Source organism: Musca vetustissima, unplaced genomic scaffold (genome assembly GCF_032173495.1).
Source record: "Musca vetustissima isolate MV318-11 ecotype Yass unplaced genomic scaffold, APGP_CSIRO_Mvet_v1 utg71526, whole genome shotgun sequence".
Lineage (NCBI taxonomy): Eukaryota > Metazoa > Arthropoda > Insecta > Diptera > Muscidae > Musca > Musca vetustissima.
Window position 1 is genome coordinate 34402 of NW_026875661.1, and position 143845 is coordinate 178246.

General features: G+C 33.5%; 4 protein-coding genes across 4 annotated transcripts; 2 read left to right on the forward strand and 2 right to left on the reverse strand.

Annotated features, from left to right (window-relative positions):
• Positions 1-4426: 4426 nt before the first annotated feature.
• LOC133338183 (sphingosine kinase 2) lies at positions 4427-6572 on the forward strand. The gene is made up of 3 exons (XM_061546365.1): positions 4427-5316; positions 5371-5470; positions 5667-6572. Exons 1-3 carry the CDS (start codon positions 4427-4429, stop codon positions 6570-6572), a joined length of 1896 nt encoding a protein of 631 aa, XP_061402349.1.
• A 20136-nt stretch (positions 6573-26708) lies between these two features.
• Positions 26709-27497, forward strand: LOC133338184 (uncharacterized). The gene has a single exon (XM_061546366.1). It carries the CDS (start codon positions 26709-26711, stop codon positions 27495-27497), a length of 789 nt encoding a protein of 262 aa, XP_061402350.1.
• Positions 27498-30324: 2827 nt separating this feature from the next.
• Positions 30325-105473, reverse strand: LOC133338185 (probable G-protein coupled receptor Mth-like 14). Its single transcript, XM_061546367.1, has 6 exons — positions 105297-105473; positions 83625-83917; positions 34789-35250; positions 30878-31041; positions 30629-30818; positions 30325-30568 (listed from the first exon to the last, which is right to left on the reverse strand). The coding sequence occupies exons 1-6, from the start codon at positions 105471-105473 to the stop codon at positions 30325-30327; spliced, it is 1530 nt and encodes a 509-aa protein (XP_061402351.1).
• A 10781-nt stretch (positions 105474-116254) lies between these two features.
• Positions 116255-131055, reverse strand: LOC133338187 (nucleosome-remodeling factor subunit NURF301). Its single transcript, XM_061546368.1, has 16 exons — positions 130789-131055; positions 126746-130684; positions 126309-126686; positions 126117-126244; positions 125849-126053; positions 125645-125778; positions 124598-125587; positions 124289-124532; positions 123673-123798; positions 121685-121879; positions 121364-121620; positions 118949-119121; positions 118025-118159; positions 117603-117966; positions 116542-116626; positions 116255-116482 (listed from the first exon to the last, which is right to left on the reverse strand). The coding sequence occupies exons 1-16, from the start codon at positions 131048-131050 to the stop codon at positions 116277-116279; spliced, it is 7821 nt and encodes a 2606-aa protein (XP_061402352.1). The 5' UTR covers positions 131051-131055; the 3' UTR covers positions 116255-116276.
• Between the last annotated feature and the right edge of the window lie 12790 nt (positions 131056-143845).

The window sequence follows — 143845 nt, forward strand, 5'->3', positions numbered from 1 at the left end:
GTTTTACGCGTTTTCTCTTATCGCGATAACGAGCACAAAAAGTTACAATATATTTTATTCCAATGTACAACGTACATCAACTTCAAGCGTTGATGTTATCTTCCCCTTAAAGGGCTAAGCAGAATGGTCGCGTTGAGCCATCCGTCGCGTTATATGTTATCGAAAATAAAAACAACCACAAGGAAACGATAATACAAACGTTCGATGTTGATTTGCGTTGCGCTTCGAAGTAAAATATATTTTAACTTTTTGCGTGCGTTAACGCGATAACAACGAACGCTCAACGCAAACAAGCTCACGTTGAGCTATCCGTCGCGTTATATGTTATCGAAAATACAACAACCACAAGGAAACGATATGCGTTTGTGTTATCGTTTCCTTGTGGTTGTTGTATTTTCGATAACATATAACCATTGGTCTGTTCCCGTACTGCAAGAATCTACTCGATTTTACTATTTTCTTTGATATCATAAAGAAAAATTCGTTATCGTAGTAAAAAGTAGTAGATTCTTGCAGTGCGGGAACATACCACATAACAACTTATAAATTACAATTTTTTCATACTGTGGCTTGTTATGCCAAAGTCATGTACAAAATGTGTGACTGTGTGTGTAATGTTTTGAAAATTGTTTGTAAATGCCTTGTTAACCTCGAAGTGAGGCTCCAGCGAAATTCTCATGCAGTTTATGTCGTTGTCAGCTAAGTACTTCGCTTTGTTACAAGAGACATTTGGGTATGAAAGGTTTTTTGTATAGAAGCAATAGCTTCTGGGGAGAGTATCCCAACAAAAAACTAAGGGAACTGATGAGGATCAGTGGCGTGATCCATACATTCCCCACTAATAAATAGTTGTTTTTTATAAAAACAACAAACTGGGATTGAGCCTGACTATTTTGCAAAAACAAAATACAAATGGTATCCCAAATAAACCGCCAAACCTACTGTTCTGAAAAAATATATTCGAAAATCGAAATATATGATTTGTGAGTGATTCAATATATAAATCATATCCCCAACTCGATTTTGAAAAGAAAAACTGACATTCCATTCATTTTTCGCGTTTTTGGTTGCTTTTGGTTTCATCTATTCTGACATTATTCCCTATAAGATAGAGGTGTATTTCTTTCCTTTCTGACTAAATTTCTACCTTGTATAATTGTACCATGAGTTAAATATATTTTTGCGTGCATTAAAGCGATAACAAAAAAGCTCAACGAGGCCATTCTGCATTTCATATAAACATTATAGCATATAAGCATTTTTGGGTTTCTGTAACATGTCCAATTGTCATTTTTTTAAAATGTCTATTGGCCTAAGTCTTGATTTAGATTAGACGAGTTTACTTGCGGCAATTCTTGTCGTTCTCTTTTGAACTTGCTTCATGCGTTTATACAAGGCAATTCGGTTTCCAAAATATTTTTCTATTTGTTGTTTTTTTACATTTAAATCTATATAAAATGTCAACAAATACGAAATACACAAAACGAATTGCCAGAAAATTGTCGGTACGAGCAATTTTTTTTTCATTTCTATTCCCCTTGCCCCTCTCTCCTACAAACAAAGACTTGCCGCAAGTAAACTCGCCTAATCTAAATCAAGACTAAGAAGAAATTTTGGTCTCTATAGCTCTTTTGTCTTCTGAAAATCTTCAATAAATTTTTTAGGCTTATGTAAGAATATGTTATAAATGAATATGAAGCCTATTCCCAAAGGTAAATAATTGTTCAATACAATGTTTTGGTACAAAATTCTACATTCTAATCATTAAAGTTCCGTTCCAGAACCTAAAAGATTCTACTCATTTTACATGTTTTGCAACTTTTTACTCGAAAACCGTTCCTCAACCCACAAAACTGGTAAAACATTGACTCAAATTGGCGTTCTCTTTGTTAAATTTTTACTCGAGAAATTTGGTCGAGTAAAAATGATAAACAGGAATGCCTACTTCTGATTGGCTGTTATGTTGATTTTTTTTTTTGGCGTATTTACTAGATTTGCGTTCCCGAACTTTTCAAATTATTTTGTACTCTGAGAGCGATTTTGGAATGTTTCCCTTTTACTAGAATTACTATTAAAAAAGTACTGGAACAGACCAGGTATAATTATTACAAGGTAGGGCACAGCTACCAACTGATAACAATTTTTTCTCAAGGTGGCTTGTTCCATCAAATCAAAATACATATTTTGTGTATGTGTGTGTATTGTTTTGAATACTATGTCAAATAAATTGAAATATATTGAAATATAATTTAACATGTTCGTCTGGAAGTAATTACTTTGTTATGGATGAAACAAACATTTGATGGTATTCCCTTCTGGATTTCCTCTCATTCATTTTTTTGCGTTTTTAGTTTTGTGTTGAAAAAATGTCAAATAAACACAAACACTTGTTGCGTATATTTTTTTATTTTTGGCAGAAGAAGCCACACGTGCATAGTTGCTTTTTTGTTATGCACCTCAAGCTGCCCTACTTTGTATTATTGTACCATGATTCTAATGACCAAAAAGTAAACAAATATTTTTAATACTTCAAAATGCTGAATTCTGATTGGTTGAATGAAATACGCTTCAAATTCGATATGTTACGGCATGGCCTTGTTACGTCGAATCAATTATTATTCGCCTTGTTAACTATTTTGAAATAGTTTTAATTTATAAAATTTAACAGAACATTGAGTACATAAAATATCCCGAAATTTGTTCGACTTTTTTTTTTATTGAAAAGTCTAAAAATCGAAGTCGACTTTTTAAATTCGACTTCCGATGTTTATTCATAAATACTTGGTTTATTATCACAATCCCCATATTGCCAAAAATACACATTTCAGAACTTATTTTATCGAGTGATAACAATGCGGTTCTCATGCAGTCTCCATCCCATCTCATTCGTAAATATTTCGTTAACCTATATTGGGTTCTTCTTTATCGGCAATTTTGTCTTCTTCCACATTCGTTAGCAACTGGAACGTGTTTCTATTTTTCTTGCAAATAATAAATCGACTAACATTGTTCGACCCTTAATTATGAAGTAATTACTTAGTTCCCCATACAAAATGTTCTGAGCGAACACGGAAAAAATAAAAATCCCAAAAAGACTTTTATTTTTGACGGAAAAAATAAAAGTCCCAAAAAAACGATTTTTGTACGTAGTTCAATTCGAATCACTCTCTGAATAACCAAGAAATCTGTCCCATCCCTAACAATTGAGAGCATTTATCGAAAATAAATTAATATTGACAGCTTGAAAATATTTATAAAATTTTCAAACTTTTTTAGTAAAATTGAAAATGATGAATGAAAAGTAAAAAATTGTCTAGTTTTTATATATGCAGCAGGATGTACATTTTGTTATCTACATAATGCAATATGAATTTCTTTCCTTTTGGTTCTAATTAGCGTACAAAACAAGAAACCAATTTGGGGAAACTCAAACAAAAAATTCTCCAAATTTTTATCTGTGACATTTGAATTTAGAAAATATAAAAATGGATGAAAACAACAATATTTTCAGAAAAAATGGAAATGATGAATTAAAAGTATATAGATATGGGTCCATACTATAGTCAGGAGAAAGAGAATTAATTTTTCTATTTAGATCCATATGTGATTCATGCAAATATGTTAGAATTTTGGTGTAAAACAAGAAACAAAAAGTTTGAAATAAAAAACTCTGATGACATGAATTAAGAATAGTGTTGTATGAACGGGTTAATTCATGTACGTAATTCTGAGAGCGAACTACGTTGTTCGAATGCCCGTCAGAACATGGCATAATAAAACAAGTTTATGAAGAAAATCGAAAGTCGATTAGTCGAATGTCGACCACCAAGTAATCGAAGGGGCATAAACTGTAGTTCCTTTGAACTATGTAATTACTTCATAATTAAGAGTCGAACCACGAATGAGAGAGGGAACAACGCTCGTCTGTACATGGCATTAGACTTTTCAATACAAAAAGTCGATTAATCGAAAGTCGATTTACTTATCCCTAATCATAATTTGCCTAAACCTCATTCGTAAACAACACGGTTTCCATTTAGTCTCTATCCCACCTCATTCGTAAACTTTCGGTTATACCATTTTGAGTTCATCTTTATCGGCCATTTTGTCTTCTCCTCCCATTCGTTAGCAGGTGGAACGTTTTTAAATTTTTTCAGTCGTCGTTTTTATTTTAGCTCCGTTCCCAAAACCTAAAAGAATCTACTAATTTTACAAGTTTTGCAACATTTTCACTCGAAAACCGTTCCTGAACCCATAAAACTGGTAAAGCATTGAATCAAATTTAAGAGAGCACAAAACAAACAAGTCAAACTAAACAAGTCAACAATTTACTTTATAGTTTTCTGAAGAATAAACGGAGATTAGCAATCGTTTTGTATGAGCATTCAATGCATGCCATTGAAATGTTTATTATATGGATTCCAATATGCAAATAAATTCGACTAAAAATGATGAGCCTGAGAAGATTTTACATTCATCCCTCGCAGGTCATGAGCTTCGCGATACCTTTTACTCCAACAGCAAGAAAAAGAAAGGCTGCGTTTTCCATGTTGTTCTCAACTCCCTTGGCCTTTTATTGCAAAGAAACAGCATGTCGATTTCCGGTAGCACTGTTGCTACCAAGGACCACGTCGTGCCAATTTCCGACATAATAGGAGGAAGATGTGTGCGGTTACAGAGAACACAAAGATTTAAATCACCTGGTGGATGTGGCGTTTGTACCCCAACTATTTCCGATAAAGATAGAAAAGAGAATGAAGATGAAGATGCATACTTGTATGTTTTTGCATATATTTTAAAGAGGAACATGAGAAACAATGTAAGAAGAGAACGGACTGTTATCACTTTGAGATTTCGATCATTTGATAGCCACGAGGATAATATGCGGGAAGCGGAGAAATGGTACAAAACATTGAAGATTCACAGAGAAAATTATCTATTGGAGGGAGCAGCAAGAGATTGCAGATTCAATATACCACCGAAACGTCTTCTAATCTTACTGAATCCCAAATCCGGTTCAGGTAAGGCGAAGGAGTTATTTCATCGACAAGTTGTTCCAGTACTAAATGAGGCCGAAATTCCATATGACCTATATGTAACTAAACATTCTAATTTTGCGCATGAATTCGTTAAAAAGAGAGACTTGTCTATGTGGACGGAAATCGCTGCAGTAGGCGGAGATGGTCTTTTCCACGAAGTTGTGAATGGCTTGTTTAAGCGTGTCGATTGGGAAAACGTAATCGAAAACATATCATTAGGAATTATTCCATGTGGGTCAGGTAATGGACTTGCCCGTTCTATAGCTCACTGTAATGAGTAAGTATATCGTAAAAATCTTTTTTTATTATTCATAATATCATTTGTTATTAGAGAACCATATGATCCAAAACCGATACTGGGAGCAGCTTTAACGCTTGTTGGCGGACATTCCACACCTATGGATATAGTTGAAATTGAGCTTCAAAATAAGGTAAGGAACAAATCAAGATTAGAGGCGCTACCTGTGCCCTTATTACAAAGATATTATTATTTTTTATGATCGGTAGCTCTGATGTTACATGTATTATAAATTTCAAAATAATACACTATCGAACTTTGAATTATTATAATTAGTGTAGAAAACATTACCAATAACATAATTTATTTTTGTTATTGCACGTACATAGGTCATATATTCATTTTTATCTGTTGGATGGGGCCTAATTTCGGATATCGACATTGAAAGTGAACGTCTGAGGCCTTTAGGATATCAGAGGTTTACAATTTGGACATTACATCGTCTTATAAATTTACGAACATACCGTGGCCGAATCTCGTATATACCTAAAAAGGAAGATGATACAGATCCCGTTTTACCACATCAGGAAGTCTCGAGAAGCAGAATAAGTTTGCAATATAGTATTAATTTCCAGGAATCTTTAAACAAAAAATACAAGTCCAACGACCACATAAACACAACTGACTTTGAGGATGTAATATCGCTGGAAACGCTAGCCAACCAATCGTTTCGGTCGCGATGTGATAGCTGGCTATCATCGGGTTCCCGGAAGAGTACATACTACTCTATTGCCGAAAGTTTGTATCATAGCATTTCCGATACCAGCGAATGTAGCGATAGTGATTGCGCAGAAGACATTGAAGATACAAATAATTTGCAACATGTACGTTTAAGCGAAAGGAAGGCAAGTCCTCTCCCACCCCCAGATAAATGGGTTGTTGAGGAGGGCGAATTTGTAATGGTTCATGCTGCGTATCAAACTCATCTTGGTAGCGATTGTTTTTTTGCGCCCCAGTCGCAGCTCAATGATGGCACAATACACTTGGTTATAATTTATGGTGGAATTAGCAGATCGCAGCTCTTAAACTTTCTAATCAATATGAGTTCAGGAACACATCTTCCCTCTCCGAACACTGAGTTTATAAAAGTAGTACGCGTAGAAGCTTTTCAATTGAACCCTCATAATAACAACGGTATACTGACAGTAGACGGCGAACGAATGAAATGTGGTCCAATTGAAGCTAGAATTATTCCAGGCGCAGTTAAAGTTATGATTCCAAAAAAGGGGCATTGAGTAATCGAATAATATTTGTCAAGTGTAGAATTATGTATTTCCAAAACAATCCAATAATAATAATCTCATAGCTTTTAATATTTTTGTTGATATGTGATAATTCCAATATGTAATCAGTTTATACAATTTTATTGAATATAAAGTGCGCCAACATATATTATTAAAAATGAGTTTAATTATAATCCATCCAAAGATAAATTCTTTTTCCCACAGAAAAAAAGCATAAATAAAATAATAAATAAATAAAAAATGAAAAAATACGTTTGCTGACGCAAAAAAGTGGGGAGCTGCTAGCCCTATAGGATGTGTCAGTAAATATTTTTGCTCCCGGGAAATTGTAAAATTAAATAAATAATTTTTGCACAGCAATGCAAATTAAGTTGTTTTTTGTGTAAATAAATTGATTTTATTGCGGCCATCAATTGTGTGTTGGAGGAGTAATTGTAAATGAAATAAAACAAATAGCTGATTGAAGAAGAATACAACATCAAATTGCCGCGCAGTGTTTCTGGAACAAATGATGTTTTTATTCTGATTGATATTGAATAAATAGAGCTGTTTGGTGTAGCTGATCCCGCTTGTTGTGTTGCTGTACCTGATGTCGTTGCGGTTGTCATCTGTGTTCGATAATATATCTGGAACGTTATCTGAATCCAATATTGAAACCATGCCAACTACAACAAACATATACTTGTCCAACTTGTAGTAGTGTTGTCAAGAACAAACAAAATAGTGTTGGATGTTGTATTTGTGGAATGTTCTTTCATATTACATGCGTTAATGTGACTAAAGAGCAACACAGTTTCTTATACAGGAACAGAAAAACAATGATGTTTTTATTTAAATGCCCAACGTGTATCAAGAAGAAGCCTGATAATAGCACTGATGCTACTGCTTCTCGTCATGGAGGTACTAATACAAGGCAAGAATTTGAATTATATAATCTATGTTTGGGGAAGCAATTTGAAAGCTTTGTACTGAAAATTAAGGATGTTGTCAAGACGTTATGTTCAGAGGTTGACAGAAGGTTTCACCTAATGGAGGAATCAGTAAGGAGTTGCTAGGCTGCAATTAAGATTTTCGAGCAGGCAAAGCAAGGGTCTGTAGCTGAAGCCGATATACTAACTAGGCGTCTCAATAGGTCAAACATAATTATCAGTGGTTTGCCTGATGGAATCAAGAGATTGAGAGACCCAATAATCAAAATCGCAGCTATATACGGCATTGATTTGCACCCTGGCGACATAAACCATTGTTGCTACATCTCAAAGGGTAAAGTGGTTAAGTTTAACTCCATTCTTGTTAGAGACAGTTTAATGGCTAGTTAAAAGCGCCGTAGTACTCCAATGCTTGTGGCTGTAAGAAGTAGAGTATACCTGAATGACCCTCATAATCGTACAGCTTCAAAATTAATGTATCTCTGTCGCAAGTTGTAGAGAAATAATAAAATCAAAAAGTCTAAGCTGAAGAGTGAGGATAACCCTAAAGCGTTGGTTGTCTTCCGTGATGAAAGATTGGGTGAGCTTGATATAAATCAGTGCACTAGTATGTTGAATGATAATGGTGATGAAGCTTCTGCTGGTGTAGCTGATGTTGCTAGTGCTGCCTCATGCGGTTTGGATTCATCAGCTGTTTCACGGTCATGTGCAGATAGTACTGGTGGTAGTTCATAAGTGAAGGTTGTGTGAGTAGTTTAATTATTTATTTAATAATTTTATTCTTTTTCCTGGATTTAATTTTGTTTATTACTGTAATTTAAATAAATAAAATATAAAATTTATTTTTCTCGATTTGTGTTTCTAGAGTAGCAAACGGTTTTCGATGTTCTTGTACTGATCTGGTTATATAAGAAATGTACTTTATACAATAATAAAAGTAGTTTGATTATTTAATATCTGAGTTTTTGATTATTATTATAGGTTATGATTAAAAATTTGATTAACTGTATTATGACTACTCCAGTAGGAATGGTATGGTTGTTAATCCACACCAAAAAAAAATTATTATATATAAAATGAGTTCTATTTTAATCTAAATAAATTGTATCACAAATATAAAAAAATTAAACATACATACGTATATTAAAAATTGAATTGAATTTGAACTACTACAATTTATAAATATATACAACATAATGATTCTTCGAATTTATAAATTCTTCATTGATTAAAAAATAAAATAAGTGAGCAATATTGGGCAATAATAATTTATAAAATTTGATTAACTCGATATAATCATGAGTAATTGGAAATAAGATATATATGTATAGCACATGTGAATACGGGGAATGAAAGAGGGGGAGAAGCAGCTACTATGATTAATAAACGTAGTTCTATGTGGTACAAAAAGTCACTAAATTTTAATAAGCTGTGTCATAACATACATAATTGTTTTTGTATTTGAAATTGAAGAACGGTCAAAATGACCGTCTTCGGCAATCTAGTGTTAAAAACAATCTTAATGTAGGTCGTGCAAATCTCATAAGTTATAATTTGAGTAAGAATACTTTTAAAATTCACGACTTGAGAAATATTTTAGGGGAACTTGGTTAAAGCCGATTGTTTCCACAGAAGCTATACAAATATAGTATTTTTCGGTTAATTGACCCTACGGTTAATTGGTTTCCACGCTTAATTGAACCACATGATGGGACAAAAAATATTTCATAGGAAAATACATGTGAATTTTCTCAGATAATTAAACCCTGTTAATTGATTTGGTTCAAAATTCATGTCATCAAAAATAAATTTCCTTTTACTTTTCCCCGGTTAATTGCTTAATAATAATTGAAAAATAATCTGCCATTTTTTTGCATACATATTTGACATAATTTGTGAAAAAGACTAGGTGAGACCTCTATTAATTCAAAACATATGTTTATTGCTAAGGAAAAACTGCGAGAAAGCGTAATTTGTATTTGACATTGAAGTTCAAATTATACGTGATTACTGTAATTGAACAAACTATTCAATTAAGCAGGTTCGGATAATTGGTTCCTCGGTTAATTGAACTAAAATTTGTGCAAATTTTTATGTGCAATTAACCGAAAAATACTGTACCAAGTTATTTTCAATTCAATTTATTTCATAAACAAGAACCTAGCCCAAAGGGCCATGAGCGATTCCAAAAACTTATTTACATGGACTACTCCAAAAGCTTAAAATTAACACGATATCACTTAATTATATCATAAACAACAATGCATGAAGGAGTGATCGTCCTTTTAATAGAGGAGGTGGTGTTGTAATGTATGTTTCTCGGAATATTAAACATACATTTGTCTGTAGAGGAAGTTCTTATGGAGTTGTTGAATATGTTTTTTGCGAGGTAATTGTAAGCAATTGTGTTTCTTGTTGGTGTGGTTTATTTGCCACATGGCGATATTGAGGCTTTTGGAGATGAAATTTCTGATCTTGTTGTTATTTATTTTGGGAGATTTCAAGGAGATTTGATCTGCCGCGAAGTTTAGTTGTAAGGTTGTTGTCCACAACGCCCACACACGTCGATATTGCGCATTCCTCTACTTCTTTGTCGGATTTTTTTGTGTCGTGTCTGAATTTGGTAGCATGTTCAAATCAGTTTTTGGGTCCTGGTATTTCTGATCACTCTTTCATCTTTCTTTCAATTAATGTTCCCAGATTTCAGTTCTGTTGATTCTGTGTCGATTTCCAGCGCCTTTGATACATACAACTTTGGTGAGCTTTATTCTGTGGCAGATGTTGATGCCCAGCTTGATATATTGAACTGTGGTCTTCGGCACTTGTATAGCATAGTTCCTGTTAAAAGGTGGTTTTGTAATGATGACTGGTTTAAGTCTGCTGAAATTCGGTATCATTTGTCTCTTCGTGACATTTCTTATAGGTCCTATCTTCGGGATAAAATTGTTGAAAATTGGAAATTGTTTTGTCGCTGTCGTAACCGAGCCAAAAAATTATAAGCAAACTAAAATTTATTGCTCATAAGGATATGTTTGCTAATATATCCACAAAGTAAGTGTGGTCAATTTTAAATAAAAACGGTTTGTGTACTGATGACAGAGAAGTCGGGAATTCAGCTTTTGTTTCGAATCAATCCTTAGATGTTTTTGATGTTTCTTGTTTTCCTGTTGATGTTTTTGATGGTTTTTCTTTCCGTGCAATTGATTATGCTGAGGTTGTTGATGCCTTTAATAAAATCAAATCCACGGCAGTTGGATATGATGGATTTCAGCTAAAGTTTCTAAAGCTTGTGTTTCCCCTTTTTGGTCAATTTTTGTTGCACGTTGGCAATTCTGTGTTAACAATGTCTGTGTTTCCAGAGATGTGGAAAAGTGCAAAAAGAAAAGTGCAAAAAAAAAAATACCCACTTCCGAGGATTAAAAAATATATAAATTTTTTAGAAGAATACGTCGCGATCTTGCAATGTTACCCGAATAAAAAAAGCATTCCGATAATGAAAATTGCCGATGAACTTCACTGCAGATTTGATAACTTGGAGACGCACTTCGTTACAAAACGAAAGATGAAAATTATTTGTAGCGACCGCGACACAATCAACAAAATAGCTGCAGACGAAGAACTTCGCATGAAATATAGGGTGTTCATACCAGCTGAGCTATGTGAAATTAAAGCTGTGGTGCAGATCCCCTCCGAATCAGAATTCTCTGAAAAATACCTATTTGAAAACTTGTTAATTAAACATAAAGCTGAATACGGACAAATTCATGACAATATCATCATAACCGAAATTAAACGCTTCACAAGGCCTGATCCCGTTAATGAAAACAATAGGATTGACTCTGAAGCTATCTTAATATCCTTCAGCGGTGACAAACTACCATCCCATGTAAGTATACACAATGTATACTTCCCTGTGAAACCGTTCATTGAACATTCTACCAAAGTCTGCACCCGCTCCCGTCAGGTTTGCCCCCTATGTGGGTCCTCCCATGATGGCGTTTGCACAATGATACCGAAGTGTATTAATTGCAAGGGCCCCCATGATGCTCGATCCAATCAGTGCGAACTATGAATGGAGCTCATAAATAAAGCCAAAAGAGATGCGGAAGAAAAAACCCCAAAACTCATAGTAGATAACACTATGATCAACAAAATGACAGCAACAAACACATTTAATCTAACTTCAGATGACTTCCCTGAGATCAACGTGAAAAGACCAAAGTTAAAACTGAAAGTCAAAGGAGGGATAAAAAGGAAATGAACTAATAATGCATATGTGATAACGGAAAACAATAAAGACGATGATAGTCTTGTAATCGAAACAGAATATACAATTCCCTTCACCGAGGACCCACATGCAGATAAGCATGTATCCTCTAATCATACAAATATTGACAGTCAGCCTATTGACGAAAATACAACATCACAAATCGAGCCTATTGATGAGAACCCAATATTACAAACCGAATTTGACACAAACTAATTGTGCAGTTCAACACGTTTAGAAATCACCTCAAACGAAAATACCAACATAAACAAAAAAATTACAAACAACAAAACCAAGTCTAATACAATAATTCAAAATTTAAATCAATCATTCACATCCTCCGATAGCAGTATCAACGCCCCGCTACATATTTTTGAGGCGTTTCAAAAAGAAAAAATGAAGTGCCTTGATGATGAAAATTCTACAAATTAATTTAAGGAGTATCCGAAATAAAAAACCCCAATTGTCTCAATTTCTAAAAGAGGAAGGGGTTGATATATCTTGCATATCGGAGACCTATTTAGACAACATGGATGATTGTAATATACCCGGCTATGACGTTTTAAGAAAGGACAGATCAACCTATGGCGGAGGTGTAGCCATATTAATAAAAAAAAATCAATTAAATACACTAACTTTGACATTAATATCATAAACCAAAATATCGAAATTGTCGCCTGCTGCATTAACAGTGAAATTGGACCGGTAATAATAATTTCAGCATACATTCCACCTAATTCGACCTTCAATGCTACCGACCTTATGAGCTGTATATCATCTGTACCACCAAATGCAAATATTATTTTATGCGGTGACTTTAATTGCCACCATATTATATGGGGATGCAACAATACGGACGCTCGCGGTGAAAACATGCTCAAATTCATAGAAGACAAAGAACTTGTTCTTCTAAACGACAAGTCTCAAACATACTTTGGTAGTAGCATCCCGTCAGCATTAGACCTATCAATATGTAATCCTGCAATCGCATTGATTTCGACATGGCGCACCCTTAATGAATGCTTTGGGTCTGACCACTGTATATACTCTATATTAATTGATATTGAACTTCACGTAAGATGTCACAAAACCACATATGGCGTACCAAGATACATAGAACAAGACCGGTTGAATCCTACAATGAATGAAATACTAAGCAGTGAACAATTTTTAGAATGCCCGGATAATATGAAGTTCAATTATCTATCCCAGACGTTTCACAATAAGTTAAAAGTCGCCAGTGGTAAAAAATCATATCCCGATAATAGTTGGTGGAACGTAAGATGTAAAAAAGTGAAGGCAACCTTAATTAGAGCTTTGGCACGTTTTAAAAAAATTCCCAACAGGGTTAATAATGACAAATTAAAGGCATGTCAAAAGGAATATTTTTATACCATTAGGGAGGAAAAAAGAAAGGGTTGGCAAAATATGTGTGAAGAAATAAGCGCCGACATTACTCCAACTGAACTATGGAACACCGTAAAAAAGTTCAGAGGCAGACATACAAATAAGCTAAAAAATTTACCAGAAACGTGCATAGATAAATTCTATGACATATTATCTGGACCAATTGGACCTATCAACTTGGCTCCTCCCAAAGAAAACATCTCAAGTGACTACGACTTCACAATGGACGAACTGAATGCGGCTATACATGATTCTAAGGACACAACAGCTGGTATCGACGGTGTACGCCATGGTCACATGAAATTATTTAGCCATGAGGTAAGGACAAAACTTTTACAATTATATAACCACATTTGGAAATCAGGGAACATTCCACGCACTTGGATGATATATAAGGTGTGTCCCATTCACAAAAAAGGCAAACCACCCAACGATCCACATTCTTATAGATCAATCGCCATAATATCTTGCTGGCGAAAATTATTTGAACGAATGATCTTCCGTAGAATTGATCACCAACTAGAATCGACTGACAAATTACACAATTCACAGTCAGGATTTCGCAAGAAACGCTCCACGAGAGATAACGTCACATGTTTATGGTCAGCAGCACTACTTGCTAAACGGGAAGGCAAATACTTAATAGCCACGTTTCTTGACATCAAAAACGCATTCGAAAATGTCAATATAGACATTCTAATTGAAAAATATAAAAACCTTGGCATAAGTGATCATTCATGTTTAATTTTGCATCGCCTCTTCCAACACAAAGAGCTTATAATCGAAGCAACAAATTGCACTACGAGAAGATCTTTTACCGGAACCCCACAAGGCTCCGTATTGAGCCCACTTAGCTTCAACGTATATGTCAATCATATTTTTAAAGACCTAGATGTTGAAATTTTGGGCTATGCGGATGACATAGTCATGTTTTGTGCAGACTCTAATATAACAATTGCAAAAGATAAAATCCAGACGGCTCTAAACCAAGTAATCAACAGACTGGAAAAAGTACAGCTTTCTCTTTCACCGATAAAATGAAAATGCATGCTTTTTAGTCCTTCCACTCGCCGCTGTCATCACATATACCCTGATCTGTACATTAACAACGAACGCATTGATTTCGTAAACAATTTTAATTTCCTAGGCTTCATTTTGAACAACAAACTAGATTTGACACCACACATTGAACATATATATAATACATCTTTTGGATTCATGAACATTATTCGGGCGTTGTGCGGGGTATCCTGGGGAGAAAACCCACAACAACTTATTCGCCTGTACATTGGCGCCATCAGACCAAAAATCGAATATATGTCACACCTGTTGCTTGATTGCCCACTCAACAAATTACTCAAACTGCAACGTTTTCAATTTCGAGCACTGAGGACTGCACTGGGAGCCATGATATCTACTCACACTCAGGCACTTGAAGTGGAAGCTAACGTAATGCCGCTACCGGAAAGATTTAAACTTCTTGCCAACAACTACATGAGCAATGTGATTACGGATTGCAGAAACCCAGTAAATGCATTTATTGCAAGATATAATGAAAAATTTCAAACTAGACCTACTCTTTTCCAACTTTATCATGGAAAACAAACAGGATATAATTTGATAAAACTTCAGCGACCCATTCAATATGAATATCCACTTCAATCCAACATATCAATTCCTAAAATTACATACCTTGACGTCCGTAAAAATCGATCACCTTCAACTGATATTATTAACTTATACAATGACACAATAAAAACAAAACTCAAGGACTACACAAGAATATTTACGGATGGATCAAAAACTCAAGATAAAACCAGCTACGCCTTATGGGTTCCTTCGCTAAACATCGAAGCGTCCTTTTCGCTAAATAAAACATGTTCCATATATTCTGCGGAAGCTTGTGCTATTCATGAATCATTGATGTTAATAAGAACGTGCAATCCTGAAAAATATGTTATCGTGTCTGACAGCAAGTCCGTCCTACAAGCCATCAGTTCCCAAAGCAACAAAAATACCCATCCCTCTATTTATAAAATAAAGAATGAGGTGTATCAAATGTGTAGGGAGGGCTACTCTGTACGCTTTTTGTGGGTGCCAAGCCATTGCGGCATCGACGGAAATGAGTACGTGGACTCTATTGCTAATAATCACATTCCAACCGATACATATCCCGATATGTTTGCATCAGATCTAAAACAACTAGATAGATCCTCAGCTGTTAAATCCTGGCAGGATAAATGGAATGCCAGTATATTTGGCAGACGTTTCTTCGCTTTCTCACCGAGAGTCAACTGTAACCCTTGGTTTCAAAATATAAAAATACACCGAGGAGTAGTGACAACCATTTCAAGATTAAGATTTGGCCATAATCAAATGCGACATCATCTTCACAAGATCAACATTACCAGCTCAGACAGATGTGATTGTGGAGCCATACAAACTATGGACCACATCACTTTTAATTGCCCGGATATCGACTCAAACACCAGACTTTCATTGCTTCAAAAATTACGTACTCTAGACATACCACATCCAACAATTGATATTATACTTGAGAAAAGCAACATAAAAGCCTACAACTATTTATGGAAATTCTACAAAGAAGTAGGCATTAAAATCTAAAAAACAAACGAAACAACCTCAAAATACTTACCCGTGAAAAATCTAATCTACAAAAATACCCCAGAAATAAAATTATACCCGTGAAAGTGGCAACATAGACTTCGTGTCTCATGTCACTTTAAATTCCACCCCATTATGGTGGAATTGACATATGGTAACATATGTTGGAAGAAGAAGAAGAAAAGTGCAAAAATAGTGCCTAGTGAATATACCCCTATATCTATAATGCGAATTCTTTCTAAAATGGTCGAATATGTCATGAAAGATCAAATGTTAGTTTATATTGGCGAAAATTCTCTATTACATGAGAGCCAGTATGGATTTATGAGTAATCGCGGCACTGCATCTCTTCTTGTTGGATTGACTGACAATATAAGGAAGATTGTTGGTGCGGGAGGTTGTTGTGTGTTGTTGTCAGTAGACTTAGAGAAAGCCTTTGACAAAATTAATCATGCTAATTTAATCAGAAAATTTCATCGTTTGTTCAATTTTTCGTCCTCAGCTTGTAAACTTATCTCGTCGTATTTCTTCGGAAGGAAGCAGTATGTTTGTTGTGTTGAATTCAATTTTCCCATGCGTTGATTATGCCAAATTTTTTGTATTGTATTGAGATTTTTGGGGGTTGTTGTGGATATGTTTTACGTAAAATTAATTAATCGTGATCACATTTCTCCTTACGTTAAAGAGTTCCTTGGTTGTACCTTTGAAAGTTTTGTGAGTTTGAGGTCGATGTTGCTGATTTGTTTGTTTTCTAGATCTGTTAGAAACATACAAATACTTGTTCCGCGTTTATGTCCTTTATTAGAAAAAGTTTTTTGTACGAATTTCTAGAATTTTTAACAATAAAACAAATTAAATTGTTGTAAAATAAACAATAAGTAAAGTTGTTAAACAACTTCAGAATGACGGGAGTGCTATAGCATACATAGCCTACGTTAGAAGAAGAGCCGAGTAATAAAATTTTTCTTCAACAGTATATTCTTCTTTGTATAAAAATGAATGAAATCCATAAAACTCCTTGTACATTAGAACTTTTTACCGGGTTAACCTACTTTATGAGGATTTATTTGACGTATATGCAAAGGAATTGACAATTGAAACCCACTGGGTTAACGAAATCCGGTTAAATGTAAACGTACTATAAATTCCTATTTTGTATGTATATATGAAAACTAACCAAAATATTTCTGCCCATTATGTTTTTGTCGAATTTATAATATAAATGCCTACTAATACTTTTAGTATCAAATTACTCTTAATGTTTCCTGTATATAGCATTTCCAGAATAAATTAAACATTTTACAAATTAAATGAAACTTTTTCTCAATTAAACGAAACCTTTTCCCAATTAAATGAAACCTTTTGCAAATTAAACGAAACCTTTTCCAATTGAAATGAAACATTTTCCAAATTAAATAAAACCTTTATTCTTGCCAAGGAAATATAATATTTCCAGTTATTTTAAATCAATATTTGAAAATTAAATCAAAGAATATTAACTAATATAGTTGTATGGCTTTGTAATTGTGCATGGCATAATGAGAGAAGGTAGTCTCATTTGAGCAATTAATAATGGCAACTTTTTCAATTTGGAATTCATCTATCAAATTAAAGGGTCCCATACACTATGCTGATGAACCGATTTGTGTATGTGTGAGATTGACTAGTGTATGGCAAACTCTTCAATGACTATTCCAAAAAATCGATTTTTGTCCCAAAAATTGCATTTCGAGTCGTAAATTCAGTTGTTTTTTATTACGTCACAATTCTATTATTTTTGTACATAAAATTATTTACTGAAAACTTTAAAAATGAATACTATTCTCCAGATGATAGGGTTTCATTTTCAAAATCAAAACTATTTTGATTCAACTTTCCCACTATGTCGAAATGTTTTGTACGACCGTATTACCCAAATTCTTCGAGTCCACATCTCTTAGCGAGCTAAACGAAATCGAGAAATAAACTTGAAAAATTATAAAATGTGTACAATTATGTCATATTCTTATTGAAAAATGCATATTTCCTTTATGTTCATGTTTCTTATTTTCAACAAATGAAAAAACATTTTAGGTAGGGCTGTCAAAAAATAACACATACTATGATAAATGCTATACGGCATGATGTATAGTGTATGGATATGATATTGATAACCTAGCCTTCTTCTCTAAAATAGATCCAAACCAGATCCCTGGCTTTTAACATAGCTTAAATAATCTTTTCTTATATATTCCGAACTGTTTATGTCTTCTGCTAATCAGCGATGGACATTTACAGGGTATATGTTCAACTGTTTTTAGTTCTTCTACGTAATCACATAGACGACAGTAATCCTTTCCACTGGAGTCCCACTTCGAAGTGAGAGATCTAATCTTGCAGTGACCTGCTATGATCCACACAACGATTTTGATCACTCTCTTATTGTGTGTCAGCAGCGAAGACGTTTTTTTTTGCGAGAGAATTCAGGTCAGATAGATTTTGAGATTCTGCAAGCAGGTTCTCTCAACCAACCATCTGTTGCCGACTACCCCGCAGAGGTTTCACAGATCTCTCAATCGGAAGGTTGGACGACTGTGTGCCCCCTCGAGCAAGCTCGTCGGCAATCTCATTCCCTTCAATGTCACTATGTCCTGGAACCCAATATGAACTAACTATCTGTCGTATATCATTCAGAGCGGACTTGCAATCATGAACTGCTTTTGAGTTTATAGTACGGGACTTCACCGCTTTAAGGGCCGTTTGACTATCGACATATATAGCACTCGGCCGCTTTCGTGATTACAAGGATTTCTGCTTGAAAAACGCTACAAAGAATGTTAAGTTTATGAGTTATATGTTTCTAATTCCCTACAGTAAACGCCTGCACCAGTGCCAAGATCTTTTAATAAGGTCACCAAGATAGACCCAAACCAGATCCCTGGCTTTTGACATAGCTTAAATAATATTTTCTTATATATTCCAAACTGTGTATGTCTTCTGCTAATCAGCGATGGACATTTACAGGGGATATGTTCAACTGTTTTTAGTTCTTCTACGTAATCACATAGACGACAGTATTCATTTCCACTGGAGTCCCACTTCGAAGTGAGAGATCTAATCTTGCAGTGACCTGCTATGATCCACACAACGATTTTGATCTCCCTCTTATTGTGTGTCAGCAGCGAAGACGTTTTTTTGCGAGAGAATTCAGGCCAGATAGATTTTGAAATTCTGCAAGCAGGTTCTCTCAGCCATCTGTTGCCGACTACACCGCAGAGGTTTCACAGATCTCTCAATCGGACGGTTGGACGACTGTGAGCCTCGAGCAAACTCGTCGGCAATCTCATTCACTTCAATGTCACTTTGTCCAGGAAGGAAGGACTGCTGGCACTCAGCAGTCCTTTCTTAGAGCGTTCCTCAACATTCCTATTCCACATTAGTTTGCGGTCAAGGATGGTGCCAAGGTACTTTGCTTCTTCAGAAAGGGTTAGAGTCACTCCTCCCAGTGATGGCAGGCATAGAAAACGAATATTAGTTCAGAGGTATGGCAACTGTTGATGCTATCGACATCCCGGATATTTGGAAGTTTATCTTGCATATCTTACTTCAATGCGATGCCATGACTGACTGCGAAATTTTCTGTGCAGTCTATTTAGCGATTTTGTTGTCTATTTCATATGTATAGATAGATGTAATGCAATGGGGAGTACATTACCGCCATTATACCACGCTAATTTTTATAGGGATGATGCGTATTTGTAAGGAAGATAGTTGGAGAAATTTTGAAGTGGAAATCTGATGCCCAGCTTGATATATTGAACTGTGGTCTTCGGCACTTGTATAGCATAGTTCCTGTTAAAAGGTGGTTTTGTAATGATGACTGGTTTAAGTCTGCTGAAATTCGGTATCATTTGTCTCTTCGTGACATTTCTTATAGGTCCTATCTTCGGGATAAAATTGTTGAAAATTGGAAATTGTTTTGTCGCTGTCGTAACCGAGCCAAAAAAATTATAAGCAAACTAAAATTTATTGCTCATAAGGATATGTTTGCTAATATATCCACAAAGTAAGTGTGGTCAATTTTAAATAAAAACGGTTTGTGTACTGATGACAGAGAAGTCGGGAATTCAGCTTTTGTTTCGAATCAATCCTTAGATGTTTTTGATGTTTCTTGTTTTCCTGTTGATGTTTTTGATGGTTTTTCCTTCCGTGCAATTGATTATGCTGAGGTTGTTGTTTAAGATTCAGTGACATACCGTTAATACTGCACCAGTATTCAAGAGAGTGCAAATCATTTTGTAGATAAAGGGCTTGATTTAGTGAGTCTAAATTTCTGAAAAGTTTTACATCATCAGCAAACATCAACACTTTAGAAGATTGAATAACTGATGGAAGATCATTAAGGTATAACACAAATAATAGTGGACCTAAATGGCTACCTTGAGGAACTCCAGAATGAACATCAATATTTCTAGAGAAAATATTATTATAAGATACGCTTTGAGTGCGGTTTTGCAAGTAGGATGAAATCCAAGTCAAAATTTTGAATGGAAAACCCATGGCGTCCAATTTAAATTATAAAAGTTTGTGTAACACCGTATCAAATGCTTTACTAAAATCAGTGTAAATTACATCTGTTTGTTGCTTTGTAGAAAATCCATGGTGTGCATGGCATGTTAATTCCATCAGATTAGTTAAAGTCGATCTCCCTTTTATGAAACCATGTTGACAAGGTGAAATTATTGGCGAAACGAAATGAATTATTCTACGTGATACTAGAAGTTCGAAAAGTTTTGGAATGGCGCTTAATTTTGCAATACCCCTATAATTTTCAATAATATTTCTGCTACCAGATTTATGTAAGGGGATAATGAAGCTAGATCTCCAGGACAGAGGAAAGTACCCTGTAGACAGCGAAAGATTAAAAATAGCAGTCAGGGGCTTATACAGTTCATAAGCACAAGTTTTCAATATATTCGCAGGCATCTGCAAACATGTTTGCTATTTCAACCGTATCAGCGGAATCTTTACTACCATACTTCATACTACTAGGAAATTCTCTAACTTTTCTTTTAGAATTAACAAATGCATAAAAGCTTTTGGGATTTAACAGAAGGTTTTGTCTCATTTTGGTCAGATGATTTGAATAGCATTTTGAATTCTCTGTATTGTATTTATGTCTAGCTTTAGAATAATTAGTATAATTTAACAATGTGTTGTGTTTTTTAAACTTTTTAAATAATCTACTCTTAATGTTACGTAAACGTCTAAGATATGGAGTAAACCATGCTGGCCCTCGGTCCAAACTAACTTTCAGAACGGGGACTGACATTGATAGGGCATTATTTAACACATTATAAAAATATTAAACACACGAATCTATGTTATTTTCAAATTTCCAATCAGTATAAGATAATGTGTATCGCAATTTATTGAAGTTAGTCTTCGCAAAGTTTAATTTTTGAACAGGTTTCATCCGCATAGTATTTTTTAAAGAGTTATCTGGCAGTTCTAAATTTACACATAATGTGGCATGATGTTTATCTTCAGGTTCTACAAAGGGTGAACATCTACATAATGATATGTTTGGGAAGGAAGAAAAAACAAGATCGAGAATTCTGTTTGTGGTGTTTCTTACATTATTTATTTGAAGCAAACATCGATCATATAAGGTGTCCCAAAAGTTATCCATACCAGGTGCCGAGGTTGTTGACAAAACTGGCAAATAGTCAATGTTATACTCACCTGGAATCCATTTTATATGAGGCAAATTGAAGTCACCAAGACAAATCAAATCAAATTTAGAGGTTTGTAAGTCTGAAACTTGTTTTATTAATTGAGAATGCATTAGGTAAATGTCTACTTCAGAATTTGGAGCAATATATGAACATGTTAGAACTATTATATTATTTAAATAATTTATTTTGACACAAACAAATTTAACAATGGAATTATCCGTAGGAATACGCTCTGAGGCTATGGAGTTGTGCACAGCAATAAGAACTCCCCCACCAGATTTATTTACTCTGTCAGTTCTATAGGTTTGATATTGATCAGACAAAACTTCTGCGTCACCAATATTTGGTTTTAACCAAGTTTCAGTGAAAACAAGAATTTTGTAATCACAGCCAAAAGACTTTAAATAAACATTTTTAAGCTTAGTGTTAAGACCTCTTACATTTTGGTAAAGTATAGCTAAAGGTTTTATTAGTTTTTTGAGGCAGGCGACACAGGGGGAATAGCCTCTAGATTTACTGGGTTATTTCGTTCCCTATATACAAATTCTTTTACTAAAACACCATCAGGCCAAAAGGATCTATTTTTTAAGTCTTTAAATAAATTTGACGGCACAACAATTTTAAAAGAAGATATTTCCCGTTGAGCTGAAGATTTAAATTTAAAAATTTTGTAATCGGTATTACTTAAATTTAGTTTTTTAGATTGTATGTAGTTTATAATATTCTCCACTGTAGTATTACAGTGAAGTCTTGAAATAAATATACTTCTTCTAGGAGCAACTACTATTAGTTCATTGCTGGTAGAAGGAGGAGAAGTTTCAGTTACTATTATAGATGGAGGAACTGTAGCTGATCCAACGACTATTGGCTGAACGGTAGAAGACCTTTTTGTACTTAATGGAACATGAGTCTCTGAAGACTGAATTTCGATCGAAGTACTATCAGTATTAACTTTATGTATATTTATAGGTTCTGATGAATACAGCGCGGGGACCGCTAATTGGTTTTCCGAGGAATCATTCTCAGCAATCTTGCGTGGCGGAACCACCATCGGTGAATTTAATGTAATTAAATTTTCACCGTTAGCAATAGCTGATGATTTCTTCCTCTTTGGTGAACCATCAACGTATTCAAACTTTGCAAACATTTTTTCAAAATTAACAAATTTTGATTGTACTGCTTCGAAATCCTTCTTCACTGCTGCTATTTCGATTATAGCTGCCCTAAATAGACGATAAAAATCGACTTCTAGGGACCTAGAATCGATGCAAGCCCAGCGAAGACCTTTGTCCCGATTTGTTATTAGTTCAAACTGTTTGCCATTGAAACCAGCACATTTAAAATGTGCATGTTTCTCGCATAGCCAACAAGTTATTAGACGTTCAGTCAGGCTAGTAATGTTACAATCCTTATACAGACAATCCATTATTAAATAATGACTAAAAATATGCTCAAGATTATTTAAAAAATTATTTGATGAAAAAAGAAAAAAATGGTATTGCCAATTTAATTATATACGCCTAAAAGTATGTTACAAAATGTTAAATTACAACGTCAAACTACGAAATAAGCAGAAAAATAATTTACAACAACTACAATAACGAACGTCAGTGTAAGAAAACAAAAATGTAAACACTGAAAACAGATCGATTATATGCAGACAAAAGGGAATTCACTTCTCTTTTTAATAAACACAAATTGAATTAGTATTCCACTTTTCACAAATACACTGTACCACTGTTGTTTACTTATTACACAAATATGATAAAAATCACTACGAATTTTAACAAAATTAAGCAAAATTATTTATCACTGTTTGACACAAAACATACAAATACTTGTTCCGCGTTTATGTCCTTTATTAGAAAAAGTTTTTTGTACGAATTTCTAGAATTTTTAACAATAAAACAAATTAAATTGTTGTAAAATAAACAATAAGTAAAGTTGTTAAACAACTTCAGAATGACGGGAGTGCTATAGCATACATAGCCTACGTTAGAAGAAGAGCCGAGTAATAAAATTTTTCTTCAACAGTATATTCTTCTTTGTATAAAAATGAATGAAATCCATAAAACTCCTTGTACATTAGAACTTTTTACCGGGTTAACCTACTTTATGAGGATTTATTTGACGTATATGCAAAGGAATTGACAATTGAAACCCACTGGGTTAACGAAATCCGGTTAAATGTAAACGTACTATAAATTCCTATTTTGTATGTATATATGAAAACTAACCAAAATATTTCTGCCCATTATGTTTTTGTCGAATTTATAATATAAATGCCGACTAATACTTTTAGTATCAAATTACTCTTAATGTTTCCTGTATATAGCATTTCCAGAATAAATTAAACATTTTACAAATTAAATTAAACTTTTTCTCAATTAAACGAAACCTTTTCCCAATTAAATGAAACCTTTTGCAAATTAAACGAAACCTTTTCCAATTGGAATGAAACCTTTCTTCTTGTCCAAGGAAATATAATATTTCCAGTTATTTTAAATCAATATTTGAAAATTAAATCAAAGAATATTAACTAATATAGTTGTATGGCTTTGTAATTGTGCATGGCATAATGAGAGAAGGTAGTCTCATTTGAGCAATTAATAATGGCAACTTTTTCAATTTGGAATTCATCTATCAAATTAAAGGGTCCCATACACTATGCTGATGAACCGATTTGTGTATGTGTGAGATTGACTAGTGTATGGCAAACTCTTCAATGACTATTCCAAAAAATCGATTTTTGTCCCAAAAATTGCATTTCGAGTCGTAAATTCAGTTGTTTTTTTATTACGTCACAATTCTATTATTTTTGTACATAAAATTATTTACTGAAAACTTTAAAAATGAATACTATTCTCCAGATGATAGGGTTTCATTTTCAAAATCAAAACTATTTTGATTCAACTTTCCCACTATGTCGAAATGTTTTGTACGACCGTATTACCCAAATTCTTCGAGTCCACATCTCTTAGCGAGCTAAACGAAATCGAGAAATAAACTTGAAAAATTATAAAATGTGTACAATTATGTCATATTCTTATTGAAAAATGCATATTTCCTTTATGTTCATGTTTCTTATTTTCAACAAATGAAAAAACAAAAATACGTTCTATCATAGTTGAATAACATTAATATAAATACATGTGTTCTTCTTTTGTGGTGAAAAATGTCGAACGAGATAGTTGAATTTTAGGTAGGGCTGTCAAAAAATAACACATACTATGATAAATGCTATACGGCATGATGTATAGTGTATGGATATGATATTGACAACCTAGCCTTCTTCTCTAAAATAGACCCAAACCAGATCCCTTGCTTTTGACATAGCTTAAATAATATTTTCTTATATATTCCGAACTTGCAATCATGAACTGCTTTTGAGTTTATAGTACGGGACTTCACCGCTTTAAGGGCCGTTTGACTATCGACATATATAGCACTCGGCCGCTTTCGTGATTACAAGGATTTCTGCTTGAAAAACGCTACAAAGAATGTTAAGTTTATGAGTTATATGTTTCTAATTCCCTACAGTAAACGCCTGCACCAGTGCCAAGATCTTTTAATAAGGTCACCAAGATAGACCCAAACCAGATCCCTGGCTTTTGACATAGCTTAAATAATATTTTCTTATATATTCCAAACTGTGTATGTCTTCTGCTAATCAGCGATGGACATTTACAGGGGATATGTTCAACTGTTTTTAGTTCTTCTACGTAATCACATAGACGACAGTAATCATTTCCACTGGAGTCCCACTTCGAAGTGAGAGATCTAATCTTGCAGTGACCTGCTATGATCCACACAACGATTTTGATCTCCCTCTTATTGTGTGTCAGCAGCGAAGACGTTTTTTTGCGAGAGAATTCAGGCCAGATAGATTTTGAAATTCTGCAAGCAGGTTCTCTCAACCATCTGTTGCCGACTACACCGCAGAGGTTTCACAGATCTCTCAATCGGACGGTTGGACGACTGTGAGCCTCGAGCAAACTCGTCGGCAATCTCATTCACTTCAATGTCACTTTGTCCAGGAAGGAAGGACTGCTGGCACTCAGCAGTCCTTTCTTAGAGCGTTCCTCAACATTCCTATTCCACATTAGTTTGCGGTCAAGGATGGTGCCAAGGTACTTTGCTTCTTCAGAAAGGGTTAGAGTCACTCCTCCCAGTGATGGCAGGCATAGAAAACGAATATTAGTTCAGAGGTATGGCAACTGTTGATGCTATCGACATCCCGGATATTTGGAAGTTTATCTTGCATATCTTACTTCAATGCGATGCCATGACTGACTGCGAAATTTTCTGTGCAGTCTATTTAGCGATTTTGTTGTCTATTTCATATGTATAGATAGATGTAATGCAATGGGAAGTACATTACCGCCATTATACCACGCTAATTTTTATAGGGATGATGCGTATTTGTAAGGAAGATAGTTGGAGAAATTTTGAAGTGGAAATCTGTAACCCTTCTTAAGATATAAGATTAGGTACATTATTTAATATGTGTGATTGCTTTTGGAGCTATAAGTTCACACCCAAGCTGAATTTTAGAATTTTATCTAGCATATGTTACTTCTATCGGATAGCATGAGGTACTGTAAAAATCTCAGTAAAATCTCTTTAGCGGGTTTTGACTCTTCAAACAAAATTTTTTATTCTATATATGTAGATTATTTAAGTACAACGGGAGTGCATTTATTTCCAATCGTACCGCGCTCATTTTTGAATGGATGATGTGTATATACGCCTACGTTATTCAGACAGATTTTGAAGACGGTATCTGTAACCGTTCTTAAAGGTAAGATCACACTAGGCAAATATTTGACGAAAAGTGTCAAATATTTCTTTGCCATAATCTGACCACAAAATATTTTCAATGGCAAACATAAAAACAGCTGATTTTAGGCAAACAAAATTATTTGACAGCAAATAAAATTTTGAGTGACTTGCCCACAATGTGAACGCCGACTAGCAAACATTTGTCTTATTTTTGGGCAAACATTTATTTGCCCTTACACTATTTGTGTAAGAGCAAACAAAGGAAAATAACAGCTGATGCATACCTCGTTGTCAGCGTGTATTTATTATTATTACCTCACAACCTCAATCTTAAAACTCAATTTTCCGTTATATTCAAACACAAAAAACTCCTGTTCCATAGAAATAGAAACCATTCAAGATGGATATGAGCCTAGATTATATAATAAAGAACAAGAAAGTTGCTGTGGCCCCATCCAAACGATTGGCTGTGAAGAAACCACCATTGAGGGAAACATTAAATAGGCCGGCATTTAAAGAGGCTGCTCGCATTACAGATGCTCGTATGAAAATCATACAGAAAAATCGTGCCAAAATTCGTGATGCCAGAGAGAAATTGATCGAAATAACCCGTAACAATGGTGATGTACGCAAGAAGTTGTCACAGAAACAGGATTTGATCGTGTGGAAGGCACCATATAAGGCTAGCAGTTTTAAATACAGTCGATTGGGTGGCGGTGATGTTGGTGGTAAACTTGCAGCCGATGCTGGTGGTTTGAATCACCTGACACCACCATCACCACCAAATGGTTCATCGTCATCATATGGTGGTCTGTCCAAATCATTGTCATCATCATCGTCGTCGTCATCAGGGTATCGTATATTTGTTAGTCATTTACATCCCAGTGTAACACAATCGGATATTAAGGAACTATTCGAAGATATTGGTGAATTGTATGATTCGCGAATTGTTCGGCCTGGTGTAGCTGAAATTATTTATAAGTCATTGGCTCATGCCGAGAAGGCTGTAGATACTTATCACAATCGTCAATTAGATGGCCAACCAATGAAGTGTATTTTGGTTAATCCCAGAGCCTTAAATAAACCAACAGCACCTGCAGTAAGAACTTCAAGTTCGCACTCATCAAATAAGACACCCCTAGAGATTGATATATATGCTTTACATAAAGTGATTTTCGGCGTCAAATAAATAATAAATAATTTTTATTTTGCTTATATTTTTTATAAAATTCATCTCCATTTCTATTTATATTGTATTCTCATGAAAAAATCCTCATTAACATATTGGAAAATATAGCTTGTTGGCAATTTTTATTAAGTCTTGCTCTTGGCTGTTGATTTTGTTGCTGCTGTTGCTCCACCACCACGACGACCTTGATTGTAATGTTGATTTCCACTACCATTACCGCCACCACTGCAGCTTCGTCCACGTCCACGTGGATCTCACCGACTTTAACGAAATTAATCAATATCACTACTATAACCACTTTCCGAGCGACGAGTTGAAGGGAAATTTTGAACAGAATCCACAGAATATTCTTGTATGGCCTTACAACATACACAATCACGCACTCATTCACGAACCCACGGTATTTTCTTATTTTTTTAACTTTATTTTCGTCCAATACAATAATTAACGCTTCTCCTTCCATAATTACTTGGAAAATATCGAGCAAATATTTTTTTGTTTTTTGACAGTTTGATCAAACTGTTTTATTGTGTAAATATTTGCCCAAATGTGACCACACGTCAAACATGTTTTCCCATTTCATTATTTGACACTATTTGCCTGCTGTTTGAGCAAACAAATTGTGTCAAATATTTGAGTGCAATGTGAACACAAAATCAGGAGTGCACAAATTTGACGTTTTTTTGGGCAAACAAAATATGAGACATTTGAGTCCAATATTTGCCTAGTGTGACCTTACCTTAAGATATACCCATATTACACGTTAAGAAATTTTGAGGTATGTTCACTATTGATATACATAAAACTAAATAAATTGTAATACAAACTGGGATGCCCTCTATTGAAATAGAAGGAATGAGTCCGTAACATTAGACTTGAGACAAAAATATGCTCAAGACTTTACAAAATTAATATTCATTGACGAATGTTTATTTAATCTTCACCTACGAAAAACCCCGTAAGCCCGTTAAAGACAAGTCGCAAGAGCACACATTGTTTTGCCTACGGTCAGAGGTCGTAATGCCGCTCTAATTGCAGCAGTAAAAAACCGTATAAATGCAGACATATTTAAATTATTTACAAAAAGTTTTTCGAAGGAAATCAGTCCAGAGTTGGAGAATTCGTTCTGGATAATGGATAAAACTCATTTGCTTAAAAAATTAGTGGTGAGCCAAAAGACATAATTTCAAAGTTGCCTTTGACACACAAAAGTTTTACATTAGCGTTGGCAGGCTTTAAAGGAGACCTATGACAATGTCCAAATTGTGGTTAATAACCAACTTAACTTGTTTGATCTTCCTGTCCTCGATAATAAGTCTTGTGTTGGTTTCGAAGACGATTCATCGAACATTAAATCGTTGTATTTCGCCAATGCCGATCTATGACGTTCATACGAACGACTGGGAAGAAAGGATATTTCTCCGAGATATCCGTGGTTTCCTCGAAAAAGATTGAAAAGAAAGATGCGTTCATTCCAATCTTGTGTACTATATCCTAAATTGGTACATCCTTTTGCGTTTTTGCCCGGCATTCAAAAAGTTATCTACTGATGGTCGTTTTCAGTTTTAAAACACTTCGATTATTGTATTAATCGTTGTTCGTTGAAATGTGTAAGAAAACATAATTGTGCAAAATGAAACTAACGACATCACACACTTTTACATCGTGACGACATCGACGCAAACGGCTTATAATCCACCTTCTGCTCAATCGCACTATGTGAATGCAGATATACCCTCGAAGTATATCTCACTTTGGTAATATACAAGTGTATCATGTTTCGCAAAACAAAAATTTTATTTTGGGTACAGCGATTGTGCATCTCATTCGTCAAGGCATCTCGTGACCTAATTTACATAGCTCCTAAAGCGTCATTCATAACTGAATCCTTACAACGAATTCTTGGAATTTACACCACTCCAAAACATGGTCATTTCTGTATTAGTTTTTCTCGCTATTTCTGGTCTGCCCGTTTGTCAAATATTCGTCTGGCTGATAAAGCTTCTTTGAATCACACCAAAAGCGCCAAGTAAAAAGTCTACACTTGCCGCTGTATATATTCAGTGTGTATACTAGAATTTTCAAAACAATTTGGTCATTCAAAAAGTCTGGCGTATAGAGGCATTTTTCCTGCGGAAACGTCGCTCCTCATCGGGATAATAGCCTGACTAGTCAACTCCAGCTAAATTCATTAAACCTTGATCAGGATTTATTCTGCGAATTGACTCAACAGTAATGTCATGATCCGACGCAAGTTCTTCGTTTTTCCGCACGGAGTATGTCCTTAGAGCGGGTGGTCGCCTTTTGGTAATCGCCTTCAGACTTTATTTCGTAAGTTCGCTTGCATAGGCCTAATTTTTGGCCCTGACGTGTACCCAAGGGGCTCGACTTACATTATTTGGTTCGGTGGTATCGGGTCCTTGACCAGTGTGAGGTTGTCCGAGATAATCGACCTAAGTCGAGACCCCAGGTCTGAAGGTTTTGAAGTCAATATTTTATTGCCTTGATGGTTCATCAACCACCATTTGTTTTTCGTATCATATATTTGTTCTTCGATGAATATTAAAACAATAAAACCTTCAGTTTTTTTTGAAAAAAATCTAACTATTGTGTTTTATTTATTTACGTTGCTCCGCAACGTGTATTTTTTTAATATGAAAAAAAAAATAAATAAATGTTGATAGCCTTAAAACTTACCTAGAAAATCACAAATTCAAAGTATTTTTTTTTGAGTTCACGCAGTTTTACAGTGCAGTTATTTATATATTTTACATAAAAATTGAACCATATCCTATTGTCATATATTTTGTTTGGAATTGTGTATATGCTAATTAAGGGTATCCAACTCAACCTTTTCAACAACATATGACCCTCTGTCATTCCACCATCGGAAAATTACAGTTCTTCTTCTGCGAATAACTAGAAATATAAGTAGAACAAATACACCTTGCAGACCATTTATCATGTCCATCAATATTAAATATATCTGTGGACCAGGAGAGTAAAATGTAACAATCTCCAACAACCAAGTCGATATAAGTATTAATCCGAGTAAACTGATACATTTGGCACTATAAAAAAATATGTTATTAAAAATTCCGACAACAGTTTCACAGATTAAAAAATCATACTCCTTTTTAACTTCTTCGTAAATTTTTATACCACTAGGTGGGTCAATATCAGAATTCTGCTTGGTTGCCACACATACGCCACGTTTTTTATATTTCTGAAATCCGAAGAATGTCGCTGTCATAACAAAAAAGCTAAGAAGTAATAAGGTAGACACTGGTGGAATGAAGTATCGCTGCGACTCCCTTATGGCTGAACATTTAAAAAGATATTAGTATATAGTAAAAATGTAATAATAGGATTATACTTACATTCTGTGTAGCCTTGTATGAAGTATGACGGCATTCCAGGAAGTCCCTTTTGGTTTGTGAGTGTAACCAATATTAAAGATCCAGTAAAGGATGTAACACAATATACTCCCATATACAATAACCTTACATTTTGTGTTTTCCTTTTGTTTGTTGAAATGTGGATCCTGTAAAAACGATAGTGTAGAAACAATTTGGATACTAAATTTTTTGATCAATATTAAATATTCCTATGGAGACAATTAGTTTAAAAGATTTTTAGGGGAAACAATAGAAAAACGTAATTTTTTATATTTCATGGAAAACTTTTATTTTGTTAACAAATTTAATAAACAAAATTTAATTTAACCAATTTATAGAAAATCTTATCGTTCATTCTCTTTTGAAAAATTGTTGTTTGCATAAAATTATCGATATAAATTTGGTATTTTTGGCAAAAATTTAATATGTAAATTAAAAATTTAAATGTTCTCCAATTGGGCCATTTGACAAAACCTTTAAAATACACAAAATCATTTATGTAGTCTATGTGAAGCAAATCTTTCTTGAAGGAATTACTCTCTATTCCCAGCATTTTCATATGTGTTACACATATATATGGCAATGGCTCAATTAAAGGAACAATGTGGAAGCGATAGAAATATAAATTTGATAGATTTTTATTCATGTTTTTCAATTTTTATTTTAAGTATTCGAAAATATTTAATTTTCAAAATAAAAATAATTTGATGATAATTTGTTTGTTTGTTTACATTTTTCTGTCAAATGAGTTGACACTAGTAGAACTTACAACAACAAATTTCCATGTGGTTGTTGTATCGTTTTTTGTACAACAACACTTGCTGTTAACTTTTATTATTATACCATGACATATCATCATAAATGCAAGGTTTGGTAAAAATTAAGGATAAGGATATTTGAGAAACTATTTACCATTAATTTTTCGCAATAATATTAATATATTTTCCACGTTATTGTGAACCTACATAGAGCAAGATTCCACATTTAATGCAGACTCACTATAATTTTTAAATTTTAATTATTTTAATTATAAATTTTAATTTTTAATATTAAGATACATTAGTATGTGTTGTATTTCAACATATCAATTATTCCACCAAACATTTTTCAAGTTTTGATATTGCATTTTGTTCATCGTTTTGGTTTTTATATTGAAATCCAAGGCCTATATAAGGTCGGACAGTAAGCACAAGTGAGTATAAAGTTTGCTGTCAATTCGTATTTTGAAATCTATACATACATACAAAATTATGTTAGACGTCAAAACGAAAATATTAATATTTTGTCAACATTCAATTAAATTTTAATTTATATCGCCTTTGTGAAGCACATTTGGACTATTTCAAGAGTTTAAAGAAGATTTTCAAGTAAATTATCGTACCAAGGTAGATATATAAGGTAGCCGCATCGGCGAATTTCTACAACAAACATCGGTTGTTGTAATTTGATATGTCAAACATATTTTGCCAAAACAAACAAAATCATAAGATTTTTTTACACATATTATTGTAGAAAACGTTAATAAAAATATTGTCAAATAAGCTTTTCAAAAATTCATTTATAATTTTGTTTTTTTAATTTTTTGGTTCTACATCACAACAACATTTTTGACATTTATTTGCACCAACAGCTGGGCCGATGCGGCTACCTTATTAAATATACCTTGTATCGTGTTGTGCAAGGTAGATATACAAGGTAGCCGCATCGGCGAATTTCTACAACAAACATCGGTTGTTGTATTTTGATATGTCAAAAATATTTTGCCAAAACAAACAGATTGGCAAGATTTTTTTACACAAATTCTTGTAGAAACTGTTAATAAAAGTATTGCCAAAAAAGCTATTAGAAATTCGGAGATTTTCATTTATAATTTTGTTTTTTAATTTTTTGGTTCAACATTACAACAACATTTTTGACATTTATTTGTCCAACAGCTGGCCCGATGCGGCTACCTTATTAAATATACCTTGGTGTTGTGTTTTTTATTTAAAGGCGAAACAATTAGTTTTCGCCTCGCAAAAAAATTTACGTTAAACTTTAGTTTTCTCTATGAATTCGCTTACTGGCTTAGGCCTTGTTGAAATCCGTACATAACTCGCAATATTTTATGTTGCAATTAAAATATTGAATATTTGGTACTGAAAACAGTTGTATCATTTAGTGGAAAACAATTTCCTCCATACATCTCCCCGATTATGGATTCCACTGAGTTAAAGGTAGATTGTATTTTAAAACGATTTGTTAATTATTCGGAGTGTTTAGATTTCTAATGATAAGATGACAATTAAGTTGACAATTTTTGACAGTTAAGGGTAAAAAAAGTTGGACTAAAGTTCGATTCGGATTTGGGATATTCTCACTTTTTCGAGCAGTTTGATTTGCAATTAGTAGGAAACATTTCAATAAATTGTAGTTGAAGGTTACATAAGTCCACATTTTTGTGTAGCCTCAAGCTGTCGTCGAAAATACTATATGAAGCAATATTGCACTTTGTTGACAAATATGAATATGAGATTTAATATCCAACAGCATGGGTTCTTTAGAGGATAAGACATAACGTCGAATACCTGACGCGAATACTTAAAATGCGACCAATAAAATTATTTTCAGCGATTGTAATGAAATTTTTTTACAAAATTAGAAGTTTTGGTCTAATAAAATAATTTAGTATTCGTCAAAAAGACCACTAACATTTGTTGCATTTGTTTTCATGGATTTTGAAGTATTGCCATCTAATTTTGGCATATTTACTAGTTCCCGAACTTTCCAAATTATTTTGTACCCTGAGAGCAATTTTGAAATGTTTCCCTTTTACTAGATTTACTATTAAAAAAGTACTGCAACAGACCATTTATGTATGTCGATTGGCAATAAATGAAAAAATACATATATTTTCTAATGCTGTACGTTGTCCTCAAGATTTAACTATGGGTGACAACTTATATTTATAGGTTTGAGAGGCCGGGAACTACAAAATATTAATACATATACAGTCGAATTCGGTTAAGCGAAAACGCGTTACTTCAGTAAATTGTTTTCTTTTATGCAGGATTTACAATTAAAAGAACTTCGGATAATTGAAACTCGTTGCGCTTAAACGAAGTTTTCAATCAATATCTGAAAAATCATGAAATTAATAAATCATAAAATGAATTGAGTAAGAACCCTGGTATAATTATTATAAGGTAGGGCACATCTACCAACTGATTACAATTTTTTCTCAAGGTAGCTTGTTCCATCAAATCAAAATACATATTTTGTGTATGTGTGTGTATTGTTTTGAATACTATGTCAAATAAATTGATATCTATTCATATTTAATAGAAATGAAAATTATTTTTTTAACACGTTCGTCTGGAATTAATTACTTTGTTATAGATGATGGTATTCCCTACTGGATTTTTGGAAGAAATCATAACCTTTCATTCATTTTTCGCGTTTTTAGTTTTGTGTTGAAAAAATGACAAATAACACAAACACTTGTTGCGTATATTTATTTTATTTATGGCAGTAGAAGCCACACGTGAAAACTCATCCGAAATATTAGTTTATAATTTTTAGTTTCAATTAACCAATTTTTTCTATAAACAGGTGTTCGCTTATCCGAATTCGACTGTAAATGATTTAGCAATTTTTACCACTGAACCCATGATGTGCGTACATTTCGTGGGAATGTATTCTCATTTAAACTTTGAAATCTGAATGTTGTCAAAAACAAATTTATGAAAAAATTGGAAACATATCACTGCATGAGACTACCTTGTATAAATATGCCACAGGTCTACCTTTACGTGTTCTTTGATTAAACTTTCGTTCGAATACATATTTGTGTAGAAACGGTTGATTTTTGTTGATAATAAGGAGTTGACATTTCCTCTGCGATTTATACTTACCAGATATTACAGCATACATTGCAGCAAAGACAGAAAAACCAAAAATAATATGACAGTACGAAAAATTGAACAGCATATCCAATATTGCGGTCATCCAATTTAAAAAGATGTACTAAGGAATAAAGAAAATAACCAGTGGCTAAGCAAAACGACATAATGCTTAACGTCATTCCATGTAATGTCCTCAATTCTTTTATCCGAAAATGAACATAGGATACCAATAAAAGACACGGTATAGAAATAAGCATTAGAATGCCGACAATTAGTATTTGACTGCGATTGATATGGTCTTGGACCGCAGTAATGCACACGATGGCATATGTAGTCCCCGATGAATTCTCTATATCAAGACAATACTTGTTTTCCATGGAGTACGTTTCATTTGCATGTGAGTCCATCACAAGTAGTGAACCGTCTTGCACAACAAAAAACAAGTCATCTTCGTTGTTATATAAAAAGGATCTGTAAGAAAATAGTTGGAGATTAAACTAATTATTAAAGCTCAATGAATATTTTTACGTAGTATTCGAATAGAAACGGTTGGAGAAGCGGAATATCTGACCTCCTCTTAAATACCAATAATTAGTATGCAATAGGGAATACTTGGTGTATAGAAGGAACTGTTTAAACCCTCTATGTTATGATATATTGGAGATAAAAAATAGTCGTTACATTGTGCCTAACCTGTAGGAAAATGATCCAGTTTTAAGCTAACTTTAAACTAATTTTAAAATAGTCATTACTAGTACATTTTCGAATATTTTCCTTTGGACCACCAGACTATTTTTACAAGGCGATGAGCGGGGCAATAGTCTGTTACTTTTCAAATGGTTAAAAACTAGTTATTTTTGACCAATTTTTCTTTTGTATTTTTTGTATGCAATTCTTACGACCGTTAGAAACCGGATTCTTGTTTTGGGTGTGTTATGTTTTTGATGATACGAACATATTTTTCGTTTCAATGTCGTTGAGTGTTAGATGACTTTCTACCTAATTTTTAATCAGTTTTTTCTTTATAACTAAAAATTTTGTAAAGTAGTTGATGAAAGTCCTACAGGGTAATGCGGCGTTTTGGTGGGGTTCCACAAAACCATCAACTTTGGGGACACCGACAAAAAAAAAAAACGAAACATATAATTATGACACAATGAGAATTCGATGGTTGTGTTAGGCTTTTGACATGGGAGGGTAATATTTTGAACATACTTTTGTACATGGGGCATATTTTAAGCGTTTATAATTCTGAAATATTTTTTTATAAAATTCCATTTTTCGACATATACAGATAGTGCAATATTATTTTCTTAAAATGTTTTTGAGTTTTCTTAACAATTTTCTTTTAATATTGTTCGAAATTACATATATAAGACCAATCGTGCTTGTATTGACAAAAATGTGATAGAAAAAAACCTATTTCTGATGGTGAGTGTGACCTTGAGATGTCAACGTCCCCCGCTAGAAAATGTGGCCTTAAAAGTAAAACTTTGAGTCGCACATTAAAACAAAATAGAACATTTATAAGATCTGAATTTCAACCAGAGTGATAGCAGTGATAATTACCAAGCTATGACTATGGTGCGAATTTGACTTTTTTACAAAACTGTAAAAATGTTTAACTAATACTAATTTATGACATCTTTTTGGTACTATTTTTTATAATTAAGTATCTGACGACAATAATCAGTCATTAAGTTTTTATATATGTTGAATAATTACTGAGATATAGAGCTCTAAATGGTCTCCACTACTAATTAAAATACGATGTTTTACCCTGAAGTTGTTGTTGTAACAGGTTGGCTGTTGACGAAAGTTCTTTCCTGAAAAATGTTGATAGAAGAAAACGGAAGAAGGAAAAGAAAATATATTATTTAATTAATTAGGAATTCGGATTTGAAGAGGGTAGCCGGAGAAATTGTGCCACCTCTATTGGCTTTAGCATAAGTCTATGGGCAATAGACTCGTAGGCTCGGACGGACAATTGAATAAATGGTGTGTGTCGTGAGGTCTTTGCTGGCAGGAAGGACACCTGTTTAGGGTTCGGGGACAATGCGCTCTCGATACGAATTGAGTACATTGCTATATCCGTACCTTAGTTGTGACAGAATTGAACGGGTTTGCCTAGGAAGAAGCCTCTCACTCTCCGAAATTGCAGGAGGATGTTGTTGTAGGACTTTATTGCATCTGTTGCCATTTATGGCATAGGAGACCGCCAGTTGATGCACGGATTTCATCGCGTTCGCTATCGACAATCTGTTGACATCCGATAGAATGACGTCTTGGATGCCATCACGATAGCGCCTGAAGTCCTGGCAGATGTGTCGCGGAGGTGGATCTGCCATCACAGTGTGATGGTTAGGATGACACGGCAGATAGTATGCCAGCAGGAACTGTCTAGTCAACAACACTTTATGTTGCTTGACTGACAGCATCCTGGTCTCCTCATGGAGGTGATCGACGCTCGTCATCTGGACACACCCGGTTGCAATTCGGAGTGCATTATTTTGGGATGTTTGCAGTGATCTCCATTGTGTGTCGCTAAGGAAAGAAGTCCAGACTGGGTCAGCATAATTCAGGACGGAACGACCTATAGCCTTATAAGTCGTTACCAATGTTTCTTTATCCTTGCCCCAGGAGGTGCCAGCCAAAGCTTTCAGAACTTTGTTCCTAGCTTTCACCTTCTGGTTGATGTAATTGGAATGCGAGGAGAAATGAAGGAGGCTATCGAAGACCACCCCAAGGATTTTCGGATTATGGACGGTGGGGATGCGCCTACCTTCAACGGAAATGTCAAGTTCTAGATTGAACTCAAAGAAGGCCTGCCGCCCATTAAAATAGTTGGCAAGCCAACGTTTGATATCACACGGAAGGGTGGAATTTGCGATATCGGAAATCAGCTCGGAATGATCGACCGTATCAAACGCCTTGGACAGATCTAGAGCTACCACAATGGTCCGTTCAGGTGGTCGTCGCTGATTGAGGCCATTCGCAATCTTGGAAGTAATTTCTTGCAAAGCCGTAGTTGTGCTATATGATTCCCTGAAACCGTGTTGGTGGGGAGCAAGAACGAAATGCTGTTTCAGGGACGAAAGCAATAGAGACTCTAAAACCTTGGCTACTGGTGACAGAAGAGAAATTGGGCGGTAGGATTCCCCATTAGTAGCGGATTTATCAGGTTTTAGGATTGGAATAATCCGGGCAACTTTCCAAATGTCAGGAATTACCAACTGTGACATCGATAACTCGAGGACTTTGGTCAGATAGCCCAGCCCTATTGCTCCAAGCTTCTTTAACATGAGCATGGATATGCCGTCTGGACCAAGGGCTTTGGATGGTTTGGATTTGGAGATAATTGCCTCTACCTCGCTGGATGTAATTGATAGTGGCTGCAAGTCTCTTTTAAGATTCTTGGATCTCCGGATAATTGCTCGCTTGGTCCTGTTCTGCGAAGATGGATGCTCAATGAATTGGCGGCAGAACTGCATTGCACATTTTTTTGGCATCGGAATGTTGAATGTTATCGAAGGAAATAGCTGGGAGATTTTTATTTCTTTTGGAACCAGATAGACTCTTAATTGTGGACCATATCTGCTTGGAATTTATGTTGCAGTAGTTAAAGTGTTCTAACCATTTAGAGCGCCTGTGCTCAAGGACTAGAGCATCTATTTCAGCGCTAAGATGCGGAATTCTGTCGTCAGCGGGGCTTTCGGCACGGAGTTGGTCGCGTTGCTGTGCCAATCTGGATGCCCTGTATGGATAATTTGGTCTCATTAGAGGAATTCTGCCCGCAGGAATAAAGCGTTTTGCCGCTTTTTGAATAATTTCTCGGAAAATCTTCTCACCCTTTCTGGCACATATGGGTGGCGGCATAGGACTTAAGGAGTAATCAATGAATTTTGTGAAGCCGTGCCATTTGGCTTTATTATAATTTATGAAATTACGCTGATCGGGCTCCACGAAATCGCTGGGATTCTCTACCGTGACCAGGAATATGGTGTGAATTTAAAGCGACCTTGGTTTGCCAGGAAGTATATGGAAGGAGCGATGGACTGACGATGGAAATGTCCGGAGAGCTCGAACACCTGGCAGTGGCTCTGGTAGAGGATTCCTCATTGATGGAAGCGAAATCGGACTCGTCTATCTGGTTTGCAATAAGAACACCGCGAGGATCATTTGGAAGTTGAGAATACCATATCTCATGATGAGCGTTGAAATCGCCAAGAACAAGTTTATTATCTCCCTGCAGCAGATGGATGATGCTTGGATGAATATATACATTGACAATTTCAATTTCAGCATCGTCGGAATGAACTGAAATGCTCAAAACCTCCAGGAAAGGATCAGATTGGGAAGGAGACGGAGGGGTAGTCAGAGTATATCTGACATCCCGCTGGATGATGAATGCGAGTCCCCGCCATGGTCTCTATCTCTGCCTCGCCGAATGATATTGTAATTCCCGGAGGAGGATAAGGAACAACTACTGGTCAGCTTCGTTTCTTGCAAGGCAGCAATGAGGATGTTGTTTTCATGCATAAAGTTTGTGATCTCAATTACCTTATTCCTAAGACCATTACAATTAAATTGCATGATTAGGAATGAGGTATTTGGATCACTCCCCTGCATGGACTGCTGCTGTGGAGGCAGGCGGGTGGAGTTATTCGGCGAACGGAAAACCTGCAACGCTGTTGTCTGGATGGGAAGTTTTGAGCATTCGTTGTTGGAATAGGATGACTAGAAGGAGTGCTAGTCGGAACACTAGAATGAATTCTACTTGATGAATCGCTAGACGAAGTGCTAGCCGTAGAATAAGAAGAGAAGCTAGTAGAAGAACTAACTTCACTACCAGTATGAGCACTAGTGGTCGTACTACTGGATGGAGAACTAGACGGAGTGCTAGCCGTAGTACTGGAAGGACTCCACTGGATTCTAGCGGATATTGCTGGATTGTTTGTGCAGCAATCGGCTACAAACCCTGGATTCCAATTCCTGTGTGAACGCAGGGTGGTACATCTTCTCATATGGCACCAGTTTCTGCAATCATTGCACCTTACAGATGCCATATTTCTCCGTATGATTTCCCCGCAAACCGAACAGTTCCACTTGGAGTTCTGGGCAGGTTGCTTAGAAGGGATGGAATTTCTCGGGGCTGTTGGAGTTAAGGTGCTAGATGTCGAAGGCTGCAGGCAACAGCTGGCAATGAAGATGTGTGACCAGTCGCGGTGAGACCTGAGCACCTCCTCAGGTGACACCATTTGTTGCAAACATTGCATCGCACAGAGGTGGAATTTGCCGCGATGCGTTGATGACACACTGAACAAAACCAGACAACAGGGCCTGGGTTTTGTTCAACGCCGGCACGGATTAAAAGAATGGCGAGCAAAGCTGCCGACATGAATTGCTGAATTGGTCGTTCCGGAGCGTAGATCAGATTGTCGTGGGAACGCCCTGAAGTTGCATAATTAACTAATTAACGTCATCTGCTATATCAATCAAAAAGTCTTAGTTCTACAAAAACAAGGCGACCTTTTTACATATTAGCTTGAAGGTATATTTTAAAAAAATTAAGGCAACATCCTCCTTTATCCATCTGACCTCTGTATATATTTTTAATATTAGAACTAATAATCGATATTCCTTAAAAATTCCTTAAATTTGCGACGACATAAGGCCATGTACCTGTTACTTTCATTATACGAAACATGTTTATATTTTTATAGTATAAAGCTTTTTGGGGAATAATGAAGTGTAAACTCATAAATATTTGTCTTCGAAAATGTCCAACGAACCATCTTTTTCTTGTCAGTACGTGCGCCCCATCTGTACAAAAGGAAACAAACTTAATTTTGTCAGAAAATTCAAAGATCTCCCCATGGCACAATGAATACGTAGTCCATTTAGGGCAGCTGATGTCTTCATTAACTGTCAAAGTGCGCAATTTCTACTTGAATTCGATGTGCAATATTGCCAACAATGTGAAATATTATAAGAACATTTTTGACAGATCGTCGAAACAAAAACAAAGGTTTTTGTTTTGATACATCACCTTATTATTGCATCATGATTTTTTACAGCCCTACCTAAAATTCAACTAGCTCGTTAAACGTTTTTCACCACAAAAGTAGAACACATGTATTTATATGGATGTTACCGAACTACGTCGACGTACAAATTTTCCAAGTTGAAAAAATTCAACTATGACAGAACGTAGTTTTGTTTTTATCTTTTGTTGAAAAAAGAAACAAAACATAAAGAAATATAATTTTTTCAATAAAAATATGAAATATTTGAACACATTTTATAATTTCTTAATGGATTCGACGTATTTGGGTAATACGGCCGTACAAAACATTTTGCCTTAGTGGGGAAGTTGAATATCTTTGTACGCTTCGTTGAATTTCAGGTAAAGTTTGTTAGGGATTTGCATTTGTTTTCTCCAATTATTAAATTTTTTAAGGGACATTCTAATCCAGCAGAAAAGTAATTGCAACTATTCTGAATGATAATACGATTACCCAGATAAATGATCAATTTTTGTAAACGCTCTTCTTCTCTCCTTTTTACTTGTCTTTATAAAGAATTTAAAAGGGTACCGTTACTCAATAGACACTTTAAAATCAGCAGTTTTAATGAGACAAATGTCAAAGGAGAAACGTAAAATTAGATAACTGACAAGGATAGCAAGTATATGCACAATTCTAGCGTGAATAGATCAAGCATAAGTCAGTTATAGTTTATTGAAGAATTCAGTAGCAGTCGTTCATATGCTTAGCAAGTAAACCGTTCGTACACATGTGAAAACTTTAAGCTCAGGAGTACAGCCAGACAATTATTGCAACCTTTGCTAAATAAAAAGTTTAAAATATTAACAAAATGTGCTTGTGATTATATGAAAAGAAGAGCAGAACGAAATGATAAAAAAATAATCTCTAAAATCGTAAAAGAAAATGTGTTTCAAACGATCATGCTTAGCTAATGACAAAATGCGTATATTGCAAATCCCGAGACTTTGGAAAAATTCCACTCGAAAAATGAAGTTTAAGTAATTAACATTAATATTCTTCTGAGCGCATCATTAAAACAAAATCTATGAAACAATGATTAAATACATCAACGGAAAATAAATAAATGTTTAAAGACGTCTACAGTATTTGTTCTCTATTCATTCATTTTTGGTGATCTAACTAATCATCATTGTTGTTGCTATCTTTAATTCATCATTGTTGCTGCTGTAATCATTCATTCATCATTTTCGCTGCGGTAATTCTTCATTCACCAATGTTGTTGCTGCAACTATTCTTCGTTGCTGTATTCCATCCCATAATCAAAATTGCTGTTTCTGTTTCATCTATTCCCATTTTATGTACCTATATTAGTTGTAAGTAGAAGTAAGATCCCAGAGCAGGTTGCCATTTAAGAGTGCATACCTTATGAATTAAACAGCTGAAGCATTGCATTCTCTTAAAATGACCCTTAGGTGTGCATCCTCTCATACACCTATTTTATTGCCAATATCACATACTAACCTAATATAGTTTTGAAAATATAAATATTATTTTGATATTACAATATGTATTTTAATAAATGCGCCTAGAAATGAATATAATATTCTAATTATTTCTACAGCAAATGAAGGTAACGTTAGAACTTATATGTAAGTGAGCAGTGTCTCTCTCTTTTGTGGTAACTAAGAAAATCCGAATGTACAGAATACCAAAGGCGTTAAAAAGAGCGGGAGAAATGCACTCCAGTGACACTTTTATCGGTCACTTGTAGCTTGTTGACATTTTTCTTTCTCTAGGTGTTTTTATTGAATACTGGCATGAGAAACTCTAATGTTGCGAGTCGATAACCCGGGTCAAGTAACCTCTCCACGGCAGAGCTAGCCGACAAAAATTGAATCATGCCCTTGACTGGTATTTATCGATAAACTTTTAAACATGTATATTCCCCAGTAGTGGCACGCTCGTAACACGTTGTGAATGTTACCGAAATACGTCGACGTACGAATTTTCAATGTTGAAAAAGTTCAACTATGACAAAACGTAGTTTTTTTCTTCTGTTGAAAATAGAAGCAAAAAAAAGGAATAATATTTTTTTTCAATGAGGATATGAAATATTTGAACACATTTTATAATTTCTTAATTTTGTTTCGCGATTTTGTTTAGTTCCCTTTGGAGATCAAGTGAAATAAATTAAAGACGTACTGCTAATAATATATTTATATTTTATAGTTCCCACGCCTCTCTTTTCAGCCGACCGAGAGGGGTAAGGAGCACGTACACTCCATAGTGTGAACTATGGAGGGTTGTAAGTATAGGGAACTACCGACTACAATAAATTCAACCGATAACACTAGTAAACAGTGTAATCAATCATATGATTATACAGTTTATTATAGACATCACATATCGAGTGAAGCGGATTGCTTAATTCATAATGAATTAATCAATGGCCGCTACAAACAACACAACAAAACTGTAACAACCGATAAGTTATCGAAACTGTCACTCAAAAATGATAGTGTGTACACCACTTTTGTCGTTCTAAATTATAGTAATATATATATATATTTATTTTTTTTTTTTTTGGACAAAAGCAGGGTTGTATTTGAAATTATCTCGATTTAGCATAGGATTCAGAGCGAATCGAGGTAAATTCATCTCGATTTACAAATTAAATCAATATAATGCACTTTATCACGATAAAAGCTATAGTCTAAACGCGCCTTAATTTGCTAAATCGATGATGGCAACCGCAGCAACATGATTTTGTCATTTACAAAAAAAAAAAAAAAAAATTGTATTTGAAACCGTAACCATTTATGGCACAATTGAAAATATTGAAATAATTATAATAGTATATAATAATATATTTCAATATTTATATTATATTCATTAATGTAGAGTCAATTAGTCCATATTTTACAGGAGAGACAATATATTAGAACAAAATATAACCTTTAGAAAATCTGAATTGTAACCAGACTGATGGCAATGATAATTACGAGGCAAATGTGCCCCATCAAATGCCGAAGCTACACCGGATAGGGGGATCTTCGACGAATTTGACTTTTTTGACTAAACTGTAAAAATATTTAACTAATACGAATTTATCATATGATTTTGATACGAATTTTTGTAATTAAGTATCAGAGGGCAATAACCAGAAAGCTTGATTTTATTGAATACAGGAGAACATTAAATAACAAATTTTTCTCGTAGTATTACGTGGGAATCAAATCAGCTGGTGTTTGCAGTTACCTTGTATAATTGTTTAAAGCAATATTCATTACAATGCTGTTAAGAGGTCAAATATGTTCAAGTTATTTGGTTGGAGAAATACAAATAAATAATCCTTCACGTAATACACGGAACTATATTCCACGTAAACTTTCTTTACGATATATAATTATGAATTAAGCAATCCTCTCGGCCTCACATTTTTTTGAGATTGTTGTTGAATATTATGTGGATTTTATGGGCGATTTTTTTTTTGATAAATCATTCGGATCATAAATGTGACCCGTACCTCGTTTACAATTTTACATCAACAGACGACGGACATGCATAAATCTACTCAGAAAGTGATTCTGTGCAAGTTTTCAAAAAGAAACATGTATCTACCTCCTTTTTTCATTTTGTATTTGTATAAATTACCCTAACGGTCATTGTTGTTATTATTATTATAATTTGTTCGTAATAAACAGAAAAACAAATTAAATAAAATTAAAAATTTATTATAAACAAAACAACAAATAATATTAAAAAATAAAACATATAAAACGAAAATTAAGCACGTCCTCATTTTTTATAAATAAAACAATAGACAGAGAGAATAGGGCAAATGTCGTAGTATTAGCAGCAGCAGTAGAAATTAAATTGAAAGAAGAATAAACAAACAAATAGAATGGAAACGAGACGAGTAAAAAAGTCCTAGGGCAGAGAAATGTGAAAGAATCTCCTTGCCTGTCTACTTTTGTGTTTTGGGCTCTCGATAAATGCCAGTGATGAGTACTGCCTTGGCGGTATTATCATAGATCAGGAACATAAATGGATGATTACATTCGAATTTGGTTGGTTCGGCGGGACGTGCTGAACGGAAACTGAAAACAACTGTGGCTGCTACAGCAGTACTGCCCTCCTCATCAACCTTGATTTTGGCAACATGTTTGGCATCACCAAACATCAGGCTTGTTTCCATGGAGAAGCCACTCAAGTTGGCGGTATGCTGGAACAGATTGTTGATGCCCAATTTGCGTAGAATCGGTACCAATTCCAAATTCTGCACGTTTATGCCTCATAGGTACGAAATCAATTTATGTAGCAGTTCTCCATACGATTTCATTTTAATATCGCGTGACATGTACTCTGGATTGGTTATGTCCCAGAGACACCGTTGCATTTCATAGCAACATAGGAATTCTTTTAAAAATTCGTTTTCGGAGTCCATGTTATTGGTGAAATTTATTGTCTGACTGTCTTTTTTTATGTTCACATTATCGAATAAATTTTTTTGTGGTTGCCTGATAACTGAGAGAAATTAACGGCCACACTGGCAAGCAAACCGATATTTCAGCAAGAGTGTCATTCAAAAGTGATAGTGCGTACACCCCTAAAGGTTTTTATGCATTTCTAACCTACTGTAGCAATGCATAAAAACCTTGTGGGAAAGTCAAATAAAAGGAAGAATCAAATTAAGAAGACTTTCAAGGAAGTAGAATGCTATGGATATCGTGAGTATGGTGAAACATGACCACAAAGGTGTGTTCGAGTTATAAATAATACAGGAAAATCGTGGCCACAGGTTATTTAAATAATGGTATGTTCAAATTAAATAAAACTAAAATGAAAGGATATATTGTAAAGAATTTTGACTGTAACATATGGCACCTACGTTTTGGTCACCCTTGTCCGCAGAATTTAAGAAAGGTCGAGAGTCTAGTACATGGAATTTCAGGAATAAATCAGAAAGATGCTGATTGTTCAGTATGTCTAAAGGGTAAGATGTCACGTCTTCCATTTAAAGAAAATAGACATAGAGCAGGAGAAGTACTAGAAATAATAATTCAGAGCTCATTTGGTGCTGCAATCTATTTGTTGATTGTTGTCGATGACTTCGGCAGAAAAGTTTTTGGATATTATTTAAAGACAAAGGATCAAGTTTATGGCAAATTTGAAGAATTTAAGCGAATGATGGAAAGTCAGATCGGTCATAGGATTAAGATTCTTCGAACTGAAGAAGAGGTATAAATGATATTCGTTGGGTATTGTGTTAACTCCAAAGCTTACAGATTTTTAGATCAAATACTAAAAATATAGTGATTGGTAGGAACGCCGTTTTCAAAGAAAGAGTTTTTTTTTTTTTTTTTTTTTGAAGAAAATAGAAGTTTTAGCGTAAATATATATATATATATATATATAGTTCCTTTTGAAACAAATTCAGGTTAACCATGCGATGCCAAATCAGACCAGGATACAGAAGAATTTTTTACAGATGAAGAGGTAGTCATAAGCAGTTCGTCAAATGATATTAAAATCAAGAAGATGGAAATCAAATTTTACATGAGATTGTAACAGAGCTCCAGAGATAAGAAAATCAAATCGAGTACGAAGGACACCAAAACGATATGTTTGTATTAGCGAAGAACTAAATTTGTGTGAACCAACAACGGTAGAAGAAGCTTTGTCGGGACCTCATGCTGAATTATGGCGAAAAGCCATGGACGAAGAAATAGACTCATTGCTGGAAAATGAAACATGGGAAGTTTGTGATCTGCCAGTGAACAAAAAGCCAATTCAAAGTGGTATTTCAAAATTAAAATAAATTCAGAAGGGCCCATTGAGAAGTACAAAGCTCGCTTGGTGGCTAAAGGTTACTCACAAAAGAAGGGGATTGATTAAGAAGAAACTTTTGCCCCGGTCGTTAGATATTCGTCAATAAGAATGTTGCTAGATATAGCTTTAAAATTCAACTTGGATATTGATCATACATCTGATCAACAACGAAACAGCGTTTTTGCAGAGCGAATTAAATGATGAAATATATATGGAACTTCCAAAAGGATTCTTGGAATGAAAATTTCGCTGGATAGTAAAAGTGGTAAATTATGGTTTGATCAAAATCTATATTTGGAGAATGTACTTGCAAGATTTAATATGAGTGAATGCAAAGGAGTGTTTTCTCCAATGGACCACAATCAAAGATTGTCAATAGATCAAGCGCCTAAGACAGAAAACGAAATAATGGAAATGAAAGCAATAACATATTGGATGTTTGCTATTTGTTGCACAATTGACTCGACTAGATATTGCACATGCAGTTTAATCAAAACCCTGGCAATCCACATTGGGGTGCTGTAAAACGATTGCTAAGGTATATTAAACATACGATTGATTTCAAACTCGAATATGCTGCAGATGAGAATGGAAAATTTGTTGGTTTCGTTGATGCGGATTGAGCAAATAATATTGACTTTAGAAAATCCACTACAGGATATGTGTTTTTGTTTCAAGGATTGGCAATATCGTGGAATTCAAAAAGGCAACAAACAGTGGCACTGTCAACAACAGAGGCAGAATATATGGCACTGTCATCAGTATTCCAAGAGCTTATTTGGCTAAAATCGTTGTATTTGGAAATTATCCGATGTGAAGATGAACCTTGGGTGTCTAAACGCAACCGTAGAATCTAGAGTCAGCGACAATCGATTGCCGTGTGTTTCTTATTGGCAACGGGAAATCGCGACGGCTGACGTCCGCGTCTAGCGGCTTGACGCTAGAATAGATTTAATTCATTTTTGCTCAGCGTCATACTCAACATTTCTCAATTGAATTTCCATATTTTAGGTAAAAATCAGCAGAGCTACTAACATTTCAGTGGTAATTTATATCAAAACATATGACAGTGCTGTTAAAAGAACAAATACTTTCAAAGATTGTGGACGTTTTTTAACGAATTAATAATAAAATGGAAGAACGTAACATTAAGAGTAGATTATTTAAAAAGTTTAAAAAACATAATACATTGTTAAATTATACTAGTTATTCTAAAGCTAGACATAAATACAATACAGAGAATTTAAAATGCTATTCAAATCATCTGACCAAAATGAGACAAAACTTTCTGTTAAATCCCAAAAGCTTTTATGCATTTGTTAATTCTAAAAGAAAAGTTAGAGAATTTCCTAGTAGTATGAAGTATGGTAGTAAAGATTCCGCTGATACGGTTGAAATAGCAGACATGTTTGCAGATTTCTTTCAAAGTACATACTCTACATTCACATTCAACTCAAAGTATGCTTTTAATATTTATAAAATAAACAATTTCCCCAATTTTCTTCTAACAGAAGATGATGTGTTGAATGGTTTAGTTTCAATAAAGTATTGTTGCTCCCCAGGTCCTGATGGAGTGCCTGCGAATATATTGAAACCTTGTGCTTATGAACTGTATAAGCCCCTGACTGCTATTTTTAATCTTTCGTTGTGTACAGGGTAGTTTCCTCTGTCCAGGAGATCTAGCTTCATTATCCCCTTACATAAGTCTGGTAGCAGAAATGTTATTGAAAATTATAGGGGTATTGCAAAATTAAGCGCCATTCCAAAACTTTTCGAACTTCTAGTATCACGTAGAATAATCCATTTCGTTTCGCCAATAATTTCACCTTGTCAACATGGTTTCATAAAAGGGAGATCGACTTTAACTAATCTGATGGAATTAACATGCCATGCACACCATGGATTTTCTACAAAGCAACAAACAGATGTAATTTACACTGATTTTAGTAAAGCATTTGATACGGTGTTACACAGACTTTTATTATTTTAATTGAACGCCATGGGTTTTCCCTTCAAAATTTTGACTTGGATTTCATCCTACTTGCAAAACCGCACTTAAAGCGTATCTTATAATAATATCTTCTCTAGAAATATTGATGTTCATTCTGGAGTTCCTCAAGGTAGCCATTTAGATCCACTATTATTTGTGTTATACCTTAATGATCTTCCATCAGTGATTCAATTTTCTAAAGTGTTGATGTTTGCTGATGATGTAAAACTTTTCAGAAATTTAGACTCACTAAATCAAGCCCTTAATCTACAAAATGATTTGCACTCTCTTGAATACTGGTGCAGTATTAACGGTATGTCACTGAATCTTAAAAAATGTAAAAAATTATGCCTTTCTAAATGTCGTTCAATTCCCACCAATTATTTTATAGGCTGTTACAAATTAGACAATGTTGATTCTTTTATTGATCTTGGCGTTATCTTAGATGATAAATTGCGATTTAATTTGCATATTGAGTCATGCGTAAATAAAGCCAAATATTTACTAGGATTTATAAAACGATGGTCTAAAGAGTTTGACGACCCTTATGTGACTAAACGTTTATTTGTTAGTCTGGTTCGGCCTACATTAGAATATGGATGTGTATTGTGGAGGCCGTTTTACAGTTGTTATTCTAAAAAAATTGAATCTGTCCAAACACATTTTCTCTTATTTGCTCTTAGAGGTTTGCCTTGGAGTACAGTTGAAGGACTCCCTCCTTATGAAAATCGTTTAAAACTTATTAATCTTCCAACACTAGAACGAAGACGTTTAATGCTGAGATATAAATTTTTAATAAAACTTTTACGCGGTCAAATTGACTCGAAATTGTTAATCGGTGAAATCACGTTTAATGTACCTTCACGTCTTACTCGTAATTATATACCGCTTTATCTTCCTTTAGTGAGATCTAATTATGAGTTATGTAATCCCTTTAGATCACTATGTGAAATATATAACAACCTGTATAATCGCATCTCTTTATCTGATCCAATACATGTAATTAAAAATTCTATTCTAAATTTAGAACTGTAGAGTGTAAGCAGTTGCCAGATGTTTATGTTTTGTGTTTGTCTTTATTGTTGTGTTTAATTAATTAACTTTAAACTGTTTAACCGGCTGATGTTTACTGTAGCCGGTGTTTCCCAACATTACTAACCCTCCATAATCCGGATTATGGGGTGTACGTTCTCCCTACGTTATGGGGAGGAGGCCCCCTCGGTCGGCAGGGGCGGGTAAGAGTGGCGTGGGAACGATCGAAGAAAAAAAAACCAATCAAGCTTCGAACGTCCATGGAAATTCGCAGTTCAAATGCAATTCCTGGAGAACATCAAGAGCTCTAGAAGCTATTAATTTTACGTATTTCATGTTATATACCTTCAACAATAAATTTTCTAAGTTTTTATGGGTTTTTTATAGTCATTACATAATAAAAATAAAAAAGGCCCTTAAGGGGCAAAAACTTATTTTTTTATACACTGGTAAATAACAAGTTTTTCAAAGTATTCCTTAGGTTAAACACGAAGAAGTAGATCGGTTAATCGGATTGAGTCTGTAAGAAGGCATTTCATTTCCTTGGGATCCATCATCGGCACTGCTATAATATTTTATATCAAAAAAAAATTGTAACAAAACTATAGCCAACACTATTTTGTCCACATTTTCCGGTGAAGAATGAATGGTGTTTCGTAATATCCTCTCGAGAGGATAATAGATAATACTTCTGACTGTGGTTAATCCCAATTTGTGCGACCAAGCCAAATATTGAAAGCTGAAAACCTGGTAAATATTCAAATGTAATTATTATGAGATTCTTATAAAAAACGATTACTCACACTAGTGTTAATGACAAACGAACCTTCGGGGAAATTGCTTTTCTTTGAGAGTGTATCTGCAGCCTCTCTTTAAGTAAATTAAGAAACAATTTGTATTTTGTTACACTCATCCGTGTGGTTTTGAAATGTTCCTCATCCATTGACTGGATTTGTTTTAAACACGTATTGTAAAATCCCTGCTCATCTCGTGATAAATTTACAGGACGCACCCACCATCTTCTTGTTGATCCCACACTCCTCTGAGCTTTATAATAGCAATAAGCTGAACAAGCTATTGTTACTGCTTCAATAATTTTCCCCAAGTTCCTTGACATTATATTTTATTAAATAATAAATTGAATTTGGTTTGCACAACGTATAATATTCTGTCACAAAATGAAAACAAATAATTGACATTTTGTGACGCTAGCCGCCAACTCTTTCGTTTGGTTTTCACGCCAGCGAAAAAGTATGATGCTGATCCGTGACTCTCTGGTTGCTTTTAGGCTGACGTCAGAGTGTGCACGAGGTTTATAGCAAGAGCTCGCTTTGGCTCTGTTTGAGTTTCTTTGTTTATTATTTTAATTTACCGCTATTGATCGCTTTTTGGCATCGTTATTTTGCATCTTATCGATTTTTAATGGCATGGATCAATCTGTCGGGATTTTTGTGGACCCAATTCCAAATTTAATTAAACAATAATAAAATAATATGGAAAAAATAAGGGAATTTTTTATATCGCAAAGTAATTTTTAAAAGAAAATTCATGAAATTAACAAATATTTCTGCATCGAATATTTTTTAATTTCATGAATTTTCTTTTAAAAGTTGCTTTGAAAATATTTTGCGATATGAATAATTCTTCCTCTGAATCCTTCTTGAGTCAATAAACACCAGTTTTCAACAGAAATAGATGATGTAAACCAACAACACGCTTTGCTCTCTATAGCATGGTGGCAGACATATTTACAAAGGCTTTATCGATATTTTTATATTTATAGATTTTATAGGCAGGGAACTTAAAAATTTAAATAAATATAAATGATTCAAAAATATAAACACAAGATTTACGTATATTTCGAAGGAAGATATTTTCGTTTATATTTTGAAAGGTGAATGTTGTAAAAGCCAATTTATGAAAAAATTGGAAACATATGACTGCATGAGACTACCTTGTATAGTCATGGTCGAGTGGCATATTTAAAAAAAATCAAAATGTGTATTTTCTAATGATTTTAAGTATTTTAAGATGGATAATTCTCTTGATAATTGCATATAAATAAATATGATTGTACAGACATACTAATTTTAGTCCGGACTTGCGATCAATAAAATGCAGTGTAATAAACATCTAAATTTTTTGATCCACATTGTTCTTGTTCTTGCCAGATTACCGTTATATATTTGAATACGTTTTGCTATAGATTCCATATGTACCACATACCTTGTTTTAAATTAAAATGTTCGTTTTATGTATTACCTCTAAATCTTGACAAAAGGCTATGTTCTAATCGGATATCCTCCATTTTTGAGCGATTTGATTTGTAATCAGTAGGAAACATTTGAATAAATTGCTGTATAAGGTTACATGCAGCATCGTACTGTCACCCACACTTCAAGTTGTCGGCGAAAATATTTTGTAAAAAAAATATTAAACTTTTTTGACAAATATGAAAATTATATTTAATTTCCAATAGTTTTGTTTCTGTAGAAGATAAAACAAAAAGTTGAATATCAGAGGGGAATACTAATAATACGATATTTACCATTATTTTCTGCGATGGTAATGATCGCATTATTAGTATTGGAAGATAATTTGTTTTTAATCTACTCTTATCCCAAAATATAATTTTGTATTAAGGGCATAATAACCACTTTTCCTAAAAGACCTATATATTATTCAAACATAAAAGCTCGATACTAAAATTGGGGAAATGTAAATATTACATAACATATTTGTTGCAATTTTTATTACAGATGCTCATGATTTGTTTGTATTGCTTTTAACAGTATTGCTAAGGAATAATTTTCGACATTTTAGATTTCTTTTTCAATTTCTATTAATCAAACAATTTTTGTTGGCAAGAAATATTCATGAAAATGTTTGTCTATAAATAAACTTTTTATACAGTATTTTTCGCTTAATTGACTTTACGCTAATTGGTTTCCACGCTTAATTGAATCACATGATGGGGCAAAACATATTTTATAGGAAAATACATGTAAATTTTCTCGGATAATTAAACCCTGCTAATTTATTTTCCCTCTTAATTGGTTCAAAATTCATGTCATAAAAACAAATCCTTTTACTTTTCACCGGTTAATTGCATAATAATAATTGAAAAACAATCGTCCTTTTTTTACATAGATATTTGACATAATTTGTGAAAAAGACTAGGTGGCATCTCTAATAATTCAAAACGTATATTTATTGCTAAGGAAAAACTGCGAGGAAGCGTAATTTGTATTTGACATTGGATTTTTTTAAATCGTTAGTAGTTCCAATTATACGTGATTACTGTAATTGAACAAACTATTCAATTAAGCGGGTTCGGATAATTGGTTACTCGGTTAATTGAACAAAAATTTGTGCAAATTTTGATGTGCAATTAACCGAAAAATACTGTATATCCCACCATACACCGATCTTGATCGTTACTACGGAAGTTTAATCACACACTTCGAGTTTCAGTTGGAATTGTAAACTACTGCACGCAGTACGCGCCGTGACTGAGATTCCAATTTGTTCAAAATTTTTAGGAAAGAAATAGTCACATTTTTTACCAAATTTTAAGTGGCTTCGACAAGCACATACAATTTTGGTATATCGCTTATGTAACGGTACCCATAAATATTCGGTATTTTTGAACTTTGGTACTTGGTGTTTTATTGGTCGATATAACGGTACTCCCCATTAATCGTTGAGATTTCTGGAATATTATAGTCACATATACCAAATTTTCGTTGGGTAGCATCCATGATACAATAATGAAGGTAATCTCATGCTCACATATGATTAACATTTTTTTATCTTAACATCCCTTCATTGTCAAAACGTTGTGACAAATCTTGTATTTATATGTAAACATTAATATACATGTGACGGTTAAACGGCATTTACATTAGAATTTATATGTGGAGACCACTTTTTACCTTTGGACATCATAAGTTTTTCCAAAAGAAAGTTTTTGTTGTCAGGTGCCGTACCGTTTGTGGTAAACTTAGTGTACGGACCAGAATTGCAAATGTAAGTTATAATATAATTTATGTAACTATTTTCAAATACTTTCAGTTGTGAAGGTATTGCTACCTCAAAGAATTCCTTTGATGACCCAATTCGATGACCAAGCAGTTCTCGATTCCTTTTGCCATTTCAAACATATGCACAAAGACATAATACCCTGTACCACAGTGTGGTGAAGGGTATAAAAAGCTGAACATATTGTATTTGTATGTATGGTAGTAAAATAAAATGAAATATATAGGGTAAACGCACCTAATTCCGGCATGTACCAATAGTCGGCATCTGTTTTATATAACTTCAAATAACTAAAAAATCCTATGACTAAAAATAAAAAATACCTTAAATAATCTTTAATAACACTGCAAACTATCTCTGTATAACATTTGTTCGGGCTAAGTACATTTATTTAGTCAAAATTTGGTATTTTGTCAATGAGGTTTGTCAACACTAGCGATAATTCATGTTTCTTCAGAAAAAATTAGTGGACATGTCAATTTCAAAAGACTTGTAATTATATTAAAATAATATATTTTTACAAGGATCTTCTTCGTTATTGTAAAGAACATACAGGAGAACACTTTAGAATTTTAAATTTTTAAAAAATATTTGTAATTATGATATTTTTATCGATGCCGCCCATAGGAACAAGATTTTTTAAGGTGTTCCATTAGTCGGCATATGGGTGAATAATAAGCAACTTTTCGATCATTTTATCGTTATCATATAATGTCATTTTGGTTACTTCGCAAAATATATCATTGGTCAATATTCAGTTGGTTGTGAAATGTTCATATTGGCAAATTATAATCTCTTGACTATATTAGCTGCAGATAATAAGGGTTTTTTTGTCTGCTGCTCTGGATGAGTATTTGTCATAGCTTCAATATCCAACCGAAGCAGCTGTAATGTCGCATATCGAGTTTTCAGAGGATAGAATACCTCCTCATGGAAATGTTTTTAATATGGAGCCATGTTTGGAACTTGTCCCCATGAAAATGTCCCGTTTTTTATAGTGGTCCAAATTATCCAGCTTTGCATTTTTGTACTTAAGAACATTTTTTGGCTTAAAAAATGAATAAAAATTAAAAATAACCGATTGTAATTACAGCTAAGCGTTTGACTCTTGTAATAAAAAAACTTTTCAAATAACAGATTTCAATATGTGCTTAACTAAATTTTCACCATTGCAGTTATGTACAAAAGGACATCATGCCGTACAGTATTTATCATACTATGTGCTATTTTTGAAAGTTTATTTTTGTATGTGTGACACACACAATGCATGAAGAAAATCACAATAGTTTTAATTTTGAAAATGAATAATATTCATTTTGAAAGCTAACAGGTGATAATTTTGAGTAAACATATATTAAAATTGTGACGAAATAATAAATGACTGAATTTACGACTCAAAATGTGATTTTTTGAACAAAAATATTTTTTTTTTTTTTTTTGAATAAAGATTGAAGAGTTTGCCACACACTAGTCAATCACACACATATCGACGCCTGTTTTAAAGTTCTTCACGTTTTTAGATACTACGGTCCTTAAATTAAATTCACTGAAATGTTGGTAATCATCGGCCAATCCAAACCAAAGTTATAAGCAAAAATGTACTTAGCATTGCACGTACGATTAAATAAACTTCCATACTTTGAAAGAAAGGAGTGTTTTCTCCAATGGACCACAATCAAAGATTGTCAATAGATCAAGCGCCTAAGACAGAAAACGAAATAATGGAAATGAAAGCAATAACATATTGGATGTTTGCTATTTGTTGCACAATTGACTCGACTAGATATTGCACATGCAGTTTAATCAAAACCCTGGCAATCCACATTGGGGTGCTGTAAAACGATTGCTAAGGTATATTAAACATACGATTGATTTCAAACTCGAATATGCTGCAGATGAGAATGGAAAATTTGTTGGTTTCGTTGATGCGGATTGAGCAAATAATATTGACTTTAGAAAATCCACTACAGGATATGTGTTTTTGTTTCAAGGATTGGCAATATCGTGGAATTCTAAAAGGCAACAAACAGTGGCACTGTCAACAACAGAGGCAGAATATATGGCACTGTCATCAGTATTCCAAGAGCTTATTTGGCTAAAATCGTTGTATTTGGAAATTATCCGATGTGAAGATGAACCTTGGGAGTCTAAACGCAACCGTAGAATCTAGAGTCAGCGACAATCGATTGCCGTGTGTTTCTTATTGGCAACGGGAAATCGCGACGGCTGACGTCCGCGTCTAGCGGCTTGACGCTAGAATAGATTTAATTCATTTTTGCTCAGCGTCATACTCAACATTTCTCAATTGAATTTCCATATTTTAGGTAAAAATCAGCAGAGCTACTAACATTTCAGTGGTAATTTATATCAAAACATATGACAGTGCTGTTAAAAGAACAAATACTTTCAAAGATTGTGGACGTTTTTTAACGAATTAATAATAAAATGGAAGAACGTAACATTAAGAGTAGATTATTTAAAAAGTTTAAAAAACACAATACATTGTTAAATTATACTAGTTATTCTAAAGCTAGACATAAATACAATACAGAGAATTTAAAATGCTATTCAAATCATCTGACCAAAATGAGACAAAACTTTCTGTTAAATCCCAAAAGCTTTTATGCATTTGTTAATTCTAAAAGAAAAGTTAGAGAATTTCCTAGTAGTATGAAGTATGGTAGTAAAGATTCCGCTGATACGGTTGAAATAGCAGACATGTTTGCAGATTTCTTTCAAAGTACATACTCTACATTCACATTCAACTCAAAGTATGCTTTTAATATTTATAAAATAAACAATTTCCCCAATTTTCTTCTAACAGAAGATGATGTGTTGAATGGTTTAGTTTCAATAAAGTATTGTTGCTCCCCAGGTCCTGATGGAGTGCCTGCGAATATATTGAAACCTTGTGCTTATGAACTGTATAAGCCCCTGACTGCTATTTTTAATCTTTCGTTGTGTACAGGGTAGTTTCCTCTGTCCAGGAGATCTAGCTTCATTATCCCCTTACATAAGTCTGGTAGCAGAAATGTTATTGAAAATTATAGGGGTATTGCAAAATTAAGCGCCATTCCAAAACTTTTCGAACTTCTAGTATCACGTAGAATAATCCATTTCGTTTCGCCAATAATTTCACCTTGTCAACATGGTTTCATAAAAGGGAGATCGACTTTAACTAATCTGATGGAATTAACATGCCATGCACACCATGGATTTTCTACAAAGCAACAAACAGATGTAATTTACACTGATTTTAGTAAAGCATTTGATACGGTGTTACACAGACTTTTATTATTTTAATTGAACGCCATGGGTTTTCCCTTCAAAATTTTGACTTGGATTTCATCCTACTTGCAAAACCGCACTTAAAGCGTATCTTATAATAATATCTTCTCTAGAAATATTGATGTTCATTCTGGAGTTCCTCAAGGTAGCCATTTAGATCCACTATTATTTGTGTTATACCTTAATGATCTTCCATCAGTGATTCAATTTTCTAAAGTGTTGATGTTTGCTGATGATGTAAAACTTTTCAGAAATTTAGACTCACTAAATCAAGCCCTTAATCTACAAAATGATTTGCACTCTCTTGAATACTGGTGCAGTATTAACGGTATGTCACTGAATCTTAAAAAATGTAAAAAATTATGCCTTTCTAAATGTCGTTCAATTCCCACCAATTATTTTATAGGCTGTTACAAATTAGACAATGTTGATTCTTTTATTGATCTTGGCGTTATCTTAGATGATAAATTGCGATTTAATTTGCATATTGAGTCATGCGTAAGTAAAGCCAAATATTTACTAGGATTTATAAAACGATGGTCTAAAGAGTTTGACGACCCTTATGTGACTAAACGTTTATTTGTTAGTCTGGTTCGGCCTACATTAGAATATGGATGTGTATTGTGGAGGCCGTTTTACAGTTGTTATTCTAAAAAAATTGAATCTGTCCAAACACATTTTCTCTTATTTGCTCTTAGAGGTTTGCCTTGGAGTACAGTTGAAGGACTCCCTCCTTATGAAAATCGTTTAAAACTTATTAATCTTCCAACACTAGAACGAAGACGTTTAATGCTGAGATATAAATTTTTAATAAAACTTTTACGCGGTCAAATTGACTCGAAATTGTTAATCGGTGAAATCACGTTTAATGTACCTTCACGTCTTACTCGTAATTATATACCGCTTTATCTTCCTTTAGTGAGATCTAATTATGAGTTATGTAATCCCTTTAGATCACTATGTGAAATATATAACAACCTGTATAATCGCATCTCTTTATCTGATCCAATACATGTAATTAAAAATTCTATTCTAAATTTAGAACTGTAGAGTGTAAGCAGTTGCCAGATGTTTATGTTTTGTGTTTGTCTTTATTGTTGTGTTTAATTAATTAACTTTAAACTGTTTAACCGGCTGATGTTTACTGTAGCCGGTGTTTCCCAACATTACTAACCCTCCATAATCCGGATTATGGGGTGTACGTTCTCCCTACGTTATGGGGAGGAGGCCCCCTCGGTCGGCAGGGGCGGGTAAGAGTGGCGTGGGAACGATCGAAGAAAAAAAAACCAATCAAGCTTCGAACGTCCATGGAAATTCGCAGTTCAAATGCAATTCCTGGAGAACATCAAGAGCTCTAGAAGCTATTAATTTTACGTATTTCATGTTATATACCTTCAACAATAAATTTTCTAAGTTTTTATGGGTTTTTTATAGTCATTACATAATAAAAATAAAAAAGGCCCTTAAGGGGCAAAAACTTATTTTTTTATACACTGGTAAATAACAAGTTTTTCAAAGTATTCCTTAGGTTAAACACGAAGAAGTAGATCGGTTAATCGGATTGAGTCTGTAAGAAGGCATTTCATTTCCTTGGGATCCATCATCGGCACTGCTATAATATTTTATATCAAAAAAAAATTGTAACACAACTATAGCCAACACTATTTTGTCCACATTTTCCGGTGAAGAATGAATGGTGTTTCGTAATATCCTCTCGAGAGGATAATAGATAATACTTCTGACTGTGGTTAATCCCAATTTGTGCGACCAAGCCAAATATTGAAAGCTGAAAACCTGGTAAATATTCAAATGTAATTATTATGAGATTCTTATAAAAAACGATTACTCACACTAGTGTTAATGACAAACGAACCTTCGGGGAAATTGCTTTTCTTTGAGAGTGTATCTGCAGCCTCTCTTTAAGTAAATTAAGAAACAATTTGTATTTTGTTACACTCATCCGTGTGGTTTTGAAATGTTCCTCATCCATTGACTGGATTTGTTTTAAACACGTATTGTAAAATCCCTGCTCATCTCGTGATAAATTTACAGGACGCACCCACCATCTTCTTGTTGATCCCACACTCCTCTGAGCTTTATAATAGCAATAAGCTGAACAAGCTATTGTTACTGCTTCAATAATTTTCCCCAAGTTCCTTGACATTATATTTTATTAAATAATAAATTGAATTTGGTTTGCACAACGTATAATATTCTGTCACAAAATGAAAACAAATAATTGACATTTTGTGACGCTAGCCGCCAACTCTTTCGTTTGGTTTTCACGCCAGCGAAAAAGTATGATGCTGATCCGTGACTCTCTGGTTGCTTTTAGGCTGACGTCAGAGTGTGCACGAGGTTTATAGCAAGAGCTCGCTTTGGCTCTGTTTGAGTTTCTTTGTTTATTATTTTAATTTACCGCTATTGATCGCTTTTTGGCATCGTTATTTTGCATCTTATCGATTTTTAATGGCATGGATCAATCTGTCGGGATTTTTGTGGACCCAATTCCAAATTTAATTAAACAATAATAAAATAATATGGAAAAAATAAGGGAATTTTTTATATCGCAAAGTAATTTTTAAAAGAAAATTCATGAAATTAACAAATATTTCTGCATCGAATATTTTTTAATTTCATGAATTTTCTTTTAAAAGTTGCTTTGAAAATATTTTGCGATATGAATAATTCTTCCTCTGAATCCTTCTTGAGTCAATAAACACCAGTTTTCAACAGAAATAGATGATGTAAACCAACAACACGCTTTGCTCTCTATAGCATGGTGGCAGACATATTTACAAAGGCTTTATCGATATTTTTATATTTATAGATTTTATAGGCAGGGAACTTAAAAATTTAAATAAATATAAATGATTCAAAAATATAAACACAAGATTTACGTATATTTCGAAGGAAGATATTTTCGTTTATATTTTGAAAGGTGAATGTTGTAAAAGCCAATTTATGAAAAAATTGGAAACATATGACTGCATGAGACTACCTTGTATAGTCATGGTCGAGTGGCATATTTAAAAAAAATCAAAATGTGTATTTTCTAATGATTTTAAGTATTTTAAGATGGATAATTCTCTTGATAATTGCATATAAATAAATATGATTGTACAGACATACTAATTTTAGTCCGGACTTGCGATCAATAAAATGCAGTGTAATAAACATCTAAATTTTTTGATCCACATTGTTCTTGTTCTTGCCAGATTACCGTTATATATTTGAATACGTTTTGCTATAGATTCCATATGTACCACATACCTTGTTTTAAATTAAAATGTTCGTTTTATGTATTACCTCTAAATCTTGACAAAAGGCTATGTTCTAATCGGATATCCTCCATTTTTGAGCGATTTGATTTGTAATCAGTAGGAAACATTTGAATAAATTGCTGTATAAGGTTACATGCAGCATCGTACTGTCACCCACACTTCAAGTTGTCGGCGAAAATATTTTGTAAAAAAAATATTAAACTTTTTTGACAAATATGAAAATTATATTTAATTTCCAATAGTTTTGTTTCTGTAGAAGATAAAACAAAAAGTTGAATATCAGAGGGGAATACTAATAATACGATATTTACCATTATTTTCTGCGATGGTAATGATCGCATTATTAGTATTGGAAGATAATTTGTTTTTAATCTACTCTTATCCCAAAATATAATTTTGTATTAAGGGCATAATAACCACTTTTCCTAAAAGACCTATATATTATTCAAACATAAAAGCTCGATACTAAAATTGGGGAAATGTAAATATTACATAACATATTTGTTGCAATTTTTATTACAGATGCTCATGATTTGTTTGTATTGCTTTTAACAGTATTGCTAAGGAATAATTTTCGACATTTTAGATTTCTTTTTCAATTTCTATTAATCAAACAATTTTTGTTGGCAAGAAATATTCATGAAAATGTTTGTCTATAAATAAACTTTTTATACAGTATTTTTCGCTTAATTGACTTTACGCTAATTGGTTTCCACGCTTATTTGAATCACATGATGGGGCAAAACATATTTTATAGGAAAATACATGTAAATTTTCTCGGATAATTAAACCCTGCTAATTGATTTTCCCTCTTAATTGGTTCAAAATTCATGTCATAAAAACAAATCCTTTTACTTTTCACCGGTTAATTGCATAATAATAATTGAAAAACAATCGTCCTTTTTTTACATAGATATTTGACATAATTTGTGAAAAAGACTAGGTGGCATCTCTAATAATTCAAAACGTATATTTATTGCTAAGGAAAAACTGCGAGGAAGCGTAATTTGTATTTGACATTGGATTTTTTTAAATCGTTAGTAGTTCCAATTATACGTGATTACTGTAATTGAACAAACTATTCAATTAAGCGGGTTCGGATAATTGGTTACTCGGTTAATTGAACAAAAATTTGTGCAAATTTTGATGTGCAATTAACCGAAAAATACTGTATATCCCACCATACACCGATCTTGATCGTTACTACGGAAGTTTAATCACACACTTCGAGTTTCAGTTGGAATTGTAAACTACTGCACGCAGTACGCGCCGTGACTGAGATTCCGATTTGTTCAAAATTTTTAGGAAAGAAATAGTCACATTTTTTACCAAATTTTAAGTGGCTTCGACAAGCACATACAATTTTGGTATATCGCTTATGTAACGGTACCCATAAATATTCGGTATTTTTGAACTTTGGTACTTGGTGTTTTATTGGTCGATATAACGGTACTCCCCATTAATCGTTGAGATTTCTGGAATATTATAGTCACATATACCAAATTTTCGTTGGGTAGCATCCATGATACAATAATGAAGGTAATCTCATGCTCACATATGATTAACATTTTTTTATCTTAACATCCCTTCATTGTCAAAACGTTGTGACAAATCTTGTATTTATATGTAAACATTAATATACATGTGACGGTTAAACGGCATTTACATTAGAATTTATATGTGGAGACCACTTTTTACCTTTGGACATCATAAGTTTTTCCAAAAGAAAGTTTTTGTTGTCAGGTGCCGTACCGTTTGTGGTAAACTTAGTGTACGGACCAGAATTGCAAATGTAAGTTATAATATAATTTATGTAACTATTTTCAAATACTTTCAGTTGTGAAGGTATTGCTACCTCAAAGAATTCCTTTGATGACCCAATCGTACCAAGCAGTTCTCGATTCCTTTTGCCATTTCAATCATATGCACAAAGACATAATACCCTGTACCACAGTGTGGTGAAGGGTATAAAAAGCTGAACATATTGTATTTGTATGTATGGTAGTAAAATAAAATGAAATATAAAGGGTAAACGCACCTAATTCCGGCATGTACCAATAGTCGGCATCTGTTTTATATAACTTCAAATAACTAAAAAATCCTATGACTAAAAATAAAAAATACCTTAAATAATCTTTAATAACACTGCAAACTATCTCTGTATAACATTTGTTCGGGCTAAGTACATTTATTTAGTCAAAATTTGGTATTTTGTCAATGAGGTTTGTCAACACTAGCGATAATTCATGTTTCTTCAGAAAAAATTAGTGGACATGTCAATTTCAAAAGACTTGTAATTATATTAAAATAATATATTTTTACAAGGATCTTCTTCGTTATTGTAAAGAACATACAGGAGAACACTTTAGAATTTTAAATTTTTAAAAAATATTTGTAATTATGATATTTTTATCGATGCCGACCATAGGAACAAGATTTTTTAAGGTGTTCCATTAGTCGGCATATGGGTGAATAATAAGCAGCTTTTCGATCATTTTATCGTTATCATATAATGTCATTTTGGTTACTTCGCAAAATATATCATTGGTCAATATTCAGTTGGTTGTGAAATGTTCATATTGGCAAATTATAATCTCTTGACTATATTAGCTGCAGATAATAAGGGTTTTTTTGTCTGCTGCTCTGGATGAGTATTTGTCATAGCTTCAATATCCAACCGAAGCAGCTGTAATGTCGCATATCGAGTTTTCAGAGGATAGAATACCTCCTCATGGAAATGTTTTTAATATGGAGCCATGTTTGGAACTTGTCCCCATGAAAATGTCCCGTTTTTTATAGTGGTCCAAATTATCCAGCTTTGCATTTTTGTACTTAAGAACATTTTTTGGCTTAAAAAATGAATAAAAATTAAAAATAACCGATTGTAATTACAGCTAAGCGTTTGACTCTTGTAATAAAAAACTTTTCAAATAACAGATTTCAATAAGTGCTTAACTAAATTTTCACCATTGCAGTTATGTACTAAAGGACATCATGCCGTACAGTATTTATCATACTATGTGCTATTTTTGAAAGTTTATTTTTGTATGTGTGACACACACAATGCATGAAGAAAATCACAATAGTTTTAATTTTGAAAATGAATAATATTCATTTTGAAAGCTAACAGGTGATAATTTTGAGTAAACATATATTAAAATTGTGACGAAATAATAAATGACTGAATTTACGACTCAAAATGTGATTTTTTGAACAAAAATATTTTTTTTTTTTTGGAATAAAGATTGAAGAGTTTGCCACACACTAGTCAATCACACACATATCGACGCCTGTTTTAAAGTTCTTCACGTTTTTAGATACTACGGTCCTTAAATTAAATTCACTGAAATGTTGGTAATCATCGGCCAATCCAAACCAAAGTTATAAGCAAAAATGTACTTAGCATTGCACGTACGATTAAATAAACTTCCATACTTTGAAAGCTTCTACTGAAAAACTCACTTTTCAGACTTAGCATACTATGGTTCGAAAGCGTCGATATAAATTAAACAATTATTTAATAAATTTTATTTTTTAAAAAGACCGGTTGTTACACCGCTTGTTTATTATGAAATCAAATTTGTAACTGATTAACTTAACTCTAAATGTCACCTACGGAATTATATGTCCGCAAAGACACAAACCACCAAACTTTTTCGCTGGTTCACATAGGGTTAAGGCAGAGAGAGTGAGAGAATGCGAAATTGCAGAACTAAATCGAGAGAGAGAGAGTGTGTGTGAGCGTATCTGACAATGTGCCACTTTTTGCAGAACAGAATTTTGCGCAGTATGTGAGCGTATTTGACAATGCGCCACTAATGTGCAGAACTAAATTTGCAGTTTTGATCTGAATTAGTTGGTAGCATTGGATCCTCCAGTAGTTTAAGGACTTCTTCAGATAGTGGCTCACTATATCGATGATTAAGAGATGTAGTACTAGACAAACTATATATTTTTGGATCAAAAGAAAATAGCAACCTATTGAAAAGATACCTCATTGTTTCCTCACGACTAATTTTTCTGGTGTACAGTTCCCTGTAGTTCCGAAAGTCCTTATTTCTGGATTCCATGGCTTCTTCAGACAACATTCCTAGGGGCAAAGCTGCACATTTAATTATATCAGCTCCATGCACTAATATTTTGTGTATGCTTGAAGGCATATAGAACCAAGGATATAATTCCACGAAAAAATAAATGTTTCCTCAGTAAGTTTAATAATGTGCATTACTTCCTTCAAATCATTAATGATACGTGCCTTCCTTTGTTCGAAAAGTGGCCGATCGACGGTATGAAATCAAAATCAGACGGTATGAAATGTGCAATATACATCCTAAACATCGAATCCTTGCATGTAAGGTCATTGAAAGCCCATAACAGGTATAATAAAAGTCCATAAACTCCACCTCCACGCACAAAATTTCCGTGTATATATGAATGTTACACCAATGATATTTTGTCAGGGTTCATAAAGTAGACCCTTTACCTGCGGTATTTGAGAAGAGTTTAATATCAGTGTTTGGAGCAGCTTACTTAAATACCCTCATTTTCATACTTACACCCATTACTCTGGAATCTTAGGACGGACATTTTGAACTTGTTTTTTCTTATCTGCTATGCTGTGATCTATTCCAAGTCATATTTGATGAATTATATTCACAAATTTTTAATTTTATTAAAAAAAATAAAAAATAACTTATGGGTTATATAACTATACCATTTAATTAAATATCAATACTATATATCAAAAATTGACAAAATATATTCACAGAATGCACACGACCATCGCAATTTTATAGCTAAAAAACACCATTTTTAACATTGGAAAAAATTTCTATTTTAAATGTCAGGTTATTCCGTTCTAGCTTATTAATTCGGATTATTTTATACGGACTTAAGCACTCTCAACATTCTACTTTAAAACTGCATTAATGTTTTAAAGTTTCCTTCAACTTCATTTTTTTATTTTCTGCGCCCTAGATCGGTATTTTTTCCCACTGTGCGTCCTCGTGTGGGACTATACTTAGCGTGTTTGTTGTATTAGAAAAACGGTAAGCTGTGAATATTTTTATGTCTGGGTTTACCATCATCATTTTTGTAGCTTTCCATACTAATTGGATCATCTTTGCAGGATGTTGATTCATTAGGATCTAGATGGGGCTGGATAGGTTTGTTGGGAGTAGTTGAATGAGTTCTTCTCAGGTGATTAAAGGCCAAAAGTGTTATTAGTAATATGAATATAAACAGGAGAATGATGCCAAGTATCAAACTTATGTTGTTCATTTCCCCATAATCTTATAATCGATGAGAATTATTTAGGTTCATCTGATTTATAAATTCCAGTGATAAAGTCTTCTGTTGCTTGGGGGTTTTTGTAGGTCGCACTAGGGCTGGTAGAGGCTTTAAACTTGATATGTGGGATCAAGTGTACGTTTTATTGTCAATTTGAACAGTTGAATTCATGGTATAATAATAAAAGGTAACAGCAAGTGTTGTTGTACAAAAAATGATACAACAACCACATGGAAATTTGTTGTTGTAAGTTCTACTAGTGTCAACTCATTTGACAGAAAAATGTAAACAAACAAACAAATTATCATCAAATTATTTTTATTTTGAAAATGGAATATTTTCGAATCCTCAAAATAAAAATTGAAAAACATGAATGAAAATCTATCAAATTTATATTTCTATCGCTTCCACATCTTTCCTTTAATTGAGCCATTGCCATATATATGTGTATCACATATGACAATGCTGGGAATAGCGAGTAATTCCTTCAAGAAAGATTTGCTTCCTCAAACTTTCCCAGCAGGCAGATTGAGTAAATTGAATACGGGAGCACATTAATAAAGAACAATTTCAAATTGTATGCGTTCCCAATTTTCCTGTTGGGTGATTTTTAAAAACATAATTTTTCAAATTCATATTGACACTAGTATTACGTTGGAATCAAATCAGCTGGGATTTGCTGTTACCTTTTATAATTGTACCATGAGTTGAATTATAGTGGTGAATAACATACGAGCCGTTGAGTCATATAGTTGAGTCATCAATTAGTATTTCTCCAACATATTGATTAAGTATTATAACATCTTCCTCTATTTCATCTATTGGGACGTGATCGTTGTTGGTTGTGGTGCAGGTTGAATGTTGGCTTTTCATCAAATTTGGAATACAACTAGTGTTTGTAATATCAATAATTTTATTGGTTTCACAAATATTTAATGAATTATAAAATTTACATTTGTCTTTAAGGCCGAAAAATTATTTGTTATATTCAAGGATAAATTCAAATTCAATTTTCAATATTTCATCTCTATTTTTTATAGGTTTAATCATTTTTTTCTTACAATTTTCCTCTTTAGTTGTAGGGACACTTATGATATAAATTATATTAAATCCTTCTGATGCTATTTTTACTCTTGAGAAATGTAGTAATTCGTCAATACTATTAAACGGAATGTTTTCTTTGTCAAAAATTTTATTAAGTGTTTCAATATCGATAGTTCACAATATGAATGAATTTACAACGTTTCCCTTAGCCAAATGAATCGCTAGTTCTATATTAACAATTTCTTCTTTCAAAATTTCTAATTTATATTTGAATTCAACAGTTTTTTTCATTTTCTTCGTTATTTTCGGATTTAATGATTTCGTTAGACATGTTTGTTAATTGATTATTTTTTTAATTGAAAACTTATTAATAATTATTTGATTATCATTGTTCTTAAGAGTATTTTCAATTTTCTTTGAAATGATTTCAAAATCGTGGCGGTCTGGGCTACCAGCCAACCATTTCCAAGCTGTACCAAGAAAAACTAGCGATCTTTTGGTTCTTATCTTAGGTTTAATTCTAGCAATATGGGATTATATTTGGGATAAGGTGAAGGATATGTATGTGATTTAATTTAAGTATTATATCTTCATAATTCTGCAAATCGATGGTATGAATAATTTTAAATGATCCGGTTTGAAATTTTGCTAGTCCTGCATGTATTGTCATTAATTTAGAATTGGAATAGTCCAATATTTGGAAATCTGCTCTGCATAATGACAGCAGTAGTGGTACTCTGCAATGTATTAAGTGAATTTAGTTAATTTTTTATGTGGCTTTTGCGGACTACTCGTCCACTCTCGGTTACTATGGTTGAATTTCTATTTTCCTTTACTATTTCTTCTTTATACCTCTCTGACAATTTTGTTCCTAGCCGCTTATTTATCTTAACGTAGATGTGTTGGCCTGGTAAATATTCCTTAACATCGGTACGGTCGTAAATACCGGGTGAAAATCTACAATTCGACCGAAAAATAGATCAACCGGTTTTTCCCTATCGTTGAATGAATCGAGTGATTGCATTCGTTAACGGCTTTTTCTAAAAGTTCTTCAAAATCACGACATACTCCTTCAGATTTAATGCATCTCAAAAGTTCGGCTAATGTTGAGTGGAACCTTTCGATTTGTCCATTAACTGCGCTCCTGTAAGGTGGGCAAGTAAATACGTCAATCCCTAATTCATCCTTCATCATAAACATTATTGATGAAGAATTCAACGATCTTTCATTGTCTATTACCACCGTTTTTGGTACCCCATAGAAGAATAAGAGATCTCTAAGAGGTCTCCCTACATCTTCCGTAGATGTTCTTTTAAGTATACGGGCTTGAGCATATTTTGAAAATTTGTCTATGGATGTTAGCACTAATTTTTTGTCCGTTGAAAAGATATCCAAATGAAGGATTTGTCCTGGATAGGTGCCTTTCGTATTTATTTGCTTTGCAAATCGTGCATAGTTTTACAATCCTTTTTGTCTTGCCTAGCATTCCGGGGAAGTAATATTTTTGTAACACCTGTATTTTATTTTCCTCGGCATTACGATGTGCCCTTTTATGGGTGTCTATTATAATATTTTCTTGGTCAGTTTCAGATGTAACATCGTCAACAACATTCTGGGAAAATAAAACTATAGATTCCATATGTACCACATACCTTGTTTTAAATTAAAATGTTCGTTTTATGTATTACCTCTAAATCTTGACAAAAGGCTATGTTCTAATCGGATATCCTCCATTTTTGAGCGATTTGATTTGTAATCAGTAGGAAACATTTGAATAAATTGCTGTATAAGGTTACATGCAGCATCGTACTGTCACCCACACTTCAAGTTGTCGGCGAAAATATTTTGTAAAAAAAATATTAAACTTTTTTGACAAATATGAAAATTATATTTAATTTCCAATAGTTTTGTTTCTGTAGAAGATAAAACAAAAAGTTGAATATCAGAGGGGAATACTAATAATACGATATTTACCATTATTTTCTGCGATGGTAATGATCGCATTATTAGTATTGGAAGATAATTTGTTTTTAATCTACTCTTATCCCAAAATATAATTTTGTATTAAGGGCATAATAACCACTTTTCCTAAAAGACCTATATATTATTCAAACATAAAAGCTCGATACTAAAATTGGGGAAATGTAAATATTACATAACATATTTGTTGCAATTTTTATTACAGATGCTCATGATTTGTTTGTATTGCTTTTAACAGTATTGCTAAGGAATAATTTTCGACATTTTAGATTTCTTTTTCAATTTCTATTAATCAAACAATTTTTGTTGGCAAGAAATATTCATGAAAATGTTTGTCTATAAATAAACTTTTTATACAGTATTTTTCGCTTAATTGACTTTACGCTAATTGGTTTCCACGCTTAATTGAATCACATGATGGGGCAAAACATATTTTATAGGAAAATACATGTAAATTTTCTCGGATAATTAAACCCTGCTAATTTATTTTCCCTCTTAATTGGTTCAAAATTCATGTCATAAAAACAAATCCTTTTACTTTTCACCGGTTAATTGCATAATAATAATTGAAAAACAATCGTCCTTTTTTTACATAGATATTTGACATAATTTGTGAAAAAGACTAGGTGGCATCTCTAATAATTCAAAACGTATATTTATTGCTAAGGAAAAACTGCGAGGAAGCGTAATTTGTATTTGACATTGGATTTTTTTAAATCGTTAGTAGTTCCAATTATACGTGATTACTGTAATTGAACAAACTATTCAATTAAGCGGGTTCGGATAATTGGTTACTCGGTTAATTGAACAAAAATTTGTGCAAATTTTGATGTGCAATTAACCGAAAAATACTGTATATCCCACCATACACCGATCTTGATCGTTACTACGGAAGTTTAATCACACACTTCGAGTTTCAGTTGGAATTGTAAACTACTGCACGCAGTACGCGCCGTGACTGAGATTCCAATTTGTTCAAAATTTTTAGGAAAGAAATAGTCACATTTTTTACCAAATTTTAAGTGGCTTCGACAAGCACATACAATTTTGGTATATCGCTTATGTAACGGTACCCATAAATATTCGGTATTTTTGAACTTTGGTACTTGGTGTTTTATTGGTCGATATAACGGTACTCCCCATTAATCGTTGAGATTTCTGGAATATTATAGTCACATATACCAAATTTTCGTTGGGTAGCATCCATGATACAATAATGAAGGTAATCTCATGCTCACATATGATTAACATTTTTTTATCTTAACATCCCTTCATTGTCAAAACGTTGTGACAAATCTTGTATTTATATGTAAACATTAATATACATGTGACGGTTAAACGGCATTTACATTAGAATTTATATGTGGAGACCACTTTTTACCTTTGGACATCATAAGTTTTTCCAAAAGAAAGTTTTTGTTGTCAGGTGCCGTACCGTTTGTGGTAAACTTAGTGTACGGACCAGAATTGCAAATGTAAGTTATAATATAATTTATGTAACTATTTTCAAATACTTTCAGTTGTGAAGGTATTGCTACCTCAAAGAATTCCTTTGATGACCCAATCGTACCAAGCAGTTCTCGATTCCTTTTGCCATTTCAAACATATGCACAAAGACATAATACCCTGTACCACAGTGTGGTGAAGGGTATAAAAAGCTGAACATATTGTATTTGTATGTATGGTAGTAAAATAAAATGAAATATATAGGGTAAACGCACCTAATTCCGGCATGTACCAATAGTCGGCATCTGTTTTATATAACTTCAAATAACTAAAAAATCCTATGACTAAAAATAAAAAATACCTTAAATAATCTTTAATAACACTGCAAACTATCTCTGTATAACATTTGTTCGGGCTAAGTACATTTATTTAGTCAAAATTTGGTATTTTGTCAATGAGGTTTGTCAACACTAGCGATAATTCATGTTTCTTCAGAAAAAATTAGTGGACATGTCAATTTCAAAAGACTTGTAATTATATTAAAATAATATATTTTTACAAGGATCTTCTTCGTAATTGTAAAGAACATACAGGAGAACACTTTAGAATTTAAAATTTTTAAAAAATATTTGTAATTATGATATTTTTATCGATGCCGACCATAGGAACAAGATTTTTTAAGGTGTTCCATTAGTCGGCATATGGGTGAATAATAAGCAGCTTTTCGATCATTTTATCGTTATCATATAATGTCATTTTGGTTACTTCGCAAAATATATCATTGGTCAATATTCAGTTGGTTGTGAAATGTTCATATTGGCAAATTATAATCTCTTGACTATATTAGCTGCAGATAATAAGGGTTTTTTTGTCTGCTGCTCTGGATGAGTATTTGTCATAGCTTCAATATCCAACCGAAGCAGCTGTAATGTCGCATATCGAGTTTTCAGAGGATAGAATACCTCCTCATGGAAATGTTTTTAATATGGAGCCATGTTTGGAACTTGTCCCCATGAAAATGTCCCGTTTTTTATAGTGGTCCAAATTATCCAGCTTTGCATTTTTGTACTTAAGAACATTTTTTGGCTTAAAAAATGAATAAAAATTAAAAATAACCGATTGTAATTACAGCTAAGCGTTTGACTCTTGTAATAAAAAACTTTTCAAATAACAGATTTCAATAAGTGCTTAACTAAATTTTCACCATTGCAGTTATGTACTAAAGGACATCATGCCGTACAGTATTTATCATACTATGTGCTATTTTTGAAAGTTTATTTTTGTATGTGTGACACACACAATGCATGAAGAAAATCACAATAGTTTTAATTTTGAAAATGAATAATATTCATTTTGAAAGCTAACAGGTGATAATTTTGAGTAAACATATATTAAAATTGTGACGAAATAATAAATGACTGAATTTACGACTCAAAATGTGATTTTTTGAACAAAAATATTTTTTTTTTTTTGGAATAAAGATTGAAGAGTTTGCCACACACTAGTCAATCACACACATATCGACGCCTGTTTTAAAGTTCTTCACGTTTTTAGATACTACGGTCCTTAAATTAAATTCACTGAAATGTTGGTAATCATCGGCCAATCCAAACCAAAGTTATAAGCAAAAATGTACTTAGCATTGCACGTACGATTAAATAAACTTCCATACTTTGAAAGCTTCTACTGAAAAACTCACTTTTCAGACTTAGCATACTATGGTTCGAAAGCGTCGATATAAATTAAACAATTATTTAATAAATTTTATTTTTTAAAGAGACCGGTTGTTACACCGCTTGTTTATTATGAAATCAAATTTGTAACTGATTAACTTAACTAACTTAACTCTAAATGTCACCTACGGAATTATATGTCCGCAAAGACACAAACCACAAAACTTTTTCGCTGGTTCACATAGGGTTAAGGCAGAGAGAGTGAGAGAATGCGAAATTGCAGAACTAAATCGAGAGAGAGAGTGTGTGTGAGCGTATCTGACAATGTGCCACTTTTTGCAGAACAGAATTTTGCGCAGTATGTGAGCGTATTTGACAATGCGCCACCAATGTGAACTAAATTTGAGCCACCCCGAACCCTAATTTTTTGCAGTGGCTCATTTTATCGGAAATTACCTTAAAGTCACCCTAAAAATTTTCAGAAAATGAAAAATTCCCAGAAACTCTTTTTGCCTATTGGAGGGTAAAAAGTGTTAAAGGCAAACACTATTGTTATTATATATATCTGTTAATATTACACATCTAAAACATTAGCTATATATATTTTACAAAATTTGGTAGCATTGATCTGAATTAGTTGGTATTGGATCCTCCAGTAGTTTAAGGACTTCTTCAGATAGTGGCTCACTATATCGATGATTAAGAGATGTACTACTAGACAAACTATATATTTTTGGATCAAAAGAAAATAGCAACCTATTGAAAAGATACCTCATTGTTTCCTCACGACTAATTTTTCTGGTGTACAGTTCCCTGTAGTTCCGAAAGTCCTTATTTCTGGATTCCATGGCTTCTTCAGACAACATTCCTAGGGGCAAAGCTGCACATTTAATTATATCAGCTCCATGCACTAATATTTTGTGTATGCTTGAAGGCATATAGAACCAAGGATATAATTCCACGAAAAAATAAATGTTTCCTCAGTAAGTTTAATAATGTGCATTACTTCCTTCAAATCATTAATGATACGTGCCTTCCTTTGTTCGAAAAGTGGCCGATCGACGGTATGAAATCAAAATCAGACGGTATGAAATGTGCAATATACATCCTAAACATCGAATCCTTGCATGTAAGGTCATTGAAAGCCCATAACAGGTATAATAAAAGTCCATAAACTCCACCTCCACGCACAAAATTTCCGTGTATATATGAATGTTACACCAATGATATTTTGTCAGGGTTCATAAAGTAGACCCTTTACCTGCGGTATTTGAGAAGAGTTTAATATCAGTGTTTGGAGCAGCTTACTTAAATACCCTCATTTTCATACTTACACCCATTACTCTGGAATCTTAGGACGGACATTTTGAACTTGTTTTTTCTTATCTGCTATGCTGTGATCTATTCCAAGTCATATTTGATGAATTATATTCACAAATTTTTAATTTTATTAAAAAAAATAAAAAATAACTTATGGGTTATATAACTATACCATTTAATTAAATATCAATACTATATATCAAAAATTGACAAAATATATTCACAGAATGCACACGACCATCGCAATTTTATAGCTAAAAAACACCATTTTTAACATTGGAAAAAATTTCTATTTTAAATGTCAGGTTATTCCGTTCTAGCTTATTAATTCGGATTATTTTATACGGACTTAAGCACTCTCAACATTCTACTTTAAAACTGCATTAATGTTTTAAAGTTTCCTTCAACTTCATTTTTTTATTTTCTGCGCCCTAGATCGGTATTTTTTCCCACTGTGCGTCCTCGTGTGGGACTATACTTAGCGTGTTTGTTGTATTAGAAAAACGGTAAGCTGTGAATATTTTTATGTCTGGGTTTACCATCATCATTTTTGTAGCTTTCCATACTAATTGGATCATCTTTGCAGGATGTTGATTCATTAGGATCTAGATGGGGCTGGATAGGTTTGTTGGGAGTAGTTGAATGAGTTCTTCTCAGGTGATTAAAGGCCAAAAGTGTTATTAGTAATATGAATATAAACAGGAGAATGATGCCAAGTATCAAACTTATGTTGTTCATTTCCCCATAATCTTATAATCGATGAGAATTATTTAGGTTCATCTGATTTATAAATTCCAGTGATAAAGTCTTCTGTTGCTTGGGGGTTTTTGTAGGTCGCACTAGGGCTGGTAGAGGCTTTAAACTTGATATGTGGGATCAAGTGTACGTTTTATTGTCAATTTGAACAGTTGAATTCATGGTATAATAATAAAAGGTAACAGCAAGTGTTGTTGTACAAAAAATGATACAACAACCACATGGAAATTTGTTGTTGTAAGTTCTACTAGTGTCAACTCATTTGACAGAAAAATGTAAACAAACAAACAAATTATCATCAAATTATTTTTATTTTGAAAATGGAATATTTTCGAATCCTCAAAATAAAAATTGAAAAACATGAATGAAAATCTATCAAATTTATATTTCTATCGCTTCCACATCTTTCCTTTAATTGAGCCATTGCCATATATATGTGTATCACATATGACAATGCTGGGAATAGCGAGTAATTCCTTCAAGAAAGATTTGCTTCCTCAAACTTTCCCAGCAGGCAGATTGAGTAAATTGAATACGGGAGCACATTAATAAAGAACAATTTCAAATTGTATGCGTTCCCAATTTTCCTGTTGGGTGATTTTTAAAAACATAATTTTTCAAATTCATATTGACACTAGTATTACGTTGGAATCAAATCAGCTGGGATTTGCTGTTACCTTTTATAATTGTACCATGAGTTGAATTATAGTGGTGAATAACATACGAGCCGTTGAGTCATATAGTTGAGTCATCAATTAGTATTTCTCCAACATATTGATTAAGTATTATAACATCTTCCTCTATTTCATCTATTGGGACGTGATCGTTGTTGGTTGTGGTGCAGGTTGAATGTTGGCTTTTCATCAAATTTGGAATACAACTAGTGTTTGTAATATCAATAATTTTATTGGTTTCACAAATATTTAATGAATTATAAAATTTACATTTGTCTTTAAGGCCGAAAAATTATTTGTTATATTCAAGGATAAATTCAAATTCAATTTTCAATATTTCATCTCTATTTTTTATAGGTTTAATCATTTTTTTCTTACAATTTTCCTCTTTAGTTGTAGGGACACTTATGATATAAATTATATTAAATCCTTCTGATGCTATTTTTACTCTTGAGAAATGTAGTAATTCGTCAATACTATTAAACGGAATGTTTTCTTTGTCAAAAATTTTATTAAGTGTTTCAATATCGATAGTTCACAATATGAATGAATTTACAACGTTTCCCTTAGCCAAATGAATCGCTAGTTCTATATTAACAATTTCTTCTTTCAAAATTTCTAATTTATATTTGAATTCAACAGTTTTTTTCATTTTCTTCGTTATTTTCGGATTTAATGATTTCGTTAGACATGTTTGTTAATTGATTATTTTTTTAATTGAAAACTTATTAATAATTATTTGATTATCATTGTTCTTAAGAGTATTTTCAATTTTCTTTGAAATGATTTCAAAATCGTGGCGGTCTGGGCTACCAGCCAACCATTTCCAAGCTGTACCAAGAAAAACTAGCGATCTTTTGGTTCTTATCTTAGGTTTAATTCTAGCAATATGGGATTATATTTGGGATAAGGTGAAGGATATGTATGTGATTTAATTTAAGTATTATATCTTCATAATTCTGCAAATCGATGGTATGAATAATTTTAAATGATCCGGTTTGAAATTTTGCTAGTCCTGCATGTATTGTCATTAATTTAGAATTGGAATAGTCCAATATTTGGAAATCTGCTCTGCATAATGACAGCAGTAGTGGTACTCTGCAATGTATTAAGTGAATTTAGTTAATTTTTTATGTGGCTTTTGCGGACTACTCGTCCACTCTCGGTTACTATGGTTGAATTTCTATTTTCCTTTACTATTTCTTCTTTATACCTCTCTGACAATTTTGTTCCTAGCCGCTTATTTATCTTAACGTAGATGTGTTGGCCTGGTAAATATTCCTTAACATCGGTACGGTCGTAAATACCGGGTGAAAATCTACAATTCGACCGAAAAATAGATCAACCGGTTTTTCCCTATCGTTGAATGAATCGAGTGATTGCATTCGTTAACGGCTTTTTCTAAAAGTTCTTCAAAATCACGACATACTCCTTCAGATTTAATGCATCTCAAAAGTTCGGCTAATGTTGAGTGGAACCTTTCGATTTGTCCATTAACTGCGCTCCTGTAAGGTGGGCAAGTAAATACGTCAATCCCTAATTCATCCTTCATCATAAACATTATTGATGAAGAATTCAACGATCTTTCATTGTCTATTACCACCGTTTTTGGTACCCCATAGAAGAATAAGAGATCTCTAAGAGGTCTCCCTACATCTTCCGTAGATGTTCTTTTAAGTATACGGGCTTGAGCATATTTTGAAAATTTGTCTATGGATGTTAGCACTAATTTTTTGTCCGTTGAAAAGATATCCAAATGAAGGATTTGTCCTGGATAGGTGCCTTTCGTATTTATTTGCTTTGCAAATCGTGCATAGTTTTACAATCCTTTTTGTCTTGCCTAGCATTCCGGGGAAGTAATATTTTTGTTACACCTGTATTTTATTTTCCTCGGCATTACGATGTGCCCTTTTATGGGTGTCTATTATAATATTTTCTTGGTCAGTTTCAGATGTAACATCGTCAACAACATTCTGGGAAAATAAAACTTTGTAATTTCGAAAATGGATGGGGTATATTTCTTGGTCAGTTTCAGATGTAACATCGTCAACAACATTCTGGGAAAATAAAACTTTGTAATTTCGAAAATGAATGGGGTATATTTCCTGAATTTTGCCCATAATACATTCTGGTGATTTTATACATGATTGAAGGATTTAAATAACGCTTTAAAAATTTTGTCAAGTTCTCTAGTGGGAATTCTCGTTCGTTAATAATATGCCTGTGGTAACCTGGGAATATAATTTTAAATTGGTAGGATGGCTGATCATGTATAGAGAACCAAATTTGGTTCTTAAATACGTTTATTGGAATTTCGGTACTATGAATTAAATTTTCTGCGCAACTTTCGTGACTGTCCACAGTTTCAGTAAGAAATTTGATATTGAGCGTTTTTGTCCTAGAAAGAGCGACGGCTACCACGTCTGATTTTCCTGGTTGGTATTTTAGCTCATAATTATATTCTTCTAAGATGGCTTTCCATCTTTTCATCTTAGGGTTGTTATTTTTTACTAAGGGCATACATGAGGGGTTGGTGATCGGTAAAAATTACTAATTTAGCTGTTCCATATACGTAATTTCTTAAAGTATCTAAAGCCCATATTATTGCCAACATTTCCCTTTCATTGCTAGAATAGCTTTCTTCAGTTTCTGTAAGTACTCTGGATATAAATGCTATTGGATATATCTGGATATAAATGTTTCTTGGCTAAGAACTGCACCTAATGCAATGTTTGAAGCGTCTGTATTCAAATGAAACTCTTTCTTATAGTCAGGGTAATATAGCATTACATCTCTAGATACCAAGGCATTTTTAAGATTGTCTATCGCTTTTTTCTCATTCTCTCCCAGAGCAATTTTTATTTTGCTTGATTCCGCCCTAAGTATTTTACCATAAGGTCCTCTTAACATAGATATGAGAGGTTTTGCGATATCTGCGAATCCATGAACGAATCGTCGATAGTAATTGCATAATCCTAAAAATGATCTCAATTGGCTAAGTGTGACAGGATATGGAATGTTGACAAGTGCATCAACCTTCTTCCTTATAGTTTTTATCCCTTCCCCAGAAACTACAAATCCTAAAAATTCTACTTCCTTTTTGAAGAATTCAGATTTGTCCAACTGTATCTTCATATTCGCGTTGTCCAATGTCCAAAAGATTTCTTCCAATTTTTTTAAATGCGACTGTTCGTCTTCGCTAAAAATAATCACGTCGTCGATGTAGACATAGCAGATCTTAGCAATATAATCTCTCAATATATCGTCGAGTGCCCGTTGGAATATGGAGGGTGCATTCTTTAATCCGAATGGCAATCTTGTAAATTCATATTTGCCGTTATTGACAGAGAACGCAGTTTTCTCGATATCTCCCTCTCTTAAAGGGATTTGATGAAATCCACTTTTTAGGTCAATACCTAAAAAGAACTTATTTCCCCCAAGCTTTGACAAAACTTCAGTAATCTCCGGGATTGTATACCTATCTGCAATTGTTATTGAGTTCAACTTCCTAAAGTCTACCACCACACGATATTTTTTTTTTTTTTTTTTTTGCCCTGATGCATCTTCCTTTTTTGGAACTACCCAAATAGGCGAATTATATGGTGAACGAGAAGGTCTTATTATTCAATCCTTGAGTAGCTTACTAATTTTTTCGTCTACTATCCCTTTCAGTGTTGTTGGATATGGATAATTTCTGGTGTATGTCGGTTCGTTAGTTGTAGTCCGAATTTCGCCCTTTACCCGAGTGGTATAAGTCAAACGCTCATCTGGGTCAGCAAAAAGGGTTTATGTTATTGACGTTTTGAATCAAATATTGGTATATGGGTATTTTTACTTGATTGTGAAGTGTAAAGTAATTTTTAGGTGAGTAAATCACAGCAGATAATTCCACAAGAGTGTCATTTCCCAAAATAGCGTCAAATTTACGTAAGCCTGGCAATATGTAATATTTTATTGCTCCAATTACTTTACCAAAATTTCCAGATTCGGTTTTGGTTCTTGTACGTGCTCTGATTTAATATAGTTCTTATTACTACCAGTGTCTATTAAAATCTTGAGTTCTTTTCCGTCCCTCGTTTTTATATTAAATATGGGAACGAGGAACTATTTAACGAAAAAAATCATATCGTCATTGAGTTCTTGTAAGGAACAACTGTCCGATTTATCATGTTCCTCTATCTTATAATCGTATGGATTAAGATAATCTTCTACGTCGTTTTGGTTGACAATTTGTTCCTAATCTTCATTACAGTCAGCAGCGTCCGATGTTGCTCTGGATGAGCTACGTTTGAAAGCTTGCGGTTGCTGGCCTTTTGAATGGAAAATTATTAAATTGAGGTCTATTTGCATAGTTAACGTGTCTCGTTTGCATGGATTGATCTACTTCCATGGATTGAGGCTTATTATATGTTGTATCATATTGGTAATGTTGAGCCGGATTTAATTGAGAACGATTATTATTAAAATGTTGTCTAAAATTTTGTTCTGTCCCTCAAAATTAACAAGTTCTGGATAGAATCCTTGTTTAGGTGTTGCATAGTTTCCGAAATTAGTAGCCGTTCTCGTCTGCCCGAAGACATGGTTGGTTCTTATGTTCATATTATCCAATTTGAGGCAGATATGGAATGCTTGAGGCAGTGAATTGGGAGCGGAAATTGCTAATAATTTTGATAACTCACCCCTAAGCCCTCTAATAAATGTGTCTAAAGCTTTATCTCTGTATGATTTCGTCATATTTGCAAGACTTTTGTCGTCATAATCTAGGCATGCTATTTGTCTAGGTGCTGGTACACAGCACGATAAAACTCAGTAACCGTCATACTGTTTTGTCTCAAGGAACTCATTTGGAATTCTAGTGTACTTATGTCTCGCCTATCGGAATGGTGCATCATGAGACACTTTTTGATTTTTCCCCAGTCTAAAGGAGTTCTGCAGGTTCCAGTGCGGTATCAGCGTCACCAATAACTTTTGATCTAATGGTATGTAGGATGGCAAAATACCTACTAGTACCTTTTATAGAATCAAAAAGTTCTAATATTCTATCGACTGACTTACGCCATGAATTAAATTCTCCTGGTCTATCACTGAATTCTCTTAAACTTTTAACTATATCTGGAATCGAGTCCAATTCCTTAATATTGACTTTATAGGTTGATCGCCAATTTCCTCTGTGCTGTCTAGTGGAAAGAAACTTTTCATAATTTTAATCACATCATTTGTGTTTGAGTTAATCCTAAACAAGTTGAAGACGTTCGTAAGTCCGTTCGTTCGTAAGTTGTTCAAATAAATTTAATTTTTTTTTCGAACGTTCCCACGCCTCACTTTCCCACCCCTGCCGACCGAGGGGGCGACCTCCCCTTTCGTAGGGATCACGTACACACCATAATCCGCATCATGGTGGAATGTGAGAAGGGAATAGAAAACCAGCTACAGAATCTACTCCAACAGCCAGTTTATTATTAAGTTGCACTACTCATTTAAAAGTACAATTATATTAGATTTTATAAATTCAAAATTCTTGCTAAAATCTACATTAGAGTACACAGAATTAAAATCAATACAAATTTTACTGAGTGGATCTCCCATAGAATAATTTGTGCGATGAAAATCTACATGTAATAGTTGATAATATCTACTAGATCGAAAAGGAACATTTATTCTAATAGATGAAATTAGGAAATCAGAGGGTATATTACCATTTAATATAATACATAATACGTCTACTTTTTAATGTAGGTAACCGAATTAATTTTAACCTGCTAGTGTAAGAGGGCAATAAAAAATCACTATTCCAATGTAAACCCCTCAGTGCAAAAAGTAAGAATTGTTTCTGCACTGATTCGATTTTATCGGAATATATTGCATATTGAGGATCCCATACAACAGAACCATATTCTAATATAGGTCTAACAAGAGACGTGTATAGTTGTTTTGTTATATAAGGATCCGAGAATTCTTTGGCCCATCGTTTTATAAAACTTAATATACCATATGCTTTATTTACCATTGAAATGACATGATTGTTAAAATTTAACTTTGGATCCATTAAAATACCAAGATCCACGAATGTTTCAACTGTTGATAAAACGGAACCGTTAATATTGTATTGCCTCATCAATGAAGAATTTCTAGAAAAACACATATGTTTACATTTGTTCAAATTTAAATCCATACAATTTAATCTGCACCACTGAAAAAGGTTATTTAAATAATTTTGGAGTAAAATGGATTGTTTCTCAGAATTATGGGTAATGAATAACTTTACATCATCTGCATACATTAACAATTTAGAATGTACTACAGAAGTTGGCAAATCATTTATAAACAATAGAAAAAGAACCGGCCCGAGGTGACTTCCTTGTGGAACAACTGAAGGTACGTTAATCGATTTTGAGAGACATCCTTCAAACAAAACTAACTGTAATCTATTTTGTAAGTAAGATAATATCCATTTGACTAAGTTTATACTGAAACCCATATTATCTAATTTATATAATAAGAGTTCATGGTTGACCCTATCAAAAGCTTTACTAAAATCTGTATAAATGGTATCAGTTTGATTTCGCTGAACAAATCCCTTTATTACAATTGAAGTAAACTCTATAAGATTTGTTATGGTTGAAAGACCACTACGAAAGCCATGTTGATATGGACTTAAAATGGATTTAATTTTGTGAGAAATAACAGCAGTAATTAATTTTTCAAACAATTTTGGGATATCACTTAATTTTGCAATTCCTCTGTAGTTTGAGACATTAGATAGACTACCAGACTTGTGCAACGGTACTATAAAAGATTTCTTCCATATAGTGGGAAAATAACCAAAATTTAAGGAATGATTAAATAGCAACGTAAGAGGCGTTGCTAAAGTGTCAGAACAATATTTGAGAATTATGCTAGATATACCATCTGGACCTGGAAGTTTAATTGGTTTTAGAGTATGTAAATTTTTAGCAACATCTTGACTTTGTAAAAAAGGCATATATATTTGATCTATTTTGGATAGCTCATAAGGATATGAGTTTATATTTGGACAAACTGCAGATGAATAAGTAGAGGCGAAAAAATTTGCAAAACATTCTGCTATTTAATAAGTACTAAAATTTAACAGCAATATTATACTATAAGCTTACTTTAATAACGTTAACATATTCATTTCGTTTTGCTTCGGTGTTTGCTGGCTTGTTCTGTTTATGATTATTCGCCGTATGTTGCTTTACATTATGTTAAGTTTTGTAGACTTGTTTGTAAATTTCTATAGTTCCTCAGTTTTTATTTTGATATCTTGATAATAGTTTAATTTTTCATTATTTTTTCTTTTACACTTTTTGATCTAGTTTATGTTCACATACAATTTTTTTCTTAAATGTTCTTTAATTGATCGTCACAGTTCAATATTTTATTTGTCCATTTATTCTAAATGTGTATTTCATGTATTTTTTGTTTCATTACTATTCATCGAATTTCACTTTTAATTTTTAACTTCGTTCCTTTCACTTTCTTTATATCTTGTCAATATTCATTTTTTGTTCTTCTATTAAAATTTATTTCAATTTATTTATTTCCACTAATTTTAAAAATTAATTTTCATTACTATTCATCGAATGTCACTTTCAATTTTAACTTCGTTCTATTTATTTTCTTTATTTATTGTCAATATTTTTTTCTTCTTCTTTTAAAATTTATTTTAATTTATTTGTTTCCACTTATTTAAAAGTTGATTGTCATTTATATCTTTTTACATTTATTTCTAAACTAAATCCGAGTTCGCGTACCAAGGCCCTTTTGCTATAATGCTACTTGGACGCGACGTTTCCTTGGATTTTTTATTTGAGTATACAAATCCCGATCTTTTATTGAGGGGTCTTATCCTTTACAGTTTAAGAGGGAGCCCCACGTTGGGCGCCAATTAAACAATTATTTAAAAAATTTTATTTTTTTAAAAAGACCGGAGCGGTTGTAACACAGCTTGTTTATTATGAAATCAAATTTGTAACTGATTAACTTAACTCTAAATGTCACCTACGGAATTATTATTTATGCTGACTTTGTATTTCCCACGATCACGCCACTGATATTTGATGATTGTGGAAAAGTGTTATTGTTTCGAGTTGCGCGTGTTATGTTGTTTTGCTCGTGTTGTAACTGGATCTGCTGTTATGGCATTGGGTTGACTTGCTCGTGTTGTGAGTGAATATGTTGTGAAAAAAATAATTAAACATTTATGTTCTTAACTTATACAAAGGGGTTCCTCGGCATGACGGAATGATGTATAGTGTGTGGGACCCTTAAAAAGCATGTTAGATGTTTGTTTTTACTAATTATGAAAACATATATCAAGGCGGCATTGACATATTTCAAGCGTTTTCATAGATATGGGGGGTGGTCCACATTTGACGCATAGTCCACATTACCCGAAGTTACTCTAGTCATTCGTATAACTGAAAACATTTCCGACAATTCGATAATACTTTCCCAACATCATAGGACAACCTTTTGCCTGACATTTATATATAACTTTAATTCAAGATTTGTTTCGAACGCTTATAAATTTTTTATCGAATGATTCCAAATATAAGGCAAAGAGAGTAAAACACGCAAAAACTAACGGTAGAGAGTCGTATACCGTTATAATAAAAATCAAGAGACAATCAAGAAAACAAATTAAAATCAAAAATAATATGTTTTCATATATTTTAATTTGGTTATAACGAATTTGCTACAAATACACGTAATACTGACGATGTTCATCAAAGAAGAAGAGAAGCACCTTAAGTATTGTCAAAAAGGGCACAAGCCAACCCCGTTTCTAAATGAATAAATACTTTTTATGTGAAGCCTTTGTTTGGTTTACCATGGATATAAAGAACTTCTATAACGAACTATTTTGCTTGGTGCCTACTAGTTCGCTAGTGTTATTTCAACCATCTATAAATGTTTGATAATTATTCACTTGCAAACACATTCTTGACATTTTTCGCCTAATAGAGAGCAATTTCTATTAGAATTGTCAAAATTTTGACCAAAAAATTATGAAACCAGTAAAATGTGCATGTATACGAAAACATAACAGCTGACTGTCATCATTATAAACTGCTGGGATTTAGTACATACTTATTTCTATTATGCCAATTTCAAACGAATTAGCGGGACTTCCAACTATATATTGTATAAAAAATTTTACTTACGTATTGCAAGGATTCCCGATTTCGACAGGAAGATTAATGTCAGTCTCCATGTCTTCTATACAATTGTCGTAGAGAGTGACATTTAAAACTTTATGTTGAAGTAATCGGCTTGTCGATACACACAAGGCTCTGCTTTCACCTTCCTCCGACATGCTCAAGCTCTCACCCAGCGGACAACACTTCTTTAGACTTGAATGACGATTGTGTATTGGCTGTACCTTCCTTCTTTCCCTATGTGAGCAGTTATCGGGAAACCTTTTGGTATATATGGAGGTGGACATCGTTGTTTCGTCCTTAATAAAAAGAAAACCACAAAAATTAAATTTATACAAAAATAAATGATCGTTTTTTTTATATTAAAGCCTGCAGTTAGCTGCTACCTTAAGATTCCTGGCTTTTGGTGGATTTCAGAGGGTAGTGACAAATGATTTAAAAATAAGTGTTGATCGCAGAACAATGTGTAAAATATTGTGGAGAGTAATGAAAGTCCTGGAAGACAAAGTGTGTGCAAGCTGTGGACAGCTGCAGACCAGGAGGAGCCCTTTTTTATTTTCTTTAATTTTACTATAAAAACTAATGTAAATACTGTATTTTTTAAATAAATATTGTAGAAACACGTTAAATATTACTTCAGCGTTCTTTTTTAACTTTTTCAAAAACACGTACGATCTCATTTCGTTTTCAATCCACAAGGCTATATGTGCTTGAATTATATTCCCAATATTTTTTTGGGAATTCGGAATGGAGCGCACCAAATTTGGGAAATATAAAATTTGTCATTCGTTTGCAACCCCTCGAAATATTCGACGGAGACCCCACAATCTATACAGTATGTCAATAATCAGTTTACAGATTGATCTTTAATACCAAACATTTTTCAATTTTGTTAGTAATTAGTATATATAAGTAATATTAGTTAGTAAACTTTAAGGAGCGGATTCCATAAGTATATTATGCGTCGTTACTTAATCCGGATATACAAGCTTCCTGCATGCATTATACACATCCCTATAAGATGGACGAAGACCTGGATAGAGAATTTACATTGCCGGAACTCAGAAAACTACTAGGCAAACTATAAGAAAATAAATCTGCTGGCGAAGATCGGATAAGCTCCGAGTTTTTTAACAATGCTCCAGATGACTTTTTAGCCGCCTTACAACTGGTTATTTCACAGTACCAATTCTGTTTAGTTGGAGTCCCTGGACCACGAAAAAAACTTTGGTTTTTCTGGGTCACTTCGAAAATTAGTTTTATAACGGTAAATGTAGAGAAAGGCGTGGTTACATAGATTTTCGACAAGCGAAAAAGGTCGATCAACTATTTATTACCAAAATGCAAATGCCAAAACTGGACCTACAAGCAAAATTTCGTGACAATTTGTGCATAACTGTGACCTATACTTTTATTACACGCTATAATGGACACACATGCCTAGGTCAATTAAACTGGTTTCGTGGCGTTAGAAACTTTTGGGGGGAATAAAACCCTATAATACCCTCACAAAATAGTTCTGTACGGTACAATAACATAATATTATGCTAAATTTAAATACAAATGTATATTATAAAAAACTGTTTCAAAATATTTTTTTATTAAAGTCACAGTTAATCCCTGTTTAATGCTTTTATGAAATTTTGTAACCACATTTATCAGCGATAAAAGTGAAACTCTTTCAAATACGACAACAATATAAAATTCAAAAGTATGTTTTTTGGATATGGAGGTTTTATTATTTTTAACTACGTGGTGTCAAAAATGTAATGTATGATGCATACTTATAAATAAACGTCCCATTCATACTTACGTACTCGTATTCAGATTCTATATTCGTAGTTGTCAGCGATTTTTCTTCCAACACATATCCCCAACATACTGATAATACTGTGATTAATGTAACGGCAAAAAGGTGTGTCATGGCTAGTTGGCAAGTAATCGGAGTTATGTACACAAAAACTATAAATGTATTACTGTCAAAAACTCAGTTATAAAATTTTGTATTTTTATACCAAGCACGCTGTTTAGTTTACATATCCGCAACAGTAAACTATTTCAACTATTTAGCAAAGTGATGACCGCTCTTACGGCCGAATTTTGGAGAACTAAAATTTCCCCCACTGAGAAATTTAGCATTCCCCGAAGAGTTGTATTGCCTTATCAGCAAATGTTAGAGATTAGATAAGCGGAAGGTATCCATTCACAGCTCTAGCTTGTGTATATGTACAGCGTTTACGGTATGTTGTTGAATTGTTCTTTATCAAAGACCAACTGTTAGATTCAACAATTTTAAGCAAAAGTTTACTAACCAAATACCTAATTGCATTTATGTAAAATAAATGGAATTATGTACAGTCGAAATGGTTTATAAAGACATCGTTTTTAACAACATATTCATGTTGCAATAATAAGGTGTTTCATCAGAGTGAATAACCAGATTGTGGTGCAGATTAGTATGTATGTGTGCATTTGTTTGTAACAGTTAAAAGAAAACGATACGGACCCATGGTCCCTTTTGATGATATACACAGAATCACATTCTGAGTGGAATTATGAATGTCTGTCTGTCCGTCCGTTTATCTGTCCATGTTCAATGATAAACAAAGTACAGGTCGCATTCATTACCCGAATGAGAAGAATTTTAGTAGAGCTCATTTATTTGTCCCTCGGACGAACCCTATTGAAATTGGTAAAATCGGTTCAGATTTAGATATAGCTCCCATATATATTTTCGTTCGACTTTTTGTAAATGGTGCACCAAACTCCAAAGGTTTGTCCTACTGAGACGAAATTTTGTATATCGTATTAAATTGAACCATAATAAGACTTAGATATAGCTTCCGTATACATTTTTGTCTGATTTTATGACAACGGTGCACCGAAGGTTTTTCCGATGGAGAAATTTTGTACAACGTACTAAATTGAGAAATATAGTTATCATATATACTTTCGACCGATTTTATGTAAATAGGCCACCAAACTCCGAAAGTTTGTCGGATTTAGACGAAATTTTGCATAATAACCGAATTTTGCAGAATAACGTGTGTTAGATTATGTAAAAATCGGTTCAGATTTAGATATAGCTCCCATATGGAGCACCAAGTAGCTCCTATAATGTAATTTCTAGGCTTTCAGTGCACACTTCGATTAACTCCACTTAAAAAAACTTAACTTAAATAAAATATATAAAAAAATCTTTCCTGGATAATCATGATTAGCGTCGTTATCTAAAGTCCGACTATTTAACTTTCCATAGAAATTAGAAAATTGTATTGGTTCATTGATGAGATTCAAATATTTATCATTTAAATGTTTTGGAGCATTGCCTACCACCTAACAAAATCTAAAATGTTGTAATACATTTATAACATTTTTTGTTACGAGATATGGAAAATCTATATATGTATATAAAAATAGCGTAAAAAATGTATAGTCACTCATTAAGGGGGTGGTCCCTCGTTTTCAAAAAATTTAACTTTGTATTTTGATTTAATTTAACCAAATCAAATATCAACAATTTATTCTGTTAGCATCAAGTGATGGCAAGGGGGCTTCTCAAACTTTAAACCCGTTTTTCTCCAAACAGCGTTTTTGCTAATGGCGGACACGAATACTCAAAAACTAATACCCAATCGGATCAACATTTTGTGACGTTTCTCTGTGAGTGTATAGCTATCGTGTGAACTAGGACTAGAACTAGGATTTTTGAGGGAAGTCAATAATCCTAATTCATACAATCAATTGGATTGTCATAGCCTTGAAAAATATTTATTTTAATATATATTAATTATATAAAAAAGAGAACTCTATGAAAGATGCACACAATATTCCCGATCATTGCATGCTCACATTTTCCCTCTACCTTCAACGTACCTAAAATCGGACTATGGACCAATTTCTTTGAACAAAACCAATGGTATATATCTTATACATAAATTTGTGAAATAAATGTCAATACATCGACCTACGTTTTTATGTTTAGGATCAAGGTGTATTCAATAAGGTGCAAGTGACAATCATATGGTTTCAAACTTTTTTCTTTATTGTTTGTAAAGTAAATTGTCAAAAACGATTTCAATATTACATTTCGATTTCAAAAATGGTTTTTAAATTTAGTCTTTTTTAATAATAAAAATTCAAGAAAACTACATTCATAGAGGGGGGCGGAAAGGAAACCTAGTCTCAGTTATAACCCCGTTCGCCGATTGGTCCACATATTTTATGTTATGTGTGGAAATCTGTCCAGAAATCCCAGCTACTCATAAAATCGAGGTGATTATGTTAGCCTATATTGGAATCGGCCCCTTGGTGCTTGTCACAATTCTCGGCGGAGGTTAAATACGCCAACACAATTTCCATTATTTTGTCTTTGGCCGGGGATTTGTGTCCTTCAATTTTCTGTAAGAAGGCAAGATTTGAAGCCACTCCATAGAAAAAATAGATTGTAATCCACAATATAAACAACATCACAAGGATCCATGGCTACATGTGGGAAACTTAAAATTAATCGCGACCAGGTCTTAAACTTTATTTTTCACTGGCCTAAAACCCAAGAATACACAAATTCATTAATTATTCCTCAAAGAATAGATCTTGACAAAAATAAATTAATAATTTTTTTTTTGTGTTTTAAGTTATAGGCCCGCCTCCCGATTGTCGAGTGTTAACAGCGCCACCACCAATTATGCAGACTTCGTCAAAAATTAATAATTGTTTTTGTTTATTTTTGTCAAAAACTTATTGTCAACGTGACAATTTTATTTGTATAACAAAAATGTTGTTTTTGTAAAATATTTGTTGTTGTATCTGATGCATACACCTTGTTTAGGATATACCAAAACATCCATCAAAAATATTCCATATAATAGTACGTTTACATTTAACCGGATTTCGTTAACCCAGTGGGTTTCAATTGTCAATTCCTTTGTATATATGTCAAATAAATCCTCATAAAGTAGGTTAACCCGATAAAAAGTTATAATGTATATGCCGTTTAAGATAGAGTTCAATGATGTTACCAATTCGCTATATAAGATTACAAATACGTCAACAAATTAGGTACCGATATATGGAATGCATTGTTGAACATTTTTTAAATTCAGGAAGCATATATTTGAATTCAAACCTTAAATGGAGGAAATTCCGCATGAGATGCTCTTAATGTCTAACTTATAATTTGCCGTTCGTTGCTTATAATTATAGTGCAACGGTTGTAAAACCCCGTATATAACTCAATTACGTCTGCACCTATTTTAAAGTTTCAAATTACTTATGAATCGTATGTGGTCAGAATACAATAAGTAATATTTACAATAACAAACAAATACAATAAATAATATTTATAATAATTTAGGGATCTCTTTTTGACTCATGGTAATTACGCCCTCAATACTATTTTTTTTAGATAAGAGTTATTAGACAAAAACTTGTAATTTCGTAAAGATTTTTACCTTCAAATACTTACATCGAACATTACCGTCACTGAAAATAATAATGTTTTAAGTATTCACGTCAAATATTCAACCTTTTGTCTTATCCTCTACAGAACCCAAGCTGTTGGAAATGAAATCTCACATTCATATTTGTCAAACAAGTGTAATATTGCTTCAAATAGTATTTTCGACGACAACTTGAGGCTACACAAAAATGTGGACCTATGCAACCTTCAACTGCAATTTATGGAAATGTTTCTTACTAATTGAAAATCAAATTGCTCGATATCGATATCGAATTGAATTTTGGCTGAACTTTTTACCCTTAACTTTCAAAAAATGCCAACTTAATTGTCATATTATCAATAGAAATCTACTCTACTCCGAATGATTCACAAATCGTTTAAAAATGCAATCTACCTATAACTGAGCGGAATCCATAATCGAGGATATGAATGGAGGGAATTGTTTACCACTAAACAATACAACCTGTTTCAGTATCAAATATTCAATAGTTCTAATCCCAACCTAAAATATTGCGAGTTATGTACTGATTTCAATATAAAAGGAAAAGTACAATTGGCCATGAACAAAATGCAAAACTTGACTTTCTACTGAAAAATGTTTGGTGGAATAAGTTCTACCAATTGATGAACTGAAATACCACACATACTAATGTATCTTAATATTTCGGTTTTAAGAATCATTGTGAGTCTGGATTAATATCGGAATAAAAATATAATTTCTTAAACATTTCTTGACTACAAAGTATCGATGCGACGCTTTCAAACAATTAACATTCCTTACAGCTTATACTGTGCAATAACCCAATTTTATGATGGTTAGAGTTTTTCAAAAAAAAAAAAAATAAATAAATTAAAATAACATATAACATATATTTTTGTAGAGCAGTTGTGAAATGCAGCAACTTTCTTTCACCGTTACTGATAACTATGGGTAAAATTAAAATGTATGTTTGTCAAGAGCTATGGCATAATTACAGATGGTAGTCTCATTAGAGAATTTGATCTATCAATTTTAAAAAATGTGAAAAATAAATTCTATACAATTTTATGTATGTCGACTGGCATATTTTCAATAAATTAAACAAAATATATTTTCTAAAGTTACATTTATAATTTTTAGAGGCAGGGAACTTCAAAATATTTATAAATATAAATTATTTAGCAATTTTTGCAACTGAATACATGATTTGCGTACATTTTGAAGGAATATATTTTCATTTAAATTTTGAAAGCTAAATACTGTCAAAGGCAAATTTATGAAAAAATTTGAAACATATGACTGCATGAGACTACCTTGTATAATTATGCCATGGTCAAGAGCTTATTTACTTAGCTGGCTCGAAACAGAATATTTGTTCCATAAGTCATTTTCCACATAATATCGAATTCGTGGCCTTCCCCTCCTGCGTGAATCATCAGTTGGCTCGCTTTTACAGCCTTTGGAGATAGGGCCTCCTCATCCATTAGCACATGGCCTAACCACCGCTGCAGCTCGATACGTCTGACTATATCGATGTCCGATATTCACCGTCAGCAAAGATCGGCTCGATTTGTTCTCTCAAACACTCAAAAAGCTCCCTCATATGCTTGCGCAAGTACCAATGCTTGTGATCCATACACCAGCACGGATAGCATGTAGAGTGTGAGTTTGGTCTAGAGAGAGGCATGGTACAATTATAAAAGGGAACAGGAAAACCCAGCTGATTTGATTCCAACGTAATACTAGTGTCAATATGAATATGACAAATTGTGAAATTTTTCTTTATTAAATGTATTCAATTTACTCAATCTACCTGCTGGGAAAGTTTGAGGAAGCAAATCTTTCTTCATGGAATAACTCGCAATTCCCAGCATTTTCATATGTGTTATCCATATAAGTGGCAATGGCTCAATTATAGGAAAGATGTGGAAGCGATAGAAATATAAATTTGGTTTATGTTCATGTTTTTATTTGGAGAATTCGAAAATATTACATTTTCAAAATAAATTTATTTTGTTTGTTTACATTTTTCTGTCAAATGACGTTGACACTAGTATAACTTACAACAACAAATTTCCATGTGGTTGTTATATCTGAATTCTCGTTCGGTATGGCTTTCTTTCTATTGTAACATGGCATAATTACACAAGGAAGTCTCATACATATATATATATATATATATATGAGATAAAAGAGTAAAGTGATTGACTGACTGATTTAACGATTCATCACCGCCCAGACGATAGAATCAAGATAGAATCTTGAAATTTTGGGTGAGGGTCACTCTTGGTTCAAATGTGACAGATAAGGCTGGGTTTTTTGGAAATTCGTACTAGAACTGTACGAAAAGTACTAAAACGTTCTAAATGTGATGCCATTTGTATTTGGCGAACCGGTGGAGCTAGAACTCTGAAATTTGGTTTGGTGTCCGATGATGGAATGTAGGATAGATGTACCAAAGGGTTTTTGGAAATTCGAACTATAACTATCCGAAAAGTACGTAAATCTACTAAATTTGGTACAATTCTGTATCATGTGAACTATAATCATGTGAAAATATAACCAACGAACATAATAAACAATAAAAGAACAGATCCCTCGGGAACTCCACAATGAACACTACAAAAATCATATCTAACTCCCATGTGTTCAACAAATTGATACCCCCATCAAATATGATGTCAACAACTTGCAAGCTGTCGGAGAAAAACCAAACTTGAACTCCAACTTCTCAAGTAACATAGCATGATCTCCGAGAAGAGCTGAATGCTGACGGACGCATCCACAGGTTTTTCGCGTTTAGTCGCCGAGTCCTTGTACGAAAATATGTCATGGCCAAACTCAAATCCTCACCAAATCTATATTTTATGAAGCCGAATTTTAATACCCACTTTCCTAACGCTGGGGTGTCAAGCGACCTCGAGCTCATCACTGTTCTACCGTTTTCTGTCAGGGTCCCGACTATATTAGAACCATCCTATGTTGATACATGGGCGCTTCAAAAAGTTTTTCGCGTTAGTGGCCGAATCCTTGTACGAGGATATGTCATGGTAGGGACGCAAACCCTGGCGAGGAAGAGGATCCAAACACCATTTCCACGGCCTGTAGGGATGTCTCGAGACTTTTGAGCAGCTGGCCGTCGAAGTGGATGCTAAAATACTTCCAGAAGTTCTTCATGAACTATCCAAACAAAATTTAATACATATTTGTACGAATTTCTAAAACTTCCTACCCCTATCCTACACCCCCACAGTGATGCTAAATTCATGTTTTAGGATTCAAACTCTATCAGTTCACTCACAATTCAAATTGTACCAAAATTAGTACACAGTGGTACTAATTCCCAAAATTCTTGCGTACCCCAATCCTACCCCCCACACTGATCCTAAATCCAAGTTTAAGGATTCCAACTCTATCGGTTCACCCACAATTCAAATTGTACCAAATTTAGTACTCATTAGTACACATTTTAAAAACTCCCTACATATCTCAATCTTACACCTCAACAATGATCCTGACTCCAAATTTCACGATTGTAGCTCAATTGGTTCACCTAAAATTCAAATTGTACCAAATTTAGTACCATTTAGTACGAATTTCCAAAACTTTCTACTTAACTCAAACCAACACCCCCAAACCAACATCCTAAATCCAAGTTTCAGGATTCCAACTCTATCGGTTCACCCACAATTTAAATTGTACCAAATTTAGTACATATTAGTAAACATTTTTAAAACTCCCTACATATCTCAATCTTACACCTCAACAATGATCCTGACTCCAAATTTCATAATTCTAGCTCAATTGGTTCACCTAAAATTCAAATTGTACCAAATTTAGTACCATTTAGTACGAATTTCAAAAACTTCCAACTTAACCCAAACCAATACCCCCACAGTGTTCCAAAATTCAAATTTCAGGATTCCAACTCTATCGGTTCACCCACAATTCAAATTGTATAAAATTTAGTACTCATTAGTACACATTTTTTAAACTCCCTACATATCTCAATCTTACACCTCAACGATGATCCTGACTCCAAATTTCATGATTCTAGTTCAATTGGTTCACCTAAAATTCAAATTGTACCATTTAGTACGAATACCGTTTAGTACCATTTAGTACGAATATCCAAAACTTCCTACTTAACTTAAACCAACACCCCCAAACCAACATCCTAGATCCCAGTTTCAGGATTCCAACTCTATCGGTTCACCACAATTTAAATTGTACCAAATTTAGTACACATTTTTAAAACTCCCTACCTATCTCAATCTTACACCCCTACAGTGATCCTGACTCCAAATTTTATTGTTCCCGCTCTATCGGTTCACCCAAATCCAAATTGTACCAATTATAGTACGATTTAGTACTTTTCGTACTCATAAGTAACAAATTTCCAAAACTACGTACATATCCCAATCCTATACTCCGACGGTAATGTTAATATCAGTTTTCAGGATTCCAGCTCGATTTGTACCTCTAAATTAAATTTGTACCAAATATAGTACTTTTCATACACATGAGTACACGGTTTCAAAACCATCTCCTTATATCGACCCTACTTCCCAAACATAATTCGCATTTCAAATTCCATGTTTTTAGCTCTACCCGTTCACATGATACAGAATTGTACCAAATTTAGTACACTCTTGGTTCAAATGTGACAGATAAGGCTGGGTTTTTGGAAATTCGGACCCTCACCCAAAATTTCAAGATTCTTGGTTCAAATGTGACAGATAAGGCTGGGTTTTTGGAAATTCGTATTAGAACGGTACGAAAAGTACTAAAACGTACTAAATGTGATGCCATTTGTATTTGGCGAACCGGTGGAGCTAGAACTCTGAAATTTGGTTTGGTGGCCGATGATGGAATGTAGGATAGATGTACCAAAGGGTTTTTGGAAAATCGAACTATAACTATCCGAAAAGTACGTAAATGTACTAAATTTGGTACAATTCTGTATCATGTGAACGGATAGAGCTAAAAACTTGGAATTTGAAATGAAATTAGGTTTGGGAAGTAGGGTCGATGATATAAGGAGATGGTTTTGAAACCGTGTACTCATGTGTACGAAAAGTACTATATGGTACTATATTTGGTACAAATTTAATTTAGAGGTACAAATCGAGCTGGAATCCTGAAAATTGATATTAACATTACCGTCGGAGTATAGGATTGGGATATGTACGTAGTTTTGGAAATTTTTTACTTATGAGTACGAAAAGTACTAAATCGTACTATAATTGGTACAATTGGATTTGGGTGAACCGATAGAGCGGGAACAATAAAATGTGGAGTCAGGATCACTGTAGGGGTGTAAGATTGAGATATGTAGGGAGTTTTAAAAATGTGTACTAATGTGTACTAAATTTGGTACAATTTAAATTGTGGGTGAACCGATAGAGTTGGAATCCTGAAACTTGGATTTAGGATGTTGGTTTGGGGGTGTTGGTTTGAGTTAAGAAGGAAGTTTTGGAAATTCGTACTAAATGGTACTAAATTTGGTACAATTTGAATTTTAGGTGAACCAATTGAGCTAGAATCGTGAAATTTGGAGTCAGGATCATCGTTGAGGTGTAACATTGAGATATGTAGGGAGTTTTAAAAATTTGGTACAATTTGAATTGTGGGTGAACCGATAGAGTTGGAATCCTGAAATTTGAATTTTGGAGCACTGTGGGGGTGTTGGTTTGGGTTAAGTTGGAAGTTTTTGAAATTCTTACTAAATGGTACTAAATTTGGTAAAATTTGAATTTTACGTGAACCAATTGAGCTAGAATTATGAAATTTGGAGTCAGGATCATTGTTGAGGTGTAAGATTGAGATATGTAGGGAGTTTTAAAAATGTTTACTAATATGTACTAAATTTGGTACAATTTAAATTGTGGGTGAACCGATAGAGTTGGAATCCTTAAACTTGGATTTAGGATCAGTGTGGGGGGTAGCATTGGGGTACGCAAGAATTTTGGGAATTAGTACCACTGTGTACTAATTTTGGTACAATTTGAATTGTGAGTGAACTGATAGAGTTTGAATCCTAAAACATGAATTTAGCATCACTGTGAGGGTGTAGGATAGGGGTATGTAGGAAGTGTTGAAATTTTGTACTACTGTGTACTAAATATTCTACAGTTTGAATTGTGGGCGAACCGATAGAACTGGTATCTTGAAACTTGGATTTAGGATTATTGTGGGGGTGTAGGATTGGGGTATGTAGGAAGTTTTAGAAATTCGTACAAATGTGTATTAAATTTTGTTTGGATAGTTCATGAAGAACTTCTGTAAGTATTTTAGCATCCACTTCGACGGCCAGCTGCTCAAAAGTCTCGAGACATCCCTACAGGCCGTGGAAATGGTGTTTGGGTCCTCTTCCTCGCCAGGGTTTGCGTCCCTACTCAGCATTTGATAGGACTCATCTTGATTTGGAGGGGTAGCCAGGATAGCTATTATATTAGTCACCGCAGTGCTAATAACAGTAGTATCCATGACGCCTTCCTCGTCTGTCAAAGGTGAATCTTCCCAGAGTTGATTCGTTATGCTCTCTTGACTAAGGCGGAAATAACCGTCTGCCTCTCCCGGCTTTCGTTTACTTCATTGAGAGTAATGGGGTTTGGGGTAAAATAAAGGTCCGGTAGAATAGCATGAGTCGTTATCATGTGTGGTGGTTCGAGGCAGCCATACCTACTTCACTCGAAAAATCTCATATATTTACATTATTTTTACTAGAAGAAGGGGGTATTAAAATTCGGGATTTGAGGTTGGCCATGACATATCGTCGTACAAGGATTCGGCCACTAACGCGAAAAACTTTTTGAAGTTCCCGAGGGATCTGTTCTTTTCTTGTTTATTATGTTCGTTGGTTATATTTTTGATTGTATATTTGATAGCATATTTAGTTTATTCCTGTATGCAGATGATGACCTTTTTTGTAAGGAGTGCGTATGTTCTTGAATTGGAGACGTTAGTTAATTATTGTTTGGCGTCCTTCTAATGGTCTCGCTGTACTTTTAAATAACTGTAATAATGAATCTATGCTGCGTTGTGTTTGTGTGAATTCGGTGGCAGTTGATATTGTTAGTGAGATGAGGTGTTTAGGTGTTGCTCTTTTGTATGAGGCTTTAACTTCGGCGACTGTACTGTCTGCAGGTATATTTACCTTTACACATGGTACTAAAATTACAAGGTAGGCCACAGCTCACATCTGTTAGTTTGATTTTGATTTTTGATTGTTGAGTTTTTTTAATGTGTGTGGCATTAATCAAAATGTCAAACACGTTAATTTAAAATTAAATACATTTTGCAACAAAAATGTAAATCTTGTTTTTGCAAAATAGTCAGGCTGAACCCAGTTTGTTGTTTTTATAAAAAAAAACAACTCTTTATTAGTGGGGAATGTATGGCATTGTTTGCCGAGGGGTAAGGCAGGGAAGACTATAGTTTCGGATCACGCCACTGATCCTCATCAGTTGCCTTAGTTTTTTGTTGGGATATTCTCCCCAGAAGCTATTGCTTCTATACAAAAAACCTTTCAAACACAAATGTCTCTTGTAACAAAGCGAAGTACTTAGCTGACCAACGACATAAACTGCATGAGAATTTCGCTGGTGCCTCACTTCGAGGTTAACAAGGCATTTACAAACAATTCCACACCTTTCCCACTGTTGTGTGTTGTCACATCGCGACAAATGCACACAACGACTTTGTTGGTGTTGCTAGTATACAGCAACAAACCAAACAGTTTAACCGAGCCTGCGTCTACAACTTCAGTAGTGTTGGCGGTTTGTTTGGGATACCATTTGTATTTTGTTTTTGCAAAATAGTCAGGCTGAACCCAGTTTGTTGTTTTTATAAAAAAAACAACTCTTTATTAGTGGGGAATGTATGGCAGTGGGGAATGTATGGCCAGCGAAATTCTCATGCAGTTTATGTCGTTGGTCAGCTAAGTACTTCGCTTTGTTACAAGAGACATTTGGGTTTGAAAGGTTTTTTGTATAGAAGCAATAGCTTCTGGGGAGAATATCCCAACAAAAAACTAAGGGAACTGATGAGGATCAGTGGCGTGATCCAAAACTATACGGGCATGTTCTGGCATTCACTTCAAGGGCAGAAGTGTATCGAACACACGCCGAGGTGTTCTGTAACACACTTTACACTCATTTGATGTGTATTCTTTACACTTACATTTTCATAGTGAGAGTCGGGTGTATTCATGTTTTTCTATATAAAAGAAAATCTTTTTTGAAATAAAAAGGGCACATGATGATAGAATAATATGTTATTATTGCGTATAATTTGTTTAAAATCACAAAATTAAGATAAAACGTCCTTAAAAACAAATTTTAAATAGATACTAAGGTTTGTGTTCCATTTTCTTCAACTGTATTGCTCGCTTGACACAAACAGCTGATTTGAAGTAAGGCCAAAGAAGATAGGGTTACCATATGATCCTCTTAAATCAATCAACAAATTAATGATATTACAGAGTCTTTCATACATATATTTTATGTTGCGAATAATAAAATATTAAAAAATAATAGCAAAATTATCGTTAGAACTAACGAAATTAGTAAAAAATTAGAGAAACCATGTTAAAAACGAATACAGTTTATAATGTATGGCAACACTATTTCTGCAAAGTACCATGTTGGCGTTTATTTTTGTCGCAGTTGAAAATTTCAATTCACGTGAGAACCAGAACAGGAGGTAACTTCTGAGGTGAAGTGTATGTGTGAAGTGAAAACAACACACCGTGAATTCCAGAACATACCCGATAGACTTCCCTGCCTTACCCCTCGGCAAACAATGCTATACATTCCCCACTAATAAAGAGTTGTTTTTTTTATAAAAACAACAAACTGGGTTCAGCCTGACTATTTTGCAAAAACAAAATACAAATGGTATCCAAACAGACCGCCAACACTACTGAAGTTGTAGACGCAGGCTCGGTTAAACTGTTTGGTTTGTTGTTGTATACTAGCAACACCAACAAAGTCGTTGTGTGCATTTGTCGCGATGTGACAACACACAACAGTAGGAAAGGTATGGAATTGTTTGCAAATGCCTTGTTAACCTCGAAGTGAGGCACCAGCGAAATTCTCATGCAGTTTTTGTCGTTGGTCAGCTAAGTACTTCGCTTTGTTACAAGAGACATTTGGGTTTGAAAGGTTTTTTGTATAGAATCAATAGCTTCTGGGGAGAATATCCCAACAAAAAACTAAGGGAACTGATGAGGATCAGTGACGTGATCCGAAACTATAGTCTTCCCTGCCTTACCCCTCGGCAAACAATGCCATACATTCCCCACTAATAAAGACTTGTTTTTTATAAAAACAACAAACTGGGTTCAGCCTGACTATTTTGCAAAAACAAAATACAAATGGTATCCCAAACAAACCGCCAACACTACTAAATTTGAAATCTTTTAAAAATCGTTAAAAAGTTGAAATATAAAAATGAGAACCTGCGTGTTATGTGAGAAATATGTGTGTGGACAAAATAAACGAAAGATGAAATTATCCGCAGCTTGTGGCGTTGCATTTACGTCGAAAGACAGAATTTCAATTTTCAATCAGGGGACGCAATAGTGCGAAACACTAGATGTTCAATGATGCCGAATGCAGTTTTAGTTCCTCCATATAAGAAGATCAAGTAGTGAGTATAATAATGTGTGTACAAACAAGGCGATTTCGGATCCCATACAGAAAAATAAATTTGGAAAAGAACGATTTTGCCGTCATATTATTATTCTTTTTTTAGAGTGGATGTTTAAAATTTAACAGAGTTGCAGAACGAAATAGAAACATAAACAGAGTGTTGCTATGGTATATTTATTTCCGATATGAATTGAACGGTAATTCGTTCACGGGGCTAGGAGAGATGTCCTCTGCGAAATTGAAAGTCATTATACTGTTTGCTAACATTTATAAGGAATAATTCAAGGGCTCTGTTAGCAGGTAGGGTAGAAATACATAAAGTTTGTAGAGATGTTTGTCAATGTTTTTATTCATATAAAATAATAAAACTACATTTTGAAGTACAATTACATGAACTTAAATTTTAAACTTTGTTGTAAAAATAAAGCATTCCACCTATGTATAACCAAATATGATAAATTATGCCAATATCGCCGAAGAGGTTGTAAAAATCACAATTAATTTAATGAAAAAATATAAGTACATTAAATATATATATATATATATATATGGGCAATATTGCCATTTTTTTAACATAGCTGAAGCGGAGGTTCACCCCTTTATAACTCGGGAACTACTTAAGTATATGAAAAAAGTGAATAGTTTTGGGTTAATTGATCTGTCCTTGCAAACTGCTCATGATATTGACCTCCAAACTTTATTTTGGTGGAAGCTGTGTCTACTTTAATGGAAAAAAATGTGTAAAAACACGTTGAGGCGAACCAGTTTTTTTATGTTCTCTATCGATTTGTGACTAAGCCACACATTGCACGGTCTTCGTGTCAAAATAAAACTAGAAGCCAACAAAATGGGGACTACGTCCCTTATGTATCATTTTTCAAAATTTTCACTGCATCTACCTTTAAATGATGCTGACATTTTGAAGCTCGATTTTGAGTGTTTTTTTAATTTTACTTCTAGCTTTAATACGCAAACAGGAATTTATAAAAATTGATTATAAGATTATTGTAGTCGCGAATCTGCGTCATTTGATATGTATTTTGTGTATGTAGTATGCACAGCTTCAGAGTAATACTCATCCGAAGGTGCGAATTTTGTGCGATCAAATTACTAAAAAACCTATTTTTCGGGCCAAATTTTTAGATCTGTCAACTGAATGATATGGGTACCCGCGATCAATAAGGTTTTTTACGTTTCGGATGATATAAAATCTTCTTTGTGAAAATCCATCTACTAGAACGGCGGGAACTGGCTTTCCAAAAACACGAAATTTGCAAAAAATGTTTTTGAAAATATCGCGGATTTATTTGCGTTTTCTGTGTATCATTTTCGCTTCAATAAATGACCTCATACGGATTTTGATCTTTTTCGAAAAGAGAAGTTTAAAAACTTCAGCCGATAGAGAGATGTACGCAATTTATCTCAAAAATAGATTTTGCTGGCACATCCATGGTTCTTAATGGACCACATTGAAATGGTATAGATCGATGTATTTTTTTAGGGTGCATATCGAAATCAGATGCGCGTTAATGGCATATGGAGTTTTCGGAAATTATTCGCGTTTTACGATGTTTGGGGTACTTCAATGTAACGTGCGGCACATCTTAGCCGTCAAATGAAATTTCGCAAAATATATATGGATTGGAAGATAAACTTCAGTACTTCCTGGAAACCGCATGCGCATCAAATGATTTTGAGAATTACGCGATTTAGACGCAATTTAAAATGTATATGTTATAATATTATTTTATTTTAAAATTTATTCCTATTTATAGAATTCTAAGATTTATCGGAAGGGTCTTGATATAATCCGCAAGGCGTATACTTATACACAAAAAGTGATTATTATTATATATGTCAATTTTTCGGCGAAATTCGGGTAAAATAGCAGAATAACCCCAACATTTTTTTCTGAAATTTCTTGTATACAATTAAAAAAATAAATATGATGACATTATTTTTTCGAACCAAAAACAAATATTTTTCCTTAATATCTTGTTTTGTTGTCGCTGTGATTTAGAAACCGCTACACGGACTTGTGTGATTTTGATATAATTTGATTCATCATGGTGTTTAGATTATGTAGATATTTTTAAATTAATTTTTAGGTGTGTGTATGTCATTAATATAATGAAAATATTGATGTAATCTGCTATATTTTTTTTTCTCATATTTCGCGAATATGTGCAACTTTATCGTGATTATTATAATATATTCATATTCTTATTTTACGGAGGAAGATATATATCAACGTTTTTGGTCAATATAATAAACGGCGTAATTTTAAGATTTTTTCTTATGCCCAAAATTAAAACCTCGATAACTTTTGCGCGCATCAACCAAAAAGTTGATCGCGAACGGTTTCGGAGTCAGAACACTTTTCTCTATATGTGTACCCAAAAATCATTGATGTGCCACAAAAACAAAAAAGCTGATTTTTTGAAAAGGAATATTAAAAAATTGGCAATATTGCCCATATATATATTCTATTAAATAAAAAGAACATACTTTATAGAGATATATTTAAAATTTTTCAGCATAGTTGTGTAGGATATAAAAATCCAAAATATTTAAAACGTCTACGCCTATAATAGTTCACAGAAAAAATGAATATTTTTTAAAAGTATGTATATGTTTTTAAACAACTCCTATATGCAGTTCCTTAAAAAATATTTTTTTTTCGTTCCCCTCATAAGTGTAGTCCCTAAAAAAATATTTTTAAAATATTCAGGGTTTCTTCTAAAACACGTCTAAAATTACAACTACATGTCGGTCCTGAAATACATATTTAAAGAAAGATATCGGCTAAATGTGGTCCCTGGGAAAAATATTAAAGAAATCGGCAATAATGTTCCTCATCGAAATATTGGTTTTAGACCTCATGTTACTTTGGACCAAATCCCTTTCAGACAATTTGGGATCGATTTGCAAATGTCCTCCCGATAGTTCTCGAAGGGAATAAACGATTTCATCAAACTTTGCCAGAAGGAGTGAACCGATATTCCCCATTTGTACATGAACTATGGACGAAATATTAAGATGTGCAAGGTTGGGATGAAATCGGTTACTTCCTTCGAGAGTATTTGTGACAATTATGCTTTGAAGAAGATTGGCTGCATTACATTGAATTTGGTGACAGGGATGCCGAAAAAAATTAAATATATCAATCGACAGTGAAGGAGATCGACCGATTTCAAGTTACAGCTCACTTCAGCAACGTACACAGGATTTCATTTCGGGGGGGCCCGGTAGTACAAAATTAAAAAATTCGCTGTTGCAAACATAAATTTACTGTGAAAAAAATTCATTTCGGGGGGGGCCAGGGCCCCCCGGGCCGCCCCCCTGCGTACGTCCCTGGCTCACTTTATTCCTCGCACTCACGTCTCGGACGTAGCAGCCGAAGCATGTCATTGCCATGTCAGGGCAGTTCTAGGAGATGTGACCAGTGTGGTTGCACTTGTAGCATAAAACAATTCTGTTACGCCTCCAATGGCCAGCAGTTGAAACACGTTGATTTGTCGGGTTGAGTACAGTCCTTGGATGTGTGACCGTTGCTGCTCCAACGATAACGTTCAATCTTTTTGGTAAGGCATAGGCAAAATGACCGAATTAGTTTCATTTGCGAGCTTCATATTACAGTCTTCGACGCCACCAACAAATCCCCTGCAATTATTTTCAATTACTATTACTTCCTTGGCGAAACAGAAAATATAGCACTAACAGCGATGTTTTTCTTGTCATTTGTAAAAAAAAAACAAGAAGTTGAAGTTTGACACGAAAACATTTTCGAAGTTTTTGGCCACAGCTACAGAGTTGTATTAATATTACATATATTTTCAATTAATCCTACCTTGTAATTATTGAACATGCCATTACACGTTAGTCCTGATTTATATTAGGCGAGTTTACTTGCGGCAATTTTTATCGTTCTCTTTTGAACTTGCTTCATTCGTCTATACTAGGCAATTCGATTTCAAAAATACTTTTTTTTTTGACAATATTCTGGATTGGTATTTTAAATTACTGACACTACAAACAAAATTCACAAAACGAATTGCCAGAAAATTGTCGGTACGAGCAATTTTTTTCAAGTTATATTCCCCTTGCCCCTCTCTCCTTCAAACAAAGACTTGCCGCAATTAAACTAGCCTAATATAAATTGGAACTTAGGAAGAGAGTGGTGTTGTCATGAAGTATTGTTTGGAGGTAGTTTCAGGTGAGCCTTCCTGCTAAATTCAACGTGCTCGTAGTATAGTAGATTTCGCTTATAGTCCACAACTATAGTTGCACAATTTTTGTGGAGTATAAGCCATTCATTTTATGCTTTTGGAGGATTAAGGTTATTTGTTCACAATTCTTAAAATAATTCTGCAATCTTAGTACCCTTCTTTTTTATGGAATTTACAACAAACGATTCTATTTTTTCGAAAAAATTGTTTTGTTAAATTTCGTTATCTGTACAAAATGTAATCTACAAATTCTTTTAAAATAACTTTGTGTTGTTTGCAAAGAAAAACTTCAAAAGTGGATTCCTCATCATATTATTATGACATTTTTTAACAGATTTGTCCGAAACCACATCGTCCAAAATATCTGCAACATTTAACATTCCATAGCAAATCAATTCGTCGTTGCAATGCTGATATGCTGAAAGGGCCGCATTCTAGCCACGCATTTTATTAAACCATATATTTAGATTACACTAATTTGAAGCTTTTTTAATTTGTGAACTAATTTTTATTATTTTAAAACTGTCGATTTGTCTCCTTTATATTTGACGCTCAATTGTCCAAATTTCAATCCATTTTCTTCATAGTCTTTAAATAATTTAAATTTTTTCTCCATACTACCATTTACAATATATAAAAACTATATGAACATTTTTTCTATGCAATGTTCGTTTTGCATGCATAGAAAATGTGGCTTTTAAACGAGGCGAAGTGGACTAAAGAACAAATATGAATTTGGAAAAAATGTCAATAAATAGTACTTTTTTCGCTTACCTCCGTTTTTGGCCTTTAATCGTAATGGACTGTAAACGAAAAGTACTGTATTGTTAGTTCTATTGTTCGTTATGTGCATTGCTTATATCGAAGCGAACATGTTTCATAGTTTGTTGAAAATTTCCTTGGTCTGCCTTTTGGTGAAAAATCGCCTATAGGTGAAAAAATCATTTGTTGTGAGAGCTTTAAAGTTATGGAATTTACTGCCGCTGGACCTGCGTAATTTTAATTCCTTGTGTAAAAGCTCGGTCCACGTTGGGCGACAGTGAAGAAACTCGAAACAACAAGATTTACAATAATGTTGGCTACTCCTTGTTTAAGAACTACTTCCAGCTTATAACCTAGTCCATCAACTTGGGCAAGCGTGGGTAATGATCTTAAGCCTTCAGTGTTCGCTTAAACGAATTAGAGTCGGGGTGTCCGGACTCGGAGTGAAGCGATTTTATTGAAATTTGGGTTTGCTTAAGTACTACATTTGAAAAGCGAGATTCTAATCTAGGATTGGTTGTATAAAAATGTAGAAATATCAGAGATGTAGGGTTTGGAACTATTTACAGACTATTTACATAAGTAACCGTCAATTTCAAATATTTAAATAAGTGTTGCATTTTAGTATTCAGTTTATACTATAGTATGTGTTTATACTATAGTAATGTGTTTATACTATAGTAATTAAAATGAATAATTAGCCGCTTCACTTGGCTAATCTTTTCTGTTACACTGCATCGAGCATCTCAGCTGATAGAGATATTAAATGTAATTTCTTTCACTATTAATATTGCTATTTATTGATTCATTGTAGACATGGATCATTGTATTCAATTATTTTTTACCTATTCTATGATGGCTCCATGATATTAATATGTTTATTCTACTAATTTTTATACTAGTTTGTTAGTTTTTTCTTTTAACTAATTATTTTTTCTCTGAATTGTAGGATTTTCAATGTTGTGAAGTTTTAATTTCGTTCTTCATGAATTAAGATTGTATATTAGAATATGCGTTTTTATTGTTATTGTTGTTATTGATTAGGGCTTATTTTATTAGTTATTATCATTGAATATCTGATTGTAGCATTGCCAATTATATATATATATATATATATATAGATTTAAGTTTATTGTTAATAACTAAGTTTTTTGCTACTGTATTTAGTTAGTATACAGTGAGCAGCAAAAGTCATTGTACCCCATACAAATCAAAAAATATTCAGTAATTCCTCAAAAAGTAATTCACAAAATTTCAAATATATATTTTTATTTCATGTATTCAATCCTATACTACAACAAATTGAAGTAATATTTAATTTTTTTATTAAAACAAAATCGACATAGTGCCAAGTCCATATTTTTGCACAGCATAAGTCTTGGTACCCCTGGAGAAAAATAATGAATTATTTAATATTACTTAATGTTTACAATTAAATTGACTTACCTAATATTTGGTACGATATCCCTAATATTTGGTACGTCATTCAATCGTTCGGGCTTTGAGTATTCAAGTTTTTTAGTGTAGTCCAATCTGATTTAAATCGGGGCTTTGTGCAGGTGTTATCAGCATGTGTGGTGTATTGTATACGATCCAATTCTTATCGTCAATAGCAGTGTGTTTTGGATCATTGTCCTGTTGGAAGTAATAATTATCACGAATGTGGAGTTTTTCAGCAATTTGATTCAAACTTTGTTTCAATATATTCATGTAAACTGTTTTATTCAGTATTTCCTCAATGAATACCAAATTGCCAACACCAGACATTTTAAAAAATACTTGCTTTCACTAGTTCCACTAAGCAAATGCTTTTGGAAATGTGTAAAGTACCGTTATTGTTTTAAAAGAGAATTTGACAAAACTCTAAAAAGTTCCCACCTATTTTACTAAAAGATTTTATCCTATAAATGATGTGTAATATCAGCTCTGACCAGGGGTACCATGCTTATGCTGTGCAAAAATTTGGAGTTGACGCGATCTCGACTTTTTTATGGTTTGTTGGAACAAATAAATGAAATATTACTTTCTATTGTGGTAGTATAGAAGTGAACACATAAAATAAAAATAATTGTTTTAAATTGTGTAAATTATTTTTTGAGTAATTACTGAATATTTTTTGATTTGTATGGGGTACTTTTGCTGCTCACTGCAAGTTATTGGCCATATTGGATTTATCTATGTTACACTGAAATGAATTAAGAAATGAAATTAACGTTCTGGAAAAACCGGGATAAGAGGACATTCAATAAAATGGTTCCAAGACTATCTTAGATGTAGATCATTTAACATAAAGGTTGCTAATAACATTGGCACTGATCAAAGCTGAGTCCCATATTGTACCTAATTTATACCAACGAAATGACACAACTCGTTCACATATTCTGCCAAAAGGAAAACCAAATGAGTTAATAACCCAGTAACGTTGGTGAGATCACAAGCCACCAACTGATCGACCTGGAGAGTAGAAGTCGTATGGACGCCACCTCTCTTAGCTATTCACAACACGCATACATAAAGAGCAAGTCTGTAGAATCTGCACTGCACGAAGTGGTAAGTTACATTGAGAGGAATATGAAAAATTCAAAATTTACGCTGGCCGCCTTTCTAGATATAGAGGGAGCCATTAACAACGTTAAACTTGAATCCGTAAACCACTCAAAAAAGTTGGCACTCCTGAAACCCTTACGTGTTGGATAGATAAAATGCTAGCCCCTCAAGGAGGGCTATTGCTAATTAAGAACATACTGATGTAACTGGACGGAAAAGGTATCAACATCGTAGCTTATGCGGACGACATGGTGATATTGATTTCTGGAAAATTCCCGCCAACAATCTCGGAGCTTATGCAAAGAGCCTTACTGGCGCTGTCAAGTTGGGCCAAGGCGATCGGCCTTGGTGTAAATCCAACAAAGACGGAACTGGTAATGTTCACTAGGAAGCGTAAGTTCGGCGTTGTTGCTCCATCTACACTGGATGGATTGCAGCTTCATCTATCACCCGAAGCAAAGTACCTTGGCACAATCCTGGACTGTCAATTACGATGGAACAGGAACGCTGAGGAACGGGCGAAGAGAGGGCTGATTGAACTCTATGAATGCAAGAATTCCATTGGGAAAAGTTGGGGGGCTAAAACCATGGACTATTCACTTGTTGTATAACACTGTGGTAAGCCCATCCTTTCCTATGGTTCTCTTGTTTGGTGAAACTGCCTGCGAAACAAGTCGACATCCATCAAATTAGATAAGGTACAAATAGCCGCCTATATTTTAATAATAAAAGCCATGATGTACACACCACAAGCAGCTCTGAACGCAATGCTGAACATAAGGCCTCTGAGCCTCAACATTAAGTAGTGCCCTAAGGCTGCATGAACAAAATCTTTGGCGAAGTTGTACCTTTGGGCATGGTATGACAAACCAGGTATGACATTGGACCAACGTGTATAACTAAGCTACTATATATCACCAGTCCTGAGATTTGACGATGTAGATGTCGTTATTCCTAGTAGAGACGACTGGAACCGGAGTAACCAGTGACTAACTTAGTGGATAGTCAAGCGGCTCTTAAAGATTCTGCGTTGACGTGGAGGAGACGGATACAATTGATCATCTCCTGTGTCACTGCCCAGTCCTGGCTTACAGATGGCACAGACTAGTGGGTACTCATTTTCTACCGAGTCTTAGTTTCTTCTCAACAACGGAACCTGCTCTAATCTACAGCATAATTACATAATTACTAATCTACAGTAATATATCTTCTGTCCGACCTCTATAGCCATCGATATTATCCCATACTTATCATCTCACACTTCATTTTAAGCTTTTCATCTCTCCATATCCTTCCTTCTTTTCTAGCCGTAGATCACTCCATATCCTCTTCTTTTCTTGGATGATCACAATGGACCTGACAATCTCAGAGTGTTGCAGCCACATACGTGACTGTACATCCCCAAACCTAACCTAATACCATAGACAGACAGACAACAGCCTTAATTTGCATTAAAAACGTCCTAATTTGAATTAATATTTACCCCTGACAGACGAGAGTTTCTGCATTTACGAAACAGTTTGTTGCTTCAAAACAATTGTTTGTCTGTGTGTAGGATGGACATTTTTTACATTTGTTTCGATATTTTTCGAGATTACATATTTAGGAAATAGATACATGACATAAAGGAGGAATTGCAACTATGATCTTAGCAAAACAGCTCCCAATTTAAAAAATGATTAAAATATGCCTTCATTTCTTATTTTTATTTTCATAAATATAAATAAATTTGACAAGAAACAATTAATTTTCGACAGCATTGCCATATTGAAATTGCCTAATTCAGTATAAATTTAGTTTTATTTTGTGCTTTAACAACACATACAAATGAGGATAATGTACAAGTTAATTTGAATTAAGGCTGTTAATGTAAATTAAGGCTGTCGTCTGTCTAGGCTATAAACCAAAGTAAAAGAATTTGATTGTTCAATTCGCATTTTTTGCAATTCCGAACTGTGCAAAAGTCCTTCACAACACATGCGGAAAACGCCAGCTGTGCCGAAATAACTCAATGCCCCAATTGCAAAGGATATCACTCACCTCTAGATAACAGCTGCCCGGCCAGGAAAGAAGCATTCCAAATGAAAAAGGTAATGATCATAGAAAACCTAACGCAGGGCGAAGTAAAGCCGATGTATCCACAACTCTTTAATAACAACTTTCATATACTAGAAGACAATCCGGAAGTAGCTTTTCCACCTCTTCCTAACAGCGCTTTATCCAACAGTCAACAACGAATTTTAAACACCCTCAAGAAAAAATCACAAGTCAAATAATTAACTTTCATGCGTTCATAGTTAGCAGCAGTTTGCAGGACAAATTGGAAGCTAACCAAGTAAGTGACTAAATTTTGTCATTATAATTTTGTCAGCAAGATCAGAGCGGATGGCTACGGTGGTGTGGGCCTGCTGATTAAAAGGGGTATAAAATTCAGCCTCATAAACACCAACCCTGATTTCGAAATAGTAGGAGTTAAAACACTCAATTTACAACAAAACCTCAACATTTTTTCAACTTACAACACGACGAACCAGCGTCGTGATGCATACCAAACGGTGGTGAAAAATATCTGTGAAACAGCAAATGAATTAATTGGTACAACTATAATCATGGGAGATTTCAATGTTAAATCAACAGAATGGGGTAACTCAGTAACGGATCCTATGAGAATATTGTTGCTCAAAACGCAGATGAAGAAATTTTTACTGTCTAAATACTGGTGCTTATACCTTTCAACTAACAATTCGACTTGTCCTTCATCAACCAAGCAAACCTTCAGGTCACTTGGAAAACCATCAACATTTCAAACAGTAAACATTGCCCCATACTTATCAGTCTTCACAACATTCCAAATAATCCCAAAAACAGCAAGGTTATACTCACACATCAGGTTCTTAACCAAGTAAACAATATGGAGGTAGGAAAGAATTTATCGGACTTCTACGAAAATATAAATAATTCGTCAAAAATTGTACTATCTCTCTTGACCCAAAAAATTGATTTGTTCCCAAACCATGGTGGGATGATGAAATCAAAGCGTTATATGACGAACGCACAGCTGCCAGAAGATTATATGAAGAAGCCAGACTGTGGACGCATGTTTTAAAGTTAGGAGAAGTGGAGAGAAAGCTTTATAGGAAGATCGAGAAGAAAAAACGCAAAAACATCAGGAAATTACTAAGCAAACTCACCAATCCTTGTTCCAGTAAGGAAATGGGGTCCAAGCTCAAGAAAAAAAGAAAGCCCATAAATAATGCATGGGACAACAGTCAAAAAGAAAAATATCTAGATTTCATAGTGCAATCTACTGCACCTAACTCTTCGGAGCAACCACCCTCTTTCGGAAAAATCATCAGTGAACAATCATTTACATTCGAGCAATTCTTAGCATCAAGAAGCTCCACCTCAGCTGCTGGTCCCGACAGAATCACATATCAGATGATAAATTCACTGAACCAAAACGAAAAACAGAAATTTGGAGATTTGGAATAAGGGTGAGTTTCCGGAAGCATGGAGAAGGATTAGGATCTTCCATATCCCAAAAAAGGGATAAGACCTCAGTTTGGTGGAGAATTACAGGCCTATCGCACTAATTTGCACTGCCCAAAAAATTCTAGAAAGTGCAATCAAAGAGCAAATCCTAAGTTTTGCTGAAGAAAATGCAACAATACCAGCAAGATCATATGCCTTCAAACCGGGAAGATCAACAACCACCTGTATTAACGATGTTATAAATGCTATTAATTTCCATAAACAATGGGAAATATGTGGTTGCAGCATGCATAGATGTTGGCTCTTATTTTATTCCAAAACTGTTTTAAGACACACATCATCAAATGGATTGTCGTCAGCATGTCAAATAGACAAATCGAAATAGGAAACAGTGTCAGGACGGTGCAAAAGAGGCTACCGCAAGGTAATGGGCTCAGTCCGATACTCTTCAACATTTACACAGCCTCGCTGCATGTAATTGTAGAGCCTGGTGTGTCATGACAAAAATTTTGAAAAAGCAAGAAACTTACTGGTAGAAAGCATCATAAAACTTTATAGCGAATGTTCCAAACTATCTCTGAGCTTCAACATGGAAAAAGTTAACGTTATCCATTTCTCGAAGAGACCTAGAGAACTCAACATTTCAATAAATGGTACCGCTATCAACCAATCCCCAAACATCAAATATTTGGGCCAAATTATATCAGCCAGTGGTACTGCAAGGGTGCATATCGACAATGCCATGGAAATGGTAAACAAGAATAACAGATTCCTGGAAATTTGAAGTGGTTACACCTTTTGCAAGAGCCAAGTTAGAATATGGAGCTACTGCCCTATGAAAAAACTTCAGCAAACAAAATTAAAACGTGCACACAATAACTCTTAAGAAAATCACTTGGCCTTATAAGATCGACACCTACGCCTATAATCTACCACCTAGCCGCCGAGCTCCCTCTGCATTGAGGTTTCAAGGCTTTCAATCTTCCGGTCTGCAATATGCGACAAACCCCCCAGCAGGTAGTACAAGCTATGCTATGGTATATTCCAAATTTCAAAATATTATTGAAGAAGTAGCAACAATCAAAACAGTCTCAACACCATGCAAACTTATAACCACGCATACCGATTTTTTCAAGATGATGGTCAAAAACAAAGCAGGCGCTAACCAGGACGTAATTCAACAACTTATAAAACAAAGACTGACTGAACTCCAAGAATCAGGTCATCATGTATTTTTCACTGACGGCTCAGTGACGAATACCTGCTTTGGTCCAGCTTTCTTTCATCTAGACACTAATAAAAGATTATCTTCAATGTCGGCAGAGATTCTCGCTTTCCGGCAAACGGTAATATATTCACGAGAAAAAGGCTTGTCGAAAATAGCCATCTTGACAGACAGACTTAGTGGTATTCAAGCTATAACTTCTAAAAAACATCGGAATTACTTAATCGACGATTTCATTAATATCATCAACTCTAGATATATGCATACAACACTGCAATTCATTCCAGGTCATGCAAACATTGACTCTAACGAGCAAGTCGTCAAAGCCGCCAAGATGCAGAACACAATGGTTCGTTAATTTCTATAAAATGGCCGCTCAAAGATGCTATAAATATTATCAAAGAAGGCATTTGGGAAGATTGGTGTAAAGATTATGAAAACTTAGCTGAAAATGGTAACTCACATTTATTCACAATTTTCAATCATACCATCAAAAAACCAGGGTTCCATACATCAAAACTTCATCCTAACGATCAAAGAATTATAAAACGAGTTTTAAGTAACCATTTATTTAGCAACAGTACGCTAGCTAAAATGAACTTAATCGAACCAGCCAGCTGTTCGTCTTGTGGTGCTGAAGACACCGTATCAAAAATTCTGTTTGAATGCACAAAGTACACCACCGTCAGAGCTAAATTCGAAACTTTTCGTGAAATTCTCACCGTGGAGGATTTCATACGCAAGCACAATTGGGAACACGTATATGACATCACAAAATTCATCAGAGAAATCAACGTCAAAATCTAATAAAGGCACGTAGACGAAGTCTAGATAATTGGTGGTGGCACTATTAATACTCGACAATTTGTCTCGACCTTCTGTCAAATTTTTTCAGATAATATTTCACATGGTTGGCAAGGCCCATATCTTTTGATCCACAACAGATACAGTCACATGTCGCACCATTTTGGAAAGGGCAAATTGTGGTCTAGAGGGACTATAATGGAGCCAAGTTCGACTTCTAAGGGGTTTTCAATAAAATCGGGGTCCAAAACCCAGTTTTTTACTGTATTTCCAAAACGGATTTTTGGAAAGGTATTTTTATAACCTTTAAAATGATACCCATTTTATATTATCCGTATCCATAGAACCGGGTACCCGTACCCGAACTTCCGGGTCAAATAACCGGATACGTCCCCCAAGAAAAAAATGATATCCCCATACCTCTGAAAAAAAATTTCAGAAAAATCTGATCGTTTTTACTAAACTAGAGTTGTTCCGGAAATATATTGAAATCAGGAAAGTTCACATATAAAAGGGGAACATTAATGGAAAAGCGTAAGAAAGTAAGAAAGAAATTTCGAGTTAACACGCTCCGTGTAGTAGACAAATTTTTCAATCATATCAATATATTATAAAAACAAATTAAAATAAAGTGAGTGCGGAATAAGACAAATAATAATTAATAGGCGTTACTAATATGTAGTTTATTCAATTAAACAGATACATTGCCTTAAGGGGGAAAAGTTTCCAACCCGAGGCGAGTGCGAGCTGAACTGGCATTTTTTCACACGGTGTATAAATGTATAATGTGTACGACTGGCTAATCGCTGCCGACAAACAAAGAGGGCTACTCTGTATTGCGATGCGTGAGAAAAATTGTAACGCATCGCGTAATTGGTACTCTCTAATTCAAGGTATATTTAATAAGGTAGCCGGCCCAGCTGTTGGACAAATAAATGTCAAAAATGTTGTTGTAATGTTGAACCAAAAAATTAAAAAACAAAATTATGAATAAAAATCTCCGAATTTCGAAGAGCTTTTTTGGCAATACTTTTATTAACATTTTCTACAAGAATTTGTGTAAAAAAATCTTGTCAATATGTTTGTTTTGGCAAAATATTTTTGACATATCAAAATACAATAACCGATGTTTGTTGTAGAAATTCGCCGATGCGGCTACCTTGTATATCTACCTTGCTCTAATTCGTTTTCGTATCTCCTTTCGCATCTACTTTACGCAAATGTAGCATCACCGCACTCTGTAATACGAAAACGCATGTCAAACTCGTTCGTTAAGCGCAAATATCTTGCGTTAACACAATAGCAAACGCAAAGGAAGCGAAACATATAAATAAGCTCCATTAAAGGTTTTGTTTATATTTAAATTTTAAATTATTTTAAGTAAAAGGCAAAAAAGTCACAGTTACAGGCTCAGCAACGTCAGTTCCTAACTTCAGTAGATTTTATGGGGCAACACAGTGATTTGGCAAAGGGACAGTTGCAGAGTTCAAATGCGAAACAACGCGCCAACAATTTGTGGACAAAACTGTCTGATGACCTCAATTCAAATTGACCTCCTGTAAAAGATGTCGGTGGTTGGAAAAAGTAATATATTATTTTTTTATATAAAATGTGAAACTATGTGTGCATATTTATAGGTTGGTGTTGATAGCCACATTGTCCAAGCAATTTCAAAGCAGCGGCCTCTTTTATTGGAGTTGGAATTGTTGTGGATCTATTTGAAACGACGAGCGTTTAAGAAATACATAAACGAATCTTTATTGAGACATTTTATATAAATCTATAAAAATTAAATATTTGAAAACATTTGTCACATAATTCGTACTTATATTTTCATACCCGTGGTCACTTAGGGAGAGTATATTTGATAGATCTCATAAAATTCTTTTTTTTAATTCGTTCGTCATTTTTGTTTAAAAAAACACTCGTACCACACAAAAATATGTTTTCATTTACAATTTTTTGACGTTTCCTTTTGTCATTCTTCGTTATTGTTTACTTTTTGGCAACAGTGTTGCCCTATTTTCAATTTAGTTTGCGAATGCGTTTGCGTGAACGTTACAGAGTACCAAATTGTACTCTTAACGCATTTAGCTTTCGCATCGCACTTGCTTTCGCAACGCAATACAGAGTAACCCCCCAGATGTTGTGTAATACCCTGTCTTGATCAAAACGGTATAAAAAACAAAGCTGCTGAACTCTTGTAGCTGTGGTACAAACCTAGCTAAGACAGATTCTTGTAGTGGCGAAATATACAACTAAAAAATTTGTTGAAGTCTTTATAACAAAATCCCCCTCAAACGCCAAGTGGCATAAACAATGTACTAAGAAGTGTCCAAATTGGGACTGTATTTGCTGACATCAAAAGTGTATCCGTCCGTTAAATTACGATATAGCTTTTAAGTTAACCAATCATATTTTTCTATTTGGTTAATTTATTTTGATAACATAACTTTTATTTAATATTGTTTATAGTCATTTTAGTTAATATTTCTAATGGTCCTTATTGCCTGGATGGAAGCTCACCCAAATGTAGCACGCGGCGTGCGTGTGGAAAGCCATTTCAAAATACCTTAACTGCCAAGGCCCACCAACACGCATTCCAAATGAATGGCAGAAAGTGGCGAACATCTTCGTTTGGGTCCATGATATGTACGTGTGTATCATCAATACATCCGATAAAACCCGGGAACTTTGTTTTCGAATAAAAAAAATATTCTTCCCTTTTTCCTCCTCTGTTAATTTGGGAACAATCCAATTTGTACACAGTTTTTCCTCTATTAGCAGGACAACTTCGGCCAAAACCACCTACATTGTGGATTGAGCCATGCCAAGGTTTGCCATGAGACTTTTGAAAACTTCCCTTCGCAAAAATACTCAGAGCTACACACACTTTTAAGAGAGGAGGAATTGCTGTTGACCGCCGGGCTTTTCGGAAAACAGGGTTTAAAGCTTCAACTAAGTGCACAACAGCATCTTTTGGTAATCGAAAATAAGCCTTCAAGCTAAAAGGAGCAATTGATTGAATATTTCTCTAAACATAAGCATCTACTCACAGCACTGATGGTAGTTCTAATGGATTTATCTCTTAAATGCCTTGTAATAGATCCCACGCCTTGCACATCATTTTCATCATCAATTGTTCCAGTGAGCTTATCTTCGCTTATAATTAGTTTTTCTGAAATATTCTAATCAATTTTTGTTTGTTTACAATATTTCTAGTTGAAGAAGTGTCAAAACAGAAAAGTTACTATATGGGTTATATGGGTGCTATATCAAAACATGGACCCAGGGACCCCATTTTTGGATTTCTATGTTTGCTTTGACATTAAAAACATGTGTGCAAAATTTTGGCAACCTATGTCAAGTGGTTCGGCAGTTAATGAGTCTATACCCAATTTTTGGGTAAATACTCTAAATAGGGGTACCTTTGTATGGGGGCTACCAGTAAACGTGGACCTACATAAATAAAATTTTGCATGGACATTTGGTACCCAAAAAGAACACTCTGTGCCAAATTACAGCCAATTTAGCCTTAAAATGTGTATAATAGGCAAAAAATACCTTAAATCGGGAGATACCTTTATATGGGGGCTATATCAAAATTTGGACCCAGGGACCCCATGTCGGATTTTTATATTTGCTTTGACATTAGAAACATGTATGCAAAATTTTGGCCGCCTATGTCAAGTAGTTCCGCAGTTAATGAGTTTATACCCAATTTTTTGGTAAATACTCAAAATAGGGGTACCTACATAAATTTTTGCATGGACATTTGTAACCCAAAAAGAACACTCTGTGCCAAATTACAGCCAATTTGGTTGTAAATGTATCTAATAGGCAAAAATACCTTAAATCGGGAGACATGTTTATATGGGGGCTATATCAAAACATGGACCCAGGGACTGCATTTCGGATTTCTATATTTGCTTTGACATTAAAAACATGTATGCAAAATTTTGGTCGCCTATGTCAAGTACCCACAAATGGGTATTTACCGGGTAAATACCCAATTTACCGGGTAAATACCCAATTTACCGGGTATTTACCCTTTGGGTAATTACCCACTGCCCATCTCTATACATTAATATAGCAAATACCCTACACATTCTACATCAATGTACAAAAAAACATTGCAATATACTTACAATTTTTATTCTACATACAAGCCAATGACTTTGAACTTTTCATCATTAATATATATATATATATATATATAATAAATTATGTTTAATCTTAAGAGATAATTTATTGTTAATAAGAAATGCATATTTACAAAACCATACAAGTGATGGTTACCTTCAACTTAATGTGTCTGTACAAAATTGATCTTAATTTAAATTATAAATATATACTTCTAAAGTGTAATCAAACATACGTTGCTACTATTGGCAACTGGATATATAATATTTCATTAACTGTGTCTTATTAAGATACTCTACAGCTGTTATTTTGAATTAATAACTTCCTGGAGAAAAAAAACAATATACATAAATATTTATTTAGGACTGATGGCTAACTACGATATCGCGAAAATTTTTAATTTTTTGGACGAAGTACGACTCCAATGTCTCTGCGCACTTGTAAAATGATGATTCTTTAGGATTGTAATAACGGCAGTTATCGAATATTTTTGTCATATCCCCAATAAACTCTGACAGTTTGCTGTAAGCGCCCTTGTTTAGTTTTTCTTCAATTTGCTTTAAATCTGCAATAAGAGTTCGAAATAAAAAACTATTTGCTTATAGATTTTTTCAAGTTACAAACCCATAGGTTCCTTTATAACTTTATAGTAGTCAGGTGCCTCCTTTGGATCAACAGGTTCCATAAATGGCCAAGCACTTTTATGAGCCTAAAATAAAGTTACAGTAAAATATGAAGTACATTTTAATGATTAAATTTTTTCAGAATAATTATTTGTTAAGAAAATGAACATCATTGAATTGAAATGACATTTTCTGATTTTTAGTAGCTTTAAAGACCACATATAATTAAATATTAACATAATTTAACTTGTACAGTTAAATGTGGTTAATGCACAACAAATAGAATTTATTGAATTTTCTACTATCGAAAATAAATATACAGATATAGTCTAAACGCGCCCTATTAAAACATCACCCGCAATAAACATATTTTAAACAGCAACCAATTGGTTTGGAGTAATCTTAATAATATTATTTCAAAAACCTTGGATATACTACTACTCTAAGAAATTTAGTTTGGAGACAGAAAATTATTGCATGCGATTTTTTCATGATAACGGTTATTAGTACAGTATATCGAAGGGTTTTGAAATAAAAAAAAAAATTAAAAACACTCCTAAGGAATTGAGGACTAATCCAAATATATTTATTGCAGATGAGGTTTTATTAAGGCGCGTTTAGACTATAGCTTTTATCGTGATAATGTGCATTTTCTCATCTTAATTGCTTAATCGAGTTAAATTTACCTCGATTTACCATACAAAATTAAATTCACTCAATATCTCGATTTGCTCGAAATCTTCTGCGAAATCGATATAATTTGTGCTTCGATTTAGAGGACAGTCTAAGCGCGCCTATAATGCGATCACCTTTTTATATTTGTAAATTTCTACTTTCATTCAGAGAAGTATCAGTTTTCACATACAGACTTCATACAGATGGTATACGGGGGTAAACATATAATTCAAATTAACATTTTAATGCATCTGTCGATGTTATTAAAATACTTTAATTACTGTGTTTCTTTTATTTACAATTGAAAAGGTGTTTAAATCAAAATAAAATTGTCAGAGGTTGCCATTAATTTTTCGGAGGTATTCTGATATTAAGTTAAATTCTCACCTGAATATGTTTAATAAGTTTACTCAGTTCAATAGTTTCGTGTTCAGTTAAATTTTTCATATTTGCCATATTAACGGAATTGTTCTTTTGGCATGCTGGACAGACATATTCATCAATGAATTCTGCTTCACTTTGAACTATACCAACGCAACGCCCATGGAACCAGTCCTGGCATTTATCACAACAAATGTAAAACTGAGACTCGTCGTATGGTTGCCTACACAAGCAATAAAGTTCTTGTGTATCCCTGGCTTTTTTGCAGTCATCGCAAATAAATTCCGACAGTTTCTTCGAATCCTCTTCAGTAATGTTGACACAGTCACCATGAAACCAATTGCTACATATATCACAACCCACATAGAATCTAGAACATTAATTAAGTATTTTATTCGTTGAAACTATTTTTTTTATATATTACTTACTTTGTATCATCATATGGTGTGCGGCAAATACAATACAGTTTTTCCTTTTTTTTGCCCAGTTTTTTTGCTTTATTGTAAGAGTTGTGGCTGCTAACATTATTTGCAAAAGATTTCGGTGAGTTTTGTTTGGGTGGTCTATAATTATATTTAAAGTATAATATAAACTATATAGAAAATGTCTATCGGTGTTTCTATCAGTATAGAAAAATCCACTAAAATAAATTAAATTAAAATTATTTAAGTCCCCAAATATATATATTTTTTTGGTTTGCGTATAAAAAATAGAAACTTATTTCAATTTAAACCTTTTCATTGGAAACATATATCGTAACGTCATAAAACTGAGGGTATACAAAAATGTTATACAGTAAAGTACGATTATAGCAAGTAAAATAGTACGTTATAGAAAAATATCGTTATATCCAAGGTAAGACAAAAAAAATTTAAGCAAAAAAAATCTATTCACAGAAATTGGTTGTTTTTGTGTCATTTTTGACAATACTTAAGCTGATTCTCTTTTTCTTTGATGAATCAGACTTGCAGCTGACATTTTTGGTAAAGGTTCCCAGTGTCAACGTAAATATTAACTTTTTAGAGGATTGTCGTTGTTAAGTATTATCCATTATGCACAAAGATTACGTCTGTATGTCTTAGGAAGTAAATGAAAATGTTTCAAATATATAGGAAATGAATATATGATCTAGCAACTCTTACAAGAAACGACCATTCAAGATTAGAATTTAATTTTGAAATTATTCTTAAAATAAATGAAAACTGAGTGAAGGGAACGAATAAATAGTTCGCTATATCCCTGGTTTGCTATAAGAGTAAAGATTTGTAATAAAATATGTTCGTCATAAACGAAGTTCTTATAACCGGTGTTCGTTATAAGTGTACTCGACTGTATAAGAACAATGTACTTACTTTTTGTTGTCTATGAAAGAAGTGCTATTAACGAAATCGTTATCGTCAAATTTGTTTGTTATAATCTTCTTCGACATCTCGTCTTTTATTTCGCTTTGCAAGTTGCGTTCAAGTAATGAACGTTTCTTTAAAATGTTACTTTTAAGAGTATCCTTGTGGCGCTGCAATGCATCCTGAAATTAAAAACATATAAATATTTTAGTTACTATACACAGGTTTGATCACGTAATCGATAAATATAATTTTTTTTTAATATTATGCTCACAAAGCAATCCTAACCAAAAAATAACTCCCAATTAAATTTTTGTAGAAATTTAAAATGTTTTTTTTTTATTTACATTATCTTATCACAATTTAAAATAACCTTTGTCATACACTGGCAACTTTTCCGGGGTGAAATATACGCTATATACAAATTTGTTTTTGGTCCATATTGACCAATGGTCAACACAGCCATCAGCCGTGTAAAATTTAGTCATCGAAAATTTACGATGTTGCAAATCTACCCCAAACGAAAAAAAATAAAACCAGGCCAACTAGTGTTTTTAATCTACCATTCAAGATTTTTAAGTTGTAAATGAGCTGTGTTATTACATGGATTGATCAAATATCACTTGGAATAGGTTACAGTATAACGTATAAGAGTTCTAGAGTTCTTCTGGCCTGGAGTTCTTCCTAAGTAGGAGGAAACAGTAAAATAATAAAATTTCAAATGAAAATCACAACTCCTCTTAGAGGTATAGCCGATTTATGGTGTCCGCATGAAGCGAAGAAAATTGTGTTTCTCAACAACTAAACGCGTTTTTCTCGAAACAGTATTGTCCACTAAAAAGGACCGAAATGGGTTGATTTTGAACTCTTTCAGTGAATATACAATTATTTAAATTTATTTTGAGACTCACTTCATACAATTACAACGAAATTACAATAGGAGTCTAAAATAAACAATCTAAACATAAAGGCTCCCTATACTTGTCAAATTAGAGCTTTTTCGGTTGAAAAACGCGGCTATAATATCCCCAAAATACCGAAAATTGCTCGAGACCGCTATATGAGAACTAAACACTCTAGCGGTCAGCTCAATTCAAACGGATTCTTACGCTCATTTGTTTAACCCTTCTTGAGACTAAACATCTGCATTATTGTAACTGAACAAGCCCTTTTGTCTGGTTTTCTGGCTTGGGTGAGTATATTTAAGTATTATACCCTGTAGGAAATGTCTACAGTAAATCACTACTGACTTACTATTGACATTGTCACCAATACTATTGACCGAATATACTCAAGTGCATTTTACTATTGACATTTAACATTTGCTTGTCATTGAGAATGAACTAGTGACATGGTCAGTAGTAAGTCAGTAGTTTGTAGACATAGACACAGCGTCACATATGTGGATACGGTTAGTAGTAAGTCAATAGTTTGTAGATATAGACACAGGGTCGCATATGTCACTAGTAAATCTTTTATAATTACATTTGCTCAAATTTTTTCTTTACCAATTACAGTAATTCACTTTAAACTCGCGTTTTTATCAACATTTCTGTCTGCTGCCGCACAAATTATTTCTAATAAAAGAAAAATAAGATATGTAGACAAGTTGTTGAAAATATGGAGACATGTCGCCACAATAGTAGACGAAAGCTATACAACACCCCACATTTCCTTCAGGGAATTGTTACTCTCTCTACAAGAGTGAGTGCGTATCAGTAAACGAGTGTAACCTATGTTACACCCCGCAATTTTTTAAAATGGAAAAATTAAAATTAGAATTTCATTGTAAACAAATTACGGATGGTTTTTTTTTTTTTTTTTTGAACACCTGTTTCTTTATGTAATAAATGCAGTAAATGTAATGTGGCCCTTAAAGGGCCCCATACACTATACATCATGCCTTACAGCATTTATCATAGTATGTGTTATTTTTTGAAAGTTTATTTATGTATGTGTGACACACACAATGCATGAAGAAAATCAAAATAGTTTTGATTTTGAAAATGAACCCCTATCAATCTGGTGAATAATATTCATTTTGAAAGTTGTCAGTAAATAAGTTTGTGTACAAAAATAATAAAATTGTGTCGGAATAAAAAAACAACTGAATTTACGACTCAAAATGCAATTTTTGGAACAAAAATCGATTTTTTGGAATAGTGATTGAAGAGTTTGACATACACTAGTCAATCTCACATATACAAAAAGGGGTTCATCGGCATGACGGCATGATTTATAGTGTATGGGGCCCTTTACAATTTCATCATATACAGTTATTTAAAAAAAAAGTTTTGCTATGTACGTCGGAAATGTATGCCATTTACGTCTACATATCAAATAAAAAAATGTAAAAATCACATTTTCATAATACTATTGATAAAATATATTAATTTGAACAGGACTATAAATAAAAAAACTCACCGATAAATTTGCTTTGTTTAGGTCGTTTGTTAAGTTACAATTATTTTCGCCCTCCAACTTGGCAATTAAATCAGGTGAAACATTGTTTTCTATTTTAACTTTTTTTATGGGAGATGTCTGTTGGAGCACTACATAGTCATTGTTTTTGTTTAATTTTCGGTTACTGGAGTCACAGCTTTGAGGAATATTAGATACGTGTGAATTTAGGTTTTTGTGGTCCACATTAATGTTATCAGCATCTGACGTTAAACTAAGACCTTAGAACGATAAAGGTTAAAATTATGAATTAGGTTTTAACAAACTAATGAAAGTAGTACATACTTGGATTCAGAAGATCTCCAGAAGAGAAATTAATATATTGCGATGTCACAAGCTTAATATCGTTTGTTTCTATGGTTGGTACTGACGAATTTGTTCCAGTTTTTATATCTTCTTGAATTGAATGGATTTTGTAGTTGACATTGTTGCTACTCGAAACTATATGTTGTGCAGCATTGTTACATTTCTCGATTGGTGCTTTTGTTTTGGTTACGTAGGTCGTCTACGAAAATTAAAACAAGTGTATATTTACTACGAGCCGGTTTACACTTCATTGCGGTTATATTTGAAATGTAAACTAGATATTGTCAATTTTTGGCATAGATTATAAAACTCACAGACATCCATCTAATTTATTACTCATGACAAAAAATGTCTATGTTTTATAATCTTTCCACGTGTTTATGTCATTGTACAGACATACCTTATTAATATTTTAAAATGGGATCAGTTGTAGTACTTATTCCAGGAAACCTTTAAAAAATTTCGAAGAGATTAACAATTAATTTAAATATATAGATATTTTAGTTGACGCTGTGTACTAATTTAATGTGCATCGTTGTTTGTTTCAGCCTTCTTGCGTTTAGATGAGATGATTAAAAATTAACAAGCCTTTGTGTTGCCAAAATATTTTTTATGATTCGTACACGAAATGCGATCCAATTATGATAGTTAATCTCTTCAAAAATGCTTTAAAGATTTCTTGAATGGCCACATTTTATTTACAAATTTTGTTAAGATTACATACATAGATGTACTAAGTTACAAATATTATTTTGTGTCTATTGCATTTCCATATTTGAGTCTTTCAAACTTTACATTTAGCGAGCGCTTTTTGTGAACACAAAGGCCAATTGCAAATAATCATCCAACTAATGCGGAAAGGTATTCTAGTTATTTGTATTTTCATAGTTTATGTCAAATTTAAACTGTTAAACTAAAAATATACTTTCTAATATCATTTAATATAGTTTGAATAGAACTTAAATCATTGCAATGTACCAAATAATTAAAATATAAATAAAAATTGAAATAAGTTCAGTATTTAATGATCCCGATGTTTTCGCAACTAAATAAAAAAAAAAAACAGAATAACATGCGGTCTCGGAATAAAACCAATTTAGGTATTGTTAAGTCAATCAATAAGTTTATTTGCAAAAAGCGCTTTACATTACATATTTTCTCGAAATTCCTTAAATTAAAGACATTTAAATAGGATCAAAAATAAATCAATCAACTAAAAATAGGACACAAAATGTACATGTAATCGTACAAAAAGGTAAGTAATGCTAATATTAATAAAAACAAACATTGTCTATATGTCGAAAATTATAAAAAATAAATATGTTTTACTCATAGCTGATATCGAGAACCACTACGTATGCAGTTCTGTATATATATATATGGTACTCTAAACAAAAATTGTCATAAGCCTCAAATTGATAATGCATTGACAGAAACATATAAAATAAAATAAAAGCATTGGAATTTTTTGCTTAAACGTATTGGATTCTTAAATAGCAATAAAATAATATTAACAATAAAATATATGTACATTAAAAAAACGGAGACAACTTTAAAAATCTAAAATATAATCTTAGAAAATAAATTGTTTTGGCGACTTTTCTGCACCTTATAAATATGAATGTCAATACTGAATATCATTAATAGTAGTATATCGTGAATTGAAACGCAAAATTTATAATATAGAATGTATGTCATAACTTTCGTATTCGCCATATTTAAAAGAATTAATGGTTATGGCAGGAGGTTTCAGTTATTTCGAACTCAGATAAATCGCCATTTTGCGTTTCTTACGATACGATATGTAGCAGGCATATGATGTAAATCGAATCAATATGATTTACATCAATATATATATATATATATAAACATTTAAAAATAACTAATAAATACATTTGCAGACTTGTTTTATTATAATTCGCACACATACGATTAACATTACGTCTGTTTATATATCTAGCAACTACTCACTTGCTGTTGTGTTTGATGAACTGGCGTTAGTGGTGGCGGTTGACCACTTGTATTAGAAGGTTGAACAGCTAGATATATTTTTGTAGGTCCAAGAACACCTTGCTTACCACTAGATTCTTGAGCTGTAAAATATATTAAAAATGAACATGTAAGTTCATAAAATATATCAATAAGAGCAATTGAGTAAAAAAATTAGAAACAATGGTATTTTCCCATTTGTATCACTGGTAACATCGCATAATTCGACTATAGAGTGACCGGAATGATATGTAAATATTTTAGAGTTTACTTTCCGTGGTATACCACTACAACTTTTTTAATTCGTATATATATATATATAGTGGTCTTATCATATGGAACTAAAATTTACTACGTTGAAATATGTTGTATATATTTTTAATAAAATTAAAAAAAAAAATACATCAACTTGTTTTTAAAAATGTTTGGTATTTTACTGTATTATTTGCTTTGATAAAATCGATACCTTGATATTCGCTTCGCCAGAACAAGTTAACGATTTTTTTAATTTAAATAAAAATATTACAACATATTTCAACGTAGTAAATTGTAGTTGCATATGAAGCACCGCTGTTGCACGGCCACAAATTTTACCTTTTAATAATTGTTGTTTTACTTGTTGTTGTACTAATGCCAATTGTTGTTGGGTAAAATCATTTCCAACAAGGCCCTGCAATACTATTCTTGGCCCTTGATCGGTTTGAATTACTTGAGCCGTCACACATTTAATAACAGTGCCAGGAGGTTGGCCTTGTAATAGGCTCTCTTCTATGGACATTGAATGTGTAGGGGGCTGAACTTGCTGTGGTGAAACAATTTGCGGCGAAGGTTGAGTCTCCTAAATATATAAATAAAAAAAATTGTATTTATATTTTATTAAAATAAATGTATAAGATTATTTACTTGTTGAATTTGTTGCGTTGATGGAGACGACATCGTTTTCGCTGGAGAAATTTGATTTTCCGGCGGAGAACTTGTTACAATATGGGAATTTCCATCACTTTGTGTTTTTATATGTGCAACTATTTGGGCTTGATTGTTCCCTAATGGCTTTATTATTACTTGTTGGCCATTGATTGTAGCAACCTGGAGTTTGCCTTGGGCTAATTGTTGAGCTAATGTGGAATTTTGTACAATAATTTGCTGCTGGTTGTTCGTTATACTTGACGTGGTTGTACTGTTAGCTGTATTTGTGTTGACTGCAGCTTGAGGCGTTTTTGGAGAGTTGTGGTTATTTTGATTTTCAACTGTGTTTGATGTGGTGTGATGAACAATCAATTGCTTAACAATTTTAGCTGTACCAGTCGACAAATTTTGCACAACATTTCCAGAAGTTTGTGTTGGATTCTTTTGTATTGGTGATTGTATAACTTGCACACTTGGATTTTGAACCGGTACTGACCTTTGCGTTACAATTGTTTGTCCTGGGCTCAGTATTATTCGCTGACCGCCTACAACAATTTGTTGTTGAACATTGCTTGTATTTACTATTTGTTGGATGACCTTTTGTGGCGCATGTGTTTCGAGATTAATTTGACTTCCACCACCAATAGTATTTGGACTAACAATACCCTGTTGATGATTATTTGGACCTTGTGATGGTATCGTCTGTGGTATATTCGATAAGGATGCGGCTGTAGATTGTTGTTGCGTTGGTTGAATTATAACTTTTTGACCCTGTGCATTCTGACCCAACAATAACTTCTGACCTGGCTGGACAATCAGTTGTTGCATTCCTTGATTACTACTTCCTACAATTTTACTTGTATTTGCCCCATTAGATTGTACTACATTAGAAACTACTTTATGAACGACGGGTGAAGTTGAATTGTGTTGATTTATTGTTGCATTTGTAAGCTTGTTTGGCGTAGTTCTGATGGGATTGGAAATTACCTGAAAAAAGTAAAATATATTTAACTATACCAAAAATGGTTGGAATAACTAGCTCACCTTCTGTACCGTATGAACGCCGGCAACTGAGTTACTTTTTGAAATTTGTTTCACGGTTACTTGTTTTACCAATGGTGAATTACTTGATTGTGCTATTGCTGATGTTTTCACGGGTAACTTCTTGTTTAATATAGCTGAGTAGTTATACAAATAAAAATATCGAATTAAATGAAATATATTTTATACGTTATAACGAAGACTTACTCTGGCTTGAATTTGTACCCGCCGAAGAATTGGTTGTGGTAAGAACATGTAGTTTACCATCAGGCATTTGAATTAATTGTTGACCGGGACTAAGTCCTCTGACACTAACTTTTCCATCAGGTCCTCGAATAATCTGCACTTTATGTTGTTGAGGGCTTGGTTGCGATGAAGAAGCACCAGGAGTGTTGTTTGGTGTTTGATTCCTCTGAGATGAAGTATGTATGGAATTTGAGGTAGAGGTAGCCGATTGTGTAGATGCCGGAACCACTACTGCGCTAGTACTAGTAGTGTTATTCGTTCTAGATGCTGGAGATGAAACGGCTTGCTGTATTATTCTCGTTGTACCATCTGGGTTCTTAACAATAACCCGCCGGCTTCCAATTATTTGACCCTTAGCTGAAATACACGTAATCTACATTAAAGCTGTTCATAAATAGTCAAAATTACAATTTACTCTTACCTTGTGAAACAGAGGACCTTGCCAGCTCATGTGGCAATTTCTTCGGCTGATTAATAGCTATTCTTTGTACTTTTGCCTGTTGTTCATTTTTGTCCTTTGTTTCCTCTCCTGTGTTCTTATTTACCGCTAGACTCTTGTTAAGACCACAATTGCTATTAACAGATCCATTACCAGAGGACGAATCATTTTGCCTTTGTTGTGATATAGATCGTGTCGTCGCCATAAGTTTGGCTTTCTCCATTTTTTCTCCAATGAATTTAATCTCCCATAACTCCAACTTGTCTTCCTCCACCCACTCTTCTGAAACTTGCGGCTCTGTTGGTTGGGGCGATTCAGCGCGCTTTCTTTTGCGTAAGCCGGACCTTATAGAGGTCACCTCTAAAATTATGAAAACGAAAATAGATAAAAACAATTTTTAAAAATTGAAATTAGTTTACCTCTAATTGTTTTCGGCATTTCCAGTGGTATAACAACCTTTCGTCTTAAATACTGTGTTCGTTCACCATATCTACCGAAATTCTTTAACTTCAAGAGTTCCAATGTAACTATTTCTGTTTCAGTATTCATTTGATGTTTGCCATCTGCAGAAGGGGGTTTTGCGATCATATCATCCCATCGCAAACAAGACCATAATATTCTTAGTTGCAGCGCTATGGCTGAAAGTGTGGAAACGTTTGACGTTCTGAATGACCAACAAGTTTTAAAGAGTGGCCTAGAGCAAGGATATGGCCAAACAAGTTGATTATTTTTTGCCAAATGATGAAAACCACTTGCGGGAATTTTTCCTCCAACGCGTGCTATGCGCAGAAGTTCGAAGCGCGGTAGTGTCAATAAACTTTTTTTGTGCTTATGTGTTAAAAAACTTGATATGAGGGGAAATTTGGAATATGATGAACTATTGGTCTGTTTTGTTGATGCATCCTCTTTGCCATCTCCTTGGTTCGCAGATTGTGCCAGTTTTGAAATATCCTGGTGCAAATACACCTTACCTCTTGTAGAGACTGTTCCATAAATGCGTTCTTTTCCATTGGGATAAAATTCTTTTTCAAACTTTACGTCTTCCCGTTTTTGAATGCGGGGGAGAATGGGAAACCTCCGATTTTGTTTCTTTTGCGAAACGTCCATAACCAGAGTCTGATCAAGAACGTCCTTAGTTCCAATGTATGCTTTTGTTCTAGCTTTGGTTGCCTTTTTACTCTTTTTTCCTTGCTGACAATCATTGATTTCATCCACAGATCCAATATTTACAACTGCTGACGATGATCCGTCATTTGTAGTTTCCGAACTTTCTATCTCCACATTACTACAAACATCCATATTATCTATGAAATCAATTTTCTCATCACTACTAAACACAGTGGAGCTGTTATCTGCATTATCAATTTCCGTTTTTATTTTGTCAGTCATCTTTGACTGTTCGTTGTCTTCGGCAGTACTATTAATGAAACATTCTTGCAAAACTTTGTCATCAAAGGGAATTGCTGTACTGCGAGCCTGCTCCCAATCACTTATCAAATCCATTGGTGTATCTTCCGGCCATTTCTGATCGTCGTACTCATCTGGCGAAGACGATATATCTTTTTTGCCTTCTGTCAATTTTTGTTCAAGAATAGATGGTTTCTTAACAGCACCAAGAATGGCTGCGACTGTTTCCTTAGAACCTTTTCCTGCTGCATGTGCTTTACGAAGCAGTAACAAAAGTTCTTTTTTTGCTCTTGCCTTTTGCAGACAAAGTGGGGAATAACAAGTATTTTGTGTTATCTGAGAAACAGCATTAGAATTTGTGTTACATTCCTTGGTATAGCATCGGTATTGCTTTGCAAATCGGTTTAACTGACTGAACTGCAGACGTACACTTTGAATTTTTTTGGCTAAGGAATTGACAACATCTATATTGACTGACGCATTGTTTTGAGAAATTCCGCTTTTCTGTGACTCTACCAGCCGAAGTAATCGTTTCTCGAGAAATGATGGCTTTGATGTGGAAACTCTTATCGATGATGATGCACCGTTGTTTGAAATCGGTGTTTTTGAATCGCCAGCCACCGTGTCCTCAGGTTTTAGAGATAATAGTTCCTCAGCCTCCTTCAGCTGAAGACGTCGTGACAACAAATCATCTAAGTACGACTTTTTAGCAACCTTTGGATACAAAAGCCTACCAGGCGTTGAAAGTGATTTGGACACATCTATTGTACCAATTTCTGCGTGGTCAATCGAATGAACCTTTACGTTTTTATAATTATCCATATAGTAGTAGTCATGTCCTTGTTTGGAATTATTTTCGCATTGTAAAATAAATTTGTACGTGCGCGGATCAACCGTCACAATTTCATTCACTTCCTGCCCGTTTGAGTAGTGAACTTTCATTTTGTACGGTAACATGGCTTGATCACGTATTCTCAAGCGGCGCATTCGACCACAACGTCGACTAGACGAAAGCCACATCCATCCCCATTGGCCATGAACTCGGTATTCTTCGCCCTTCTGTTTCCACACTTGGTGTTTTAAACCAAGGGTGTATTTTATATAATTAAAAGCCATACGATAACGTTCTTCTTCGTCGTCCCTTTCCCTCTTTTCTCGTTTTTCAATTTTTTTGCGATCTTCACGTTCCGCAGCTGTTATACGCCTTAATGTTGTATGGCCTAACTGTTCATGCCACACATTGGCAAAAACTACATTTTTAATGGAGGCTTGAAACAATAGTAATACAAGTGCAAAATCAGACGCCGTCTTACATGACATAACGGCGGAACTCCATAATTTCTTTATGGATCCCCAGTTTGGATTTAGAAATGAAGATACGATATTCTGCTCAAATGTTAGTAGTGTTTGGCGCAGTGTTGAAATAATGTTATCCACAGTTCCCATTGTAACTCCCATCCATTTAAATTCGGATGCAGTTGTAAGTGAAAATTTGTGTGATAAATGCCTTCTTTTGTCTCTTTCCTCATTCCTTTGCGGTTTATTCAAAGCAATGGGGTTGGAAGTGTACTGGTTGACATATGTTTTAAAGGAATTCTCCATTCCAAGTTTAAAATATTGTATACCGCTCGATATTTGAGATGACTTTTGTCTAGTTATTACTTTGCTTTCCATGCCAGTTTTTGATGTTTCATTAGCAGCTTCATCACAACCATCAGTTTTTTCCGGATTGTCACCGTCCTTACTTTGTTGTTCGTTTTCAATTTCTAGATATGATTTTTTATGATTTTTGTATTCATTTGTGAGCGTTTCAGTTATCTTTAGTTGCCTCATTATTTCGTCTTTTATTTCTGTTAATTGTGAATAAAGTCTTGTTTCCAAATCCTCACCATCCAGTAGTTTTAAAAGTGTTTCAAACTTGGAAGTGGTACTGTAATACCACACATGCTCGCCAGTTTGATCTTCTACAAATATTCTTCGAGCTATAAACCAAAATTTCCGACCATGCCGATCTAACCCTAGCACGTCATGACGAATCAAAACTCCTTGCTTCTCCTGGGACAGTATACAATCCACAACACCACTCACCTTATGTGCTTTGCAAATGCCACATTGCCAGTCTTCGGTCGGTACGTCCAACATTGGTGGCTCAACACACTCTAAATGGTAGACGGCAGGACACGTCTCGCAACATAATAAATCGCCGAGGCGATGACATACACGACAGTGATCATCATAATGAATGGGTCCCTCTTGCAACATTACGTCACGGATTGCATTCGTCGTAAGAAACTGATCTGTTAAAAACTGCAAAACTCGAACGCGATCTTCAATGCCAGTATAGGGATATTCCCCATTTGATAATATGTTAAATATTTCTCGATCAAAGAGTTCATCGCTTTCAACATAACTTCTTAAAACCTCGGGCCATGTAATGGGATCAATCAAGTATAAGCTAATGTTTACACTATCTTTCTGGTCCAATGGACTAAAATGGGTTCCTTGCACATCTTCTTCTCTCAAAATTGCTTTGAGAAGCATTATGTGAATATCTGTTAGCAGGGCACTCTGTTCATCACATACGAGAGCGGCACAAAAATCTTCGAAGCGAAATGGGGAAAGCCGTACCAAATGACGAAATCTCCTAAGAACTTCGTATACTCCAAGAGCTCTCATTACCATAACACCTTCTATAAGCAAATCATGGGACGATTCTGGTAACTCCAATGATTCAAATTCCCGATCTTGTAACCATACTGGATCAGGGCTAGGAGGTCGTGGCGGTCTTCCCAAACCGGTTTGGTTAAAACTGCATATTGAGAACTCAGATTCGCTTTCGTTTCCTCCATCTATGGTTTCATCTTCGGAGTGGGACATAAGAATATCTTCGTCGTCGCTTTTGTCCGTCGAGTCTCCAAAATCAGATCCATAGTGGTATTCAGATTCGTAACCTAAAATGTAGAAATACATTAATAGACTTCCTCGCAGTGAAATAAATTTGACCAAGTACACATTTATGTAAGTTTATATATTAGAGGTAAAGCACCAAACTTACTTTTTCTATTGGAGTATGAATTATTTGCGTTAGATTTACGTCCACGACCCCGACTCCTGTTTACATTTTTCCTGTTGTTGCGACTCCCATCGCTCTCTTGTGGGGAGGAAGCCCTCGATGCCGACGGCGTGCTTTGTGAATCGCTGTTCTTGCTTAGATATTTAGGCTTCTTAAGAAGTTGATAGTTAAATTTGCTACCAGCTGCTCTTTCATTCGGGGTCTTTGGCGGTCTTCCCCTTTTACGATTACCACGGCCACTCATATTTTTGTATTATTTTCTTGCCTTATAATAACTATTCAAACGTACGTGGTCTTCTTTTTTAATGAAATGCTTTAAGGCTCAATTGGCTTCATTCGTACAATGGACAAAACGCTATAAACAATTGAATTTGACATCCCGTATACACTCCGAAATTTGTTTACTTGTATTTACAACCAACTATTAAATGGTTTGAACGTCCACTTTCATTTTTACATTATTTAATTATTCACAGACAAACTCTTTGTCGTCGGAATATATTACTCAAGAAGTATTTATAAACTGCAACGAACTTTCAGTGTCCGCATAAGTGGTTCACAAGTTATTATGAAGAAGGAATTTGATAATTGTTAACACTTTAACACCAAAACTCTGTATTTTCATTAGGATTAACAAGAGAAAATATTGTACATCTACCAATGAAGTTTGTATTTTAAATGTTGGCAGCACTGCGAACGTTGGCGTGATTTCAAAAAAAGACAAGGATGGATATACATGTTTTCAGATAAAGAGAGAACATAGCATTTCGTGGTCGGAGAAGTTACGTACAACATAAAGATTGCCATAAACGCCAAGGCGATACATCAATTAAGCTATAAGCATATCCAAATACAAATTTTTCTCTACAAAAGGGATCAATAATGGTGCAATAACAAGATGTATGTTAATATTCTGTCAAAACAATAACTCAATTTGTATATATGGCATAGCCGTGAAAAATACAATTTATAAAATTTCAAATTCATTTGTAATTACAATTCAACATAACAGCATTCAAAAATATAATCTTTCAGATGGTTAGGAACAAGGTAGATATGCAAGGTAGCCGCATCGGCGAATTGGGAACATGATATGCCAAAATTGTTTACCAGGCGAATAATACTAATTTCGCCGTGACATAAACAACTCGGAGCAAATTAAAATCAACCAATCACAATTAAGCATATTGAAAAAAGAAAAATATTTGTTTACTTTTTAAAAATTGAAAATTTTTAAAATAAGTTGTGTAAATATCTGATTGAGTAGAAAAATACATCAAAAGTGCGCCTTAAATGTGATAATGTTCGTGACATCGGATGTAGTGAGAGATAACAATATTAAGCTATTCTTTACTCGCATGAAATTTTACACTCACATGAAATTTTTTAAAACAATATATAATAAAGACAAAAAGGTCCTATCGAACCAAATCTTCTTTTCGATCCCAAGGTCTTGTTTTTGATTCCATTGTCTTCTTAAAGAAATATCATTTCCATAGCCTACCGGTATGCCTTTTTATCCTTTTTTATTCTTTATTTTCAAATATATTTCAATTTTTAAATTCTTGTTTGGGTTTGAAAAAAAATCAAAAACAACAACAAATTGTTATGACATATAATGTTACCATCAGCTGGTTTGATCCGGTTACCTTCTTAATATACCTTGGTTAGGAAGATATATTTGGTCTGTTACAGTACTTTTTTGATAGTAAAACGGCATTTACATTAGAACATTTTACCGGTTAACCTTCTTTATGAGGATTTATTTGACATATATTCAAAGGAATTGACAATTGAAACCCACTGGCTTAACGAAATCCGGTTAAATGTAAACGTACTATAATGCTAGTATAAGGGAACATTTAAAGATCGCTCTCAGAGTACAAAATAATTTGAAAAGTTCGGGAATCCAAATCTTGTAAAACGGCATATACATTAGAAATTTTTACCGGGTTAAACGGCATGTACACTAGAACTTTTTCACCGAGTTAACCTACTTTATGAGGATTTATTTGACATATATGCAAAGGAATTGACAATTGAAACCCACTGGGTTGACGAAACCCGGTTAAATGTAAACGTACTATTAACCTACTTCATGAGGATTTATTTGACATATTTGCAAAGGGATTGACAATTGAAATCCACTGGGTTAAGGAAATCCGATTAAATGTAAACGTACTATAAATATGCCAAAATTAGATGACAATACTTCGAAATCAACATAACAACCAATCAGAAGTTGGCATTCCTGTTTACCATTTTTACTTGGACAATTTTTCCAAGTTAAAAATTTAGAAAGAGAACGGCATTTTGTTCTGTGTTATTTTAAATTTGGTTCAATATTTTACCAGTTTTGTGGAACGGTTTTCAAGTAAATAAGCAAAACAATCTGTTAGATATGTTTATATATAAATATGACATTATAAAGCTACAGACTACAGATATTTTTCAAGTAAAACTACTTTTTTTATTGTGCTCATGGTAGAATGACTAGAATTACATTGGCCGACAAAAGTCTACATACGGCCAACATTTCGGCATTTCCACAAGTCTATGAACTATTTGAAAAAAATGTAGTTCTGTTTGATAGTTTATTTAATTAATAAAAGCAAAAAAAATTTAACTTTACATCAAATTAAAAAAAATATTCATAAAAAACTAAATATTAGTGATGACAAAAGTCTACATACGATCTGTTTCTCTTTCTCAATGTTATTGTAACATGTTGAAAGACAACTGTAAAAAGTACTTAATCGGAGAGACGTCAGCTGCATTCTGAAAGAAGTGGGTAAAAATCCGAAAGAGAATGCCACAAAGTTAGCCCAACAAATTGCAATAAGGTCGATCTCAAATGTTAATTCCATAGCGCATAGTCTCATTATGTTTCCAATTTTTTCATAAATTTGCTTTTGACAACATTTAGCTTTCAAAATTTAAATGAAAATACCTTCTGTCGAAATGTACGCATAGCATATGTTCAGTTGCAAAAATTGCTAAATCTTTTCCCATTAGGAAATTGAAGTAAATTGTAAATCAAATGGCAACGAACTTCTGTTGCTATTTTTTGACTTGAAAATTTATAAAAAATTAAAGGCTACAGATTTGGAAATATAGCAAAAACTGTCAAACATTTCACAAAATGTTGTATTTTTTATGGTTCCCCATATATAATACAGTATTTTTCGGTCAATTGCACATCAAATTGTGCACAAATTTTTGTTCAATTAACGGAGGAGCCAATTATCCGAACCCGCTTAATTGAATAATTTATTCAATTACAGTAATCACGTATAATTGGAACTACTAATGATTTAAAAAATCCAATGTCAAATACAAATTACGCTTTTTCGCAGTTTTTCCTTAACATATCTTTTGAATTAGTAGATATGCCACCTAGTCTTTTTCAGAAATTATGTCAAATATGTATGTAAAAAATGGCAGATTATTTTTCAATTATTATTATGCAATTAACCGATAAAAAAAGGAAAGGAAAAAGGTAAAAGGAAATTTATTTTTGATGACATGGATTTTAAACCAATTAAGCGGGAAAATCAATTAACAGGGTTTAATTATCCGAGAAAATTTACATGTATTTTCCTATGAAATATTTTTGGCCCCATCATGTGGTTCAATTAAGCGTGGAAACCAATTAACCGTAGGGTCAATTAACCGACAAAATACTGTATAGCTCATATTGTGTTATTAATTTTTTTTATTTACATATAATGTGTACAAAATGTTCCTGCTGGGTCGTTTTACATAAATCAAAAATAGGTGTGTCTGGTTACTTTTCCAGTAACATTTATTCAGTAAGTTCAAGTTCAGAAAGTAAGCCTTTCTTACTCTCTTTTGCGATAATACTGAAAAAAGTAAACAGACAACATTTAGTAAGATTTAACAAATAAACAGCTGATTCAAGAAAACATGTGATTTGCGCCAAAATAAACAACAAACAAAGGACGAACACAATTATTTGTATTGCATTTAATAATAAAAATAAAATGAATAATAAAAGAAAAATTGATCTGGTATGTTCCCCGGGAACATTTAAGCTCCCTGCATCAATATATTGCCCTCTATCTGGAACTTGACTAAAAATATATAGGGATTAGTTTCTAATTTAATGAAACTTTGCCTTACTTGCGAATTTTCTTCCATTTTCTGTAATTAACTTCAAATTGAACTTTGCAAATTAAAACAAATGTTTCAAATAATTTTTGTGTTTGGTCAGAAAACAGCTGCTCAGAAAATGGCTGAGTTGCAAAATCTTACTGAATAAAATTCTTTCAGTAAACTCCAGCAACTTGTTGTTGTTCAACTGTCAAACTTGCTCTCTCACTTGACTCTCTTTTACTAGATTTTTGTGTAAACAGACAACATTTAGTAACATTTGGTTAACAGATGGTTCGAGTTAACAGACAGAGCTAATGTCATATCGAACCAGATACGAGTATTACGATGAAACCATATCAGCAGAGTATTGCAGTTGCCTTGTATAATTGTACCATGATTTCTTCCCAAAACATTGAAAGTACTTAAAGTGTTTTTACACAATAGTTCCAATGAACGAACTAGTTCATTGGAACTATTCCGAGAAAGGAACGATCGGAACTAGTTCCAGCTCTGTAATTAATATAGTTCTTTCTGATCTCGTTCCTTTTTTATCTTATTCATTTATTCTTTTCCTTTTTTCTGGTTCTTTTTTCTGATTTCGTTCCTTTATTCCCATATTCTTCATTCGTTCGTATTTCAAATTGTGTAAATTTCAATTTTATTTTTTTGTTTTTGTTTTAAATATTTTTATTTATTTACAAAAATAGTATTTTGAGCTTATCGTCCTGCAGTTGAATTCTTTAGCATCATTTCATTTTTTTAATTTTATTACCATTTAGTACTCTTCATACACATAAGCACAGTTTTCCGAAATCTTTTTTTTATTTTATTACACAGATTAAAAATAGATCAGATTTTAGCAAATACGTACAGGTTCAGCATTTAGTTTCATTTAACACTTTTCGAATACATAAGTATACATTTTTAAGACTACCTCCATACCACCACTACCACTAAATTTAGTACCAGTTACTTCCAAAATCCCTTTGGTACTTCTTTCTTACTCTCCGTCAGTGACCCACATTCTAAATTTTAGGTTTCCAGCTCTCTCCGTTACCCAAATCCAAATATAGTGCATTTTCTATAACATACTATTCGTACTTCATGTACTTCAATTCTGCTTTCAAATAGTAATCGTAACTCCAAATTGAAGAATTCCAGCTCTGTCTGTTCATTAAAAAACAAATTATACCAGTTTTGGTACCATTCTGTACTTTTGGTACCCATATTCCAAACCTATCTCAATATTCCAAACCTGCTTTCAAATTTTATTTTAGAATTCGAGTTCTAACCGTTCATTTAAGTCCAAATTGTACCAAATTTTGTGCTTTTCGTACCCATAAGTACGAATTTGCAAAATTACCTCAGTCATGCACTCCAATAACAACCTTAAGTGCACATTTAAGGACTCCAGCTCTATCCGTTCACCTACGTCCAAATTGGATCAAATTTAGTTCCATTTATTACTTTTCATAGGCGTTAGTACGAGTTTCTACAACTTCTCAATTTCACACTCCAAAACTATTTTTAATGATAAATTACAGGATCCCACCCCTATCTGTTCACATAGATCAAAATTGTACCATATTTAGTATTTAATTTTATTTTCAAATATAAGTTTTCCATCTCCATCCTTTTACTCAAATCTAAATTGTACTAAACTTAGTACCATTTAGTACACATAATTACTCATATTTAAAACTAACTCCCTGCCTCATCCTAAAATCCAATTTTTAGTACACGTATAACGATTTTTCAAAACTCCCGACGTATCTCAATCCTGCACTCAAACTGTTATATTAATTCAAAATTTCAGCCCTATCCGTTCACACAACTACAATTTGTAAACCATTTGGTACCAGTTAGTCCTTTTTTCATACACTCCAACAGTAATTTTAATTCGAAAATTCTGGAGTCCAGCTCTATCCGTTCACACATAATTAAGTTGTACCAAATATAGTACCATTTTGTACACATAAGTACTATGCTTCCATATCTCAATTTAGTTTAGTACTTTTCGTACACATAAATATGAATTTCCAAAGGTGTGTCTATAGCTCAATCTTCAACAGTAATCTTAATTCCAAATTTCAGGTTTTCAGCTCTATCCTTTCAAGCAAAGTCCAAATTTTACTAAATTTAGTATCATATAGAACTTTTCGTACCATTAAGTATGAATTTCTTAAACTACCTCAATCCTACACTCCAACAGTAATTTTAATTCTCAATTTGAAGGCTCCAGCTCTATCACCAAATCTAGTACCAAATTTAGTACCATTTTGTACTTTTTATACACATAAGTACGAATTTTTTAAACCATTTCCATACATCAACATTACTTCCAAACCTGTATTCTATATAAAATATCAAAGATTATAGCTATATATTTTCAATATATATACAAATAGAACTAATTTTAGTAAAGTTTAGCACTTTTAGTACACTTAAAGGTCGAATTTCCAAAAACCCTCTTGTGCATCTTTCTAACATTCCATCAGTGACCCACATGCCAAATTTCAGAATTCTATCTCTTCCCGTTCGCCTAATATAAAGGGTGCCAAATTTGGTACATTTTAGTACTTTTCGTACCCTTCAAGTTCGAATTTCCAAAAACACAGCCTTATCTCACGCCTACACACCAACAGCAACCCTCATTTCAATCTTCCAGCTTCAGCCGTTTCGTCTGGGCGATGATCTGTCAGTCATCACATAAAACTAATCTAATCTACTCGATTTTACTATTTTTACCATATCATAAAAGAAAAAAGTGTTATCGGAGAAAAAAAAGTAGATTCTTGCAGTATTCGAGATATTAGAGCCCTTTATTCTTTTACAATAAAAGAAGCCAACTTAGAGTATAAACACAATCAGTGAGTTAGGAGTCAGCGGCATAGTTTTTCGCCGCCGTAAATAACAAACGATAGAGCGGCTAGCGACACAAAATGTCAATTATTTGTTTTTGCTCTGCAATGCTCTTTCAAATTTCTTCCTTTTTGATTTTGTAATAAGGAGATTCCAAGTTATACAATATTTCGTATTTTTTATTTTCTCGATCAATTTTTCTTCCATGTTATTATTATTTCGTTAAAAAAGTCCACAATCTTTTAAAATATTTGTTTTTTTTTTAATCTAGACTCTCTGGTTGTTTTTAGACTCTTATACCATAGACAGACGACAGCCTTAATTTGCATTAAAATTTTCTTAATTTGAATTAATATTTACCCCTGACAGACGAGAGGTTCTGCATTTACGAAACATTTTTTTGCTTCAAAACAATTGTTTGTCTGTGTGTAGGATGATTTTTATACCCTTCACCACTCTGTGGTACAGGGTATTACGTCTTTGTGCATATGTTTGTAACAGGCAAAAGGAAACGAGATAGACACATGGTTACTTTTGAGAATATGGATAGAATCACTTTCTAAGTCGATTTATGCATGTCCGTCCGTCCGTCTGTCTTTCCATGTTAAATTGTAAACAACGTACAGGTCGCATTTATAATCCGAATTGGATGAAATTTGGCAAGGTCACTTATTTGGCCCAAGGACGAACCCTATTGAAATTGGGAAAAATCGGTTAAGATTTAGATATAGCTCCCATATATATTATCGTCCAATTTAATGTAAACGGTCCCTATATATCTTTCGATTTGCACGAAATTTGGTACAGGGTAATGAATTAGGTCTAGAATGATGTGTGTCAAGTTTCCTGAAAATCAGTTCGGATTTGGATATAGTTCCCATATATATTTTTGTCCGATTTAAGGTAAATGGTGTACCATAGTATCATATAGTCGGCCCCGTCCGACTTTACTGCTTTCCTTACTGTTTTTTTTTACATTTGTGTCGATTTTTTTCGGGATTACATCTTTAGGAAATAGATACATGACATAAAGGAGGAATAGGAACTATGATCATTGCAAAACAGCTCCCGATTTAAAAAATGGTTGAAATTTGCCTGCATTACTTATTTTTATTTTCATAAATATAAATAAATTTGACAAGAAACAATTAATTTTCGACAGCATTGCCATATTGAAATTACCTAATTCAGTATAAATTCAGTTTGATTTTGTGCATTAACAACACATAAAAATGAGGATAATGTACAAGTTAATTTGAATTAAGGCTGTTAATGCAAATTAAGGCTGTCGTCTGTCTAGGCTATTAACATACCAATTCTGTGGGTCAATTATCTATTTAATTTATATAATTATCAAATCTATAAAATATTGTAAAGAGAAAATAAACAATATTATACCATGTTCTGATGTACATTCGACCAACGTAGTACGCTCTCAGAATTATGTACATGAATTAACCCGTTCATACAACACTATTCTTAATTCATGCCATCAGAGTTTTTTATTTCAAACTGTTTCTTGTTTTACACCAAAATTTTTACATATTTGCTTGAATCACATATGGATCTAAATAGAAAAAATAATTCTCTTTCTCCTGAATATAGTATGAACCCATATCTTTTTACTGTTTATTCATGTTTTCCTTTTTTCTGAAAATATTTGGTCTGTTCCTGTACTGCAAGAATCTACTCGATTTTAATATTTTCTTCGATATCATAAAGGAAAAATTCGTTATCGTAGTAAAAACTAGTAGATTCTTGCAGTACGGGAACAGACCAATAGTTTTTTAAGTACGCTAATTAGCGTACAAAATGAGAAACAAATGTGGGGAAACCCAAACAAAAATTCTCCAATTTTTTATTTACATATACATATGTCACATACGTATTGAGAAAATATAAAAATATACTTAAAAAACTATTGGTCTGTTCCCGTACTGCAAGAATCTACTAGTTTTTACTACGATAACGAATTTTTCCTTTATGATATCGAAGAAAATATTAAAATCGAGTAGATTCTTGCAGTACAGGAACAGACCAAATATTTTCAGAAAAAAGGAAAACATGAATAAACAGTAAAAAGATATGGGTTCATACTATATTCAGGAGAAAGAGAATTATTTTTTCTATTTAGATCCATATGTGATTCAAGCAAATATGTAAAAATTTTGGTGTAAAACAAGAAACAGTTTGAAATAAAAAACTCTGATGGCATGAATTAAGAATAGTGTTGTATGAACGGGTTAATTCATGTACATAATTCTGAGAGCGTACTACGTTGGTCGAATGTACATCAGAACATGGTATAATATTGTTTATTTTCTCTTTACAATATTTTATAGATTTGATAATTATATAAATTAAATAGATAATTGACCCACAGAATTGGTATGTTAATAGCCTAGACAGACGACAGCCTTAATTTGCATTAACAGCCTTAATTCAAATTAACTTGTACATTATCCTCATTTTTATGTGTTGTTAATGCACAAAATCAAACTGAATTTATACTGAATTAGGTAATTTCAATATGGCAATGCTGTCGAAAATTAATTGTTTCTTGTCAAATTTATTTATATTTATGAAAATAAAAATAAGTAATGCAGGCAAATTTCAACCATTTTTTAAATCGGGAGCTGTTTTGCAATGATCATAGTTCCTATTCCTCCTTTATGTCATGTATCTATTTCCTAAAGATGTAATCCCGAAAAAAATCGACACAAATGTAAAAAAAAACAGTAAGGAAAGCAGTAAAGTCGGACGGGGCCGACTATATGATACTATGGTACACCATTTACCTTAAATCGGACAAAAATATATATGGGAACTATATCCAAATCCGAACTGATTTTCAGGAAACTTGACACACATCATTCTAGACCTAATTCATTACCCTGTACCAAATTTCGTGCAAATCGAAAGATATATAGGGACCGTTTACATTAAATTGGACGATAATATATATGGGAGCTATATCTAAATCTTAACCGATTTTTCCCAATTTCAATAGGGTTCGTCCTTGGGCCAAATAAGTGACCTTGCCAAATTTCATCCAATTCGGATTATAAATGCGACCTGTACGTTGTTTACAATTTAACATGGAAAGACAGACGGACGGACGGACATGCATAAATCGACTTAGAAAGTGATTCTATCCATATTCTCAAAAGTAACCATGTGTCTATCTCGTTTCCTTTTGCCTGTTACAAACATATGCACAAAGACGTAATACCCTGTACCACAGAGTGGTGAAGGGTATAAAAATCATCCTACACACAGACAAACAATTGTTTTGAAGCAAAAAAATGTTTCGTAAATGCAGAACCTCTCGTCTGTCAGGGGTAAATATTAATTCAAATTAAGAAAATTTTAATGCAAATTAAGGCTGTCGTCTGTCTATGGTATAAGAGTCTAAAAACAACCAGAGAGTCTAGATTAAAAAAAAAAACAAATATTTTAAAAGATTGTGGACTTTTTTAACGAAATAATAATAACATGGAAGAAAAATTGATCGAGAAAATAAAAAATACGAAATATTGTATAACTTGGAATCTCCTTATTACAAAATCAAAAAGGAAGAAATTTGAAAGAGCATTGCAGAGCAAAAACAAATAATTGACATTTTGTGTCGCTAGCCGCTCTATCGTTTGTTATTTACGGCGGCGAAAAACTATGCCGCTGACTCCTAACTCACTGATTGTGTTTATACTCTAAGTTGGCTTCTTTTATTGTAAAAGAATAAAGGGCTCTAATATCTCGAATACTGCAAGAATCTACTTTTTTTTCTCCGATAACACTTTTTTCTTTTATGATATGGTAAAAATAGTAAAATCGAGTAGATTAGATTAGTTTTATGTGATGACTGACAGATCATCGCCCAGACGAAACGGCTGAAGCTGGAAGATTGAAATGAGGGTTGCTGTTGGTGTGTAGGCGTGAGATAAGGCTGTGTTTTTGGAAATTCGAACTTGAAGGGTACGAAAAGTACTAAAATGTACCAAATTTGGCACCCTTTATATTAGGCGAACGGGAAGAGATAGAATTCTGAAATTTGGCATGTGGGTCACTGATGGAATGTTAGAAAGATGCACAAGAGGGTTTTTGGAAATTCGACCTTTAAGTGTACTAAAAGTGCTAAACTTTACTAAAATTAGTTCTATTTGTATATATATTGAAAATATATAGCTATAATCTTTGATATTTTATATAGAATACAGGTTTGGAAGTAATGTTGATGTATGGAAATGGTTTAAAAAATTCGTACTTATGTGTATAAAAAGTACAAAATGGTACTAAATTTGGTACTAGATTTGGTGATAGAGCTGGAGCCTTCAAATTGAGAATTAAAATTACTGTTGGAGTGTAGGATTGAGGTAGTTTAAGAAATTCATACTTAATGGTACGAAAAGTTCTATATGATACTAAATTTAGTAAAATTTGGACTTTGCTTGAAAGGATAGAGCTGAAAACCTGAAATTTGGAATTAAGATTACTGTTGAAGATTGAGCTATAGACACACCTTTGGAAATTCATATTTATGTGTACGAAAAGTACTAAACTAAATTGAGATATGGAAGCATAGTACTTATGTGTACAAAATGGTACTATATTTGGTACAACTTAATTATGTGTGAACGGATAGAGCTGGACTCCAGAATTTTCGAATTAAAATTACTGTTGGAGTGTATGAAAAAAGGACTAACTGGTACCAAATGGTTTACAAATTGTAGTTGTGTGAACGGATAGGGCTGAAATTTTGAATTAATATAACAGTTTGAGTGCAGGATTGAGATACGTCGGGAGTTTTGAAAAATCGTTATACGTGTACTAAAAATTGGATTTTAGGATGAGGCAGGGAGTTAGTTTTAAATATGAGTAATTATGTGTACTAAATGGTACTAAGTTTAGTACAATTTAGATTTGAGTAAAAGGATGGAGATGGAAAACTTATATTTGAAAATAAAATTAAATACTAAATATGGTACAATTTTGATCTATGTGAACAGATAGGGGTGGGATCCTGTAATTTATCATTAAAAATAGTTTTGGAGTGTGAAATTGAGAAGTTGTAGAAACTCGTACTAACGCCTATGAAAAGTAATAAATGGAACTAAATTTGATCCAATTTGGACGTAGGTGAACGGATAGAGCTGGAGTCCTTAAATGTGCACTTAAGGTTGTTATTGGAGTGCATGACTGAGGTAATTTTGCAAATTCGTACTTATGGGTACGAAAAGCACAAAATTTGGTACAATTTGGACTTAAATGAACGGTTAGAACTCGAATTCTAAAATAAAATTTGAAAGCAGGTTTGGAATATTGAGATAGGTTTGGAATATGGGTACCAAAAGTACAGAATGGTACCAAAACTGGTATAATTTGTTTTTTAATGAACAGACAGAGCTGGAATTCTTCAATTTGGAGTTACGATTACTATTTGAAAGCAGAATTGAAGTACATGAAGTACGAATAGTATGTTATAGAAAATGCACTATATTTGGATTTGGGTAACGGAGAGAGCTGGAAACCTAAAATTTAGAATGTGGGTCACTGACGGAGAGTAAGAAAGAAGTACCAAAGGGATTTTGGAAGTAACTGGTACTAAATTTAGTGGTAGTGGTGGTATGGAGGTAGTCTTAAAAATGTATACTTATGTATTCGAAAAGTGTTAAATGAAACTAAATGCTGAACCTGTACGTATTTGCTAAAATCTATCTATTTTTAATCTGTGTAATAAAATAAAAAAAAGATTTCGGAAAACTGTGCTTATGTGTATGAAGAGTACTAAATGGTAATAAAATTAAAAAAATGAAATGATGCTAAAGAATTCAACTGCAGGACGATAAGCTCAAAATACTATTTTTGTAAATAAATAAAAATATTTAAAACAAAAACAAAAAAATAAAATTGAAATTTACACAATTTGAAATACGAACGAATGAAGAATATGGGAATAAAGGAACGAAATCAGAAAAAAGAACCAGAAAAAAGGAAAAGAATAAATGAATAAGATAAAAAAGGAACGAGATCAGAAAGAACTATATTAATTACAGAGCTGGAA

Bases quoted from the DNA above. Each gene is read 5' to 3' on its own strand.
- LOC133338183 (XM_061546365.1), top strand. From the start codon at position 4,427: ATGCAAATAAATTCGACTAAAAATGATGAGCCTGAGAAGATTTTACAT. The intron at 5,317-5,370 runs GTAAGTATATCG...ATTTGTTATTAG, and splicing joins TCTATAGCTCACTGTAATGA to AGAACCATATGATCCAAAAC. The intron at 5,471-5,666 runs GTAAGGAACAAA...GCACGTACATAG, and splicing joins AAATTGAGCTTCAAAATAAG to GTCATATATTCATTTTTATC.
- LOC133338184 (XM_061546366.1), top strand. From the start codon at position 26,709: ATGGATATGAGCCTAGATTATATAATAAAGAACAAGAAAGTTGCTGTG.
- LOC133338185 (XM_061546367.1), bottom strand. From the start codon at position 105,473: ATGTCTGGTGTTGGCAATTTGGTATTCATTGAGGAAATACTGAATAAA. The intron at 30,819-30,877 runs GTAAGTATAATC...TTAAATGTTCAG, and splicing joins CATACAAGGCTACACAGAAT to CCATAAGGGAGTCGCAGCGA. The intron at 30,569-30,628 runs GTATGATTTTTT...ATTTTTTTATAG, and splicing joins TACGAAGAAGTTAAAAAGGA to TGCCAAATGTATCAGTTTAC.
- LOC133338187 (XM_061546368.1), bottom strand. From the start codon at position 131,050: ATGAGTGGCCGTGGTAATCGTAAAAGGGGAAGACCGCCAAAGACCCCG. The intron at 123,799-124,288 runs GTAAAATTTGTG...TATATTTTACAG, and splicing joins AAAACAACAATTATTAAAAG to CTCAAGAATCTAGTGGTAAG. The intron at 121,621-121,684 runs GTATGTACTACT...TATCGTTCTAAG, and splicing joins TGGAGATCTTCTGAATCCAA to GTCTTAGTTTAACGTCAGAT.